Raw genomic sequence first — 144179 nt, forward strand, 5'->3', positions numbered from 1 at the left:
TTAATTTTTGTCAATGGTGCTTTAATTCTCTGTAATTAATTTTTAAATAGTGGAATACTCAAACTAGGGCTGCACAACATGGCATGTTCTTAACTCCATTACACAGCCCTAACTTAAATTAAATTATTACTCAGTTATGACTTGCAAATATGAATGCTTTCCTTTATCATGTCTTTGTAGCATGTAAAAGGAGAACAACGTAAACTCCCTGAACCACCCAGGACCTTACTGTTTTAGCATAGTACTGTTTAGATGCAGAAGGGAAATTCCATGGTAACGGCATTAAGCTGAGACTCTGATTTTTCACTTTAAATGTGCACAGTAAATTAATAAATGCATTTACTGGAAAAACTGCAGATGCAAAGATTTGGTAACAGAATTATGGTAAAATCTCTGTCAGTTTTATTCTGTTACCAAACATTGCATGTGCACAGTTATTCCTGTAAATGTGTTTTTGTAAAATGTTCAGTGGAAATTGTTAAAGGTTGTCCTTGTGCATAGAGTTCTATGGTTTGTAAAACTTTTAAATCAATTGTTTTTGTTTGTTATGCATTTTAAAGTAAATAATTGTCTCAACTAAATTACTCTATCACGGAATTATCCAGAACTACCATTAGCTGAGTCAGTCCTTCGATTGGTTTCTCTTTCTCTTCTCTCTGTATCATTGAGACTTGTAAATGCACTTAAAATGGGAATTGTCTTCCCGAGCAATTCTCTAATGCGTCATTTCTAAGAACCCTTAGCTGTGTGTTATTCACAATATACCCATGGGCTCTCATGCCTTATTGCTTACTTAACTAACCACACTGTCACGTCCTGACCATAGTAAGTTGTTATTTTCTATGGTAGAGTAGGTCAGGGCGTGACAGGGGGGGTGTTTGTCCATTTTTGTATTTCTATGTTTACTTTCTAGTTTTGTATTTCTAGGTTGGGTTTTGTTTGGCACGACCTCCAATTAGAGGCAGCCAGTTGTCATTGTCTCTAATTGGAGGCCATATTTAAGTTGATGTTTGTCCCACTTGTGTTTTGTGGGTGATTATATTTTGTGAGTATGTTTGGTCCTCCTGTGTCACGGTTTGTTGTTTTGTTCCTTCAGTTTATTTTGTATCGCATTAAGTTTCACTGTCCAATAAATATGTGGAACGAAACCGACGCTGCATTTTGGTCCGATCATTCGAACAGTCGTGACACACACATTTTCTGTGTTTTACTTCAGTGACAAACAATGTCATAGTGAAATTATCCAAATTGTTAAAAGACCAGGAGATACACAAGTTAATCCAAAATTGATGAGTGGCTGACTCTCAACTTTCCAATACTATTGTCTTCCAGACAGTCGTAGCGCAGATTACAATATTCAGTATGATTGATCCCAGACTGAGCCTTGCTAATAGTAATGTCTCTCCTCTGCAGAAGTGTCAACAGCTCAGTATACTGTCCACGTCCCAAATGGCACCCTATTCCCTATGAAGTGCACTACTTTTTACAAGTTAAAAATGTTCACTCTACATGGGTGTCTGGTTACTTAAGTATTCCGGTAAGGTGAATGACTTTGAAGCAGCACATCCATTTTGTAGAAAATCTAGCAATGTTTATTGCACACAAAACATAAATCTAACCTGCCACTGGAAATACCATAGTGGAATTTTTATTTTATTTATTTGTATTTAACTTTTATTTAACTAGGCAAGTCAGGTAAGAACAAATTCTTATTTACAATGACGGCCTAGGAAAAGGCAAAAAGGCCTCCTGCGGGGACGGGGGGCTGGGATAATAAAAATAAAAAAAGCAAAATACAAATGTAGGACAAAACACACATTATGACAAGAGAGACAACACAACGCTACATAAAGAGAGACCTATGACAACAACATAGCAAGGCAGCAGCAAATAACAAAATGGCATGGTAGCAGCACAACATGGTTGCAACACAACATGGTAGCATAACAACGTGGTAGCAGCACAAAACATGGTACAAACATTATTGTGCACAGACAACAGCACAAAGGTCAAGAAGGTAGAGACAACAATACATCACATGAAGCAGCCAGAACTGTCAGTAAGAGTGTCCATGATTGAGTCTTTGAATGAAGAGATTGAGATAAAACTGTCCAGTTTGAGTGTTTGTTGCAGCTCGTTCCAGTCGCTAGCTGCAGCGAACTGAAAAGACGAGCGACCCAGGGATGTGTGTGCTTTGGGGACCTTTAACAGAATGTGACTGGCAGAACTGGTGTTGTACGTGGAGGATGAGGGCTGCAGTAGATATCTCAGATAGGGGGCAGTGAGGCCTAAGAGGGTTTTATAAATAAGCATTAACCAGTGGGTCTTGCTACGGGTATACAGAGATGACCAGTTTACAGTGGGGTATAGAGTGCAGTGATGTGTTCTGTAAGGAGAATTAGTGGCAAAACGTATGGCCGAATGGGAAAGAAAATCTAGCCGCTCGAGAGCACCCCTACTTGCCGATCTATAAATTATGTCTCCCTAATCTAGCATGGGTAGGATGGTCATCTGAATCAGGGTTAGCTTGGCAGCTGGGGTGAAAGAGGAGCGATTACGATAGAGGAAACCAAGTCTAGATTGAACTTTGTGATGATAAACAATGCCCTTCATCCAGTGAGAGAAAAGAAAACAACATTGCATGTACTATATTTGTGATAAGGTCTAATTCTCCCTATCATGCTTTTGTATTTACATTATGTAATCAGTTAATCAATGTTGCTCCAGCCACCAAGACATAACAGGTTCCATGAAAAAAAGTTAATCTGCTTAAAAGAGACTCTAGGTTGTCACAGTGATAAAAAGCTGGGTAAATTCAATTGGATGAAATGAGTTGAGACAGTTAATACGAGAGCGGCTTGGCTGATGAAATGGATTCATTGTGACGGCTGCAGATAATAAGCTTTACTCAATCAGCATGAGAGTGCATCCAACTGCCATTTCAGTTGCTGCTACCTTGCAATTCTGATTGAATAGAGCCCTTTGTGTCTATTGGGGACACATACTGTCAGGGAGAACAGCACTGTATTGTAGTGTTATCAAAAGAGACCGCTATAGAGCTTGGTTTGAAAATCTGAATCTGTTACAATGAGAAAAATGAACAATTTAATGTGAGAGAAATCCTTCAACATAGGGGCTTCAAATACAAATGATTGTTATTATTGCGCAATTCAAATCCAATCCATTGAAAAGTACAATTGTAATTTTCAATGAAAATGAATGGCTTGATAAACATATGGTAAACATCCTTGACCATATATATAGTAAGCATGTCCTCATTTCCCCATGTGAGTCCTGGTCCATGGTCATCAATATCAACAATCCTTCAACAAATCACTTAACTGACCCAGGATCGTTATTTTGTCATGATGATCTTGATCGCCATTTAGCTGTGTTGACACTGAAATGTTTTTTGGGATCGTCATAGGTCATTTTAACAGGAGGATTTCAGATAACTGGCTTTTCTCACAAATTACAATTTGATGCTGCACTCTATGAAATCAGGATGTGCATATGGTAGCCTGCTTAATAGTAGTTATCTTTTATGTTGTACACAAGCCGCTACAGATAATTTTTTTATGACCACATATGGTAATTGATTGGTTGGCACTGTCACAATCTTATTACTTACCGTGATCACATTTTTTTAATCATGTTCATGTTACTAGAAAGGTTTTCTGCAATTCTCATTTCAATCCATATCCATTCACTTTATTGAAAAAAATCAGTCGAACTCTCTCCAATGACTGTCAATGCGAAATCTTTCTGCCCCAAGCTCTTGTCTAGTAGTCACTAAAAAGTAAATGAGGAATTCCTCAAACATAGCGTTGGAGGAAATGTTCATTTCAGAGACAGAGATTTCTTTTGGGGAAATATATAATGCGACTTCCACACAGCGAGGCATTTTGCTCACATGGCCAACCGAAAAAGTCTGTACATCAAAGAATACATATCTGAACATCATGCTTTTAAAATGTTCTATTTGCTTCAGGCAGAAGGAATTTTTCCACAATCATCTTCCAAATGCTTTGGGAGTCATGAAAACATCCTTTTACACAGACAACAAATCCTTGACTGTGATGTCCTTCTGTTGTCTCATCTCAGGAGCTTTTAGGTTATTTAAGGATGTTATATGACAGCCTGAGTATGAAGTCTTATGAAGACTGGGATCCCTGTCATGTCATTCTTGATCATACAGCAATGAAAAAGCACATGGACAACTGCTGCAATATCTGCTGTCCATCCAAGAGCAGCCGACTATTCCACTGACAAACCAGCAGCCAAACTGTTACCATACAGAATTATTGTGAAATGTTACACCCAATGATATTGTGCAGTAAATGATTTAACGCCAAACATACAGTATTGGTATAGCCTATAGCTTCCATAGCATCCACCATCAGTGCTGGTTGTTGTTAAAAAGCCTTGAATCAAGTCAAGTCGCAGCAGAGGGGCGAAATGTGAAACACAAACATTTACTCTGGGAGAGTTCTCTGAATAATTACCTGTGTATGTATGTGTATGTGTGTGTGTGTGTGTGTGTGTGTGTGGTTTCAAATGAAACAGTTGAATAGTGGACAGATTAAAGGAATCCGTCCTCCAGCAACCATTAATCAAAGACATTCGAATTAACTTTCAATTGACTTTCTTACCCTTGGGGCTAAAATAGATGTCACACTGAAAAATGGGGTAAGCAAGCAATCTGTAATTCAAACGTGGTTAGTTTCTGTGCTCGGTCTGCTGGTAGGCCATTCAAAAATAACTTTGAAAAAATGCATTATCTAAATGCCTGATGTTTATTAAATATGCCAAGTAGTTAGCATAATAGATCGTAAGCACAAGTTACTCAGTTTTTCTTGCCAATATTTGTATTTCTGCAGGCAATGGCAACACTTTACATCACATTGCTCCTATGTACCTGTATAGAAACACTATGCTTTACTTACTGTACTATAGTAATAGCATTATACATGTAAAGTGTTACTTATCATTGACCATTGCTATCTACATCATATAGGCCCTTATATTGTATAGTATATTTTGCTACCACACTTTTTTAATTCCATTACCACCTTTCTATTACCATCTTCCAGACACGACAGTGTCCTCCCAGGGGGTGAGGTGGTAAAATGGGGAGCAGAGAGAGATTTCCAGGGGGAGAGGAGTAGTATTGAGCCCCTGTAGTCCCCCCATGTGTCACCCATCCTCTCAGTCGTCCGCCCACCGGCGCCCTGCCTGTAGCCTTTTGCAACCACCACCCGCATCAACTTCTCTCTATCTCTCTCTCTTTCTCCATCGCCACACAATTATTTTCTCTGGAATGACTGCCCACGTCTCTATCTTTAATTACAATCACACAGACGAGGGCTTTAGCAAGGGGAGAAAGAGAGACACATGCAGCTTTGATGTCGGCTGGCTCCTGTGCTGTACCTCCATTTTTTAAAATGGCTTTTAAATGGCATTAATGCTGTCTGACTAATTCCCACAGTATATGTTTGTTCTCTGTTAAGTAAAGAACACATTCTCGCTGTTGTTGAAAGTATGTTACAAAGGCTTTTGATAGGAGAAACGCGGATGTGATTTGGCCTGACACAGTGGCTCCCCAATGCAATGTTCCAAATGTGGATTTTAGTCTGGCCATCTGGGCTGCTCTGATTTGTGGTGCCAATTCCCACTTTTGGTGGATTGATCTGGATGCATGCACTAGGTTATGCATATATACACTCAGTAGCCTTGTTATTAGGTACACCCATCTAGTACCGGGTCGGACCCCCCTTTGCCTCCAGAACAGCCTGAATTCTTCAGGGAATGGAAACGTTGCTCAGTTGGTATCAAGGGACCTAACCGCCACAAGGCTGTACCGTTGACACCAGGCAGGATGGGGCAATGGATTCATGCTGCTTACGCCAAATCCTGACTCTGCCATAAGCATGACACAACAGGAACTGGAATTTGTCGGACCAGGCAATGTTTCTCTACTCCTCAATTGTCGAGTGTTGGTGATTGCGTGCCCTCTGCAGCAGCTTCTTCTTGTTTTTAGCTGATAGGAGTGGAACCCGGTGTGGTCGTCTGCTGCAATAGTCCATCTGCGACAAGGACCGGCTAGTTGTGCGTTCCGAGATGCCGTTTTGCACATCACTGTTGTACTGCGCTGTTATTTGCCTGTTTGTGGCCCGCCTGTTAGCATGCACGATTCTTGCCGTTCTCCTTTGACCCCTTTTGTTTGTCACACCATTCTCTGGAAAACCCGAGACGCTGTCATGCGTGAAAAGCCCAGGATGCCAGCCGTTTCTGAGATACTGGAACTGGCGCACCTGGCACCGATGATCATGCCACGCTCAAAGTTACTTAGGCCACTCGTTGTGCCCATTCTAATGTTCAATCAAACAGCAACTGAATGCCTCGATGCCTGTCTGCCTGCTTTATTTAGCAAGCCACGGCCATAGAGTACGACCTTTCTTCACACAGGAAGCAGCAAAGGTCCTAATCCGGGCACTTGCCCTCTCACGTCTGGACTACTGCAACTCTCTGTTGGCTGGGCTCCCCGCTTGTGCCATCAAACCCCTGCAACTTATCCAGATGCTGCAACCACACCTGGTGTTCAACCTTCCCAAGTTCTCTCATGTCACTCCGCTCCTCTGCACAATCCACTGGCTTCCAGTCAAAAGATCTCATCCACAACAAAGCCATGGTGCTTGCCTATGGAGCAGCAAGAGGGAAATGCCCCTCCCTACTTTCAGGCTATGCTCAAACCCTACGCCCCAACCCGAGCACTCCGTTCTGCCACCGCTGATCTCTTGGCCGTCTCACCCCTACGGTGGGTAGGCTCCCGCTCAGCCCAGTCAAAGCTCTTCTCGGTCCCTGGACCCCAATGGTGGAACGAGCTTCTCCCTGACACTAGGACAGCAGAGTCTCTGCCCATATTCCGAACATGTTTGTCTTTTCCTACGGGCACTGACTTTGCTGGAAAAATGTACTTACTACGACTGTGATATGTGGTTGTGTCACCTATCCATCTTATCAAGCTAAATGACTCAAATGTAGAGACCTTAGCCACAAATACACACTCGCCCTCACACACACACACACATGCACACACACACACACACACACACACACACACACTGTACAGTAGACCCACATGTGGAATGCACACAGTACATGTGGATGTTCATTCCAGCAGCCTGGCCAGGATGACTACAGTAAATTGTTAACCATAAGAAATAATGATCTTTCTATTTTCGCATTCAGCTAGTAAATCATAAACCATAAGCTTTGGGAACGTTCACTGTCTCCAGCGACAAACCTACAGAGACCCAATCAATCTGCATACATACAGGAACAGAGCTGGATCGTCAGTATAGAATAATGATTAGTGTGCACACAGGGATTTAAAACAACAATCTGTCTGGCATAATGATGAGGTAATATGGATAGTCCATTTATCTTTGATTAGATTTTTGATGCAGTGATTCATTCCCTTGGCCAGCTGTTTCATTATTATTTCTAATTACCTGGACCGATCTCCTATCAACGCTCGCTACACTGGCGAAACGTAATTGCTTCTGCCATAAATCAAGAAACATTTCAGGGGAGTCTGAAGTGTTCCCACCCTAGTCAAATGGAAAAAGTCAGGTTTATGCTTGTATTGAATTGTATTGATAAACCCCATAATTTCAGTTTGACATCATGTCCATACCCTTGAGCAGCTGCCCGTACAACCATCTCAGCTCAAGGCCAATGTGTTGTGTTGTTGTCAAACAGACAACCTCCCTCAAGAGTGTCTGTTTGGTCGAACTTATAAAAAAACGATTTGCATCTGATACCAGAGTGGTTAAGAATGATGAATTATGGGTAGCAAGAGACTAGTGTATGAAGCTCAGGAAGCACATTGTCTCTTAATGAGGCTTGTTGCTAATAAACACTCCGTCCCGTCGGCCGGCTCAGCTGCCTCCTTTCAGTGAGACTGCATTAGTCTGGGAAAAACAAAAGCACCATCAACCCATTTCAAACTTAATAGTCCACTGGGTTATTAATATTGTAATTGACGTTAAAGCATTAGGCAAATCAACGGTCCCAGTTGTACTGCATGAGAAGTGGCTTGGGTGAATCAAAATGAGTCAAGTTAAGGCAGATAGATCTAGGTCTTAGTTGTTAGCCTGAGGTCAAAGTGATAATGTATGAACTTAGTACTGGCACACTCTCAGGACAGGCACCACTGTACAGGAATATATGTTTAAAGGAGACACAGTTTGTGCCTGTATACGAGTACATCTGAGAAAAGCACAGTAATTAACTCTGCATCCACTACCAGTTATTGTAATCCCAGACACACATTGGTTGATTTTTTCTGTATTGTGTTAGTTGCTTTCATATACTGTACTCTGAAATGTAAACCTGTTGTGTTGGCACTTTATTTTGCAGTTCAGAAATGATCATGTATTGACCTGATGAAATGGTAATTACACAGTAATAACCCTTGAATTCTTTGGTTGCAAAAAACATTAACCATAAGCTAAAAGCAAAGTTAGCCACAACTTTGTCTAATAGGTAAGGAAAAGTTACATCAAAACCGTCATTACAAGTGGACAAAAGGCTGAACAGTGAAACCTCCTTTAACACCTCCTACCTGTTAAAGTAGTGCAATAAACTCTACATTTGGCCGTTGTCATCTGTTTCCTGGGAGTGGGTGTCTATTTGCACTGTCTGCTGTTTCCTTTGGTCTGGACATTTCTACAGTAGACTCACACCGTGGATGTCCATGATCGGTCTGACCTCTGGGTATTCTTGCATAATAGCATCTCTTCTGACTGCAGTACATCTCTAAAGGATTCAGCAGACTATGTCTGTGTCCCAAATGACACCATTTCCTCTATATAGTGCGCTACTTTTGATCAGGCCCCATGGGGCTCTAGTCAAAGGTAGTGCACTATGTAGGTAATAGGGTGCCATTTGGGATGCAGACAATGGCTGACTCCTGTGAACCACATGCGGACGGAGAGAGGCTTCAGAGGATGAAAACATTCTGCGCACTCATCTTAAAGCATCCGTTCAAGGTTGGGGAAACAAGTTGTGTAGACTAAATGGCTCACAGGAGTTTTCCTGACTAGATGACTGACTAGTTGCATGAAAAACTGCAGGCCCGTATTGGACATTTCTACTTACAAGTTCTTAACATTGTAGGATATTGTATATATGGGGTACATTTCTTTAGCATACTGATACATGGGACACATGCTAAATTACAGCGTATTAAAACATTCCAAATTGAGGCATTTCTTGTCAAATGACAATTTGATTTGGGGCCCAACATGGACAATGAGGCTCAGTAGCCTCTCCTCTCCATCATGTCACTTTCATAGGTTTGATAGAGACGTGCAGAGACACTGTGAGGTGGATGAGTAAGGTGTGTCTGGCAGCCTCCAAGGCTAATACGGCTAAAAGGCCTCAGAGCTAGTTTATGTCTGGCTAAGCTGTCTTGGGCTGCGTGTTGAATACATAAAACAGGAACCGGTCACATAGAAAGTTTAGGAGAGGAGGGGAAAGAAGGGGGAAGAATGAAGGTAGCACAATAATATACTATATTTATGTAAATTAGGTATTTCTGGTTTTCTATTTTTAATACATTTGGTAAAATTTCTAAAAACCTGTTTTCGCTTTGTCATTATGTGTCACGGTTGTTGTCGGTGAATGAGGACCAAAACGCAGCAGGTACGTGAATGCTCATCTTGATTTTTAATTATCTTCAAAACGAACGTACAAAATAACAAAACACGAACGATCAACAAAAACAGTCTGGTAAGGCACAAGGCAAAACACAGAACAATCACCCACAAATAACACATACAAACACACCCTAATATATGGGACTCTCAATCAAAGGCAGATAGACAACACCTGCCTTCAACTGAGAGTCCCAACCCCAATCAACCAAACATAGAAACACACACACTAGACTAACCCTAGAATTAACTAAACATAAACCAAAACCCGGAAATACTAAATCAAACACCCTTTACACAAACACAACACCCCGAACCACATAAAACAAATACCCTCTGCCACGTCCTGACCAAACTACAAAAACAATTAACCTTATACTGGCCAGGACGTGACAGTACCCCCCTTAAAGGTGCTACCCCAGAAGCACCTTAAAAAATAACCCCAAGCAACACCAAAAAAAAAATTCCCCTTTTCTAAAGGGAGGGAAGGGAGGGTGGCTGCCGTCAACGACGGCACTGTGCTACACCCCCTCCCCAACCCACCTATTTCTGGAGGTGGCTCTGGTTCCGGCCGTTCCAGGCTGTCGGGCCACTCTGGCATCGCCGAGGGGCAGTCGGGCCAGTCTGGCATCGCCGGGGGGCAGTCGGGGCAGTCTGGCAATTCGGGAGAGTCTGGGCAGTCTGGCAATTCGGGACAGTCTGGGCAGTCTGGCAATTCGGGACAGTCTGGGCAGTCTGGCAATTCGGGACAGTCTGGGCAGTCTGGCAATTCGGGCCACTCCGGCAGTTCAGGGCAGTCTGGCCACTCCGGCAGTTCAGGGCAGTCTGGCCACTCCGGCAGTTCAGGGCAGTCTGGCCACTCCGGCAGTTCAGGGCAGTCTGGCCACTCCGGCAGTTCAGCGCAGTCTGGCCACTCCGGCAGTTCAGCGCAGTCTGGCCACTCCGGCAGTTCAGCGCAGTCTGGCCACTCCGGCAGTTCAGCGCAGTCTGGCCACTCCGGCAGTTCAGCGCAGTCTGGCCACTCCGGCAGTTCAGCGCAGTCTGGCCACTCCGGCAGTTCAGCGCAGTCTGGCCACTCCGGCAGTTCAGCGCAGTCTGGCCACTCCGGCAGTTCAGCGCAGTCTGACCTCTCTGGCGACTGTTGACTGGCGGGCAGCTCTGACGACTGTTGACTGGCGGGCAGCTCTGACGACTGTTGACTGGCGGGCAGCTCTGACGATGACTGTTGACTGGCGGGCAGCTCTGACGATGACTGTTGACTGGCGGGCAGCTCTGACGATGACTGTTGACTGGCGGGCAGCTCTGACGATGACTGTTGACTGGCGGGCAGCTCTGACGATGACTGTTGACTGGCGGGCAGCTCTGACGATGACTGTTGACTGGCGGGCAGCTCTGACGATGACTGTTGACTGGCGGGCAGCTCTGACGATGACTGTTGACTGGCGGGCAGCTCTGACGATGACTGTTGACTGGCGGGCAGCTCTGACGATGACTGTTGACTGGCGGGCAGCTCTGACGATGACTGTTGACTGGCGGGCAGATCTGATGATGACTGTTGACTGGCGGGCAGCTCTGATGATGACTGTTGACTGGCGGGCAGCTCTGATGATGACTGTTGACTGGCGAGGCTGGGTTGACGCACTTGTAGCCTGGTGCGTGGTGCTGGTACTGGGCTTACCAGATTATGTACACGCACCTCCAGGCTAGTGCGGGGAGCGGGAACAGGACGAGTCGGACTGGGTTGACGCACTTCCGGGTCCGCACGAGAGACAGGAGCTGGAAACCCAGGGCTATGGAGGCGCACAGTCGGTCTCGATCTTACCTCCTGCACAACCCGTCTTGGCTGGATGGAACTAGTAGCCCTGTACGAGCGGGGTGCCCGTACAGGGCAGACTGGGCTGTGCAGGGGCCTGATGGTAGCCGTGCGTAGAGCGGGAGTTGGGTAGCCTGGTCCTCGGAGGCGTACCGGCGACCAGATGCGCTGCGCAGGCATCCTCCTACCAGGCTGGATGCCCGCTCTAGCACGGCACCTGCGAGGGGCTGGAATAACGCGCACCGGACTGTGCGTGCGTATGGGTGAGATAGTGCGCTCCTCAGCGAAACATAGCGCTCTCCACCCCATACGCTCCTCCATATAACCACGGGTAGCTGGCTTCCGGCTCTTCTTACGCCTAGCCAAACTACCCGTGTGCCCCCCCAAAATTTTCTTGGGGGTGCCTCTCGTGCTTCTCCTTCAGCGCGTACTTGGCCTCGTACCACCGCCTCTCTGCCTTGGCTGCCTCAATTTCCCACTGCGGGCGTCGATAATCCCCAGCCTGGTGCCAAGGTCCGGCCCCGTCCAGAACTTCCTCCCAGGTCCATTTCTCCCGCCAGTCCAACTCGAATTCCCTCTGCTCCTTCTTCTGCTGCTGCTTGGTCCTTGAGTGGTGGGTGATTCTGTCACGGTTGTTGTCGGTGAATGAGGACCAAAACGCAGCAGGTACGTGAATGCTCATCTTGATTTTTAATTATCTTCAAAACGAACGTACAAAATAACAAAACACGAACGATCAACAAAAACAGTCTGGTAAGGCACAAGGCAAAACACAGAACAATCACCCACAAATAACACATACAAACACACCCTAATATATGGGACTCTCAATCAAAGGCAGATAGACAACACCTGCCTTCAACTGAGAGTCCCAACCCCAATCAACCAAACATAGAAACACACACACTAGACTAACCCTAGAATTAACTAAACATAAACCAAAACCCGGAAATACTAAATCAAACACCCTTTACACAAACACAACACCCCGAACCACATAAAACAAATACCCTCTGCCACGTCCTGACCAAACTACAAAAACAATTAACCTTATACTGGCCAGGACGTGACATTATGGGGTATTGTGTGTAGATTGCAGCAGCAGCAGTGATATTGGTATCATAATCGTAGTCATAATAGTAGTAGTAGTAATACTAATATTAATAGTATGAACAGCAGTGGACCAGTGGGATCTTGAATGATTCCCCAAGCCTGTCTGTTTCAGCAGCAGACTTCTCTCTCCACAAACTAAATCAGCATATTTTGTAATGTGATTCATATTCAGCAGGAAACCTCATTAAGTTCTGCAGATAAAGCCAATTATTTCAAATCTACTTGTCATGCAGAGCACGCTATCTAAAGGGATAGATACATGTGTATGAAGAACAACCGAGGACACAACATGTTACCTAATGTGGTACCTACTCGGAGCCTAGCAGGATAGACCATGGCCTATCATCATACAGTTGTGAAGTTCAGTAGAGCAATGTCTTTGATTCTTGTTCATTAACATTGAATGTAAAACAGTCCATATGTCTTGTTTTATCTCATAAATTGAAAATTCATTATTCAGAATGGTTTCAACTAGAAGGGCTTCAATTAAGTAAAACATCTGCTTGCTTTAGGGGGAAAGGCTGTATGTACAAAGGATGTTGTCATTCTTGATTTGGAGATTGAAGAAAGTAATGGTGGGACTAATGAGCACCCGTATCAGTTCGATGTGTTTTGGGGGTGTTACCAATGGGGGTAACAGCATTAAAATGCCATTACCAATGAGGGAAAGTTTGAAATGAGAAAGATCTCCCTGATAAGTCGAAAGCTGGCAACCAAGCTGTCCTGATAAAGCACTAGAACCACAGTGTTAAAATGAAGAATGGTAGTTCTTGAAGGCCTTGGTGTCAGACTAGTTTCCTGAAGAAAAACATGGATTGGTCAAAAGAAAAGGTCTGCTGGGACTATCAACCTCTATCTGTAAAACGTTTATCTTAAAATGTCTCAAGAAATGTACTCTAGTGCGAGAAAACATTTATAAGCCTTGAGCTCTCCGTACCCCCTACCATTCAATAAACGTTTTACAGTTATAGCCCAATTCTAATTGTATTGGAAAGTCAAACAAATCAAAGAGCATAAATCTGCACTTGGCTCGTCTGAGGAGAAAGGCCAGGGATGAAAATGTTTTGGAAGGCCTTTTTCTGGGTTACTCTAATCAAGAGAAAGTACACAGGGACTGGCTCTGTTGACTGTAATTTACTAGAATCGTGATTTATTTGGAACCACTGATCAGGCAGCAGTTGGTCCCTGGCAGGCAGGGTACACAGTGGTGAGCATAGATAACAGCTTCAACTGGCAATTGGGTAGATGGATCCTCCATTCTGAGGACTGGGGGACTGATTTCTTGGAGGATTGTGATCTTGAAATAAGAAACATTTTAGCCATTGAAGTCAGAGGCTTGAAATCAAGGAATTTGTCTGGAAATATTGTAATAAAAATTATAAGAAAGGAAAGAAAATAGAACACTCTTTTATAGGCTATTATCAAGGGTATTAAAACCTTACAGTATTTACAGTGCCTTATGAAAATATGCATACCTCGACTTATTCCACCTGTTGTTGTGTTACAGCCTGAATTCAGAATGGTTTTTCTAACCCATCTACACACAATAGATACCCCATAATGAGACAAAGTAAAACATTTTTTTAGAATTCATTGCAAATTTATTGAAAATCAAAAACAGAAATATCTAATTTACATAAGTATTCACACCCCTGAGTCATTAGATGTTAGAATCACCTTTGGCAGCGATTACAGCTGTGAGTCTTTCTGGGTAAGTCTCTGAGAGCTTTGCACACCGGGATTGTACAACTTTTACCCATTATATTTTTCAAAATTATTCAAGCTCGGTCAAATTGGTTGTTGATCATAGCTAGACAACCCTTTTCAAGTTTTGAGAAATATTTTCAAGCAGATTTAAGTCAAAACTGTAACTCAGCCACTCAGAAATGTACACTGTCTTCTTTGTAAGCAACTCCAGTGTAGATTTGGCCTTATGTTTTAGGTTATTGTCCTGCTGGAAGGTGAATTCATCTCCCATTGTCCTGTGGAAAGCAAACTGAACCAGGTTTTCCTTTAGGATTTTGCCTGTGCTTAGTGCCATTCCTTTTATTTTTATCCCCCAAAACTTCAGTCACCACCATGCACTCTTAGAAAAAATGGTTCCAAAGTGCTTCTTTGGCTGTCCCCATAGGATAAACTCTTTTAGGTTTCATATCTATATCCACAGTAAAATGAGTCCTATATCGACATAACCTGAAAGACCGCTCAGCAAGGAAGAAGCTACTGCTCCAAAACCGCCATAAAAAAAAACAGACTATGGTTTGCAACTGCACACGGGGACAAAGATTGTACTTTTTGTAGAAATGTCCTCTGGGGTGATGAAACAAAAATAGAACTGTTTGGCCATAATGACCATCGTTATGTTTGGAGGAAAAAGGGGGAGGCTTGCAAGCCGAAGAACACCATCCCAACTGTAAAGCACGGGAGGGCAGCATCATGTTGTGGGGCCAAAATTCCCCCAACTTATTGTGGGATGCTTGTGGAAGGCTACCCAAAACGTTTGACCCAAGTTAAACAATTTAATGGCAATGCTACCAAATACTAATTGAGTGTACGTGAACTTCTGACCCACTGGGAATGTGATGAAAGAAATAAAAGCTGAAATAAATCATTCTCTCTACTATCTACTACTATTCTCTACTAGGAATCATTCTCTCTACTCTCTACATTTCACATTGTTAAATTAAAGTGGTGATCCTAACTGTCCCAAGACAGGGAATTCTTACTTGGATTAAATGTCAGGAATTGTGAAAAACTTTGTTTAAATGTATTTGGCTAAGATGTATGTAAACTTCCGACTTCAACTGTACCTGGAACCAAAAAGGATTCTTTAAAGGGTTATCCTATGGAGACACCCAAAGAACCCTTTTTGGTTCTAGATGGCACCTTTTTTTCTAAGAGTGTGTTTGGAAATATGAAGAGGATTTGCCCCAAACATAACACTTTGTATTCAGGACTAATGTGACACAGGATAAGACCCAGATGTAGACACAGGAGGCAGACAGTTCAAATCTCAGAAAACAGGGGGCAGGTAAACGGCAGGTCCAGGGCAGGCAGAGGTCGGTTATCCAAGACAGCGTCAATAAGCGACAGAATGGCAGGCAGGTTCAGGGCAGGTAGAATGGTCAGAACCGGGAGGACTAGATAACAGAAACTAGAAACACTGGACAACAGGAGAACACACTGGTAAGACTTGACAAGACAAACTGGCAACAGACCAACAGAAAATGCAGGTGTAAGTACACAGGAGATAATGGGGGGAAATGGGAGACACCTGGTGGGGGTGGAGACAAGCACAAGACAGGTGAAACAGATCAGGGTGTGACAAGGACAAAAAGTTTATTTATTTTCCTGATTTTTTGCAGTATTACTTTAGTTCAATGGTTACCAACCTTTTCTGAGTCAAGATCACTTTCTGAGTCAAAATGCAAGCTGAGATCAACCACTCAGATTTTTTTTTAAACATGACTTAGAAAACGTAAGCCTATGTAATAACAACCAATTAAAACAGATCTATAGCAATGAGGTTTGTGCAGTAGGCTATAGGCCCAATACATTACCACTGCATACTTTTTTTAATGGACAGGTGGTCTGCATCTGATGGTCAGTCTGAGGGGAGGGAGGGAGAAACCGTGAGGCTGTCTTTAACCTGACTCACCGTCCCTCCGCTCTGCCTCCCTCCACTGAGTAAAGGGGACACAGTCTTCTAGCTGATGGTGAAACTCAAGTCACACTACATTATTTCTGCCTCAAGCAGCAATTCATGTTGTTACTCCTATGACCAGAGAAAGTTAACTATTCCTCGATATTATAAGACATAAGATGCTAAAAAATAACAACAGAAGATAACTGGAACACTTTGCTATACTCATTCATTGCAGCTGGTTGTAGTGTGATTGGAATTAGGGAGAATGCACATTTTTTGTCTTATAAAAGTACTGACAGTGCTGAATAACAACTTAAACATGAACTTACTAAAAAAAACAGCAGGTCTTTGCTGTATTCGTTGAGTCTCTCTAGTCATGGTTTAAAACGTTTTGTAATCTCACATTATCAATTTTGCTGCACGTTCAAGGCTTCTTCTGGGCCTGCCATGTAGGCAGAGTTCTACCTTCAAACACAAGAAATGGTTCAAAATGGGAACACTTTGCCTTCCCAGCGCCAGGGCTGCTTAATCATGTGCACCTACCGCCAAGAACGCGAAACAAATAAAAACATTTGGAACGCAAGGCTTTATCATTGGGTTTTTACAGAGATGCTTGGTGATTAACTAGGAATGACTTGGAGATCGACCAGTAGATCACTATCGACCGGTTGGTGACCACTGCTTTAGTGCCTTATTTCAAACAGCTTACATGTTTTGGAATATTTGTATTCTTTACAGGCTTCCTATCTTTTCACTCTGTCATTTAGGTTAGTGTTGTGGATTAACCTCAGTGTTGTTGATCCATCTTCAGTTTTCTTTTATCATATCCATTTAATAACTGTAACTGGTTTAAAATCACATTTGGCCTCATGTTGAAATCCTTGAGCGGTTTCCTTCCTCTACGTCAACTGAGTTAGGAAGAAGGTGTACCACCCAAAGTGTAATTAATAATTTCACCACGGTCAAAGGGATATTCAATGTCAGTTTTTTTTACCCATCTACAAATAGGTGCCCTTCTTTGTGAGGCATTGGAAAACTTCCTTGGTCTTTGTCGTTGAATATGTGCTTGAAATTCACTGCTCGACTAAGGGACCGTACAGATAATTGTTATGTGTGGGGTACAGAGATGAGGTAGTCATTTGAAAATCATGTTAAACACTTATTGCACACAGAGTTATTCCATGTAACTTATTATCTGACTTGTTACACAAATGTTTACTCCTGAAATTATGTAGGCTTGCAATAGCAAAGGGCTTGAATACTTATTGAGACATTTCAGCTTTTAATTTTATATTACTTTGTAAAGCTTTCTAAAACATAATTTCACTTTGACATTATGGGGTATTATGTGTAGATCAGCAACACATCATCTACATTTAATCCATTTTAAATTCAGGCTGTAACACAACAAAATGTGGAAAAGTCAAGGGGTGTGAATACTTTCTGAAGGCACTGTACATTATATTTTGCATTGGTAGGTGATGTCAAGCCCTGATCTGTTTCGCCTGTCCTTGTGCTTATCTCCACCCCCTCCGGGTGTCGCCCATCTTCTCCACTTATCCCGTGGGTATTTAAACCTGTGTTTTCTGTTTGTCTGTGCCGGTTCATCTTGTTTGTTCAAGTCAACCAGCGGTTTCTCAGCTCCTGTTTTTCCCCAGTTTCTCTCTTTTTCTCATCCTCCTGGTTTTGACCCTTGTCTGTCCTGACTCTTAGTCCGTCTGCATGACCACTCTGCCTCACCCTGAGCCTGCCTGCCGTCCTGTACCTTTGCCCCTACTCTGGATTATTGACCTCTGTCTGACCTGACCCTGGGCCTGCCTACTTCAACACAGTCTGCACTTGGGTCTTACCTGAAACCTGATAGGTGAAGTTGATACACGTTTTTACGTCGTAGGCTACTTACACCTGTAATACCTGTTTGCATTTTGTGTAGCCTAACTACATGAAGATATCTCTAAAGAGGTTGACTTGAAATCAATCAGCAATCAATTAAGTCATATACCAACAATAATTGATAAACCATTTTCTGGCTGTTGTTCTGAAGGGGAGATGGAAAATGTATAGGTTATGGTATCTCAATCAACCTGACTATTTTGTGTGTGATTTATTCTGTTGGTCTTAGGATAATACAATCAATCTCGAATCAATCTTGCCACGTCAAACGTGTTTAATTCATTTGATATTAATTTTACCCTCTAGCATTGTCCTTACAGGGTTATTTTTTATAGCTTCCTGAGACCTAGCAAAAATAAGTTTGGGAATTATATATTTTTTTACATCACAGAAGTCTTTGGGGTGAAAACAATATGTTTCAAAGACACTGTAGTGGCCATTAGGACTTGGTTAATAGTACATATGAAACATTTTACAATACAGTAAATGGGGACAGTAAGTAAAAAATATAGTTAAAATCTGTATGCAAAATGTGTATGCAAAATGTATATGTAAAATGTATGCATATGTAGCAAAAAAGTAGTAATAAAAACTGAAAGATACTTGTCCTCCATAGAGGGGGGGTTAATAATAGTGTATATATATATATATATATATATATATATATATATATATATATATATATATATACACTATATGTATATACATATATATATATACACTATATACTTGTCCTCCATAGAGGGGGGTTAATAATAGTGTATATATATATATATATATATATATATAGTTAACGCATCCTGTACATTACAGATAACATGTATTAACAAGCTCTTATTTAATGTGAACCCACATTATTACACTGCTCTGAAAACCCACCAAACTATTCCTGAGATATTTGCCTATTAGAAACAAGTGTGGGGATAGTTGTGATGCTAGCCATTTTGAAGAACCAGGATTTTTTTTGATAAAAGCCTCTCAAAGGTACAACACAGTGGCATGTAAAGGCCTTAGAGATATGGACCAAAAAGTAATGTCCACTAGAAAGGACAAAAATTAGGAGCACATGTCCTCTGGAATGTGTTGACTGACTGGACATAACTACAAATGCTGCAATGGGAAAAACAGTAGCTATGATACTTACAACCTCATCAACTCGAGGTACAATAGTCAATACACATATTGGACATAGCCTAGGGTTGCATAATATATTTTCTAATGACATATTATTGTTATTAAGTGGCCGGATACAGTGCACCGTAAGAATTCCAAGAAAATTGCTTTTTATATTCATGTTTATTTTATCCCTGAGACAGTTCGTGAATATTCATGAACTGTGCCGCTAAACGTCACAACGCAGTAGCGCTTTCCCTGCGCTCTTCCTCTGAGAGACGTCTGAACAGAGAGAGGGTGGGATGCAAGACAGCATGCGAGAGCTGGCAACAGAGAATGGTTGGCTCGCTCACCATGCAGAGAGGCAGTGCGAGCATCGGAACCGTTTGACAGCATTTGAGGACAAACCCGTTCTGAACTTTTGTCACCACCTCAACGTTCTATTGCGACCAATGATGGATTGATGGAAGAAACTCACTGCATAATTGAGGGAGGCATGTGCACATTTCGAGACACATCCGAATCTATTTCAGGATCAGGACGAATCCTGTGACCACAACGCCTTTGAGAGAGGAAATGTCAAAGCAGTGATATCGAATGCTGCTTCGCAAATACGGTATTATGCACTGTTATGGATGGACGAGCTGATGTTGTCCTTGTGACTGAGATTTGACGACTTTCCACATTACAGTGCACGTAGATATGTTTTGCTACAGTACATATGATCTCCTATTTAAGACTATGGTTTGTGTCTGACGTAATGTATTTATAGTGGACACCACAGAAGACATATTTCTCTCCACCAGCAGTGAGTCTGTAAAGGTATAGGGGTACTGCGTTGATCTAAAGAGAAAACATTGTTTTGTCCAGCATGCTTGTCAACCTTCAACTTCTTCAGTACAGCATCAGGATACACAGTCTGGGAGACCATAAGCTTGAACAGTAGTAGCCCCACACCAGCCCAAGAGAAGCGTGCCGCCGGTATCTCAGTGGTGCTGAAAAGACAGCTCCTCGTTTCAGGACTCCCAAAGTTGACTTCCACTGAAAGCGTCTGCTTTTCACTGCTACAGAGCCGAGAGTTAGCTAAATACCGCAAATGGATTATTATTTGGCTTGACGGCGTAAGCCCGACTGTTCTCTTAGGTTACATGGCTGTGGCACGCAAAATAAAAACTTTGCTCACGGTTAACATTTTTGTTTTTGTGGGGATCATATTGTTCTCAGTGTACTGCAGAATACAAGACCGTTCTGAGGAACTCATTCAGGTCGGCAGGATATCAGACCAGAGGCTGAGAACCAGGAATGGAAAAGTGTCCAACTTAGTGGACAGGCAGTCTATACTTCAGAGGCTGGAGCGGCTCGAGGACGTTGTCTACAACCAATTAAACGGTATGGAGTATACTTAACAACATTCAGTATAGTCTTTACTCAAGTATGAGATCTTTTTTTAATTGTCAGTATTAATTGTGGAATCATATCTCTATAGTTATGTACATCCTGAGTTACTGTCATTTTACTACAGAGCAACTATAAACAGCCTATGTATGTTACATTGGACTTGATCAGACAATGGTCAATAAGATAATATGCAAATGTTATATCAGCCATTCAGATGGTGTCAGTCAGTACGGTACAGTTATTTTGTGCAGCGTGAGTCATCCTGTAATGGATGGTGGCGCTTCATGGTGTTGCCAACTAGTGAATATATTTTACTCAAGTAGAATCAATGCTACAGTTCGTAATATGTTCACTTAACTTGGCATGATCCCTATCAATAACTGAAATCAACGACCTCAGCCAATAGTTTTATATTATTCCCATAGGGGAAAACAACCCTGCCTTTGGCTACTGAGTTCTGCTTTTCTCATTCCCTTGGCCCCAATACAATAATCTTGATAGGCTGTCTGAAATCTAAAATACGTTAAAAAAAAAATGGTTCCTTATCAAATGAAAAAAAACTGCTTTATTTCATTATGTTGGCATTAGTCATTGAAATTTATTGTAGGAGATTTGGTCTGCCTGGCGAAACAGCATCCTTTCAATCGTGTTCAAAACAACTCAGTGTGTTCCATGGTCCTACTCGCTCATGGAACATGAGAGCGCCATAGACTGAAAAGTCCGACATTTCATTTGAGATGTCCTTTTAACCCTTGTAGAGAATATTGAGTATGCATCACCATGGAGCATGTTATACAGTCAATTCCCCAAATGCAGTAAGAATCAGCCATATGTTATCAATAGTATATACAAATCCTATGATAAGCAGCCTGTGCCATTATTGATTTGTTTGAAGTAGCGAATCATTCCCTCAATCTCCCTATTCAGTCGACGTCAACAAAACTCAGCTTCAAGGTGAAAATGTTAACATAAAATAATTTCCATAGAGGCAGGCTCTTAAAAGATAAGTTGTGTACTCACTGTATCAAATCACCAGAGTGGTATTTGGCCTTGGTGCCCAGCAAAAGGCCTATTAATGCTGGAACTATAGTATTATGAACAGGATTTTGGTGAAAGTGTTTGTGAAGTCAGTTTATTCCCCTTCTCAAAAGTTGTCAAGGCCTTTGGAGCAAAGCCAGGAGGCACTGCCTCACCAAATATATGGTGCCTCCTCTCATTCAGGGGGCTTTATCTAGTGTAAGGGGCCGGGGAGCCACCATGTATTTAGGGCAGCAGGTAGCCTAGCAGATAAAGCACTGGGCCAGTAACCAAAAGGTTGCTGGTTCGAATACCTGAGCCGACAAAGTGAAAACTCTGCCGATGTGCCCTTGAGCAAGGCACTTAAGCTTAATTTGCTCCAGAGGCACTGAACTACTATGGCTAACTGTAAAAATAACATTTCACTGCACCTATCTGGTGTGTGACAATAAAAACATTGTTATTCCCCAAAAAATGTTTATGTATTTTTCCCTAAATATATTTTCCAGTAATGATATGTAGATAAGGAATCATCTACCAAACATTTTCAGTAACTGATGATAATCAATTCATCAGTTCCAGTCTTTAGGAATCTGAATCGCTGTAATGAATTCACCGCCTCTTCTGACAATCTGCATTCTATCTACAGGATAATGACACTGGGAAGAGCGAGAGATTTCATATGGTGGTAATTTTGAAACTTTAATTTGATGATTCCCTACAAAGTCCTGATATGAATATGTCCTTGCCCTCCTAAATGAGAGGTTAGATCCTGCACCTATCTGGACATTTCACTGAACCTATCTGGTGTGTGACAATAAAAACATTGTTATTTAATTTTTTTTCTTCATGTATTTTCCCTGAAGTGTACAGAGTCAGACACAGTCTGGTAGAATCCTTCCCTCCTGTCACCAACCCCTCCATGTTTAGCATCCAACTATTTATTGACACACTTAATCATACATTTATATCCCGATTTATTACCCGATATGTAAATGGAGCACAGACCACTAATTGTATTCTATTGCAATTGGGATTGGCTGTACAGAGTGAGAACCTTGCGTGCCAATAACTATTACCATGTCCAGCAGCGATTTGAAGTAATTGCCCATTTTTCAGTTGTTTATTGTCCAACAGTGACATGCCAATGGATTAAGACAAGGCCCAATTAGATTTAGAGGACATTTAAAATGCCCAATCTTCTTCTATTACATGGCTTTGCAAAGTGATGCAGCTCCTGTGCATTGTGCAAGCATTTGTTCCAGTACTGCTCAGTCAGTGATTTGGACAATGTGCCCTCATTTTGTATTTGACATTGGTTAATGTGTGGGTTTAAATATTCCATAGATTTGTGAACCAGTCAGTTTGGTTGCAAAGGCCGCTTCACTGGCATCACAATTGGCACTCTACTTCCTATAGTTGGCACCCTACTTCCTATAGTGCACTACTTTTGACAAGGACCCATAGGGCAAGTAGTAGTGCACTATACAGGATAGGGCATAGGGTGACATTTGGGATGCAACCACTGTATCTAATATTATCTAATATCATCTAACACTATCTAATATTTCAATGAGGTCATTCCTCACCAAAACAACAGTGAAGTGTGTTATCAGCAACTCTTTCAGTATGGAAATAACTGACAAGAGGGTTATCAGAATCTCTCCTCTGCTGAAGAGGCACTATCCTCTGCTGGATAAGCGTCTATCTGGGTTTAAGCTTCTGGTTAACAGGCTTATAGGACAGTGTTGTGACCTAAACAGTGCACACAAAATGCCAAATCTCTACTTACTATCAGTGCAACTTTAGATTAACAGATAGATCCTCTCTGATCGGTGTATTCATGTTTTGGGCCAGAAGTATATTTGTTTATCAATAATCATCAATAAATACAGTGCCTTTGGAAAGTATTCAGACCCTTTGACCTTTTCCACATTTTGTTATGTTACAGCCTTATTCTAAAATGGATTAAATAGTTTTTTTCCCTCATCAATCTACACCCAATACCCCATAATGACAAAGCAAATAACAGGTTTTTATAAATGTTTGCAAATGTATATATATAAAAATATATACCACATTTACATACTGCAAGGATTCAGACCCTTTATTCAGTACTTTGTTGAAGCACCTTTGGCAGCGATTATAGCCTCGAGTCTTCTTGGGTAGGACGCTACAAGCTTGGCACACCTGTATTTGGGGAGTTTCACCCATTGCTCTCTGCAGATCCTCTCAAGCTCTTTCAGGTTGGATGGTGAGTGTTGCTGCACAGCTATTTTAGTTTCAACATCAGTTGCATTCAGATGTCACAGCCTCCAACCCAATGCTGTCCTAAAACAGACAGGCTGAGCTGAGCAGGGCTGAATGTTTGTCATCAGTGATGCAGGTCACTCCTTGTTTCATCCTGTGTTAGTGAAGGTGATGAGATGGCATGGACGTTCTATCTGCAGCACTAGATATGACTCATATCTATAATGCCCAATTGAAGAGTTTCATTTCAAAACGCTATATATACATTTTCTGAAACATTGGTAACTTAGATTTAGGTTTTACACAGTCAAATGTATCAAATAACTATATTACTAATTAAGAAATGTACAAATGATACATTTATGACGTCAATATTAAAAAAACTTCAATACAGTAAAATGAGATCTTTATGTAAAACATTTACATTTGACATTTTAGTCATTTAGCAGATGCTCTTATCCAGAGCGACTTACAATAAGTGCATTCATTTTAAGATAGCTAGGTGAGACAGTCAAATATACAGGATACGGATATTCCATTTCAACTGAACAATGCATATATACTGTTTTGCAAAAAAATCGATTAATAAAAAAATCGGAGAACAGTATTATTTTACACCCCCATGAAAGTACCAATATGCAATCATTTCTAATGAAAAAACCCAAATGTGAAAAATTGGTGGATATAGCATTTGGGAAATAAACCCTTCGATTATGCTGCAGAGTGTCACGACTTCCGCCGAAGTCGGTTCCTCCGGACGGCGCTCGGCAGTCGACGTCGCCGGTCTGCTAGCCATCGCCGATCCACTTTTCCTTTTCCATTTGTTTTGTCTTTGTTTCCCACACACCTGGTTTTCATTTCCCAATTACTGGTCATGTATTTAACCCTCTGTTTCCCCCATGTCTTTGTGTGTGATTGTTTATTGTTCAGGTCGGTACGTTTCCGGCTGTTTTTTTCCGGGTGCTGTTTTCACCCGTGTTTTGTGGCAACCGTTATTGTTCGCACATTGGTATTGTTACTTGTGCTATTTCTTAAGTAAAGTGCATTGTTCACTCATCTCTGCTCTACTGCGCCTGACTTCATGCACCAACTACACCCACCGCCTGACAGAATCACACACCAAGAAACGTCATGGAGTCAGCAAGAGCAGGTACCCCTGTTATTGGGGTCGAGGAGCGCGTCCAGGAGCAAGCGGCGATGCTCCATCATCTCGGCGCCACCATGGACCGCATCCTACAGACTATGGATCGCTGAGAGAAAGGGAGGTCCTCCAGCGCCTCCGCCAGCTCAACCAAGGTCTCCACTACTCGCCCCTCTTTCACCCAGTCCCAGTGGGATTTATCTTGCCCTCCCTCGGGAGTATGATGGGACGGCTGCACAATGTCAGGGTTTCCTATTACAGCTGGAGCTCTACCTAGCAACCGTCCACCCGGCGCCTTCGGACCGAGAGAGGGTGTCCTCCCTTGTCTCAGGGAGAGCCCTGGAGTGTGCCAACGCCATGTGGGGAGAAGGAGATGCGGCGCTGGACCACTTTGGAGATTTCACCCGCCACTTCCGGGCAGTCTTCGACCACCCGCCTGAGCGACGGATGAACGTCTCGTAAATCTGAGGAAGGGGACGAGGAGCGCCCAGGAGGTGGCTCTGGACTTCAGGACCCCGTCCGCTGGCGTGGGATGGGATGGAACGACATGACACCGGTTGGACCACTATCGTTGCAGTTTGCACGAGGACGTCCGTCGGGAGTTGGCCTGCAGGGACACCACCCTCACTTTCGACCAGCTGGTGGACCTGTCCATTCGGTTGGATAACCTGCTGGCTACCCGCGGACATCCAGATCAGGGTCTGTCGGTTCCATCCCCCAGCACCACCTCTCCAACGCCCATGGAGCTGGGAGGTGCTACGCTTAGGGAGACCAGAGGAGGTTCCGTTTCATGCACCATCTGTGGCCGCAGAGGGCACACTGCCGGTCGGTGCTGGGGAGGTTCCTCTGGGAGTCGAGGCAGCAGGCAGGGCACTCTCGCGTCACCCGCGGCACCATGCTCACCCAGAGCTTTCTGTTGCCCACATGTTTTTGAACATTACTTTTCCTGAGTTGTCCCCGCATTTCCAGTATAAGGCGCTCGTCGATACAGGCGCAGCTGGGAATTTCAGTGACAGATCATTTGCCCATAAATTAGGGATCCCCATTGTTCCAGTGGATATGCCCTTCCCAGTTCATGCCCTAGACAGTCGACCATTAGGGTCCGGGTTGATTAGGGAGGTCACCGCGCCCCTGGGCATGGTGACGCAGGAGGGTCATAAGGAGAAAATCTGTCTCTTCCTTATTGATTCTCCTGCGTTTCCCGTGGTGCTAGGGGGGGTCCTGTACGTTTGCAGTGGTCGGCTAAGGCGGACAGGGCTTTTGGTCACCTAAGGGCTCTGTTTACCTCGGCTCCCGTGCTGGCCCATCCGGATCCTTCTTTGGCGTTCATAGTGGAGGTGGACGCGTCCGAGGCTGGGATAGGAGCCGTGCTCTCTCAGCGCTCGGGCACGCCACCGAAGCTCCACCCCTGTACTTTCTTCTCGAAGAAGCTCAGCCCGGCGGAGCGGAACTATGATGTGGGGGACCGGGAGTTGTTGGCTGTGGTGAAAGCCTTGAAGGCGTGGAGACATTGGCTTGAGGGGGCTAAACACCCTTTTCTCATCTGGACTGACCACCGCAACCTGGAGTACATCCGGGCAGCGAGGAGACTGAATCCTCGTCAGGCAAGGTGGGCCATGTTTTTTACCCATTTTGTGTTTACCCTGTCCTACAGACCAGGTTCCCAAAATGTGAAGGCAGACGCACTGTTCCGGCTGAATGACACAGAGGAGCAGCTCATGGATCATACTCCCATACTCCCGGCCTCCTGCCTGGTAGCGCTGGTCGTGTGGGAGCTGGACGCGGACATTGAGCAGGCGTTACGTACAGAGCCCGCTCCCCTCCAGTGTCCAGCTGGGCGTCTGTACGTTCCGTCTGCTGTCCGCGACCGGCTGATCTATTGGGCCCACACGTCACCCTCCTCTGGTCATCCTGGTATCGGTTGGACGGTGCTCTGTCTTAGTGGGAAGTACTGGTGGCCCACTTTGGCTAAGGACGTGAGGGTTTATGTTTCCTCCTGCTCGGTGTGCTCCCAGTGCAAAGCTCTTAGGCACCTGCCCAGAGGTAAGTTACAACCCTTACCCGTTCCACAACGGCTGTGGTCGCACCTGTTGGTGTATTTCCTGACCGATCTTCCTCCCTCACAGGGTAACACCACGATCCTGGTCGTTGTGGATTGTTTTTCTAAGTCCTGTCATCTCCTCCCTTTGCCCGGTCTCCCTATGGCCTTACAGACTGCGGAGGCCTTCTTTACACACGTCTTCCGGCACTACGGGGTGCCTGAGGATATATTGTCTGATTGGGGTCCCCAGTTCACGTCGAGGGTCTGCAGGGCGTTCATGGAATGTCTGGGGGTCTCGGTCAGCCTTACCTCAGGTTTTCACCCCGAGAGTAACGGGCAGGTGGAGAGAGTGAACCAGGATGTGAGTAGGTTTCTGAGGTCTTATTGCCAGGACCAGCTGGGGGAGTGGGCGGCGTTCATGCCCTGGGCAGAGATGGCCCAGAACTCGCTCTGCCACTCCTCTACTAACCTCTCCTCCTTCCAGTGCGTACTGGGGTACCAGCCGGTTCTGGCGCCTTGGCATCAGAGCCAGATCGAGGCTCCTGCAGTGGACGACTGGTTCAGGCGCGCTGAGGAGACATGGGACACCGCTCATGTTCACCTGTAGTGGGCCTTGCTGCGCCAGAAATCCAGCTCAGACCGTCACCGCAGTGGGGCCCCGGTGTTCGCACCTGGAACCTGCCCCTCCGCCTGCCCTGCCGGAAGCTGGGTCCACGGTTTGTGGGGCCATTTAAAGTCCTGAGGAGACTGAACGAGGTATGTTACAGGTTACAGCTTCCCCCCGATTACCGTATTAACCCCTCGTTCCATGTGTCTCTCCTCAGGCCGGTGGTGGCTGGCCCGCTCCAGGAGTCTGAGGTGCGGGAGGTTCCTCCACTCCCTCTGGACATCAAGGGGTATTCAGTTCGATCTATACTGGACTCGTTCCGGTGGAGGACGTGTTGGACCCTTCAATGCTGCGGGAGTTCCACCGTCTCTGTCCGGATCGCCCTGCGCCTCGCCCTCCGGGTCATCCCCGAGGCCGGCGTCAGCACGCTGCTGGAGCCACGCGTCAAGGGGGGGTACTGTCACGACTTCCGCCGAAGTCGGTTCCTCTCCTTGTTCGGGCGGCGCTCTTCTAGCCATCGCCAATTCACTTTTCATTTTCCATTTGTTTTGTCTTTGTTTCCCACACACCTGGTTTTCATTTCCCAATTACTGGTCATGTATTTAACCCTCTGTTTCCCCCATGTCTTTGTGTGTGATTGTTTATTGTTCAGGTCGGTACGTTTCCGGCTGGTTTTTTCCGGGTGCTGTTTTCACCCGTGTTTTGTGGCAACCGTTATTGTTCGCACATTGGTATTGTTACTTGTGCTATTTCTTAAGTAAAGTGCGTTGTTCACTCATCTCTGCTCGCCTGCACCTGACTTCATGCACCAGCTACACCCACCGCCTGACAGAGAGCAATGTTGTTAATAAAGCCTGGAGAGAGAGAAATCCTGACAAGGAATTAGAAATGTAATTTTGTCTCATCTCCCATACCCCATACCTTAATAGTATTCATCAGTAATTCTACAGTATATTGGAGAGCCAACAGACAACTCCCCAGCAGATTGGAGTGGGGGAATGGAGCCTGTGAAGGAATTAAATATATTTTCCAGTAATGATATGTAGATAAGGAATCATCTACCAAACATTTTCAGTAACAGATGATAATCATTTCATCAGTTCCAGTCTTTAGGAATCTGAATCTCTGTAATGAATTCACCGCCTCTTCTGACAATCTGCATTCTATCTACAGAATAATGACACTTTGGGAAGAGCGAGAGATTTCATATGGGGGTTATTTTGAAACTTTAATTGAATGATTCCCTACAAAGTCCTGATATGAATATGTCCTTGCCCTCCTAAATGAGAGGTTAGATCCGTGTGAAAATATTTCATTACATTACATTTACATTACATTTAAGTCATTTAGCAGACGCTCTTATCCAGAGCGACTTACAAAATGGTGCATTCACCTTATGATATCCAGTGGAACAACCACTTTACAATAGTGCATCTAAATCTTTTAAGGGGGGGGGGTTAGAAGGATTACTTTATCCTATCCCAGGTATTCCTTAAAGAGGTGGGGTTTCAGGTGTCTCCGGAAGGTGGTGATTGACTCCGCTGTCCTGGCGTCGTGAGGGAGCTTGTTCCACCATTGGGGTGCCAGAGCAGCGAACAGTTTTGACTGGGCTGAGCGGGAACTGTGCTTCCTCAGAGGTAGGGGGGCCAGCAGGCCAGTGGTGGATGAACGCAGTGCCCTTGTTTGGGTGTAGGGCCTGATCAGAGCCTGAAGGTATGGAGGTGCCGTTCCCTTCACAGCTCCGTAGGCAATCACCATGGTCTTGTAGCGGATGCGAGCTTCAACTGGAAGCCAGTGGAGAGAGCGGAGGAGCGGGGTATTTCCTTTTCATTAGGAAACTGGCGTATTACATGATTTATAGACAGATATACTGTACTAGATTATAAAGTATTTTTGCCTTATAATTGCTAAATGGTGCTATTGTGCACTTCTTCTTTTGAAACAGTTCTTTCCACTTTCAGACCTTTGCATGTGTTGCCATGCAAACTTAAATTGTTGTGATGGCACATTGGGTCTCGAGATATCCTTCTGATCATTTCCAAATACGAGTCACTATGACCCATTGGTTAGCATTTTTTGAAAAGAGCAGAAAATCAAGACTTTATGCGTAATGCCTTTCTCGTGTTTTATGGATCGCCCACATTGTAGCTTTTAAAACCAACCACAGGGAGTTATTTTCCTTTTCTTGAACAACAGATCACTCGACCACATCCAAGACATCAATATTTATAACATTTCAGCTTCACTTTTGACATGCATAACTCCACTTTTCCTTTAAATCATTCACAAAATGGGGATGTCTTTTAGTTTGACATCTATCGAAAAAGCCCAAGTTAGACACTTTTTTAAGGTTATTGCATAATTTATCACTGTAATGACTTTAATGTATCATGTTGCGGGCGCCTCTGTAGAAATGGATTCTGAGGTGAGCGACTGAACATCAAGATAGATATGCACTTGGACATAGGGCACCTAGATTGATGTTTGATCGTAGTCAGTCTTTCTCGTCCTCATATCTGCACAGACACATCTGTCCATCTGAGTGCATAGGAACAGTACATCATCCTCCTCTGAGTCCCAAATGGCACCCTATTCCCTATATAGTGCATTACTTTTGAACAGGGCCCATGAAGCTCTGGTCAAAATTAGTCCACTATGTAGTGAACTAGGCTGTCATTTTGAATGCAAACCTTTATCTCCCAATAGCGTGCTGCAAACCTCGTAATACAGGGAATAGCACCTGTGTGTTTACGGTGGAACAACCAGATGTTTCCCTGTAATTACCTCATTGTGGGATAATTAAGGTGTTTTGCTAATGTGTAGTTTGAAGAATGAAACTAGAGGAAGTAGAGGATATTGGGTTGAGGATGTGTCAGTGATACAACATGAATCATCACAATAGGACAGGATTACACACGTCTGTAGATATGCTTGTGTTTACGCTAAAAAGCTTGAAGCTCTTTTTGGTGGCTTTGCCATAGTGAATAAGCAATGTACAGTTTTACCCCAGACACGAAAAGTCCTTTAAAAGTGCCCTATAAGTCAATCTAATAAACCTGTCGTAAGTGTCCTGGAAAAATCTTGTATACTTGATTCCCCTACCCTTCCTTCTCAGATTTATTCTACTTTATAGTCACTGAACTACATCATGGTAGGCATATTGTCTGCCTTGACTGAACAAATGAATGTTTCTGCACATTGTATACAGGTCCAACCCAATGGTACAAGCACAGTGCTGAAACACTGTGGTCAACAGTACCGTAACACGATTAGTCAGAGAGGTGCACTGACATTCAGAGTTCTGGCCAAACACTGTGGTAGCTGGAGCATATGCCATTGTCGTTTTCCCCAGTAGTTTGCCCAACCTGAGTCACAATAATCTTTACTCTGAATGAGAGTCCAATATATTTCAGTGATGAATCGCACAAGCATATTACTGTTGTATTTTGTTGCCTTGTCTGGGACGTCTCTCATTGTTGTAGATAATGAGTCAACCTACTCATGGGTTTTAGTGAATGCAATCATTCGATGTTTGATTGTGTCTGGAATGTGAATTATATTGAATGGCTTGAGGCTAGTCTAATTTAATATCTCAAGTAGCTTTACACACTTAGCAATATCTACTGTACCAATTCAGAGTGGTTTGTAATAAAACCCTATTTAATTTATACATCCTTTTAGCGGACTTGTCGGTTTTCATCCAAAGCTTAACCCCTCTATTTGCACTAATACGTTGTGGCATTGTAAGGATTCCTTGCTTTGCTCCAATCAACAGAATATTCAGCCTCAAGAGAAAAAAACATGAAAAGATGAATCAGCAGCAGAGTGAGAAATTGTAGCTACAACAAATTGTTCTCTGAGGTATTATCAAAGCCCAATTGTTTTGGCAGCAGCACAACAAATGCAGCTCCAAACCAATCACCACCAAATCCCTGAGCTGGTTCTGTTTGCTGTTGCTGCTCAATAATGCGTAAAAACAACACAGGGTAAAACCAGTACTCTGGACCACACTCACATGATAAGCAGTGATGTAGTGGTAAAAAAATAGGAAGGTAAACTCTGATCCTCAGTCATGGTGAAAAAAGTAACGTTCCCTATACTTACAATGGATTTTTCTGCAAGGTGGGTAAACTGTCGCGCAAAATATAAAAAGGTGGGTAAACTGTATTTACCCTCCACTACATCACTGATGATGAGTAGCATTGCTTTGGACGTAGAGTTGCATTGGCTTCCTGGACCACTGACTAAGCTTTAGCTTAGCGGGCTAATGTGCTCTTCTGACGTGTAAGAGGCCAGGGTTCAAACCATGTCAGTCGCCCGTGGCCTATGTTAAAATACCTCTCTCCACTCTGTCAGGCAGCAGCAAATGGCAGACAGACTTCCTGGCTCAATGTGCATCCGCTCATCCTCTAATGGAATTTTCTTCAACCAGCCAGAAGAAGCGGAGAGTGATGGGAGCAAAATAACAAGGACTGCGGAAAACAAAACTGCGGAGATGTTAGGCTGTTTCCGAGTCTCACGCAGAGAGGCACTCCATATTTTACTTTCAGTTGCTTCTTAGATTGCCTCAGTGTTATGAGAGCGGCGATTGGGATTCAGACTGGGTTCATACCGCTACTGAACGCCACTCAGGGTGTCAGATGACACCACTGCGTTTCTCCTGATGTGATCCCTCTCGTGACAGGTGACAGCTTGCAACCGCCAACCGTTCAGCTCCAATGGCAAATCTCCCAGAACCTCAAAGCTCTCATCCCCAAAATGTTTTCTTTGCAATGGCTTGGGGAGAAGATCTTCATTAGTATGGCCTGTTTACTTGCTGTTTCTGTCCATCTGTTGAGAAGAGGCAACATGGTTTACCTGTGGAGATCACACTGGAAGTATGACACACAGATACAATTAAGCCCCTACAATGTCACTGTGTAGCAGGGTTTAGAATATCCAAACCAGAAACGCTATGAGACTTCATACCTACAGTCGTGGCCAAAAGTTTTGAGAATGACACAAATATGAATTTTCACAAAGTCTGCTGCCTCAGTGTCTTTATATATTTTTGTCAGATGTTACTATGGAATACTGAAGTATAATTACAAGCATTTCATAAGTGTCAAAGGCTTTTATTGACAATTACATGAAGTTGATGCAAAGAGTCAATATTTGCAGTGTTGACCCTTCTTTTTCAAGACCTCTGCAATCCGCCCTGGCATGCTGTCAATTAACTTCTGGGCCACATCCTGACTGATGGCAGTCCATTCTTGCATAATCAATGCATGGAGTTTGTCAGAATTTGTGGGTTTTTGTTTGTCCACCCGCCTCTTGAGGATTGACCACAAGTTCTCAATGGGATTAAGGTCTGGGGAGTTTCCTGGCCATGGACCCAAAATATCGATGTTTTGTTCCCCGAGCCACTTAGTTATCACTTTTGCCTTATGGCAAGGTGCTCCATCATACTGGAGAAGGCATTGTTCATCACCAAACTGTTCCTGGATGGTTGGGAGAAGTTGCTCTCGGAGGATGTGTTGGTACCATTCTTTATTCATGGCTATGTTCTTAGGCAAAATTGTGAGTGAGCCCACTCCCTTGGCTGAGAAGCAACCCCACACATGAATGGTCTCAGGATGCTTTACTGTTGGCATGACACAGGACTGATGGGAGCGCTCAACTTGTCTTCTCCGGACAAGCTGTTTTCCGGATGCCCCAAACAATCGGAAAGGGGATTCATCAGAGAAAATTACTTTACCCCAGTCCTCAGCAGTCCAATCCCTGTACCTTTTGCAGAATATCAGTCTATCCCTGATGTTTTTTCTGGAGAGAAGTGGCTTCTTTGCTGCCCTTCTTGACACCAGGCCACCCTCCAAAAGTCTTCGCCTCACTGTGCGTGCAGATGCACTCACACCTGCCTGCTGCCATTCCTGAGCAAGCTCTGTACTGGTGGTGCCCCGATCCCGCAGCTGAATGAACTTTAGGAGACGGTCCTGGCGCTTGCTGGACTTTCTTGGGCGCCCTGAAGCCTTCTTCACAGCAATTGAACCGCTCTCCTTGAAGTTCTTGATGATCCGATAAGTGGTTGATTTAGGTGCAATCTTACTGGCAGCAATATCCTTGCCTGTGAAGCCCTTTTTGTGCAAAGCAATAATGACGGCACGTGTTTCCTTGCAGGTAACCATGGCTGACAGAGGAAGAACAATGATTCCAAGCACCACCCTCCCTTTGAAGCTTCCAGTTTGTTATTCGAATTCAATCAGCATGACAGCGTGATTTCCAGCCTTGTCCTCGTCAACACTCACACCTGTGTTAACGAGAGAATCACTGACATGATGTCAGCTGGTCCTTTTGTGGCAGGGCTGAAATGCAGTGGAAATGTTTTTGGGGGATTCAGTTCATTTGCATGGCAAAGAGGGACTTTGCAATTAATTCCAATTCATCTGATCACTCTTCATAACATTATGGAGTATATGCAAATTGCCATCATACAAACTGAGGTAGCAGACTTTGTGAAAATTAATATTTGTGTCATTCTCAAAAGTTTTGGCCACGACTGTATAGTAGACAAGGTGCACCAGAGTCTCCGTACTTAAACAGATAAGGTGAAATGTAAAAAAAAGAAAGAGCCAGGAATATAAATACAACCCAAAACTATCATTAAGAGCCAGACTTTGAAGTCGGTCTGGAAAGTTTAACAGCAAAATATCACTGTCTGTGATTAAAGACTGAAAACTTCCAAGAGCATTCACTTGATGAGTTAAATAAAGGTTAAATAAAAATAAAATAAAAAATGAGACTGCTGAGATCTCGGAAAATCACATTTCTGATAACCCATTGTACCCTTCATTTCTGATAACCCTTTCCCCTTTAAAAATGTCACAGACAGGGGAAATGTGTTATAGTCTGCTAAATGCATTGTACTATGTCATTTTAATAAGAGCATCATTGTCTGATACGTTCAATCGGATGTCAGTTACAATCAGTGCTGTAAAGTACTTAAGTCAAAATATTTTAAAGTACTACTTAAGTCGTTTTTTTAGGTATCTGTACTTTACTATTTCTATTTTTGACGACTTTACTTTTACTCCATTACATTCCTAAAGAAAATAATGTACATTTTCCCTGACACTCAAAAATACTTACCAGGACACGAAAATGGTCCAATTCACTCACTTATCAAGAGAACATCCCTGGTCATCCATACTGCCTCTGATCTGGAGTACTCACTAAACACACATGCTTTGTTTGTAAATGATGTCTGTGTGTTGTAGTGTGCCCCTGGCCATCCGTAAAAAAATCTGTCTGATGTGCTTATTATAAGCAATTTGAAATGCTTTATACTATTAAGGTATCTTTACTTTTACTCAAGTATGATAATTGGGTACTTTTTCCACCACTGGTTACAATAGTGGGAGACTTAACTGACAGATTTATTTCTGATGTGTGATCCACCACAGACGTCACAGATGTCATTAAAATGACATGGAAACGATGTTGATTCAACCTGTGTGCCCAGTGGGAAGACTTAAAATCATTTAGTGAACGGCCATCAATGTGTAGTTGAAAAGCTATATTTGTTTGTTGATAGATTTTGTATTTACAGAGCTGACCCCTTCCTCTGCAGGGAATTATAACAGTCTAGAGAACTGCTATAGTGGCCAATAGTATCTGTAAACCTGTCAGTCCCAATCAGTTTCAGTCTAATTCTAATTAGGTTATAAGGAAAGTGTATCTAATGTGCTTCTCCAAATGAGGATAATTCCAACAGTGATTTTAGACCTGATATCCTGTAAAATGATCAGTACAAGGGAAATGTAGACTGAGTGTACAAAACATTAAGATCACCTGCTCTTTCCATGAGATAGACTGACCAGGTGAATGCTATTATCCCTTAGTGATGTCACTTGTTAAATCCACTTCAATCAGTGTAGATGAAAGGGAAGAGACATGTTAAAGATTTTGTTTAAGCCTTGAGACAATGCCCATTTACCCTCTGAATGGCACACATACACAATCCATGTGTATGTGTGCCATGGATTGTGTATGTGTGCCATTCAGAGGGTAAATGGGCAAGACAATATATTTAAGTGCTTTTGAACAGGGTATGGTAGTAGGTGCCACTGTTTGTGTCAAGAACTGCAACACTCCTGGGTTTTTCACATTCAATATTTTACTAGCCAAGTCAGTTAAGAACAAATTCTTATTTTCAATGACAGCCTAGGAACAGTGGGTTAACTGCCTTGTTCACGGGCAGAACGACATATTTTTACCTTGTCAGCTTGGGGATTCAATCTTGTAACCTTTCGGTTACTAGTCCAACGCTCTAACCACTAGGCTACCTGCCGCCTCAATAGTTTACTGTGTGTATCAAGAACGGTCCACCACCCAAAGGACATCCAGCAAACTTGAAACAATTGAGGGAAGCATTGGAGTCAACATGGGCCAACATCCCTGTGGAATGCTTTCGCCCCCTTTTTGATTCCTTGCCCTGACGAATTGAGGGCAAAGGGTGGGGTGCAACTAAATATTAGGAAGGTGTTCTTAATGTTTTGTACACTCAGTGTACATATCTCCAATGCAATGCTTGTGCCATAGAAGTAGAATGCAGACGTTATACTGTATATGTCTCTCTATGTCTTGTACCACTGCCTTTTCTCTGCTGCTCGCTCTACTCTGTCATCTTGAGAAATCCACATCCAGGCTGGTATTTTCAGCACCTTTAAAGACAGAGAGTGTAATGATGCACTCCCCATGATTCTCACAGCCCATGAATGTCAATCTCATGTCCCTCTGTATGGCCTCTCCTCTCACCTACCACTCTCTGTCTCTTTTTTTGTTGTCTGTCCGTCTCACTCTCTGTGTCTGTGTGTGTGTGTGTGTGTGTGTGTGTGTGTGTGTGTGTGTGTGTGTGTGTGTGTGTGTGTGTGTGTGTGTGTGTGTGTGTGTGTGTGTGTGTGTGTGTGTGTGTGTGTGTGTGTGTGTGTGTGCATGTCTGTGTGTTTGTCCTCTAGGGCTGGCGAAGCCCATGGGGCTGGTGGAGGGGCCTGGGGGTCTGGGCCAGGGAGGAGCAGCTGCCACTCTGGGGGACGACAGCCATGTTGACGGGGATGGGAAGTACGAGGAGTACGGCTACAACGCCCAGCTCAGTGACCGCATATCCCTGGACCGTAGCATCCCAGACTACAGACCCAAAAAGTAGGTTTGACTTTATTTATATATTCATTTAGTATCTTTTATTATATTTATTTGTGCAAAAGAAAGTAACATTGTCTGTAGGTAATAGAAGAGCCAACTGAATTGAGGTAAAACAGTGAGAACCCCAAAATGGGTTTTTAGATTTGTCTTGTCTCCGTACAGTAGCTAGGCCAGGGCAGCTGCATAAGACATGAGTATTTCTTACATGGAAAGACATTGTCCCAGACAGCCAGAGAAGATGTTGATAGTGGGGCGGCAGGCTAGTTAATAATGCAATAAAAGAGAGAGTCCAGCAGTATTTCTTATGAAAGAGACCGTGGAGACCCCAGTAGGAATATTAATGGCCTTTTAGAAAATGAATCTTATATTTAGAATGTGGGACTACATCTGTGATACAATGACTGTGAGGGAATAATAAGGCATGCCACTGGTGTTCAGATCAGCCCGTGTCAGAGAACAAAAACAGACAGACAGAGAGAGACGTCCAGAGACTTCTTTGGGCTTTGCTGTGGATAACAATTCATTTCATCCACATCCGCTTTGTAATCCCCTTTCTTTCATGCTGGAAAATCAACGAGAGGAGAGAGCGAGCAAGGGAAAGAGTGAAAAGACGGGTTACTAATTAATAACCAGCTGAAAACTGCTTGGTGGAAAAGAGGATTTGAGGAAATGATTCTTTATGAGGAGGATAATGTCTACAGGAAGTCAGTGATGGCGGTTTGATAATGTCTACAGGAAGTCAGTGTTAACGGTTTGATAATTTCTACAGGAAGACAGTGTTGACGGTTTGAAAATGTCTACAGGAAGTCAGTGTTAACAGTTATATCACGTCTACAGGAAGTCAGTGTTAACGGTTTGATCATGTTTACAGGAAGTCAGTGTTGAGGGTTTGATCATATGTACAGGGAGTCCGTGTTGACGGTTTGATCATGTGTACAGGAAGTCAGTGTTAACGGTTTGATCATGTTTACAGGAAGTCAGTGTTGATGGTTTGATCATGTCTCACTGGAAGTCAGTGTTAATGGTTTGATCATGTCTAAAGGAAGTCAGTGTTGATGGTTTGATCATATGTACAGGGAGTCCGTGTTGACGGTTTGATCACGTCTACAGGAAGTCAGTGTTAACGGTTTGATCATGTTTACAGGAAGTCAGTGTTGATGGTTTGATCATGTCTCACTGGAAGTCAGTATTAACGGTTTGATCATGTCTAAAGGAAGTCAGTGTTGACGGTTTGATCATATGTACAGGGAGTCCATGTTAACGGTTTGATCATATGTACAGGGAGTCAGTGTTAACAGTTATATCACGTCTACAGGAAGTCAGTGTTAACGGTTTGATCATGTTTACAGGAAGTCAGTGTTGAGGGTTTGATCATATGTACAGGGAGTCCGTGTTGACGGTTTGATCACGTCTACAGGAAGTCAGTGTTAACGGTTTGATCATGTTTACAGGAAGTCAGTGTTGACGGTTTGATCATGTCTACAGGAAGTCAGTGTTGACAGTTTGTCTAGACCGTTTACTTCTATGTATTGTTTACTCCCTCGTGATAGATAATCATACCGCCAGTCCTGTGTTTGACACTAATGTAAGGGGCAGCTGTATGTTATGTATACCCTGTGGAAATAATAATGATTCATGCAGTTCTATGCTGTGTGTGGGTGTGTGTGTGTGTGTGTGTGTGTGTGTGTGTGTGTGTGTGTGTGTGTGTGTGTGTGTGTGTGTGTGTGTGTGTGTGTGTGTGTGTGTGTGTGTGTGTGTGTGTGTGTGTGTGTGTGTGAGAGAGAGACGTGTGTGCCTCTATTTCAACACAATTGTTCACGCCATTAACAAAGATATGCCCTTTCTTTAGATGTAAACAGGTCATTCCAGAGGGTGAAAACCTTCCCCAAAGCAAAGCAGTTCATAACAACCATAGACACACTATTTGATGAAGATACAGTGGGCTCCCTATGCATAAAGGAAATCAATATGTTTAAGCTTAACATATCCGTGTCTTACTTACTGCGTGTCTTACTTACTGCGTGTCTTACTTACTGCGTATTATTGCACCATGGCTGGAAGGAAATTAACATTGTCCCTGCACATTGTCCCTGCACTTTGAACGACCTTGTTTGGGTAATTCATTTGACATAGGTAGCAAGATGTCTACTGATTGGAACAAGACAAGGACTTTGATTGTAATCAAAACATGGGTCCTTGGTGCAAGAAAGGGATAGGGCTATTTTCACACCATGTGGGTGCATTGCATTGCATGTTGGACTGAATTGGCTGTGCAGAAACACACAAGACACACCTTCAATATACTGATACCATTTCCACACTACTGAGCTGAGCCAAGCCAATCTGTACCGCATTGGCCTGCTTATGCGTCCGCCTTGGTTTCTGAAACATTGCCTGAAAGGACAATGTGAAAAGAAAATACCTTAGCCAGCAAAGTATAGGATTGGGGTCTGTAGGATAGTGTGGAAAGGGTAACACAAGACACCTTTGGTCAAATGCCATAATTGCACAGGAGTCATGGGGGGGGGGTGCAGGATTATTGAATGATCTCTACATCCACACTCCTCATCACCTCTGTCTCTGTATTACACTGTCTTTCTCCTTTTGTAGGGTTTTAAGATCTACCGCCAATCTATTCATTCTAATTACAGCCCACTATCAGCTCATGGTCAAATCAGGACTTGTCAAGACGGACCATTTCCCTAAACCCTTTTATCCCATTCCCCGTCCAGTGGTCTGAGCTTTATGTTGCCAATCCTTCCAGCGGTGACATTTTCCAACATTGATCCAGAGGAAGTTAACTTGAGGCTTTATTATCCCATCCAGGAACTGATGTCACACCACACCATGTTGCCCATCCTTGGGTTGCCTGTAGCACAATGCTGCAATACTATGTCTTAGATAAGGGATGGGCCAATAAGAATGATGCACTAGCTAGCACCAGAGGTTCACTGAGGGCAGAAGAGAATAGCATCTGAATGAGAAAGAAAATGAAAGACACTTCTAGCCTATACCTCACAGTCAATGTGAAAATGCAATTTCCATGCTGTTAGCTCTCTGTTGCTCTCTAGTTTCCCTAGTTTGGCTCTTTTAGCCCCTGATGAGAAGTTGTACAATATTTTCTATTTCAATTCATCTATATCATCTGTAATCACTTGTAGCAAGACATGGCACAATATTGCTCCTATATTCATTGAGATCAAGCAATGCAACAGATGTTGAGGTTGGTTCCCCATAGACTTCCCCATAGACGTATCTGGGACTTGGAGAACTAGACTATAAAGCAGGAAGGTCACGCGGCTGGGCGCTACCTAATTTCTTAAGCCTCTGATACCCTGGAATGGGATCGCAAGGTCACCGCAGCAGCCATTTGTAAGTAAAAGGCTTTCAGCTGGAATGTTTCTCCCACAAAAGCTGAGTTTATCTCCTCAACAGGGCAGCGAAATGACAAGGCAAACTAATGTCTTTTTGAGAACAATCTTTTCTATAGGGGTAGAGTTGCTTTCATTTCCTGTGCAGCACAGGTTATCTCAGGTTAATGTGAAATTTCAAAGCGAATAACATGGCTGTGAAAAGCAGACGGGCCGGCCAGCCAGCGTCGCAGGCCGAAAAGGGGGTGTGATGGGAATAAGTCTTAATCTGGCGCTCTGTTTCTGTCACAGATCGTTCTAGGTTGAATTATGAGAGCTTGCCAGTGAGCTTAGTTCCATTACAAACAGATGAGTCGATCGCTCATACTGATATGGACCTACAAACCTCCTCGTTCCAGCAGACAGGCACAAATTTAAGGTTGAGCATTGTCCTAAATTGAATTCAGTAACTAGGGCATTGGAACTACAATATCACTTAACAACCTCGATACTGAATTTGCCCATAGACATAACTCAGCTGAAGTGATCTGGTGCCTTTCCCTGGCCCCTTCTGGCTTTTATTCTTATGGTAACCATATTCATACACATACTAGCCATGACAAATTAAACTAAGCCCAAATAAAACATACATCATTAGATTTGGCATGGTTGTCAGCTTGTGGCTGTCCCCCACTAAAGGAAAACTATTGCACAAAGATTCACTTGTATTCACTGCCAGATATGGCTTCGTGTTTACGTATAATGCATGTATGGCTGATTGAAAGAGGCAGTGAAACAGCTGTGAAAGAGAACAAAATAAACTTGCTGAGAGAAAGGAATCCTTTTGGAAGGATTTCAGGAATACACTGAAAAGCTAATCAATCAAAACAGTCCTATTTGCTATTATTGAGGGGAAACATGGAACTTTCTGTATAGAAGCAAAAACAAACCTAGGAAACGTATATAAACTGATATGTAAACCAATTCCGATTTTCAATCAAATCTTTTCCTGACAGAATAAAATAGAAATTTACTGTAACTGAAATAATTGTATAGAACTTCACTTTGAACTTGAATAGGGTAATATACTGCAAATAATACATTAACAGTATGACCCATTTAGACAAAATAATGTACAGTACAGCTTCAGTTTTTTGTAGCTCGGTCTTGGAGCGTTGAAGGAGAGAAGGATTGTTTCCCCCTTTCAGTCCTGAGAACGGAGGCTGTAGGATTGTGATTTTGTTGTTAGTGAGGAGCAAAGATATGAGTGATCTTGCATAAGTTATGAACCTAAGTGCTCCATGATACATTATGGCCAGCACCCTAAAGGTACTGGCGGAAGCTTGCATGTAAATAGTGTCACCATAGTCCAACACACAAAAAAATGTCCCTTGCACAAGTTCCTTTCTAACTGACATAGAAAAACCTGATTTGTTCCTAAAATAAAAACCTAATTTCAGATTCTTTGCCAAGTTTTTAATGTGCTGTTTAAAATTGAGCTTTTCATTTAACCAGATAACATTTAACCATTTAACAAGAGGCACAGGAGTAAACAATTGTGTCATCAGCATACAGGTGGAGTTTTAAACATTTCTACCAACATCCTTTGTGTACAGTTTAAAAAGGACAGGCCCTAAAATGGACCATGTATAACACCCTTACAGTCTCTCCTCTCCATATCATTGTACATTTCGCTCCTGTCATTTCCTATTGCTGTGAGGTGAGAAACGGTTAGTGCAGGCCAAACACAAACGCACACACACATCATTGGTTTATGCAGAACTGACTGACTGCACTTTTCTCAAGTTTAGGTGGGTAGAGAGGACAGGACGCAGAGCAACGCTGGGTTCCATCTGATGCGCAGGCACACACACACACACACACACACACACACACACACACACACACACACACACACACACACACACACACACACACACACACACACACACACACACACACACACACACACACACACACACACACACACACACAGGGTCAACGATTCTACCCCCAAGACATGCTAACATCCCCTGTTGTTGGTATTGGTGAGAGGTTAGCATGTCTTAGGGGTATGATCTTTCACCCCCTGTAACTTTCTCACTCATCATTATCCACAGTTCATTCACAATTATCCTTAATCATTGTAGCATCCACATTAATGTAGAAGTGTTTAGAAACATATCCTATTCTTATTTACAATAAAAGTGACTCCAAATCACACAATACCTTATTTACCATTAATTCTATTGGGCACAAAATAATATGAAACGCAACCGAAACTAACTGCAAATGCATCCAACAAGTTTGTCACAAGCTTGATGTGGTCATTGTGTAGTAGGAATATGAGACGAAATACTAAACTTTTGTGGGGAAAATTATGGAAACAATAGGGAAAAACAGTGCCACTGTCTGCCCCACGGCCGTTGTTTTTGTTTTGTTCATGAAGCAGAGCTGGGGATCCTCGTGCATCGTGGTAAAAAACATTGCAGCACTTATGCTGCTGTTCTATTACGCATAATGTCTGAGGGAAAAAACTGTGGTCGTTAGTAGTAAAGTCTTTGTTGTTTGTAATATTGCAAATGGACTGTGGCAATTTCACCATTAAGGATTACAGCTTTAAATGACTCATCTTGTTTGTGCCCTCTGCTCTCACCTACTCAGAGCCAAGTCGATTTAAGTTTTGAATTAATTTGTTGTGTTGACGTTTTGCCACCACCGCCTCATAAACCATTCATTTCAACCATAAGTGAGAACATTGTTGAAAATATAAACACATCTTATTGTGACTAGTACTTCATTAACACCTAATTGTGGTGCAATATGATTACACCAAAAAAATGGAAGATTAAATAACACCCCACGTCAATTGAACGCCTATTCCACGTCGGCTCAACGTAATTTCATAGAAATTATGTGGAAACAACGTTGATTCAACCAGTGTGTGCCCAGTGGGACAGCAGTTGAAATATAATTAGGATGCTGGTGGGGGATGGTTTACAAGATGTTCGTGTGTGCTGGTTGTTGCCATAGGAATTCGTTTCAGTATGACCAGCTTTACCTTTAGATGCCTGCAAAGCCTTATGCTACTGTGAAAGCCCTTGGGAAACGCAATGGGAGGAGTCAAAAAGACTGTGATGAACTGCATATAAAAATATACAAAATCTAAATGCTACTGTATGGTGCCTGTTTACGTGCTTGTGTACTACTACTGTGGGCGTGTGCTATTCATTCCATTAACTGGGTCATTGAAAACGACAACATGAAATTGGATTGCAATCACAAGAATCCCTGCTCCACAGCTCCAGTTACCATGCGTTGGTGTGAGAGGCCTAATCGGTGGCAGCAAGAGCGTTTTCTCTAGTTGAGATCCTGGGCTGTAGAGAGAGAGTTGTGGGAGATGGAGGGAGGAGGGATAGGGAGAGACACAGAGAGAGAGAGAGTGTTGGCTCTGGAGACTGGAGAGCGAGAGAGGGAAGCCAGAGAGAGAGATAGAGAGAGAGGGAGGAAAGCCCTAGCCCATCAGTGTTGGTGTCATTCCCAGCCCTGTTCTCTACACCTCATCTGCCTCTCACCTCCAGCTTATAGATCTAGCTAGCCAGGAAGGGGCTGCATCTTTCATCTACAGCCAGGCTGCAGCTTTCCCTTGCCACAACCCTCACATTAAAGAGTGTTCCTATTTCCCCTACTTTGCTTTGTCAGAAAATCTTTTGGGACTGTGGTATGCTTTGAGGGGAATCGACTTAAAACACTATTAATTCACTGAGCATAGAAACATGTATGAAGACTTGTGTAGGTATGCTCAGTGAATGAATAGTGTTTTATGTTTGAATGTTCTGAACATTCATTGTAGAAGGCAGAAGATATTTAAATGCAAATATTTTTGCATTTCAATATCTTCTTCCTTTTACAATGAACGTTCAGAACTTTCAAACAAGACTTGGTTTATTCAAATGAAAGAGGGCAGCTCACTTTTACCGGTTCACTGGCCAAATCCTGAATTGTGTTCCATAATTATAAAACCGTATGATTTGTTTCAATACAGGTGCAAGCAGTTGACTTACCCAGAGGACCTCCCTCAGATCTCAGTGGTTTTCATCTTTGTGAACGAGGCCTTGTCAGTCATCTTGCGGTCCGTCCACAGCGTGGTCAACCACACCCCTGCACACCTTCTCAAGGAGATCATCCTGGTGGACGACAACAGCGACAGTGGTAAGACGTCTAGTTCAGATGCTTCTTTAGTAGAACCATCTAACTGTTCATTCCCTGTGACTGTACTCAATCTAATGATCAATCAAGTGAATTTATAAAGCCCTTGTTACATTTGTCACAGTGATGCTACTGTTACCTGACCTAGTGTTTTGTTTCCCATATCTCATTCGAATAACCACAATCTCTGTATTACTGCATTACTGACATTTTTTTGTGGCTAATTGCTCCACAAACATTACCACTCCAATTCATTTTTGTCTCTTTAAAAGTGGAGGGTGGAGTCACAAACAAAGGATTTCATCTGTTTGTGTGTGGGAAAAGTGCCAAAGGAGTCAATTCCCTTATAAATGAAATAAACAGCCGTGATTGAATAAGTCAAGTTACACAAAATACATTTCTAACTTAAGTGTGATTCTCTCTTTCTTGCTCTCTCTCTCCCTCTCTCTTTCTCTCTCTCTCCCTCTCTCTTTCGCTCTCTCTTTCTCTCTCTCTCCCTCTCTCTTTCTCTCTCTCTCCCTCTCTCTTTCTCTCTCTCTTTCTCTCTCTCTCCCTCTCTCTGTCTCCCTCTCTCCCTCTCTCTTTCTCTCTCTCTCCGTCTCTCTGTCTCTCTCTGTGTGTGTTGGTTGTGCGTGTGTTCAGAGAAGAGAATGAACGAGGGCAAAGTAGAGAGGAATGGAGAACCCTTGGGGGTGTGCTCTTAAACACTGTTAGTGAGTTTAAAAATATCCAGAAAAAAAGAGAGGCCTCTACCCTCTGTTGAACTGATGTGCAGTGCACAGCCTTCATTGTGATTTGGTCGACATGGGGCTTTGGTTGCTTCTACACACCTGCATGGCCCGTGGCAGCCGGCCCCGCTCAGCCACGACTCCCAAAATCCTGCCTGTTTCAGAGAGGGACAATGAACTAGATTCCAACTGACACTTGGCCCTCCATCACTTGGCATGGAGCTGGATTTAAGACCCAGTTTCCCCCCGGCAGGCGTAGAGAGGAGGCACAAATAACATACTGAAAGAGGACCAAGTAAGAGTCAACATTGGCACCTGCCCACTCTCCATGTAGAGGCTCTTAAATAGGCATCCATTTAAACCAAACAAAGTAGGCACAAATGGCAGCCGCGGCAAAATACCAAACCAAGTACTCCCCCTATCCATCTACCCAGATATTTACTGGTTGTGATTGGTGATGATAATTTGTGCAGATGTTTAAGCTGTTCTCTCCAGTGACAGACTATTAATATGCAGGCTAGGCTACTTGACCTTTTCTTGCTGGCTATGCCTGTCACCTCTCATTTGACCACGGCTCTGAGATATGACTAGAGGTAAGGCACAGAGGCTCACTTGGTGCATAATGAATCACACACAGGGAACATCCCACTGGGCACAAACTGGTTGAATCAACGTTGTTTCCACGTCATTTTAATGACATTGCGTTGAACCAACTTGGAATAGACGTTGAATTGTCTGTGCCCAGTGGGATGTTTGCCTTGTCTTTGTGACATATCCTTTAGCTGGGACAGAGAGTGACATGTATTGGGCTGCTCCTTTGCCTTAGTGAGCGCCGGGCATGCGGGGAACTAAATGCTTGTTCTACCTGATGAAGTTTAGCTTGCTGTGTATATCATACAGTAACAGTCCCAAACACTCATTCATTGTTGCAGCTTAAATATTATCAGAAGGACAATGTTTAATAGGCCTTCTGGAATTTAAACTCCAAATATAGCAAGTAAATTAATAACTTAATGGTTCATATAATGGAAATATCATCCCAGCTGGCACATTTGGTTCCATGGAAGTTGTGGGAACTTACGTTTTTGGTTTCCCATTGGTTCTGGGAACGAAGCGTTAAGTTTCCTGAATGGTAAAACTTAATGTTTTTTTTATGTACTGAGAACAGAAGGGCAAATTTCACCTGTTCTGGGAACGTTTATTTTTAGATTGCAGGGAGGTTATGAGAACGTTTTACTATGGTTCCCTGAAAGTTTTCCTGGGAGATTCTATTAATGTTCTTAGAACTGAAATTATTAATGTTCTGAGAACATGTTTCAATAAGACTTTTAATAACACTGTTAGCTTAGTTTGGGTTAATTGTTTTGAACTCCAAGCACAGATAGGACACATGGAAATTCATTTGCTTAGGCATTAATCATGCAACATTTCTTGGTGAGATTCTGTTCTCTATCCATGGAATTAGTCCACCCAGGATGGAGCTAGAATGCCATGTTTTTTTAAACTCCTATAAAGGTATTGATTTTAGTCTATTCAAACAGACCCCATTTTAAAGGAAACAAGCACTCATTATTAACATGAGTTGTGGCCAGTTAGTGCGCACGGCCAACACACCTGAACCCACTTAACAAGATAGAAGATGGAGAAAGTTTGGTTGACGCTGAGAACAGTATGTTTCTAAATAAAAAGGTTTTGCTAGCTGGGCATCCTGCACCATTCCCAGAATCTTATGTTTTGTTTGTATGCAAAATAACCGTAGGACAATCACACTCTCACCAAGCTCTAGGAAACATATGGTTCTCAGAACGCTATGTGCTAGCTGGGATCTGTTGAACTGAAGCGAAATTGAGTACAGCTCATAACGTGACATGAGAGCTGAATTCAAATACAAGTGGATTGCAGTTGATCATCAAGACAAGAAATATGACCAATCTCACCTCTCTCTCTCTCTCTCTCTCTCTCTCTCTCTCTCTCTGTCAGTGGTATAGGCTATATAAGTTATGTAATATATGACGTAACCCGCTGCCAATTGGCCTTAATCAACATGGCTACACACTGGCCTTTGATCTCTGGTGACCACACAGGAAGCATTTGGCAATAGGCATAGTCTAGAAGTCATACACGAAAATAAACCACTTGATATATGCAGATGAAAATGTGTAAGCCTTTAGACTGATCGAATAAAACCAATGCATGTGAGAAAAATCTATCAGACACAGCAGAAGGCCTCTCACAATCTGACCATTTCACCCTGAAATCCTTTGGCTCCCTGTATGGTGAAATATGTATTCATTCCATATTCACAGTATGATGGATAGTTATTTATTCTTTGCTGTTTTGCACCGTCGATCCCTTTAAAACATAGTCCATGGTCCATAATTCTCCAGTGCCACGGATGCAATCCACATTCTATTTGTTTGCTGGGCACCAGAGGGGATCCTATAACGTTTCTCCCCCCAGCAGAACAGCCATGCAATTATTGCACTTTTTGTTGGGTGTCATAATCTTTTAGCTGCATCAGTGGTGCCGCAGTTTTCACACAGCTCACAAGCCATTCTAGCAAACTTAAATATAGACAAACAGAAGAAAAAAAAGCCCAGTAAAAAACTTCAACTAGGGTGTAGAGGTCAGGTCACAGTCGGCTATCGCTACGGCCCAGAGTTTCCGTGGTCAGGTCACATGATCAGGGGAAAACATTTGGCTCTACTCATTGGTTGTCTGTTAGGGTCATATTGTAGTCAAAGGTTGCTTAAAGGCGCAATCAGCAGCTGCAACATACATGTTTGGACTTACAAATGAATGATATGTACCTATTCTTGAAGAATATAACTTATAATATAAATGCCACATGGGCTTTGTTCAACTGTCGTACCCCATCAGAACCCAAATATCAACTTGTTTTACCCCAATGTTTGTGAACAAACACTATGTAGCCACAACACATGGTTCAAACAATAATGTTTATAACTATAAACTATAATGTTTATATCATGGTTGGTCAATCCTTGCATAGCTCCATAGCTCTGCCTATGAATTTGAGAGTGATTACATTTCTCCAGCCGCATCCCTCAGCTTTTTTACCAAACCAGGGGTGCCGAGGCAGCTTTGTAAATGTTCTACTGATGATTGCCACTTTAATGATAGGCAGACCAGCTTTACCCATTCTGACAAAAAGCACTGAACACACCTCCAATGACAGCACCTCCTCTATCCAACTGAGACCTACAGATTAGACCAGGTGTTCTTTCAGAGGTTGATTTATGTACAGAGCAGGCGTGAGCTCCAGGCGTCAGCTCCAGGCATCAGATCCATTATGAAGCTTTGCTCGCCTTTATCATTCTCTCTCTCCCATAGAAGGTAGAGCACTCAGCAACCTTGGGGGGAGAACCTCAAACACTCACCAATCCTCCAAAAACATTACGTGGGCTCAGTCAGTCAGTTGGGCCATTTGTGGAACTGCTTGTTTACCTCACAGACTTTATTTACAGGTAAGACAGCGACACGGAAAGAAAGCCAGGCTCATCCCTTGGAGTAGAGTGAAGGGAGAAGGAGAGAATGTTTTTACAGTACAGAAATAATAAAGTAATCTGTGTTGTGCTGGGTCGTTCTAGTTCTACGTAACTCCTGATGCTGAGCTCTGTTGTGTTCTTCTTGGGGCAATTCATTACCCCATTTTTATTCAGACAAACAATGCTAATTGATTGTTGTATACCAGATTGAAACAACACTTTCTGCAAACTATGCATTTGCGGTGAAGCCAATACTTTCAGTGTTTCTGTTTTACAATAAAACTGATTCTCTTTTTCTTGTCTCTCCAGTGGAGCTGAAGTTCAACCTGGACCAGTATGTGAACAAGCGTTACCCAGGCCTGGTAAAGATCGTCCGCAACAGTAAGAGGGAGGGCCTGATCCGAGCCAGGATACACGGCTGGAACGCTGCGACAGCCCCGGTCGTAGGCTTCTTTGATGCCCATGTAGAGTTCAACACCGCATGGTAAGAACTGCGCTTCATCTTCGTTCACTCTTCATTCTCCTTTTCCCTCTTGGGGTTCATGTTAGAGTGCAACGGTTGTACTCCTACATAATCATCAATGAAATATGCGGGTCGCTCCTCCCGGTCGTAGGCTTCTTTGATGCCCATGTAGAGTTCAACACCGCATGGTAAGAACTGCGCTTCATCTTCGTTCACTCTTCATTCTCCTTTTCCCTCTTGGGGTTCATGTTAGAGTGCAACGGTTGTACTCCTACATAATCATCAATGAAATATGAGGGTCGCTCCTTTAAGCATTTTGATTAAGCGTCAGCTAAACAGTGCTTACGCTACGAGGAATTATTACTGAGGCAGCACATTCAGGGAATGTGACCTTAATTTTGAAAGAGTTAGAACAGTTAATGAGCTTTTCCTCATCACTCCTGAACTGTGACCAATGGCCAATAGAAAATACACTGTTTGGGTTTCAATGATGGCACGGTACTGTGCTGTGCTGTCCTGTAAGTCGCTGACGTTTTAACGGTGGTGGCAGAATAAAATAATAGAGAACAGCTCAAATGTTGTGTTTGCCACACTGTTCCCACCCTCCTCAGGCCTTAGACTTTAGTCTTATAAGCATGATGGGGGTCTCAACCCAATGTCTGGCTGACAGGCATGCTTACCACCAAACATGTCACTCAAGCGCATTGTAATTGGCACCTAATTTGAGCCTGTCATCCTGTCAGGCTTTTTAAGACTGAGTGTGTGTGGTGTGTTCCTGGGGAAGCTAGGGGAAGCTGTGGGGAAGCTGGGACCGAAGGTTTGGGTAATAAATTGTTTCTCTACCTCCCTGGTTGTAGCTCAGGTACTTCACCTAACAAGATACTGCCATTGCTTCATAACTCAAACATCAGACAGAACAGGAAGAGAAGACAGATGACAAATATTTGCCAAATATATTTACTTATCACTTCAATAAAAGTGTGGTTAAATATCTTGTTCAAGACTGTTGTACGCCATCATTTGTAATGAATAGGGCCTAGAGTTTCCCTGGACCAGGAAAATCTAGGGCCTGGAGTAAGGTCACAAGTGAGGTCACATGGTCATAAAAACTCCTTGTCCCCTCCTCCCTATTTATGGGTAAACGACTATGTGATTCCTACACACATTTGACTATAATAAATCAACATACAGCATTAAAGGTAAAAAGGCTCAAAGCCCTCTGTGAGTTTAGTCTAGTCCTCCTCCTCCGGAGGATCTCATGTACCTTGATCCTGGACCAGGAGGGCTTTTAGTTTACTGTGATCTGATCCGCTATACATTCATCACCGACCGCCGACCTTTCGACTTCTGGGCGGAGGGGAATCTCATGTACCTTGATCCTTCACCAGGAGGGCTTTTAGTCTACTGTGATCTGATCCGCTATACGTTCATCACCGCCGACCTTTCAACTTCTGGGCAGAGGAGAATCTCATGTACCTTGATCCTTGACCAGGAGGGCTTTTAGTCTACTGTGATCTGATCCGCTATACGTTCATCACCGCCGACCTTTCAACTTCTGGGCAGAGGAGAATCTCATGTACCTTGATCCTTGACCAGGAGGGCTTTTAGTCTACTGTGATCTGATCCGCTATACATTCATCACCGCCGACCTTTCAACTTCTGGGTGGAGGAGAATCTCATGTACCTTTATCCTGGACCAGGAGGGCTTTTAGTGGGAACTTAATGGCCACACCAAACCCAGCTGTCTCTGCCAGCCAGCCAGCTACATGGGGGAGTCGGTTGGTTGGTTTCATCAGGAGTTGAGTGAGTGATGATAATTGATTCCCTAGTGGTTCCCTCATCTGTTTCCCCATCTGCTCCTGAAAAAAATTGATGTGCTTTTCCGTCCCCTCACCACCCTTTCACCTCCACAGGAACCACCCTCATTGTTTCTGGTGTTCGCTCTCTTTTTTACATGCAGGGATCAGTCTGAATTTCTTTTGATTTAGTTCACCTGCTGCCTTCGTGACTCACACACACACTTCACGTTTCACTTTTTTTTATAGTGTGGCTTCTTTGTTTGGTACAGCAGCCGTTCATTTGTTTTACATGAGTCTACATTATATTTGTACATCAGCTTATGAAATGTACAACTGTGCCCTTGGATTCGACTTATTCTCTCAAAGAAGCCATAGTATGTAGAAAAAAAGAATGCTATAGATGAAATGAAAAACATCAGGCACTACATCACTCTAGGAAACATGTTTTGGTTACTCCTTGGCATCCGACCGCAAGGCGCTAAAGAGGGTACGGCGTAAGGGCCAGTACATCACTGGAGCCGAGCTCCTCGCCATCCAGGAACGCTATACCAGGCGGTGTCAGAGGAAGGCCCTAAACATTGTCAAAGACTCCAGGCATAAACTGTTCTCTCTGCTACCGCAATGCAAGCGGTACCGATGCACCGAGTCTGGAACCAACAGGACCCTGAACAGCTTCTACCCCCAAGCTAAATAGTTAGTTAAATAGTTAACCAAATAGCTACCCGGACTATCTGCATTGACCTTTTGCACTAACTACTGTTTATTATCTATCCTGTTGCCTAGTCACTTTATTCCTACCTATATGTACATATCTACCTCAATTACCTCATACCCCTGCATATCGACTCGGTACTGGTACCCCGTGTATATAGCCAAGTTATCGTTACTCATTGTGTATTCATTATCACTTTTATTATTACATGTCAATACTTTTCTATTATTTCTCTATTTTCTTTCTCTCTACATTGTTGGGAAGGGCCCGTAAGTAAGCATATCACGTTTAGTGTATACCTGTTGTTTACGAAGCATGTGCCAAATAGAATTTGATTGAAATTGATTTGTGTTGCATACAGCACATTTTTGGCTCTTCAACTGTGAGTGTGCTTCTGTGTTTGCACAGAGCTGAGTATATAGATTTCAGTGTGAATAGCAAAAAAATATGACACGTGTTGAATGTACAGTATGTGGTGTATTGTGCTGCTAGCCCTTATTCAAATACTAGAAGAAACCTTAGATGTGTCCATTCGTTGCAATCACAAGCCCCTCTATTCATCATCATATGAATATGCATTATGGCACATACATAAGTGATAAGTGAGATGGATTGTTCCCCTGCTTTTTGTCATGAGGCATAGTGAATAACCTTGTTAGAGCTAGTAATGCATGCAGGCATCCAGTTTTTTGAGCCAAGTGAACGTGCTGGCACTCTGAAGCCAAGAAACTGTCCAGTTGATATTGTTTACCCTTAGTATAGAATTGATTATACACATACGGAATTCTAGGATAGTTTGATATAATTGCAACATAAATGTACTTTGACACTTTCAATTTCCTTGAACCCATGTTGGTTTATTAAGTATGAATAGTTCACGTTTCAATAGTTTTCACTGTTGGAATGGATGGAACATATTTACATTCATCCATTCCGAGGCGAACGTTCTAATTCCGCTAACCTCCATTTTTCTGTAAATACAATTAATGTGGTGGAAATACGACAGGGTTGTAATGAGCATCCGTGCCTCTTGAACTCTGAGCTCACAGGGGGAGCAGCTTCAGATAAATGTATATTTATTTGGTTTTTGAATTCTGCACTGTTGCAATCAGGTTATTAATGATTCATTATTAGTCCATGCGAGCGGTGTATGTGTGTGGGGGAAGATTAAAGGCTGTGGGTGTTGGATGTAGGCTGCATGGCTGTAATGAAATGCACAGGTCACAACCCCACACTTTGATGGTGCTGTGATGCTACACCTTGTGATCCCACTGTTTCCCAGGATTCAGATTGAGGTCAGAGAATCGAAAATAGGAAAAATAAGAGTTTCACGTCCTGACCATAGAGAGCTCTTATTTCTATGGTAGAGTAGGTCAGGGTGTGACTGGGGGGGTTTATTTAGTTTATTTATTTGTATGTTGTTTGGTTCTAGTTTCTGTTTTTCTATGTTGGGGTTTTTGGATGATCCCCAATTAGAGGCAGCTGGTCATCGTTGTCTCTAATTGGGGATCATATTTAAGTAGTTGTTTTTCCCACCTGTGTTTGTGGGAGATTATTTTGAGTTAGTGCATGTTGCACCTCTGTCGTCACGGTTTGTTGTTTTGTTTATTGTATGTCTTGCATAGTTTCACATATTAATAAAGATGTGGAACGATACGCACGCTGCGCCTTGGTCTCCTTCCTACCATGAACGTGACAAAGAGTTGCTGTTCCAACCTCTTCCAAGGACCTCTCAATTGGTTTGGATTGTGTGCTTTGCATTCGTTGTTCAGAAAATTGAAATATATTGGATACATTTGTGAACTAAACACTTGATTTCCAAAAAAGGTTTTAACAAAAAGGGTAGATAAGATCTCATAGACCTTATACTGAGTAGTTAATTTTTTCATTGTGCAAAACAGTTTAAAAATCAGACATATTTTGACACTTGTGGTCTCTTCTCAAAGCTTGTATCTCTTTTAGTGGATATAATGAGCTCAATCTGCTTGCTGTGCAAGTGTGCTAAAAGTATTATTTTTCATTTAACAGTACTGAGCTTTAGAAACCCTGTGGCCTTTTTTTCACAGCTAAATTGAAACATGCCTTACCTTTCTTCTTGCTCTGACTGACTGGTCTTGGTTCAGTGTTTATCCGTCTTGAAAGGAGGAAGATGGTGTAACGCTTAAACAGTGAGTGCTTCACAAACCACACACTAGGCAGGCATCCAAAAATACAGAATAGACAGAGATTTATGCTGCTAATACTACAGTATTATCAGCTTTTATCCCCAAGCATATATACCTACCAGGACAACTGAAAATGATCAAAGTAATATCAAGACATAAAAGCTAAAGGTAGATAGTATTGCAAGCTCCTAAGCTCTATAATGATATTGCCAAAACCTTATTCAGTGGACCTGACACTGTAACTTTAAATTCAGTGTGAATAATGATCCCTACAGATGTAGAATCTTAATTTGAGACAGTTTGCTACAGCAGGAAAATACTGTAGTGCTGCAGCAACAGGAAATGTGAATTATTATTTGTATTATAATTAATGCACATTTTTATAGGGGTTGATACATTTTTCGTAACGGAAAATCAAGTCTGAAATTTCAAAGTGGAAATTACAAACTTCAAAAGCATTTTTAAACCTCAAATACATGAAAGGTTTTTAATTTCCTGCATTGCAGGAAAGTTCTCCTGCAACAGGGTGATCAATTTAAGGTCCTACATCTGTACATTTCATTCAGAACAGTCATTTTTACAGGAGTAGTATTGCCTAATATGAATATTTTTGCTACAGATTCATGCATTATCTATCCAAAACAGCCCTGAAGACAACTGTGTGACTGGATAGTCCAAGATCTGTGCACAGTGTGCAGTCTTAATGTGCAAGAACATGGCTGGAGGCGATGAAAGGCTTCTCACATGCAGACACTACACACACACTCTCTCTCTCTCTCTCTCTCTCTCTCTCTCTCTCTCTCTCTCTCTCTCTCTCTCTCTCTCTCTCTCTCTCTCTCTCTCTCTCTCTCTCTCTCTCTCTCTCTCTCTCTCTCTCTCTCTCTCTCTCACACACACACACACACACACACACGCTCGCACACACACACACACATTCTCTCTCTCTCACACACACACAAACAAATGTGCATGCACACACAAACAAATGTGCATGCTCACATCTACTGCGCTCATAAAAGCTACAGTAGGTCACAATGAAATCCCCTCGACTTTCTACATGGGCAACTCACATGTTCTGGTGCATTAACCTGTAAACGAATTATAACAGATCCTGTTTTAGGCGCTCAGCACCTGCAGTTCTGTGGCTGCATGGTTGTGAATGAAGCTAGATTCCATTATCTGATAAATCTGTGTTTGAGAAACTTTCCCAATTCAAGATGTGTCACACAGGAATTCCATTAATCTTGAAGAATGGAGCCGTAATCTCAGCGGCCTGCGTTCTGGGCTCTGTGCAGAGGACAAAGGTAGGACAGATAGGGAGAGGAGCCATCCTCAGAAGATGGCATGTAGACTTAAGTATACACAGATTGAAATCAGGGCATTTTTATCCTGCCATATGATGTTGCTCAACCCCAGGCAGGCGTGTTTGCTTAGGTCAGGAAAATAAGTGTTGATCGCTATATTAGACATCTTCCATTGGTTTTGAGTGGGTTAAAAACACGCAGGGCTGTTTATTGTTTTGCAAGTAGACATCAAGTAAACAACTCACAAAATGTTCCATTTATCCAAAACGTCTGTACATGTAAATGTTGAAAAAGGCTTGAGACCAGACCAGGTAGTAATAAAATGAGAGAAGCTCCAGAAAAACAATGAGACCTATTGCGACAATGTATTTGAACAAGATTACATGAGTCATCACTGAGGGAAAAAAACACTACTTGAATATGAAACCAAATTGAATCTGGACCGATGTGGGTGAATAACCGTCACGGAGATGGTGCATATGAAATGATAGGAGAAGAAGAGGTGGGAAATGAAAAACCTCATCAGTTAAACCTGATCCCTCATTGTTTCTGAGGTACCTGGTGAGGTAGCTAGTGTTGAGCACGCTGCTAGCTAGCGCTGGGCTGCTACTGTACTGTCGAGGGACAGGTGAAGATGAATGACTGATGGAGTGTACTGGAGAAGATGGGGGTTCTGAGTTCTCAAGGTTAGAGAATGCATTCAGGATCCACCAAAAGCAAGATCTCAGCATGTAGTAGATACAGTGGGGGAAAAAAGTATTTGATCCCCTGCTGATTTTGTACATTTGCCCACTGGCAAAGAAATGATCAGTCTATAATTTTAATGGTACGTTTATTTGAACAGTGAGAGACAGAATAACAACAAAAATATCGAGAAAAACGTGTAAAAACAACTACGTTAGGGTGTGCTCCTAACCACAGCCTGTTACCTGTATAAAAGACACCTGTCCACAGAAGCAATCAATCAATCAGATTCCAAAGTCTCCACCATGGCCAAGACCAAAGAGCTCTCCAAGGATGTCAGGGACAAGATTGTAGACCTACACAAGGCTGGAATGGGCTACAAGACCATCGCCAATCAGCTTGGTGAGAAGGTGACAACATTTGGTGCGATTATTCGCAAATGGAAGAAACACAAAAGAACTGTCAATATCCCTCGGCCTGGGGCTCCATGCAAGATCTCACCTCGTATAGTTGCAATGAGCATGAGAACGGTGAGGAATCAGCCCAGAACTACACGGGAGGATCTTGTCAATGATCTCAAGGCAGCTGGGACCATAGTCACCAAGAAAACAATTGGTAACACACTACGCCGTGAAGGACTGAAATCCTGCAGCGCCCGCAAGGTCCCCCTGCTCAAGAATACATATACATGCCCGTCTGAAGTTTGCCAATGAATATCTGAATGATTCAGAGGACAACTGGTGAAAGTGTTGTGGTCAGATGAGACCAAAATGGAGCTCTTTGGCATCAACTCAACTCGCTGTGTTTGGAGAGGGAGGAATGCTGCCTATGACCCCAAGAACACCATCTCCACCGTCAAACATGGAGGTGGAAACATTATGCTTTGGGGGTGTTTTTCTGCTAAGGGGACAGGACAACTTAACCGCATCATTTGACAGGGCCATGTACTGTCAAATCTTGGGTGAGAACCTCCTTCCCTCAGCCAGGGCATTGAAAATGGGTCGTGGATGGGTATTCCAGCATGACAATGACCCAAAACACACGGCCAAGGCAACAAAGGAGTGGCTCAAGAAGAAGCACATTAAGGTCCTGGAGTGGCCTAGCCAGTCTCCAGACCTTAATCCCATAGAAAATCTGTCAGCCTCAAAACCTTAATGACTTGGAGAAGATCTGCAAAGAGGAGTGGGACAAAATCCCTCCTGAGATGTGTGCAAACTTGGTGGCCAACTATAAGAAACGTCTGATCTCTGTGATTGCCAACAAGGGTTTTGCCACCAAGTACTAAGTCATGTTTTGCAGAGGGGTCAAATAATAATTTTCCTCATTAAAATGCAAATCAATTTATAACATTTTAGACATGCGTTTTTCTGGATTTTTTTGTTGTTATTCTGTCTCTCACTGTTCATATAAACCTACTATTAAAATTATAGACTGATCATTTCTTTGTAACTGGGCAAACGTACAAAATCAGCAGGGGATCAAATACTTTTTTCCCCCACTGTATACTCTATTCATCCTTGCCTATCCATGTTAGGCCCTTGGCAATATGACGCTTACAGAAGGTTGTTGAGGGAAGTAAAACTTTGCCTTCTCATTCTAAGTAGAATTAACTATATATAATATTTATTTGCTGGCTGAGAAATTAGGGCTATACAAACATCCTAGCGTTTAATGAATCTAAATACAGTCGTTTTCAATTCAAGTGTTCAGTGACAATAATTTAGCGGTGCAATATTTTTTAGCACCTTTCAATTATTACGTTTTATTACTTCATCATTCAAGTTTGACTGTTCAAAGCACATACGGTAAATCATGTTTGTCAGAAAATGTAGCTCATTAACACATTTCTTTACCTGGACAATGACCAACTTTCTAACAGCAGATGGGGAAGTCGACCCCTCTCCCACGCGTACTTTTATCCTTTCCATTACACCTTAAAGTAAGTAGAGGCCCAGGTCTCTCATATGCCAATCTTTCCGAATGAGATGGGAAGGTTTTTACAATCACGCCGCTCTTATTAAATGATTGCTTTTACTTAGTAGTGCATCTGTCAGTCATTTTTACCGGAAACCCACTTATAGCTCCATTTGGATCCATTCCCCTGCACTCTTTCCACTACCCTGATGTGATAAAGAATACTTCTGCTTTTGGAAGATAAATGGGTTTGGCTTTTAAAGAAATAGAGAGAAAGGGGAGGGAGAGAGAGAGAGAGAGAGAGAAGGGGATAGAGAGAGAGTTTAAGAAAATATGCTGAGAGCGATAGAGGATGAGAATGGAGGGAGATGAGGGAGAGGGTATTCTAAAGAGTTACGGTAATTATGGATCATAATTGCAGCCTGTCAGATTGAAAATTGTGCGAAATGCAGCTTCTAGGTATGAGTAGTTGCTCTAAAGCTGTACTGAAGCAAACCTAACATTAGACAGATGATCAAAGTACATGTATAGCCAGGGCTAACAGTATGGCAAATGAATTGACAGAGACCCTTATTCCCCTTCCATCTACCCAAAGGTATCAGCATGCATGCCATAGGCCAAGGGAGAAGGAAATGAAGGGAACAAACACATAACTCTGTAGCCAGCCACTTCAATGACACCAAGGGTGCTGCACACAGTCTGATGTACTCTGACACCGAACGTGCCAAGCAAAACACCCTCGAGTAAGCCACTGTTGAAGACTTTGGCAGGCTTTTAGAAAAAGGCTTTTATTGAGAATCCCTGGCAACCCTGTACATGAGAAATAAAGATCTCGAGGGAGCCAACACTGCTTTTTTTTATTGCTGGCCATATGTATTACATTTATTTATCTGCAGTGTTTTAAAGGGATGTTGATGGATGATTGTTTGATGGTTGTGACAGTGTCACAGTACAATAGCTCAACCCTGATGTCTCTCTTCTCTTATCAAAGGGCGGAGCCTATCCTGACCAGAGTGAAGGAGGACCATACCCGGATCATCCTCCCGGCCATCGACAACATCAAGTTCAACACGTTCGAGGTGCAGCAGTACGCCAACGCGGCCCACGGCTACAACTGGGGCCTGTGGTGCATGTACATTATCCCCCCTCAGGAGTGGCTGGACAAGGGCGACGAGACAGCCCCCATCAGGTAACACACCTCACCATAGTTGAGCACCCCCTCCATTTTGACGAGGAAACCTTGATATTGGGTCATTAGTGTACTTTCATACAGTGAGCACTGTACATGACTTTAGACTACAGTGTTCATTGGTGCTGTATAGTATGGAATAAATGTTGTCACTGTAATCATAGAGTTGATTATTATTACAGTAAATATTCACCTAGGAGCCTCAAGTAAATCATGTTTTATGTATTTTTTTATATGTTCAGCATTATTATTATGTCATATTTCCTAAATTACACAGAAATAGTCATATATTTCTCCGGACATGTGTTTGGCTGGGGCAAGGTCATGGCAACACACACAAATCAGGTCATAAAATAGTTGTAATTAATTATTCATGTAGACCCTAATGCTGTGTCTGAAGACTGGAGGTGACTGCTGAGCCATGTGCTATGGGCCATTTGTCTTCTGGTTGAGACATTAAAACATAATTTAGCTTATGATTATAATTTAACACAATGTCAGAAGCCAACCAACAGAGACAGAAGAGACAATATGAGACTTCTCCTCTGAGGAAAATTTCAACCAGACTGTTCTGACATCATGGCTATGCCACTTTGCTGATCACTATTTGAATGACAACCGAACCATGCTTTGCCAGTTAGAGACAGAAATGTTAAGCGCTGGAAATAATGTTTAAGCAGGACTCTGTTAAGTGGTGTTACTGTTGCCCCTGAGATAGATTAAATGGACATACAGGAGAACAAGCATGAAAAACTCAACTTTTCTTAATAAATATTGTAAGAGGATTCATTTTCATATGGACTACAGTAACCTAATTGTTTCTGTTGTAGAAATTTTTGTCAAAAACAGCAGTGGAATGACTGCAAACATTGCAGGTGCTATTTGCAGTCCTGTTATTGACACTCCACGCCTCAAGAGGTGTGTTGGCTGTGTTGATCCCTATTGGAAATCATTCCTGTACTTGTTTCCTAAATCTCTCTGCCCATCAACAATACATGGAGTGTAGGCCAATGGCTATTCAGAGCTGAGGTGTTTGGGCATCCAAGAATATATCCACAACAGTGCCTTCAGAAAGTATTCATACTCCTTGACTTATTCCACATGTTGTTGTGTTACAGCCTCAATTCAAAATGAATTCAATCGTTTTTTTTCTTCTCACCCATTTACTCACAATACTCCATAATGACAAAGTGAAAACATGTTTTTAGAAATGTTTGGAAATGCATCGAAAATGAAATACAGAAATATAATTTACATACAGTAAGTATTCACACCCCTGAGGCAATACATGTTAGAATCACCTCTGGCAACGATTACAGCTGTGAGTTTTTCTGGGTACGTCTCTAAGAGCTTTGTACAGCTTGATTGTGCAATATTTGCAAAATATTCTTTTTAAAGCTTTGTCAAGTTGGTTTTGATCATTGCTAGACAGCCCTTTTTTAAGTATTGCCAATTTAGGTCAAAACTGTAACAAGACCAATCAAAATATGAGCTAACGTAGGCTAACGAGGTTGTAAGTAACAAGAAAATGTCCCAAGTCTGTAACTGTTTTAAAGTCACCATTGGTGAAATTCCTGAGCGAATTCCTTCCTCTCCGTCAACACCTGTATCTTTGTAGTGACTGGGTGTATTGATACACCATCCAAAGTGTAATGAATAACTTTATCATGCTCAAAGGGATATTAAATGTTTTTTTTATTTTTTTATTTTTACCCATCTACCAATAGGTGCCGTTATTTGTGAGGCGTTGGAAAACCTCCCTGGACTTTGTGGTTGAATCTGTGTTTGACATTCACTGCTTGACTGAGGGACCTTACAGATAATTGTATGTGTGGGGTACAGAGATGAGGTAGTCATTCAAAAATCATGATAAACACTATTATTGGACACAAAGAGTCCGTGCAACGTATTATGTGACTATGGACATTTTTACTCCAGAAATTATTTATGCTTGCCATAACGAAGGGGTTGAATACTTATTAACTCAAGACATTTCAGCTTTTCATGTTTTATTAATTAGTTACACGTTCTTAAAACATAATCCCTCTTTGACATTATGGGGTATTGTGTGTAGGCCAGTAACAATACATCTCAATGTAATCCATTTTAAATTCAGGCTGTAACACAACAAAATGTGGAAAAAGTAAAGGGGTGTGACTACTTTCTGAAGGCACTGTAATAGCAAAAACGTTGCTTTTATAAACTTTGACTGACTGCAAAACATTTAGAGCAGTGATTGCGCAGATGTTGGTTTGTGTGTGTGTGTGTGTGTGTGTGTGTGTGTGTGTGTGTGTGTGTGTGTGTGTGTGTGTGTGTGTGTGTGTGTGTGTGTGTGTGTGTGTGTGTGTGTCTTTCTTCCTTACCCCACATAATCATTTCATAAAGCACACTCCATGCAGATTATTTTGGGAAGACAAAACTACTGCAATTATAGTCTAAACACGACTATATGCAAATAAATATAAACATGCACAGCATCCTTGATATCCTTAAACAACCTCCTTTTGAATATTAACACAGTGTCAATTAATCATTATAGAGTTCCCTCTTCATCCTTCCTCTCTAATAACCTCCTCCCGATAACATACAGTAGGGCCAGTCGTACAGAATTGCACTCTCCACTGTGCATGTTAATGTATGACGTACTAGGCTCCATGCTGCAGTAGACTACAGCTACCCACTGATCAGATTGAAAATAAGCTTTTTGACTCTGTCATCGCACATCATGGACTGCTATATTTTTATATTACATTTTTATGAGGTCTATGTCATAGAGGACTAAATGCAATGGCTAAAGCCAGTAAAAGCAAGCCTAGGGTGACAGTGGCCCGGAAATAAAAACAACTTTAGAGACCTAGAGACAGCAGGCTGGAGTGGAGAGGAAAGCAGCCCATCCTATCCTCCTCAGGTGGCTCTCTCATGGAGGTTTGTGTGTGTGTCTGACAGTCTATATTTACTAGAGGACCTTGTCCCCATCATAGCTTCCCTCTCATACATCCCTAAAGCAATGTTCCTTTTTTTTAACCTTTATTTAACTAGGCACGTCAGTTAAGAACAAAATCTTATTTTCAATGACAGCCTAGGAACAGAGGGTTAACTGCCTTGTCAGAACAACAGATTTTTACCTTGTCAGCTTGGGGATTCGATCTTGCATTCTTTCGGTTACTAGTCCAACACTCTGACCACTAGTCTACCTGCCACCCCTCTTCCTTGAAGAGCTTTATAGACCCAGTTCTATTGTATTATGGAGATGTCTCTGGAAGTTGGTCCTCTTGATGTTTTAGCACAGACACTTATGGAAAAATGCATATCTAAAGATATACCAAATGCTGAGCCTGTGGTATTTTCACAGAATGTCTGGGTGCACTTGTACCCCACATGTAGATGTACAATTAAGAGAGAAGAATGGTGTTCTCCGTTTTGTAAAATGCATTGTTACTCAGGGGTTTTCCCAGGTTAATCATGCATAGATTATTGTGTTAAATTAAATCAAATCAAGTAAATAGTGTATCGGCCTGCAGTGTAGCCCAGGGTGCAAACAGCCTGGTGTGCAGTGATTATTAACATTATTATGAATCCTGTTTTTTTTAGTAAAGGGTCTACTCAACAGAGTGCACTGTGGGTGTACTAAAGGTTAGTCACTGAGGCTGATCAAGACAGTGACAGGGGAATGAACACTGTTTTTAAAAGCCTCTCTCCATCTCTGTCTTTTCATCTAGGACACCAGCTATGATCGGCTGCTCCTTTGTGGTGGACAGAGAATACTTTGGCCAGATCGGCCTCCTCGATCCTGGCATGGAAGTCTATGGAGGCGAGAACATTGAGCTTGGCATGCGCGTGAGTACAACACTGATTCATTCTGCTTATTGAATACATCCACATTATTTTGATAGACTCAAATGGACACATTTATTTTTGAGAAGTTACAACATGAAGGTACAAAATCATAATCACACAAAAAAGTTGTTAAAAGTGCCATTGGAAGTTGAGGTTGTTAATAAGCCTATTCAGTTAAAGCGAGTGGGATTGGAAAGGAAAGACTAGTGCGCTGAAACATAATACCAGTAATTACAAATCCAATATTAGGTACAGCACCGGCTCACTTGGAAAGTCCTGTTGAAATGATTTATTATGCTTATATTCCCTTCTTTGGAATGGCTCACGATTAAGTTTCCTTATGTTTTGTAAAATAAGGGTAGTAGCTTAAGATACAATACCCAAAGGCGTCAACTGAGAGATGTCAGAAATATGTTTCTCAGACGGGAGGGAAAATCCTTAATGCAAATATTTCAGTCAACCCTATAGCTTTAAAGCTCTATACTGAAAATGTAAATCTCTTTTCAGCTGCTTTGAGTTGAATTTAACGCTTCATGTGAGCGGAGGCTTGGTTGAAGAATTGGTCGCGTTTAAATTCAGAAAATGTTTCTCCTCAGCCAAGTGGAACCACTCTGAATCTAAACTCACTCTGGGCTTATTGGAATGAGACGTGCTTGAAAAAGTATCCTTCATTAATGTCATCACATCCAGTTTAAAATCTTCAGATTGCTTGAACGGTGCTTCAGAAGGGTTTCTGCAGCCTTTGAAAATGCACTTCAGAGGCAAGAGGATAGATCTTGGTTGGTTTATTGATAACTCAACCCCTCTGAGGAACCTGGACGGAATATTATAGTAGCTGATGACCGTCTCAAAGTCCTCATCATTCTAAATGGACTAGCATGACATTCTCATCAATAGAAAGGTTTCCCCGCTGAATAGTAAGAGACATTCAGACAACAAGTAAATGTTTGTTTCAGGTTTGTTACCAGTGAACAGTCACATTCTTCATTGAGCCTAATAGTAATTTCAATGTTCAGTATGCCACCCCAGAATTTCAGTCTTCAAGGTTAAACTCTGTTTTGTTATTCACCGGACCTGCCTTTATGCAGCAAACCATGCCACTGAGTGGTCGGTTCGAAAGGTAGGAGATTGATTCAGATACGGCCACTAAATAGAGTGTTATAAGAAACCCACTGGAGTGTGTGTTTTATACTGATGTACTCCACTTTGTCATTCTGCTCCATTGAATGACTTGCATCAGGTCTGACATTTGCACAATGCTTACATAAAGTAATTGCACTCTCCTTGATTCATGCAATAATAACACCAATGTCACAAATGTCATAACATAACAGTCTCTCTTTGTCTTTCACCATAATGCCTATGCAAATACTAGCACCCTTTCTTCTCTAGTTCTGTCATTGTGAGGAAAATGAAATGAATATACCTGTATAAGAATGGCTGAATAACAAATCAACTTTGATTCACCGCAACACTGTATTGTACAGCCTCTAATGGAATGGAGATTGGCTTCTCTTTTGCATAGAGCAATTATGTCTCTGAGGCCATCCCATTGACAGACAGAGAGAGAGAGACAGAGAGACAGAGAGAGAGAGAGAGAGAGAGAAGATGCTGGGTTCACAGGCCACAGTGGTCTTCGGTGTGGTAGTGGAGATCTTGGGGTAAGCAGTAACTGAATAAAACAGTCATTGGAGGGAATCAAGATCAGAAGTGTATGAGCTTATTGAATTTTGTCAATATACGGTATCAGTGGCGGTCAGTGATGTTTAAGATGAGGGAGGACAATTTGGTTTTTGATGAGCTTGGCCTTACTTCTATTACAGCATATTGGATGACTGTCATTCATATTCCATTCACCCAGTTCAATGTAACATCGATAGGTTTAGGCTACTACATGATACTATAATTTTCCATATACCCTTCATGAGGGTGCTACGACCTAGCCTATGAATGAAAGTTGTATACAGAACTAAAATATATACAGTACCAGTCAAAAGTTTGGACACACCAGTGAAGAGGAGTGGGACAACATTTCCACAATCAACAGCCTGATCAACTTTATACGAAGGAGATGTGTCTTGCTGCATGAGGCAAAGGGTGGTCACACCAGATACTGACTGGGTTTTTTTTATCCACGCCCTTATCTTTTTTTTAGGTATCTGTGACCAACAGAGGCATATCGGTATTCTCAGTCATGTGAAATCCATAGATTATGGCCTAATGAATTTATTTTAATTGACTGATTTCCTTATATGAACTGTAACTCAGTAAAATCTTTTAAATTATTGCATGTTGCGTTAGATTTTTGTTCAGTATAGATGCACAGGTCAAGAGAAAAATGTGAGTAATCAAGGGGCAACTGATTCATTTAATAACACGCAACACCTGTTGAATATGATGGGTGTCAGTAAATTGTTGCCAGCCGCACAGTTACAGTCAATGCACTAGATAACATGAAAGCAGCCTAACCAGCTCTGCTAGGGTGAATAAAATGGGCAGAGTGAGGTGTTCTCTCATTAGTAAGCTAGCCAACTTCAGTCAGTTAGCTTGGGTGCTTGACTGCTGTTGTGAGGTCAGAACGCTAGCTCGGATCAAACCTACTCTTTGGCTAGAGCGTCCAGTGTGTGTTCTAAATGCTCCGGGAGCGAAACACTCTGAATTTTACAAACGGACAATCTGACAACGCTCTGGATTTACGAACGCCCAAGAGCGCACTCTGAGCAGACTCTGGCATTCCAGAGTGAATTTACAAACACAGCCAAGGCGACAGACAGTGACGGGACTGACTGATGGACTGGCGAGCACAGGTGTGGAGGACAGAGGCCCAAGTGGTGGAGTAGCACGTACAGGAGTGGAAGATAGGGGACTGACTGATGCAGCTGTGGACTGGATGCTGGTAGAGGGGGTGGGAATAGGACGAAAGGTGCCAAGAGGCAGGGCTGCTTCTAGCACTGGAACTGTCAGGTCCTGAAATTCCACAAGCTCCACAAAGCCCTCATCATCCTCCCCTTGGACATCAGGATCACCTGTCTCCAGTTCCTCAATGGCAGCCTCGTAATCCTGCAGCACCAAACCAGTCTGATTGAAGAGGTACCCCAAACATATTTCCTCCATAAAGGAAAACAATATGAGAATACATCAGACTGAGAATGGAATTATTCTATAATAACATTTCACAAAGAGAAATGTGTTGCTGTTTTTATTAAATATAAAAGCTGCATTATTACATAAAAATCATATTGCCATTACCAGTGTATTTGCGTGGAACAGTGTAAGGAACCATAATCTTTCCAAGCATCTCCTCCCCGAGGGTGTTGGCAGCATGACGAAGGATAACACAGTAGGAGTGTGGCTCCTTCCTGTCACTTGTAGCTGCAACAGCATGGTCCTGACTCCACCGTGCCAATCCATCAACCAGGTACATCTGATAAAAGGTATCACTGGCTAGGGTACCTGAAATATAAATTCATAAGGTTGGTACATTCGAATACAACCACCAGTTCAAACAGAGACAACAGTAATTCTACATTAGAAGTGAATTGTTTTGATTGTGTTTTTACCTGGGAGGAATCAGTTCAGGTGAAGCATTCTAGTGATGTGGAACTTCTGGCACATCTGTATGTGGGCAGGGGAAGTCCTCCCTTGATGCTGATGCCAGTCTGGATATACAACTGGGCACCCTCTGGGTCTTGCAGGCAGGCCACATGCTTGATCTGTGTCCTCCATCCTGCAGGAGTTAATCAGAGGCACACCCAAGGAGTCACGCCCCTTCTCACCATCAAAGCCATTGATGAGCTCAGTGATCAGAGCTTGGGTCTCCTCTGTGCCACGTGTGGTTCTTCGGCAGTGCAGGGCCAGCTCACTCCAAGTGATGTTACGCATGACATCAGCATCTAATGGACCCATGAGCTTTGCCTCCAGCTCTTTTCGTTTTGCATCCTTCAGTGCTTTTAGGTCATACTGGTCGTACTGGAAAATGCACTGGCTGAGACGATTCATGAATGTTGCATACAGCTGGTGGGAGTCGGTGTTGTAACCAACTGCCATGCGCCTCATGAAGTGCCACATGTCCAGCTTAATCTTCAGCTGTGGCCAGGCAGCGAACATCTTCTGAATGTGGCTTGCTCCGCAACAGTCCCTGTCCACATACAGGACGGAAGGTGTTGTGACTCCAGCATCCGCATACATTTTAATGAGGCCATCGACCATAGGGCCCAGTCCTTTTGCCCTCACTGGCTGTGAGCACGGACATGAGGGCTTGTCCATGCTCATTTCCCACATTAGTGACCCACACAGCAGTTTTGGCACTGTGGCTTGCCAGCTTCTTTACCACCTTCTTGGTTGAGTCGATCTTGAGGACCGTGCCAAACTGGGAGGTAATGCTGGCCTTGACCTCATCCAGTCGGTGCAGGACCTCCTGGGCGTATACCTGCATTAGCCAGCGGTACTTGGGCACAGATGTCATGTCGGGAGGGGGAGGAGGGGAGGGGGGGCTTGCAGTCAGTCAGGTAAGGGATAGTCCTCTGCAGCCAGGACTGCATTGTTCCTCCACCTTCTTTTGTATATGGCTGCTGCTGTTCCCCAGACCTCTGTCTCATCAGATGAACTACCTTGATGTCACAGATGAGTTTAGCTGTCAAAATGCAGGGAAACTGGATGCTGTGGCTTATTTCCAGCTGGGAAAGGATGTTGTGGTTCCAACTGATGACCTTCCTACTGCACTTGGGACATTAAAGTTATTCTGCTGCCAGATAGTAAGATCCGTCCACATCCACAACCTGCCTGATCTTCTGGTGGAGTCCTGATGAGGTCAACTCCCCCCTCTCACAGTCAGAATGTGGGCAATACAGCTTCACCTGCCAGACCTTCCTGGGCATCCAGAGCAGCAGAGGATGGGCAAAGTACCTCTCCATCACCGGTGCTGAGCTGCAGATGAAGGGTGGTGGAGGGGGGTCCCACCACATTTTGTCAACCCTGTCAAAGTCCATCTCTGGAATCCCATTGCCCGACCACCTGAACAATGCCTTGGACACCCACTTATGGTCCACATCAGGCAAAGTGCGTTGCCAATCCTTGGGAAGGCATACTACGTCGCTCCCTGAAATCAAAAGACAACAACATCCCAACACAATAAATAATGTTTTGATGATAAATTCCCCAAGGACAGGTCCTCATATCACATGAGACATACTGTGTAGGCCTGGTACATCATTTAAAATGTAAGTCATCACTATAAATACACCACACAAATACGTAGAATGAGCCTTAAAGAGGCTGAGCAGTCAGTACTATATGTAATAACTTGATACTTGTAACTCCATTGGTCGCGGCACGTCTGACTCCTGTGACTCAAGCTGCTCTGCTGCCATAAGGAGCTCACCATCATCAGGCTCAGAGGCTGGAAGGGCTGAAAAGTAGAACTATTCAATAAATTAGATCAATAGATTAAACAACATTGTTTTACTTATCTATTATCTCTATAAACTAAAATAAACATCATTATGATATCATTTATATTAACATAATATAGAGCTTACTAGGCTGAACCTTCCGAGGAGACATGAGCTTCCTTATTGTGCTGTGGAGATTCTGGGAGGGGCGTAATTTTCCAACCAGCAATGACCTGAGTGAGGATGTTGAGGACCTCTGGTAACCAGTGGTCATCTGGTCTTTGAATGGCTGGGTGGTGGCGGATGGCTGGGTGGTGGACTTAATCCTGATAGCCTCCCGGCCCTCAGGGAAGAGCTCCATGTATTCCTTGAAAGCCATCTTATTAGCAGCATGGTTTTTGAAATCACTCCTCGCTGGCTGAGAGGCAGATTCTTTCTGCATCGATGCCACCAAATACCCAGCCCAGCACATTTTCAACCACCCACTTGAAAGACTGCTCCTTATAAAGGCCAAACTGCATCTCATGCTGACCCAGCAAAGGTGCCCTGCTTGTTGGGTTGCCACCTCTGAGCAGTACAGCCCTCCTGGCTGATTCCACCACTTTGTCTGGAGACACAGCCTTGCTCCACACGCTTTTTGTAGTTTTTGTCCTGTAAATCCTGGAATCCTTACTGTCCGTTAAGACATGGCTTCCATTTGGCAGTTTTCTGAACCCGGCTCCATGTCTGCTGTGAAAATAAAGGGGAAAGTTTGTATTTAATAAGCATAAATGATATACATTTTAATCACAGTGAGCAGACCAGGTTAATAGATGGAACAATAAAATGAAGTATATAAACTCTAGCTACTTGCTGAAGGACATTTCTACCACAAACAGACACACCAGCATAAGCAAGAGCATAGGATATCGCTCGTGCCTTTTGATTCATAATTAACATGATGACCCTAGCCTATTTGATATGAAGACAGTGTCTGCCCTATAGTTATGTCTAGTCCAATTAGCTAAATTAATTAAAAGAGAAAAGGGAGAGGGTTTGATGATGCTTTGTTGTGTGACAAAAACACAACTATTAGCTATAAAATCACACTTTGTTTGGATAGCTAGTTACGGTAATAAGCAAATAATACCTCCAGTTTGGAAATAGTGGGGTTAACAGACTATTTTGAGGGTGGGTATAATTTGTGGAACGTTCCAACAGGAATCTGTTCCAAAAACGTCGTAAAGTACAATGTTGCCAACAAACAACGCATACAAGTAGCACGATCAATTAATCTAGCTAACTAGCTGCCGAATAGGCATCGAGTCACCACGTAGCTTATTCTTAATGCTTGTCCATAGGCTACCAGAGTGAGGACAGACATTTTACGGAATAAACGTGGTAAGTTAACTTAATGAAATACCCCACTCCCTACCCGGTATCTTATTCGGCCGCTATACAACTTCGTATGCGTTGTTTGTTGACAACCTTGTTATTTACATATTCCTGTTGGAACGTTCCACAAATTATACCCACCTCTATTTTGATGGTCAGAGTCATCGGACGTTAAGCTAGCTAACGTTACTTTACTTCGATAACCTGTGTCAGTGTCAAAACACCAGTTTACTAACGCGTTAGATAGCGTTACTGTAGCTACACTGTAAATCGTGCTAACATATTACTGAAGCCTAATACACTGATCTTACCTGCTAGATATTCCGATCGATTATGATGATGATTAATAAAAACAGCAAACAACAATAAATTGTAGCTAACGTTACTTCAAAAAAGAAAGATAACTCGCCAAAATTACCTGAGAGGAAATATATCTTTCCATGGTCCTCTTCTAGCGTTTAAAGTTCCCGCCATAGCTAACGTTACTTCAGAAAAGAAAGATAACTCCCGAACAAAATTACCTGATAGGAAATGTACTTTTCCATGGTCCTCTTCTAGAGTTTAAAGGTCCTGCCATAGCTATAACCTCATTGGTTAATTATTGGTTACTTCTTGGTTGCACTGGTGTCTCGGATTGGTTGGCGAGTGCAATTCTTGGTTACTTCTTGGTTGCAGACGGCGATATGAGTGGTTGTCGCAACCAGAAATTTCCTCGACTCACGGTTGTGCGCCAAGCGTATCTAGGGTGTACTCGTTAGTCCAACAGTTGCAAACGTGAGTTTCTTTTGGACAAATGCCGGCATGTTTATCCCCGTTTCGTTCCGTTAGCTACCATTTAAGAAACGTTTTTAAACATTATCGGCGGAATGAATACACCACTGATCACACTAAAACACAATGCACTTTCATAGCGGTCACATAACATACAAATGTGTTTGTTGTGTAATTCCTTCTCGCATCTATGCGCTCTCCTCCTTTCACCTTTTCCCTTCCCTTGGGGATTTCAGTGCACAACACATCAGCTGTCTGTGACTATGCGAAAAAAAAACTTTCCAAGCCAACAGCTACACACAGCCTACAACGTTGTCACCATATTAGCTGACATTAGTAACGTCATGGTCAACATAGCTACTAGAACTAATGCGTTAGTAACCCGTTACAGTATACAGTTAAGCAAGCAGTTTAGCAGTTACACCGTGGGCCTCGGTGGCAATATATATATAAAAAATAAAAAATTGACCTTGACTTGAAAGAGTTCCAGTGTTGGATAGCCATAGCCAGCAGGGTTGGGGAGTAATGGATTACATGTAATTCGTTACATGTTAGGGATGACATTTTTTTTTGTTTAACTGTAATCATGTTACAGCAAAAATATTGTAATCAGATTACAGATACTTTTGAAAAGGTAGATGATTACTTCGAGGAAAACTTTTTAATTCAGAAGTTTGTTATTGTTTCATCTATGGACTTAAAGAGCTGCATATTATCAAGACATCAAAGTGTCACTAACGAAAAGTTGAACAATAGGCCTATAGCAAATGCAGCATATGGCAATCATTTTTCACATGTAAATATCACTTTTCAGTAGCGCTCAGTGCATGCCATTCCATGAGCACAGCATTTATTTTTCAACTCGAATCAATGAGCCCAATCAGTCCTCCATGACCACAAATTCATCAACAACAGAGTAGGGCTGGCTAATAAATCCTTAGTTTTGGGCTTATGCTCAGGTAAAACAATTTGGCTAATCTATACTTCCATATTTCCAAGTCCTATTCTTGAAGATCAAAGGGTATAATATTTATTGGAATGACTGAAATTCTGATAGACTTTGGTTTTTAATGTAAAGATATAATTGAATCGTATTATTATATTTAGTAGAAAGCGATGGGTTACAAGAAGCCTACATAACCAACCCATAAAGTAAAACGTAACATCCCATATATGACCAGCTATGAACATTTTAACATTGATTTATCCTGCAATAGATGTCGCTGGTGACATTAATATATTCATTATAGTTTTATCTAAAGAGGAAAACTTTTTTTATGTTTCACTATTTTTATTTTTATGAAATTCACTGAGGATGGTCCTCCCCTTCCTCCCCTGAGGAGCCTCCACTGTACAGTTTAGAGATGTATTTACACTACAGGGAATAGGAGAGGCTTTCATGGAATTGTGGGAGAAATCATGAAGAGGAAGATATATAGACCATAGATGTTAAAGTAAATGTTTATGCTGTTTCTTGATATCATAGTTTTACCATTTATCCCAGTACTGTATGTGTACAAAATAGTTAATTTAGTCATGATATTTGATGATGTTGATTATCAATGCCATTGCAGCTCTTCCAAAATATTAGTATTAAAGTAGTTTATTTTTGCTGCAGTTCACTGTGACTTATAAATAAGTCTAATTTGAAACCCATACCCTGGTATCAGAGATGTAAACATTGCTTACCATGAGGCTGAGTTTGCAAAAATAAAAAAATATCAAGAAGGAATAGAAATGATGAATTCTGCCAGAGGTGTCAATACACATTTATTGCATCATGCATTTTCCATCTCTCACTTATTATTTGCTGATACAGCATCTCATGAGACCAAAACACTGCCCTTCATTTTCAAGTCCCCTCAGGAATATTTAGCTACAGTATACATACATACTGTATAATATATATATATATATATATATATATATATATATATATATATATATATATATATATATATATACATACACATACTGTGTATATACAATTGAAGTCGGAAGTTTACATACACTCAGGTTGGAGTCATTAAAACTCGTTTTTCAACCACTCCACACATTTCTTGTTAACAAACTATAGTTTTGGCAAGTCGGTTAGGACATCTACTTTGTGCATGACACAAGTAATTTTTCCAACAATTGTTTACAGACAGATTATTTCACTTATAATTCACTGTATCACAATTCCAGTGGGTCAGAAGTTTACATACACTAAGTTGACTGTGCCCTTAAACAGCTGGGAAAATTCCAGAAAATGATGTCATAGCTTTAGAAGCTTCTGATAGGCGAATTGACATCATTTGAGTCAATTGGAGGTGTACCTGTGGATGTATTTCAAAGCCTACCTTCAAACTCAGTGCCTCTTTGCTTGACATCATGGGAAAATCAAAAGAAATCAGCCAAGACCTCAGAAAAAAAAATTATAGACCTCCACAAGTCAGGTTCATACTTGGGAGCAATTTACAAATGCCTGAAGGTACCACGTTCATCTGTACAAATAATAATACATAACTATAAACACCATGGGACCACACAGCCATCATACCGCTCAGAAAGGAGACGTGTTCTGTCTCCTAGACAAAGAAATTATTCATGGTGCCAGCAGTGCTTTCACAAAACATAATGATTCTGTATGCCGGAAGAGCTAATGCTATTAAAGGAGGAACAGGAACACTGAGATATGAGCATTTCTTAATCTTTAGTATTGTTATGGCCATCCCTTCCTGATGCCCAAATGGTATGGAGGATACATATGATGACATATCCCACCGGGCACACTACATCATTTTAAAGTGGATAATTGGGTAATATTTGGTTGAGATGTTGATCAATGAGATTACAACCATATTCACAGACTGAAAAAAAAAATGCCAAAAGTTAGTTGAATTTACAATGTGTTATCACTATGCTTTCATCCATCTAAAAGCACAACCACATTCGAATGGAAAAACAAGAAAGAAGCCACTGCTCCAAAACCGCCATAAAAAAAGCCAGACTACGGTTTGCAACTGCACATGGGGACAAAGATCGTACTTTTTGGAGAAATGTCCTCTGGTCTGATGAAACAAAAATAGAACTGTTTGGACATAATGACCATCGTTATGTTTGGAGAAACAAGGGAGAGGCTTGCAAGCAGAAGAACACCATCCCAACTGTGAAGCACTGGGGTGGCAGCATCATGTTGTGGGGGTGCTTTGCTGCAGGAGGGACTGGTGCACTTCACAAAATAGATGGCATCATGAGGTAGGAACATTTTGTGGATATATTGAAGGACCATCTCAAGACATCAGTCAGGAAGTTAAAGCTTGGTCGCAAATGGGTCTTCCAAATGGACAATGACCCCAAGCATACTTCCAAAGTTGTGGCAAAATGGCTTAAGGACAACAAAGTCAAGGCATTGGAGTGGCCATCACAACGCCCTGACCTCAATCCCATAGAAAATTTGTGGGCAGAACTGAAAAAGTGTGTGCGAGCAAGGAGACCTAGAAACCTGACTCAGTTACACCAGCTCTGTCAGGAGGAATGGGCCAAAATTCACCCAACTTATTGTGGGAAGATTGTAGAAGGCTACCCGAAATGTTTGACCCAAGTTAAACAATTTAAAGGCAATGCTACCAAATACTAATTGAGTGTATGTAAACTTCTGACCCAGTGGGAATGTGATGAAAGAAATAAAAGCTGAAATAAATAATTCTCTCTACTATTATTCTGACATTTCACCTTCTTAAAATAAAGTGGTGATCCTAACTGACCTAAGACAGTGAATTTTTACTTGGATTAAATGTCAGTAATTTTGGAAAACTGAGTTTAAATGTATTTGGCTAAGGTGTATGTAAACTTCCGACTTCAACTGTATATATATCTAGGGGTCAGGGTGACATTACACTTGATGGTGTCTTCTTGAAAGTATTTGTAAAGTGTTTTTATCTCAACTCATCTGTGAGTGATCGCACCACAGCACTTCTCCTGGGATATTCAAATGAACTCAACCAACCCAAGCTTCTTTTATTTTTACATGTATTTAACAAAAGAAAGTTGTAATAATTAGTTTTCTGAAAGGCCATCTACTGTATCCACACAGGCTCTGGTTCATCCTTGGCATATGGTCATAATCTCGCTTCTGTTTGATGGGGAATTAACTTAATTAAAACTCCAGAAACATCAACACAAAGTAGAAGAACGGGAGAGGGTGATTGATTGCTCAACTCAGTTGGGTCCTCTCCTGCTCAAAAGATAAGATACACTCTTGCCTCTTCACTTTCCGGGTTTATTGTTCTGCCAGATAGTTTCAGGTACTTAAGTGTAGACAAAGGAACCCACACAGGACATGGACATCATTTCAGCTAAACCTAGAGTATGGCAAAGTTACATCATTTGTACACAATTTTTTAAACTCGAAAATGCAATTTGGAGAACAGCAAAAACAAGCAAATTTGACTCCAGCCATCATCAACTTGTTGCTGTAGCTTCATTCACCTGAGTCAATAGGGGACTTAACATTCTATAAACACACCCAGTCAGCACTCGGGAGGCCGGCGTCCCTCCAGAGTCCCTCCAGAGTAGGGCACCCGCAATAGGTTGCTTTGTCAAGTGGCAGCCGTGCTCCTGTCGTTTTCCTACACAGCCTACCCACCCCTCACCCGTCCTTCTCCCTGCCGGCGACACTACAGCTGCAAGTCAGGGTCAAGCCAGTGGTGTGCCTACTCCCTTTCGACACTTAATTTTATACATTGTTAGGGTGGAGCCAGCCAGCCATACAAACAGCCTTACCTTCCACTCCCCAGTGGTGGAAAAAGTACCCAATTGTCATACTTGAGTAAAAGTAAAGATACATAGAATGTAGTTAAGTGTAAAAGTAAATGTAATTGCTAAAATATTCTTAAATATCAAAAGTAAATAATTTCACATTCCTTGGATTTAAGCAAACCAGACAGCACGATTTTCTTGTTTTTTAATATACTTAAGTATCAAAAGTAAATCATTTCACATTCCTTAGATTAACAGACAGCACAATTTTATTGTTTTATTATTTTACAGATAGCCAGGGACACACTCCAACACTCAGACATAATTTACAAATGAAGCATCTGTGTTTAATGAGTCTGCCAGATCAGAGGCAGTAAGGATGACCAGGGATGTTTTCTTGATAAGCGTGTGAATTGGAAACATTTTCTGTCCTGCTAAGCATTCGAAATGTAACAAGTACTTTTGGAGTAAAAAGTACATTATTTACTTTAGGAATTTAGTGGAATAAAAGTAAAAGTTGTAAAAAAATATCACTAGTAAAGTAAAGTACAGATACCCCAGAAAACTACTTAAGATGTACTTTAAAGTATTTTACCTTAAGTACTTTACACCATTGCCTCTCCCAGGTGTCTGCATCATCCTAGCCCTTTAATCCCGCTAAACTGTATTGCCCTTTAATGGGGATTGGAATGATTTTAGCCTATTTAAAATGGTACTGCCATACCCTGGGATACGCAATTGACACAGCTGCCCTTAATTAAGACTGCCTTATTTTCTACAGGTGAACATATTGGAGTGAGGTTGTGTCTTGAAACTTCCGCCACTTCTGTAGTTAAAAAACAGACAAAGATCGGTACATTACTGAACCTGGGTAATGCTAAAGCTTTTAAGTAAAACACTCACTGCTTTGAAGTGGTGTGTTTAGATGCTGTGGCTAGTTTGTGGCCACTGTGCCTCAAACAACAATTGTTTGTTCTTCTTACAACTAAATGCTCCTTTTATGCCTGGGAGACAAACTCTCTGCTAAATAAAGAACCATGCTCACAAGGATCTAAATGGAACCTGTATGGTGCTATAGATGGGTTGGTTGTTTAGCAAGAAAACATATGTGTGCGCAACTATGGGGCAAAACAGATGGGGTGGGCTTAGATTGTTGACCACATCTAAACTATATTTCATCTCCAATGTTTATTGAAAACATAAATACATTTGCACAATGAGTACTTGTTGTCTCTCAAATACATAATTACAGATGTTGGTTACCTAGCTAGCAATTTCTTTTGCCATATTGGAATTGACATGAAATCAGTCAAAACACCTGAAAACAAGACATGGTATCAAGAACAAGATGAAACTAGCTGAAACGAGTCACTTACATTTTCCCACATGGCAGTTTATTGGCCATCCAGAATCACAACAACTCACAGACTTCTGCCCCATTGAAGCGTGCACATCGTTTTCGTGACTGTGTCAGCTAACCCATCTATAAAGAACCCTTTCCTAAGGTTCTATAAATAACCTTAAAAAAATATTCTATATAGCACCAAAACAGGGTTCTGCTATGGTTGCAACGTTTTGGGGGGCTATAGAGAACCCTTTTTATGGTTCTTTATAGAACCTTCACATCTGAAATGTTCTTTATATATACTTTCGAAGAACCATAGAGGGGTTTTCATTCCGGTCAGCCATTTGATATTGTTGATTATTGCATCAGTGAAAAATTACCGCAAGGCCAGTCTTTCACGAAACACAATCATTAGCCATAGCCATATATAATATGTAATGTCATAACACAAAACATTAGATAAACTGGAAAGACACTCTCACTCACAGTTGCACAAAATGAGCTGTGTGCAAACCACGCCCCCAAATGTTCAAACGAGCCACCTCCCCTAAATTTGAATCGTCACAAAAAAAAAGCAAAGAACTCTTTTGTGAACTGTAAAGAACCATTGAAGAGCTCAATGGTTCCACATAGAACCATCTCCCTTCCCAAAGAAACCTTGATGAGCCATCATTTTTTTTTGTGTGTAACTACAGTTCATGCTGACCACAGAATGAACTAGTGTTATATCTCTATGATGTTGACAGAGCCATCACCATGCAGTAGATACTGGGAGGTATGTACAAAATCATTATATCCGAAGAGGAGAGGGCATCTCTCTCTAGTGGTGTTTGCTTTACTTTCCTCCTTATCCTCACATCTATAGCAAAGAGAGAGTCACCTTGAAAAGGTCAGCCGTGTCTTTATGAGCCAACATTAAGCCTCAGCCATCTGTGGTCAGCAGCCATACCAGCTCCATCCGCGGCTAGCTAAAATCACCCTCATGCCCACGTCCACCAGGCAGCGAATGACAAAGCGGCTGACCATATGTGGGCCCACTGAAACAAATAGAGCATTTAAAAAAAAATTGGACTGATTTGAGCCACTACATGAGGGAATTTGACTATTAGGCTACTGCATCACAGTCTGAGGGCAGACATGAAGAGTCATGGGAGAAGATGGAGATAGATGATGAGAAATATATACATTTGTGTGAGAGATCAGTACAACAGGAGACCTGGCCTGTGTCGTATATCGACTACAAATATACTGTATCTCTCATGTGGATTTCTTCCTATCCTTTCTGCTCCTCCTCTGGCTCATCGCCCCATTGCATGAATGATTAATTCTCAGAGAACATAGTTCTTTAACTGGGAAGACGTAGGAGGAAAGATCTGTTTTTCATCAATAGGAACAGTGCAAAGGTAACAATGGGTTGACCATTTCATATTGATCAAGTATTTGTCTTTTTCAAGACATACATTATTTAGAGGGCCTGAATCAATCTGCTGGGGCTTAATGGACTGAGAGGTATTTACTCTAGGCTTCGTTACAGTAGGTTTTATCTCACTACCTCACCACTAGTCATAGGAGGGAGGACACAGAAGAGGGAGGACACAGAGGAGGGAGGACACAGAGGAGGGAGGACACAGAGGAGGGAGGACACAGAGGAGGGAAGACACAGAGGAGAATAGGAACAACAGGGATATATCATATAGGAACTATTTTAATGCTCCATTCATTCAATGGTTTGAGTTTACAAGGTGGCTATCCTAGTTGTATAAGTTAATATTGAAGTAAATAAGTATAAATAGATTGAGAGTTTATTTTTATAACGTTATATTTGTGTTTTCTCATCAGAAATGATTGCTTTAGGGTACCTTCATGTGTATGTTAAATATTACTGTTCTCAGATCTTTAATTCGTAGATTTTAGATGTGTATGAAAACATGTTTTTTTTTTGTTGCTAAACGCTATACAGGCCAATCCATTGTTTAGCTAGAAAGGAATGTTTGTATCCTGTATATTTGACTGTGATATGTGGTTGTCTTACCTAGCTATCTTAAGAGTAATACATTTACTGTAAGTTGCTCTAGATAAGAGCATCAGCTAAGTGATTAAACTACTAAAATGTGAAATGTAAATGTTTTACATATAGATCTCATACTACTGTATTGAATTATTAAAAAAAAAACATTTTGTGTCTGTGCGCACAGATAATTGGACTGGGTTTATATTGTTTTATAAGGTATAGTGCTGACCCAGAAATCTGCCACTAAATGCTTAAACAGGTCACGTTTTGAAAAGCAAAATTATTCCTAACAACAGCCCATCCAGCTTATTTTCAAGTATTTGAAATCCCTGAATGACTTTTGGAGATTGACAAGGTTATGTGGGTTTCAATACATATTGTAGCGCTCGACAGCCAGACAGAGAGTTTTCCTATTCAGGGCCACAGGGAGTAGCAATTAGGCAGAACTTGTCAGCGCACTTATTATCTACATGAGCCATAAACTTCATTATAGGCCTCTTTCAAGTGTGACTGCTCTTGCACCTATCTTTAAACACACATTGACGAGGCAATTAAGATCCTTTAAGACATATTGTTCATTTCATAACCCTCTGTTTTCAGAGCCTGTTATGCAAAAAGAAAAGTGAAGCTAATTAACCATCCAACTCTGTCTGAAGTCGCCATACTTACTTAAATAAACTTTGAAATGCACAGACTTGAAATTGGATCATCCTTCTCATTATAGAAAACATGTTTTTAATTTGTTAGTTTAATTGGAGGGTGTTTGATGGTGTTAGATGTGTTTGACAAGATGGAAATTATTTTGACAGCTAATCTACTGTAACAAAAAAACCCACTTAAGTAGTGAGGAATGCACTGGTATGTCAAACAAACTCACTACAATTAAGGGGACTGCCGATGAGAAAGCAGGGGATTCAATTGCTTTGCATGTTTTGACAGTAGAGTTGAAAGCGCTACATCACATCACTGAGACATCCTGATTTGAACTATACATTTTGGGTATGAGAGAGAGAGAGAGAGAGAGAGACCTTCAGTTCATTCTGCTTGAAACATCACTCATCTCATTGGACATCCCATTGGGAGGGGCGGGATAGACTTTGCATTGCAACACATTATGATGCTGCTGCCTGGTATTCTAGTCATTCTTAACAGCTTAGAGACAATGGTCCGACTAGTTCTGAATGTGTTAACTATGGTGTTGCACGCATGTAACATGGATGCTGACAAAAACACCAGTTGAGGGTGTAGGCCCAATGATATGTGCTCAAACCAAGGTTTACCACTCATTATTTATTAGTATGGCCTGTTATAGAGGAAATGTTAAGTATTCTACTATTCAAGCTAAAGCTTTGAGGGAAAGATGTTATGCTATCATGCCTTTTTTGTTCTTCATATCCACATACTGAATCAATTGATGTATTTGGGATTTGCATGGAGGCGTGATTACATCAGTGGTGTGAATGCTATAGATGTCCACACTACACGGTGGGGGTTCTCAAATCGAATTCATCTTTGATGTCACACTGTACATCACAACAACTTACAAAAAACAGATGTGAGGAATATTTCTTTCACTTTATAAAGCCAAACAGCTTCATGGGAGAATATATCACTTTGTGGTCAGGATTTCCTGCTATGTCTTTGAAATGGGCAAATCAGATATTACATTAAAAGGAAGAGAGCTCTCCTGGGTACAGAGACTAGAAGCCAGTGAGAAACATTTCAATTAAGAACAGAGACAGAGACAAATTCCTAAGACACAACTAAACACACACACACACACACACACACACACACACACACACACACACACACACACACACACACACACACACACACACACACACACACACACACACCCTCAAGTGGTAAAACAAGCCCACAAATGCAAGTACTGTATGTCTTTCTTATTTTTCATTGTGAATATTTTCATTCTGTGTTGTAGTGTTAATCTCTGTAAGGGCTCCGGTGGTAAAACTGTTAAAGGAATTCACCTGGCTTTGTTTAAAAGGGATAAGATATCCCAATCCCTTTAATCCTCCCTCATCCATTGGTTGCTTCACTCTAACTTGACACAAAATTGATCCCAGAATTGCAGCTCCGTGGCAGAAATGGAAATGAGGACCTTTAGGGCAGTCAGTGTGTCTTCCTCCCAACTATGGGTCACGAGACACTGGTGGCTGGTCCCCTTGTGTCATGTGATAGAGCAGGGTTATTGCATTCAATTCCCAGGACCACCCATACGTAAAAATGTATGCTTGCATAAGTCGCTTTGGATAAAAGCATCTGCTAAATGGCATATACTATTATACTATAAGTAGTATATAGAAGTAAAACTGAGTTAAAGCTAATTTATTTGACAGGTCACAAGAATATTCAAAAGATTGTAGGCATTGTAGACTGTATATCACAAGACAAAAACGGTTTAAGAGCCGCGGTCTTTGAGAAGCTTGACTATTACCAGAACTTTGATTATGCTAATTGGATACATTTACAGTATGTAAGAGTGGGGAGAGGTGAATATATTTTTGAATGTATCAAGTGCTATAACTCAGAAATGTAAATTATGTGTTTTGTGTGATTGTCAATGGGAGAAAACCATTAGCTAACCTAAGGTATAGATTTTCATAACCGTATGGCTGATGGCAAACCTCCCTGTATATACACATACAGTGCCTTTGGAAAGTATTCAGACCCCTTCTTTTTCCCCATTTTGTTATGTTACAGCCTTATTCTAAAATTGATCAAAGTGTTTTTTCCCCCTAATCAATCTACACACAATACCCCATAATGACAATTTATATAAAAGTTTTTTGAAATATCACTTTTACATAAGTATTTAGACCCTTTACTCAGTACTTTGTTGAAGCACCTTTGGCAGCGATTACAGCATAGAGTCTTCTTGGGTATGGCTTGTATTTGGGGAGTTTCTCCAATTCTTCTCTGCAGATCCTCTCATGCTCTGTCAGGTTGGATGGGGAGCGTTGCTGCACAGCTATTTTCAAGTCTCTCCGGGGGGTGTTCGATCGGGTTCAAGTCCGGGCTCTGGCTGGTCCACTCAAGGACATTCAAAGACTTGTCACGAAGCCACTCCTGAGTTGTCTTGGCTGTGTGTTTAGGGTCGTTGTCCTGTTGGAAGGTGAACCTTCGCCCCAGTCTGCGGTCCTGAGCGCTCTGTAGCAGGTTTTCATCAAGGATCTCTCTGTACTTTGCTCCGTTCATCTTTCCCTCGATCCTGACTAGTAACCCAGTCCCTGCAGCTGAAAAACATCCCATAAGCATGATGCTGCCACCACCATGCTTCACCGTAGGGATGGTGCCAGATTTCCTCCATGCGTGACGCTTGGCATTCAGGTCAAAGAGTTCAATCTTGGTTTCATCAGACCAGAGAATCTTGTTTCTAATGGTCTGAGTGTCTTTAGGTGCCTTTTGGCAAACTTCAAGGGGGCTGTCATGTGCCTTTTACTGAGGAGTGGCTTCCATCTTGCCACTCTACCATAAAGGCCTGATTGGTTGAGTGCGGCGTAGATGGTTGTACTTCTGGAAGATTCTCCCATCTCCACAGAGGAACACTAGAGCTCTGTCAGAATGACCATCGGGTTCTTGTTCACCTCCCTGACCAAGGCCCTTCTCCCCCGATTGCTCAGTTTGGCCCGGGAGGCCAGCTCTAGGAAGAGTCTTGGTGGTTCCGAACTTCTTCCATTTATGAATGATGGAGGCCACTGTTTTCTTGCGGGCCTTCAATGCTGTAGAAATATTTTGGTACCCTTCCCCAGATCTGTGCCTTGACACAAATCCTGTCTCAAAGCTCTACGGACAATTCCTTAGATCACATGGCTTGGTTTTTGCTCTGACATGAACTGTCAACTGTGGGACCTTATAAAGACAGGTGTGTGCCTTTCCAAATCATGTCCAATCAATTGAATTTACCACAGGTGGACTCTAATCCAGTTGTAAAAACATCTCAAGGATGATCAATGGAAACAGGAGGCATCTGAGCTCAATTTCAAGTCTCATGGCAAAGGGTCTGAATACTTATGTAAATAAGGTATTTTTTATTTGATTTTTATTACATAAAAAAAAAAAATTAAATACCTGTTTTCACTTTGTCATTATGGGGTATTGTGTGTAGATTGCTGAGGATTTAAAAAAATATTTAATCAATTTTAGTATAAGGCTGTAACGTAACAAAATGTGGAAAAAGTCAAGGGGTCTGAATACTTTTTGAAGGCACTGTACATCTATATATGATTACCAATCTCAAAAGGTGTACAATTTGCAGAACAAGGGCATTTGACAATACATTTAGAGTTGACTGTCTGTGAAATAGTTATGGAAAATGTATGTTTTTCGTTTGGCAAATGCCCTCCAATCCCCACAGTTTTCTGAATAACAGACATACATAACATGGAGTTTATAGTAACCAGAGGTCCGCTGGGGTCATGCCAGGGTCCATTGTCCTTAGCTTAGTCAACCATGCTTACAATATGACCAATAAATATTGGAGCTTAACTCTGTGACCCTCCAGGAAGCTCCTACTGTCACTGGAAGGAACCGACTCGGCACAGTAGTTACACCCCATTGCATTTTTTTACTCAAATACTTTACTCAACTCATAAGTTGAACTCAAAATCAATGAAAAGTCATTATTAGTTATGTTTGTGGTACTGACTCAAAACTAAATGTCACATCAACAAAAGAAATTCAACATAACCTTGCAAGCCAGCATAATGTGACTTGCAGGTAGGGTTTTCCAAGTTTTCCAGAAATCCCGGTTGGAAGATTCCTGGAAATCGGGGAATTTTGGATAAAGTTACCAGAATTTTGCAACCCAACTTGCAGGCCTGTTGTGGCCTTTAAACCATGAGTTTCAGGCCACTGAAGGTGGGTAATGTAATGAACATGAGGCGAGACAGAGAGCCGGTTTCAAGCGCAGGGCGCAGCAGGTGTTTATTGCAAAGGACCACAGGAGGAGGCAGGTAGCTGGGTCCAGGGGCAGGCAGAAGGTCATACACAGGGGGTCCAAAAGGGCAACAGTACAGGCAGGGAAAAGGCTAGTAACGTAGTCCGGGAGATCAGGCAATAGGTAGATAACAGGAAATCCAATAGGCTAAAGAACAGGCAGGGAATAGGCAAAAGGCATCATTAGTGAGGCAGGCAAAATACACAGGAGGAGTAAATCACGGGAAACCCAGCACTCTGAAAGACGTGTCACAAAATAAAAAAATACCTCACAGTGATGGGGTGCAAAGAACTGAACTAAATAATGTGTGATAATGACATACAGGTGTGTGAACAGGTGACTAGAATTCAGGTGATTGGGATCTGGAGAGTGAGCTGCGTTCAGGGGATCTAGGTGTTTGAGAGTGTGAGCTGGAAAGTGAGCTGCATTCAGGGGATCTACGTGTTTGAGGGTGTGAGTTGGAAGCAGATGTTACAGGTTAAGCTAGGCCTCAAATTAAGGCCTTATGTTTTGTCATAAAGAGTTTAATTAGAATTATATTATTTGTGTTAGTGGACAATTTTCCAAGCGGTCTGTCAAATCAGACAGCTACAAAGCAAGATGAGGCAGAAAATGAATTCAGCAGGACTTCAGGAAACCTTCTGATGATCTCCGACTAAGTCCCATTGCTGGGAGTTCCAACCTTGTCTCCTCTCCTTGTCTCCTTTTCTTTCCTTGTCTCCTTACTTCATGACTTCTGGTAGATTAGAGGGATTAGATGCAGACTCTGCGTAGCAGTGTTCAGCAGAAGCTAGGATATGCATATAATTAATACCTGTGGATAGAAAACACCCTAAAGTTTCTAAAACTGTTTGAATGGTGTCTGTGAGTATAACAGAACTCATATGGCAGTCAAAACCCCGAGACCGATTGAACCAGGAAGTGGAATTCTGAATTGTGGACTCAACTTCACGTCGTCGCCTATTATTAACACCGTGAGATATCGTTTATTGAGCACTTCCTATTGCTTCCACAAGATGTCGCCAGTCTTTACAAAGTGTTTTGAGCCTTCTACTGTCGAAACTCAGTGAATGAGATGCGTTGGAAATTGGTCACAGCGGGAGGGCCATCACCATTATGACGCCGGCGGCCCTGTCTACCCCCACCTTTGGAAACGTTTTGAAACACATTGAAATCGTCCCCCTCGAGTCTTATTGGCTCTCTTGTTGAAACAGGCCCTGAAGATTTATGTTATACAACGTTTGACATGTTTGAACGAACCTAAATAAGAAAAAAATGCATTTTGTTGACAGAGTAGCCCCGTGCACGTCGGAACTTTTGGTGCAGCCTTCAGAACGCGCTAACAACAACAAGCTAATGGAACATAAAGGATTAACTTTTTCGACCGAAAATACATCTGTTGTGGACCTGGGATTCCTGGAAGTGCTTTCTGATGAAGACAACTAAAGGTAAGGGATTATTGACAATATTATACAACATTAGATGTGATATGCGATTGTTCCAAGATGGCGCCGAGCTGTATTTACTAGCTCATTTTCTGAGTATCGCATCCCCTTTTATCGCTAAGTGTGATTACCTAGTAAAGTTATTTTTAAATCTGGTATGACAGGTGCCTTCAAGAGATATTCATCTATAAATCTTAGAATGACAATATTACATTTTAAACATGTTTTCGAATAGTAATTCAGTAAATTGTAGCACTGTTTCATCGGATGCTTTTGACGGGAAAATAGTTAGTCAATGTCAGACGCCGATGTAAAATGCTGTTTTCATATATAAATATGAACTTTATTGAACAAAAGAATGCATGCATTGTGTAACATGATGTCCTAGGTGTGTCATCTGATGAAGTTTGTAAAAGGTTAGTGCTGCATTTAACTGTTTTTTGGTTATTTGTGATGCATGTGTTGGTCGGAAAATGGCTATGTTGCTGCTTTTTACGATGGACTCCTCTAACATAATCTAATGATTTGCTTTTCCTGTAAAACCTTTTTGAAATCGGACGACGTGGGTCGATTCAGGAGAGGTGTATCTATAAAACAAAAAAAATTTATTATAATTTTTTTTTTCTTCAAATTATTACATTTTGTTATGCTAATGGCGATATGATTTTTCGCTGGATTTTGATCCCGCTGACGGGATGAGACGCTGAAGAGGAATTATATAGACCTTAGATTCTCCAATATGTTGGGTTAGTAGCGAAACTGTGTAATGGTGCTGTTTCCAATTCTGTTTACTGCTGTTAATAATTTCTATGGTTTTTACAGTTGATGTTTCCTACATCCCTCTAGGGCTTAGCTCACCCAAATGGTCCTGTGCCAATTAACTAACGCCACACAGCGGCAATTATATTAGCAATTAAATTACCTCTACATCAAAGTAAACAGTCTCCTATGTTCGGTGATGCCTCTTAATGATCTCTCTCCTGCGTTTAAAGAGGAATTTATGCAAATCAGACTTCACTATATATTCCTATGAAACCATAGTAAGATACTTAAAGATGTTTGTTTCCTAATCTATTTAGAGGTGAAAAGGTAATGTGTGTATGATACTTCTGTGTTGGTCACCAACTTGCCCTGATGCATGGCTGTTGACTCCTATGATGCCATATGAATCAACAACCATATATCAGGGCAAGACTCCAATTTCACTTAATATATTTGAGATAATTGTTGTTTTACTGTGGTAGTGAGAAGTTTGATTACTGCTTATAGAAAACACTTTTTAACGTGACTTGACAGGCCAGATGATTCACATACAGATCAATTATTGTCTATTTGAAGAGATCACCCGCAAGCTGTGCTGGCGATGCTCTCTCAACATGGCATAAATGTGTTTTCCACGCAGCCCTGGTGCAATCATCACATCATCATTATGCCTTTTGTGTCCAGGGAAAAAAAGGCATTTGGTCTGATTTGTTTAGCTAATGCCCTGGCTGAGACCTCCGAAGATACTAGAGAGTGGCAGCAGCGTCATAAGACATCCTGGAACAGACGTGACATACATGAGAAGCCTGCGGTCTGCTCCTTCCTCTGCCTGGTACTGGCCTGCTGCACACCACCTGTTCTCTCTCTGATTGACTAACACTCACTCTATCTCTTACGCTGCAAAGGTCACGTTATCACTGATGATTTTGTGTGTTTTAAAAAAGGAACTGACCTGACTCCTCAGACTCCATGTTCTGTGATGTCTGTTAGCTATTTATTTCCCAAACCTACCCTGTCATAGAGGATTTGTCTGGTCTGATCTGATTAGGCTTTTTCAATGTCATTTAGGCTGATTACAAGAATAGACAGAAAGGACAATCTTAGATAAACGCACTGTTAAAACCGTACGTCCCAAATGGACGCATATACCGACACAACACAAACACAAACGCACACTCACAGACACACTTTTTTACACTGATCCTTTGCTGCTGCTACTCTGTTCCTTATTTTACTCTTATTATTATCTATACTGATGCCTAATCACTTTACCCTGCCTTCATGTACAGTACATATCTACCTCAAATATCTCATACCTCTGCGCATTGATCTGGTACGTGTCCTCCCTGCATACATTCTTGTGTATTTAATTGTATTCCTCTTGTGTTACTCTTTTATTTTTAAACTCTGCATCATCGGGAAGGGCTTGTGAGCAAACATTTCACAGTAAAGTCCACACCATTTGTAATAGGTGCATGTGACAAATAGAACTGGATTTGATTTGATACACCCACTTTGACACACTTGATTCTCCCATAAGTAAACAAGCATTACCTGTGCAGATCCATCTCTGCAATCACCCAACGCTATCCTACACAGTTTAAAAAGAACACATTGAAAATGTCGTGACTGTAATAGAGGCCTAGCTAGGAGTTTCTTGCTGAAGCTGATAGGCACTACAGAGGGTTATGATTAATGTACAGACTAGTGTGCACATTGACTGAGAATGGAGGTGATTGAAGTGATTGTGTTAGCTGTGTTGTTGGCTAGCTCCTGACGAGTGAACACATTTTCTATTCCAGGCAAAATTGCAACTCATTAGCTCACTGTTATGGATGTATCCAAATAAATGTCACTTGAAAACAGCTTAAACAAATGCAAATGCAGCTACTATGCTGTTATTCTGGCTGCACTTTTTGACGTGACTGTAAGTTAGCCATAGTTGGCTAGCTAGCAAGCAAAAGATATGAACGTTGCCAGCCAGTTTGTCAATGGAACATTTATAACAAACGACTGGGTCGCGTCCATAGATACAGAGCAAAAAGAACGAACTACTGGCTCGCGTCTCTGGCAAGCGAAGCGATAGAACGAACAACCAGCCGGCTTGGGTAGCAAACCTAGATTTGTGTCGGGACTATATCTTGTGGAAGGATGAAATAATATGAATAAATTCATCAAAATAAAGTCTTTCATGAAAATATGTCAATTATTATTTGAATATGTTGGTAATAGTGTAATTCCACTGCATGTTCATCAGTTAAGTGCTTGTGCTTTAGTAGAGGCAGGATTGAAGATGATCCTGTGTTTGTTTGATTAGGTCTTTGTTATTTGAAACCTAACCGTTGATCAGTAAAACAATAAGTCATCTATTAGTGAATGCAATGTCATCCACAGACACACAATGAATGCAAGTAGTTTGTATGTTGTCGCCATGAAGGTGCTTACGTGTCAAGTAATGGTAATAGCGCAGATTGATTTATTAGTCCAGTCCATTTATTAGTCACTCCACACTTCACTGCTGTTTAATCTAAGAGAGGGTTTACAACCAATCTGGGTCATTATGGAGGTAGATTGAGTCAAAGGCAACCATTGAGGGTGTGAGATGGAGGAGGGCAAAGGCCTTCACAGCTAGGGTATGGATCAGAAAACAAATGTAGTAATGTTATGCCTTTATTAACATTCAATTAAACACTCACCCACATAAACACGCTTGAGTGGTACTGTACAGTACATGCAAATGATGGTAACAGTGACTTGATTAATATTTGATGTATTTCATTTCCATGAACATGGCACACCGTACCATATGGCTTGGGGGCTTAGCGGCTCCAACATCTTTCCTCAATGAATTTCACAGACCGGCAAGAAGTTATTTGGTTTATTTGAATACTTGATTTGACTTCTCCTTTTGTTAGCACTCAGCACAGCATGCTCTATTTGTATAGTGCTTGTAATACAATCGCTCAAATACCTCTGCGTTATGTGCGGTGAAGTACAAGAAGTTCCAACATAAGCTGTCACAAACTGCGAGGGAAAAGATGGAGGAGTATATGCTCTGCATAGCAGCAGTCTTTTTGGGGTCATACACTTAACAAAGGGATGTTTTCCAATGCAAGCATTGTTTTTAGTGTCAGTGGAAGGCCCAAGTCAATGCAATGGGTTTCATTTATGCAGCCCTGTCCAACAAAAAGGGTGGAGAACAAACTTTTTCCACAATGTATCTTGACTAGGGATCCATCAATCAATGGAATCTGAGCAATGACATTTCTCCTACTGACTCAATTCCCTCTGCTCTGCCTCATGCCCACACTCACTCAGTGCACCAACATGTGTCATTGCATGCAGTTTGGTATGAAACCCTCTTATGTTTCACATAAAGTAGGAGCACAGTGGAATCCATGCTAACACAAAATATGAAACATTAGTGGTACACCTACAGTAAGTCACTACAATGTAAAGTATTCCTTACTACCCCCTCCAAAACAATGGTGATGTCACTGCCAGTCCAAATTTTGTTTTTTTACCTTAGGGTGGTGACTCATTAGTATGTAATTAAAAAACGTATTAGTATTTCGGTACTATAAATTCGACTGGTGGAGGTCCTGGTTTCTTCAGGGTATTTCTCTGCGGCATGCAGGCAGTTATCTGTGTCCTCTTATGCTGAGCATGAGGTAAATGTTGGGTTCAGTGGAATGTTAATGGTTTGGAACATCTGTTCTGCATTGTGAAGATTGTCATTAAGAGACTCTCGGAGTGCTGGTGGCTCTGCAGTTTAAAAGACAGGAGGACTACATTACCATATGCTGTCCTCTCTATCTTTCTGCTCTGGTGTTGGAAATGTTCTCGTTTTAAGTTCTCTCTCCCTCTCTACTTTGACTTTCCTTTATATGCTGTCATTTTGTGTCTGGGCAAGTGTTATCCTTATATCAGGTATGAAGGTAAGACCCAGATGCAGACAACGTCGAATTAACAATGGTTTAATAATCCAACAGAGGTAGGCAATAGACAGACTGGGGTCAGTAAACCAGAGGTGGGGCAACGGTAATGGACAGCAGGCAGGCTCAGGGTCAAGGTAGGCAGTGGTCAATAATCCAGAGGTGGGGCAAAGGTACGGGTCGGCAGGCAGGCTCAGGGTCAGGCAGAGTGGTCAGGCAGGCAGGCGGGCTCATTTTCAGGACAGGCAAGGGTCAAAACCAGGAGGGTGAGAAAAAGAGAGACTGGGAAAAACAGGAGCTGGGGCAAAAACGCTGGTTGACTTGCCAGTTCGTCTTGTTTGTCAACAGAAGAACAGAGAACACAGGTATAAATACACAGGGGATAATGGGGAAGATGGGCGACACCTGGAGGGGGGTGGAGACAATCACAAAGACAGGTGAAACAGATCAGGGTGTGACACCTTAGGTTGGAATTGTTTTCCAATAACCTGGAAGAATTCATTCTGGTAGTCGTTGCTGATGATGCAGCCACTATTTTCCTTCCTTGAGTATTGAGTCGGTCACAGTTGAGTGTCACTGCATTTTTCAGGCCCGTAGTCAGTCAATACTTTTTGCAGTGATGAACGTTTTTCTCCAGGATTACATGCTTTTACCACCTATTTCTATGTATTACCACTTTTTAACAGACAGACACTATTCAACCACAATCCAGTGCCAGGGTTACTGTGTGTCACAGGAAACTCTCTAGGGACACTCATATTTATGGGCCATTCCCATACAGAGCCATTTATCAGGCCTGTTTTCACCCTCTTCAGCAGAAAAGAATGGCCTGTGGAACCTAATTGCTGCATCAAGCAAACGCCCTCCTCCGTAAAAAGATAAACAAGGAGGCAGCTATAACAGCTAGCAGGAAATCTTGCAGATACAGATGTTTTCTCTGTCTGAACTACTAAACAATCCTCTAAACTAGGCTTGACTCTGTCTTCTCTCTGCTGTCTCCTCTCTAGGTGTGGCAGTGCGGCGGGAGCATGGAGGTGCTGCCCTGCGCCAGAGTGGCGCACATCGAGCGGACAAAGAAGCCGTACAACAATGACATTGACTACTATGCCAAGAGGAACGCCCTGCGGGCCGCCGAGGTCTGGATGGACGAGTACAAGTCCCACGTCTACATGGCCTGGAACATCCCCATGAATGTGAGCGTAGCCATAGTCTGACAGTGCCGGACCTATGGAGAACATACGGCCAAGGTCAAGGCTAGTGTGATGATAGAAATAGAATGACATTCTGTGAAAAGAAAGGGCTTATTTCTATTGATGATATAAATAGAATGACATTCTATGACAAAACAGGGCTTATTTCTATTGAGTGTAATGGAGGTGGTTCGGTGAACCAAGCTCATGAGTAACCTTGCCTAAGACCTGAAGACTTGTGTTAGCTAATACCTAAGCTTTAGCTCAGCAGGGTAACACAGTATTATGGTGCACAGGAGACCGAGTTCGAACACAGATGGTCACATGAGTCTGTCTGCTCTTTTACTCATCCATCCATCCATCCATCCATCCATCCATCCATCCATCCATCCATCCATCCATCCATCCATCCATCCATCCATCCATCCATCCATCCTCACCACTTGTTCATTCAGACCAGCATCCTGATCTGTGCCGGCAGGGCCCCTCTAGAGAGACTATGCCTCAATGGAAATTCAGAATTCAGATTTCATCCAACTCAACCTTCAGAGCAGCTCAGTGAAATCTGAACGACGACGTCTGGCTCTGAGTGGTGGAGCTGAGAGCTGAAACCAAATGAATGAGGGGGCCTTTCATTTAATCAGAGTCCGCTTTCATATACATCAGTTTAGACATAATTGCTTTCAAGAGCCATTGAAATGGGCTTAGAAAATAATAATTTTCAATAATAAATTTAAAAAAGAGCTTAATGGAGAACACTAATTTAAGTACTGCAAATTATCTGTGTGTCACAATGCTTTATTAAAACACAGCCTGGTAGAAATTGTATGTTTTTCAAAACATTATTGTCAGTAGAAACAAGCTTTGGATTGTGTTTCACTCAAACAAGGCCTCCTACACAGGAGCACATTAAGGTAACAATCCTAGGGAGGCCAATGCCTCTGTAAACGTGGCAGAAAGCTAGGGAGAAGACGGGACAGGTACAATGGATGCGTGCAGGAGGAGCAGCCTACTGATTGAAGGCCTCCGACAGTAACTAAGACAGCACCCTATAGACAAACTAGCTCATCGCATAACATTCTTTATGTAATTACAATCCCAGTGGCATGGTGCTTTTACCTCTCTGTCCCATGGCACAGAAGTTATTTCATGTACTGTACAAAACGTTATCTTATAACTAATCCATCTCCCATTCCCTTCACCACACACACAGAATAATTGGTTATTGGTTACTCTGCTAGGAGGGCAGGGTCTATGATTCACTGTGGTTACCACCATCAGGTAGTCCAAATAACGTCTCCCAAATGGAATGCATCTGTTAGCCTAATGTTATAGCTAGTTAGAAAGACAGAGGACAATGCCATTATTCTCAGATATTAAAATATGGTTGGTACCCGTGGAAAAGGGAGATTTTTAAAGTCACTGTGCCTCTTAATGAGGCAGTGTATGTCTGCTGCAGAGGCCAGGGCACAGTGCAGAGCTCAGAGCAAAGCAGTGATTAAGCAGCCACCTCCCTGCACAACACCGGCCGGCACGGCAGGGCCGCGAGGACTCATAATTAAGCAGCTGATTAGAATTTGCACAGCATACATGTCTAATGAAAGAACAACGAGGGTCCCACATGACAGGCCACCATCCATCCACCTCTAAACCAAATCCACTATTCCTCTCTCAGGTTCTCTCTTTTCTTTTCCTTTTTTCTACCCTTCCTCCCTCCAGCAGTCTTTCCAGGCCTCCATTTTTCTATTCAAAACCACAACAAGTGTAGTCACATGTTGCTTAGCTAAGTAGATAATAAGTAATAGCCTCCTGGATAAATGTTAAATGTGATTTATTTTCCTGTTTGCTACCAGAACCCTGGGGTTGACTATGGGGACGTGTCTGAGCGGGTGGCCCTGAGGAAGAGGCTGCAGTGTCGGAGCTTCCGCTGGTACCTGGAGAATGTCTACCCAGAGATGCGCATCTACAACAACACAATCACATATGGGGAGGTGAGACATTCACTGTTCACTATCAACGATAGCGATACAAAAACAAAGCATGTTTTGAGTGGAATACCTATACTGTATGTAGTGGAATACCTGATTACATTTTCACTATCAATGACACAATAAAAGAAAACGACACAATATTTGAGTGGAATAGCTGCAGCCTACTGTGTGTTTGAAGACACGTTCTACAAATAATACACATTTCAAATTAGTTCATTTGCAAACCCACATATTCTTGAAATCTTCCCTTCAGTCTTTTGTTGAATTATTTGGCATGCACTTGTCTCTTGCAGTGATTGCAGGGTGTGCTTTGTTTTTTTGCTCTGTATTTGCATATAAGAGCTTCAATATAAGAAGCAGTGTTTTCTTTAATGTCACATACAGTACTACGCGAGTTATGTTTACATAATGTATACTCAATCAATCTACCATTGACATTGTATTTCACCGCTTCTGCACTTCTGCAAGATTACACGTTGAAGGGAAATACATTAATTTACAGGGAGTCATCGAAAGGTAAAGGTATCATGTTTCCACAGAAACGCTGCGCAGCTACAAAATTTGATGCAATTTCGACGTAATGAGTTTTAATTACACACTTATTAGCTTTCGATGCCGACTTGATTGTTTGGGCTCGGCTGCACAACCCTGCACAGCGGAAAAGATTATGACAGGATGAGAAATTGAGCGCAAGAAGTCAGACAGCCAATTCAGAATCATTGTAAAATAAAAAGACTTTTACTTATTGATTTCGACATCAGAGTCGGGGGAGAAAATCAATAAGCTTTTCAAGTATATGGTCGGCATATATCAGAATTAAAATAGGCCGTAACTTCATCAAGCATCACAATGTTGGTGACCCTGGCCCCATGAATGCTGCTAGCCCTGCTTCTTGCAAATGGATTCAAGTCTTGGAACAGTTACCTTGTGTTTGCCATACCGCAGCAGCTGAACCACAGCTGAACCACAGCTGCACTGACCAGACCAGTGGCCCAGTACATCACTGGGACCATGCTCCCATCCATCCAGGACATCTACTCGAAAACGGTGCCTGAGGAAGGCCCGCAGCATCACCAAGGACCCCACACACCCCAGCCACGAGCTGTTCACTCCCTTACCGTCGAGCAGACGTTATCGGACCGTTATCGGATACCAAAAGGCTTTGAGACATTTTATATCTACAAGCCATCAGACTGCTGAACACTTGAACTGGATTGACCACCAGCTCAGACATACACACATCCCCCCCCCCACACACACACACACACACACACACACACACACACACACACACACACACATAAACATTCATGCAGCACACACATCACAACTGCTGCTACCAGTTTCTTACTATGATTTGTAAATACTGCACAATTTAAACACTTACCCTCCCAATCCCCCCTTCCCCAAAACATGTGTCAATATTGGACTATAAATTCTGCCTTCCTGTATTATACTTATGCTAAAATGTTTATTCTGTTCTACTGAGCCATTTACTTTATGTTCATATTGTTATCTTTTATTATTTCTTATTGTTGTTGCATTGTCGAGAAGGAAACTGCAAGTAAGCGTTTGGTTGGACGGTGTATACCATGTGTATCGAATACATACGACTCTTAAAACGTACAACTTTTACCAGACAACACAACATGATAGATATCTTCATGTAACAGTATTGTTTCTGTCCCTCTCCTCACCACAACCTGGGCTTGAACCAAGGATCCTCTGAATACATCAGCAACTGCTGCCTACGAAGCATTGTTAGATATCGCTCCACAAAAGCTGCAGCCCTTGCAAAGCAAGGGAAACAACTAGTTCAAGGTCTCAGAGAGAGTGGTCACTGATTAAAACGCTATTAGCACGCACTGCAAACTATCTAGCCATTTCACACCGGTTACATTCACATGGTGGAAATAAAGTGATACACATTCAATCAAATAGTCTTAAAAGCACACTAATCCACACTACCATCTGGACCAGGAGTCCAGATCAGTCCCGAGACCCCAGCTAAAATTGGCTTTTCATATATCTGACATTAATTTATCTGCATGTTCAGCCCTTATATTTAGCCTCACTATGAAGTGAGGCTAAATATAATTAGAACACAAAACAACACAAAACATTTATTAATTAATTTATTTATTTTATATTTAACTTTTGTTTAACTAGGCAAGTCAGTTAAGAACAAATTCTTATTTGCAATGACGGCCTACCCCGGGCCAAACCTGGACAACGCTGGGTCAATTGTGCTCCACCCTATGGGACTCCCAATCACGGCCGGATGTGATACTGCGCAACTTGGGAGCATTCATGAATTTTATTGACAGATGTCAATAAAAAAAATAAGGTCTGCCAAAGCAAAAACCTAATCAAAATGAATTTGTTTGCTCACTGGGAAATGAATATACAACTACTCAGTGACAACTGTGTGGAGTTTGGAGTTTGTGACAGCAACTATGTGAGCTTATTAGAGTATTATAGACACTATGTCCTGGGATTTCCAATGATCTTCTATGTAGAAGAACCCATTACCTTCTAATGCTTGTCATAGACATGTCACATGTGCGTATTCATGAGAGTCTCAGCTTTTAATAGATAGCTTTTACTAGCTTAAACTATTAAGACTCTACATATGTTTTTGTAAAAAGACCCAACTCCGGGCCCCTTCTGGTTCCGCCCTTGTCTCACAAACACAGAATAATGGTTGGTACAGTATCTACGGATGCAGAAGAAATAGACAAATACAATGGCCCAGAACAAATCCCAGAAGTCTGTAACTGTTTTAAAGGGGTCCAAAACATCCCGGTGTTACGGTGAGACTCATTGGGTTAAAATGGAATCTCTCATCACTGTAGTGTTTACATTCTTACTTTATGAGATGTGAGATGATGATGAAGTGCCGTTTCTTATTACTAATATTTACAAAAATATATATTTTACAGTATATTCTGGACAAGAGGCTCTAAAAATTATCGAAAATAGGTTCGATAAGACTGTTATAACAACAGTTTTGTGTTTATACCATTAATTCCCTTCTGAAAATAATAAATGCAAACTTTGCACAGACTCATGCACTGAGTACATCTTTCCCTGAATCTAAGCGTAGCCTGATTTCCATCTTCATGTGTGTATATATCTGTGTTGTTTGGTGTGTTGCAGGTCAGGAACCGTAAAGTGTTTTTTGTATGGTGTGTTGCAGTTCAGGAACAGTAAAGTATCTGTCATGTTTGGTGTGTTGCAGGCCAGGAACAGTAAAGTGTCTATGTTGTTTTGTGTTTTGCAGGTCAGGAACAGTAAAGTGTGTATGTTGTTTTGTGTGTTGCAGGTCAGGAACAGTGAAGTGGCTGTGTTGTTTTGTGTGTTGAAGGTCAGAAACTGTAAAGTATCTGTGTTGTTTTTTACATTGCAGGTCAAGAACAGTACATTATATATATTTTTGGTGTGTTGCAGGTCAGGAACAGTAAAGTATATTTTGTTTGGTGTGTTGCAGGTTAGCACCAGTAAAGTGACTGTGTTGTTTGGTGTGTTGCAGGTCAGGAACAGTAAAGTGTATGTGTTGTTTTATGTGTTACAGGTCAGGAAAAGTACAGTATCTCTTGTTTGGTGTGTTGCAGGTTAGCACCAGTAAAGCAACTGTGCTGTTTGGTGTGTTGCAGGTCAGGAACAGTAAAGTATATGTTGTTTGTTATGTTGCAGGTCATGAACATTAAAGTGTATGTGTTCTTTGGACTGTTGCAAGTCAAGAACAGTAAATGATCTGTTGTTTGGTGTGTTGCCGGTCAGGAACAGTATGTTGTTTGGTTTGTTGCAGGTCAGGAACTGTATGTTGTTTGGTGTGTTGCAGGTCAGGAACAGTATGTTGTTTGGTGTGTTGCAGGTCAGGAACAGTATGTTGTTTGGTGTGTTGCAGGTCAGGAACTGTATGTTGTTTGGTGTATTGCAGGTCAGGAACAGTATGTTGTTTGGTGTGTTGCTGGTCAGGAACAGTATGTTGTTTGGTGTGTTGCAGGTCAGGAACAGTATGTTGTTTGGTGTGTTGCAGGTCAGGAACTGTATGTTGTTTGGTGTGTTGCAGGTCAGGAACTGTATGTGGTTTGGTGTGTTGCAGGTCAGGAACAGTATGTTTGGTGTGTTACATGTCAGGAACGGTACAGTTTATGTGTTGTTTGGTGTGTTGCAGGTCAGGAACAGTATTTTGTTTGGTGTGTTGCAGGTCAGGAGCAGTAAAGTATCTGTTTGGTGTGTTGCAGGTCAGGACCAGAAAAGTATCTGTGTTGTTTGTTATGTTGCAGGACATGAGCATTAAAGTGTCTGTTTGGTGTGTTGCAGGTCAGGAACAGTAAAGTGTCTGTTCTTTGGTGTGATGCAGGTCAGGACCAGAAAAGTATCTGTGTTGTTTGTTATGTTGCAGGACAGGAACATTAAAGTGTCTGTATTCTTTGGTCTGTTGCAGGTCAAGAACAGTAAATTATCTGTTGTTTGGTGTGTTGCAAGTCAGGAATAGTATGTTGTTTGGTGTGTTGCTGGTCAGGAACAGTAAAGTTAAGGTGTTCTTTAGTTTGTTGCAGATAAGGAACATTAAAGTATCTGTTGTTTGGTGTGTTACAGGTCAGGATCAGTAAGGTTTATGTGTTGTTTGGTGTGTTACAGGTCAGGATCAGTAAGGTTTATGTGTTGTTTGGTTTGTTGCAGGTAAGGAACATTAAAGTGTATCTGTTTTTTTTGGTGTGTTACAGGTAAGGATGAGTAAGGTTTATGTGTTGTTTGGTGTGTTGCAGGTCAGGAACAATAATGCTTATGTGTTGTTTGGTGTTTTGCAGGTCAGGAACAGTAAACTGTCTATTGTTTGGTGTGTTGCAGGTCAGGAACAGTAAAGTCTCTGTTGTTTCATCTTTTGCAGGTTAGGAGCAGGAAATAGTCTGTTGTTTGGTGTGTTGCAGGTCAGGATCAGCAAAGTATCTGTTGTTTGTTAAGTTGTTGGTCAGGAACAGTAATGTGTAGGTTGTTTGGTGTGTTGCAGGTGAGGAACAGTAAATGTACTGTGTTGTTTTGTGTGTTGTAAGTCAGGAACAGTAAAGTGTCTGTTGTTAGGTGTGTTGCAGGTCAGGAACAGTAAAATGTATGTTGTTTTGTGTGTTGCAGATCAGGAACAGTAAAGTTTCTGTGTTGTTTGGTCCGTTGTAAGTCCGGAACAGTAAAGTGTCTATTGTTAGGTGTGTTGCAGGTCATGCACAGTAACGTGTCTGTGTTGTTTGGTGTGTTGCAGGTCAGGAACAGTAACGTGTCTGTGTTGTTTGGTGTATTGCAGGCCAGGAACAGTAAAATGTCTGTTGTTTTGTGTGCTGCAGGTCAGGAAGAGAAAAGTATATGTGATGTTCGGTGTGTTGCAGGTCAGGAACAGTAAAGTGTCTGTTGTTTAGTGTGATGCAGGTCATGAACAGTATATTTTAGGTGCTGTTTTTGTGTTGCAGTTTAGGAACTGTAAAGTGTCTGTGTTGTTTGGTGTGTTACAGGTCAGGAACAGTAAAGTGTCTGTGTTGTTTGGTGTGTTGCAGGTCAGGAACACTAAAGTGTTTGTTGTTAGGTGTTTTGCAGGTCAGAAACAGTAAAGTGTCTATGTTTTTTGGTGTGTTGCAGGTCAGGAACAGTAAGGCCAGTGGCTACTGTCTGGACCAGGGATCAGAGGACGATGACAAAGCCATTCTCTACCCCTGCCACGGGATGTCCTCACAGGTTAGCAGATTTCACTCTCTTTTGTATATTTACAAATAATATAAAGACTCTGTTTACATTTTCGGGTTGTTTGAACATGAAGGTACCTTCTTTCTTCACTAAATAATTTAAGCATTATTGTTACAGTATGCAGTGTATGACACTTATCTCAATATTGACAGCCAAGCAAAATCTACAAATCACATTTCATTTTGGGGAAAAAAGCTCAGAATTGTGAATATATTTACAATATAATGAACAAAAATATAAACGCAACATGTAAAATGTTGATCCCATGTTTCATGAGCTGGAATAAAAGATCCCAGAAATGTTCCATATGCACAATAAGCTTATTTCTCTCAAATTTTGTGGACAAAATTGTTTACATCCCTGTTAGTGAGCATTTCTCCTTTGCTAAGATAATCCATCCACCTGACAGGTGTGGCATATCAAGAAGCTGATTAAAAAGCATGATCATTACACTGGGGACAATATAACGCCAGTTTTGTCACACAACACAATGCTACAGATGTCTCAAGTTTTGAGGGAGAGCGCAATTGGCATGCTGACTGCAGCAATGTCCACCAGAGCAGTTGCCAGAGAATGTAATGTTAATTGCTTTACCATAAGCTGCTTCCAATGTGGTTTTTGAGTATTTGGCAGTATGTCCAAATGGCCTCACAACTGCAAACCACATGTAACCATGCCAGCACAGGACCTCTACATCCGGGTTATTCACCTGCAGGATCATCTGAGACCAACCACCTGGACAGCTGATGATACTGAGAAGTATTTCTGTCTGTAATATGGCCCTTTTGTGGGGATAAAATCATTCTGATTGGCGGGGCCTGGATGGGCCTGCCTCCCAAGTGGGAGGGGCCTATGCCCTCCTGGGAACACCCATGGCTGCGCCCCTGCCCTGATTAAGGCCTAATAAAAAAAATACATATATTGACTTTGTTCCTTATATGAACTGTAACTCTGTAAAATCGTTGAAATTGTTGAATGTTGGGTTTATAATTTTGTTCAGTATAATTCATAATTCGATTGATTTTTGCTTTCCCATTTGTTTATTCTAATATTTTAATCAATGGCCTCCCTGGTAGTTCCATTATAGAATATTCACTAGGTGCTGACCTGTGAGTGTGAGGGCAAAAGGGTCTTTGCAACTATTTTTGTTTGCCTGCAATCATGCAAATATTATTCATGGCTGATTTTTTTTCCCCCTCTGGATGCGGAGTGACATGTTTATTATCAGTCGCAGGCTGAATATAAAATAGTTGCAGAGTGTTGGCTGGCTCTTTTCCCCTTCCATCCTCCGGAGAGAGCTCAGTGCGGTCCAGTAAAGCTACACTGAGTCTTTAATCCTACCCTCAGGGGAAATAAACAAATGGAAATGAATGTTATGTCATTGTATCATTAGATTACAAAGCTACTACACAGGATCCAATTCCATTTTTAGAGTCGTTTTGATTTTACTGAACTTTTCCTATTACGTATAAAAAATGTAATTGTGCGGAATAAATCTTTATTAGTCTCTCTGTTTCCCCCATGCCTCTTGTAAGGAGGTTCAAAACTAAGATGACAATGGCTCACCTTGTCCATTTGGGCTAATCCTGATATAGGGCATGGCAGAGGATGGGGATTCCAGGGCCAGGGTCGCCCCACTCAACCCACCTGGCTCATCCCAGCAGGAATACCTGAAATGTGTGGTGTACATGGAGCAGTGGACAGTGTATGTTGCTCCCTGTTCTCTGTTTGAATCATTTATGCTAAGAGGCCTTTTAAGACCCCAGCAAAGGGATCGGTAGTAGTCAGGGGCTGCGTCCAAATGGCATAGGATGTCATTCTCATACAGAATAGGGTGACATTGTGGACGCAAACAGGGTGTTTCACATCACACGCTGGTCTCCTGCTGTTGCTCAACCCCCATAGGGAGAGGAAATGAGCTGTGTTCTGTCCAGGGATTCTGTACTGTATGGTCGGCTTGCTTAGGAGAATATAACACAATAGATATCGTAGGAGAAAATCCAAAGAAAAACCGACCGGAATCTTTTTTTTTTGAGAACCCATGCTCTTACAATGGAAGGTATAGGGGCATACTGAATTCTAACTCCTAAGATGCAATTCCTATGGCTTCCACAGGGTGTCAGCAGTCTATGTTCAAGGTTTTCGGGATTGTAACTTCCAAAACAAATAACAAATATCAGTTTTAGAACAAGGACGCAGTCTTGGAAATTCGTGTATGCGCACGCAATGAAGACAGAACACGAGCTAAAATCGGTTTCCTATTGAACATACTTCTTTCTGTAAGAAATATTATAGTTTGATTACATTTTAGGGTATCTGAGGAGTAAATAGAAATGTATGTTGACTTGTTGAAACAGAGTTTAGGGGTAGATTTTCAGATTCCTTTCTCTGTATGTTGAACGAGTGGATTACTCAAATCGATGACGCCAACTAAACAGACTTTTTGGGATATAAAGAAAGATTTTATCTAACAAAACGATACTACATGTTATAGCTGGGACCTTTTGGATGACAAATCAGAGGAAGATTTTCAAAAAGTAAGTGAATATTTAATCGTTATTTGTGAATGTATGAAACCTGTGCTGTTGGAAAAAATATTTTGATGTGGGGCACCGTCCTCAAACAGTCTCATGGAATGCTTTCGCTGTAATGGCTACTATAAATCGGACAGTGCAGTTAGAGTAACAAGAATTTAAGCTTTCAACCGATATAAGACACTTGTATGTACCTAAATGTTTAATATCCATAGTTTTTATGATTATTTATTTGAATTGCGCCCTCCAGTTTCACAGGAAGTTGTCCCGCTAGCGGGACCCCTAGCCCTAAGGGGATTTATTTATTTCACCACTTTTTAACCTCATTTCATTATCTCCAGCACAATACCAGTGTCTACATATGTGAATACAGCACATTTCAAAGTTTTGTAGAAAAAATATTTAAAGTTGAAAGTTCTAATCAATGTAGTGCTGAGTGATTAACTAAAATGTCAGTTACAGTTGAAGTCGGAAGTTTACATACACCTTAGCCAAATGCATTTAAACTCAGTTTTTCACAATTCCTGACATTTAATCCTAGCAAAAATTCCATGTCTTAGGTCAGTTAGGATCACCACTTTATTTTAAGAATGTGAAATGTCAGAATAATAGTTGAGAGAATGATTTAATTCAGCTTTTATTTCTTTCATCACATTCCCAGTGGGTCAGAAGTTTACATACACTCAATTAGTATTTGGTAGCATTGCCTTTAAATTGTTTAACTTGGGTCAAATGTTTCAGGTAGCCTTCCACAAGCTTCCCACAATAAGTTGGGTGAATTTTGGCCCATTCCTCCTGACAGAGCTGGTGTAACTGAGTCAGGTTTGTAGGCCTCCTTGCTCACACATGCTTTTTCAGTTCTGCCCACAAACTTTTTATAGGATTGAGGTCAGGGCTATGTGATGGCCACTCCAATACCTTGACTTTGTTGTCCTTAAGCCATTTTGCCACAACTTTGGAAGTATGCTTGGGGTCATTGTCCATTTGGAAGACCCATTTGTGACCAAGCTTTAACCTGACGGATGTCTTGAGAGGTTGCTTCAATATATCCACATAATTTCCCTATCTCATGATGCCATCTATTTTGTTAAGTGCACCAGACCCTCCTGCAGCAAAGCACCCCTACAACATGATGCTGCCATCCCCGTGCTTCACAGTTGGGATGGTGTTCTTTGGCTTGCAAGCCTCCCCCTTTTTCCTCCAAACATAATGATGGTCATTATGGCCAAACAGTTCTAGTTTTGTTTCATCAGACCAGAGGACATTTATACTTGCGTACTATTGTTTGTACAGATGAACGTGGTACCTTCAGGCATTTGGAAATTACTCCCAAGGATGAGCCAGACTTGTGGGGGTCTACAATTTTTTTCTGAGGTCTTGGCTATTTCTTTTAATTTTCCCATGATGTCAAGCAAAGAGGCACTGAGTTTGAAGGTAGGCCTTGAAATACATCCACAGGTACACCTCCAATTGACTCAAATGATGTCAATTAGCCTATCAAAAGCTTCTAAAGCCATGGTATCATTTTCTGGAATTTTCCAAGCTGTTTAAAGGCACAGTCAACTTAGTGTATGTAAACTTCTGACCCACTGGAATTGTGATACTGTGAATTACAAGTGAAATAACTTGTCTGTAAACAATTGTTGGAAAAATGACTTGTGTCATGCACAAAGTAGATGTTCTAACCGACTTTCCAAAACTATAGTTTGTTAACAATACATTTTTGGAGTGGTTGAAAACGAGTTTTAATGACTCCAGCCTGAGTGTATGTAAACTTCCGACTTCAACTGTATTTTTGTTTATTAAACAACTAATTTACCAACGTCAGTTCAGTTATTTGAATTCCATTTCGTTAAGTTTTCTTCTGTGAGCGCAATGTGTAGTTTCTCTAGAGATAAATTTAGATCAAACCCAAACTGTGCGATGTAGTAGGGAATTGAGAGAAGAGACAGAAGAACGCACTATCGAGAGGGATATAGAGCAGTTGTTTCGTGAGGTATCTCTCTACCTGAAAGTACATGATCTAAGTGATTGATAGTTGGTATTCAGCAGTCATAAAAATATATACTATTTACTTTGAAAAGCTACTAGTATAGTGTATTTGTCAGAGAGCATAGTCAGCAGCTTTATAAATGGGATAATGTAATTGTACAGTGGAGTACAGTACAGCAATCTCAGAGTGGCACATTGCAGAGCTGTCACTCTGTGGTAGAGCGAGGTGTGGAGGGGGGATTACCATAGCACTCTGAAATACTTCCTGCTATACAATAACACACATACATCATATTTACTATACTGTACCCCAGCCTGGTGTTAATGAGCCAATTAGTGAACTCATGATTAGCCTGACCCAAAGAGGCTCCCACCCAAACTTTACTGCGCTAAGTAATTGAGCATCAGGCTCTAATGTTTTGAGAACAGGTTGATTGGCTTGGCATAAAAATTTCCGTATGGTGGCAAATTATTTGTTATAGTCAGATTTGAATTGCGTTAGGAAATAAAGGCATCCACTCCTTAACGCTGTAAACACATCGTAACAGGGATTATATTGCTGGACTGTCTACAGTTCTCATTTCCACTACTGATGAGTCAGTTTATCACGCCAGTGGTTCAAACAGTATGGAAAAACAGCTACCACTTTGTGATACAGATAGGGCTGTGTCGGTCATGAAATTTTGTCAGACGGTAACTGTCAAGCAAATAACTGCCGGTCTCATGGTAATTGACCATAAATTAATATAAATACATTTAGCATCTCCAGGCTTCCACGCATTGCATACAAGCCAGTGATGCGGACCTTTGAAACATCTACATTTGAAAAAGTCGGATAAATAAATGTTATATAGCCTACACCATCACAATAAATACATTATTATAGGCAGGTCTAAAGAAACATAATGATATGAAGAAAATGTGGCTTATTTCAGAAGAACAGAATAGCATATTCTGAGTTGTCCTTATGTTAGGCCCAGATCTGGCTATACCATATGGCTGTGGGCTACACTAGTTCATTTAGCAGATAAGATTTGCTTATAATTCCTGGGGCATTATTTTATATTATTATAGGGTAAGAACACAATTGAATGTAGCTGAATAAAATAGAAAGGATATTTTCCCCAAAAGATTTCTGAGGGAGTGTGCACATGCAGCTTTTCTGTGTTAAGTGGTTAACAAAGTGATCATTTGAAACAGGTCCTCCTACATTGCCTTCAGAAAGTATTCATACCCCTTGAATTATTCCACATTTTGTTGTGTTACAGCCTGAATTCAAAATGGATTAAATAGATTTTTTTTCTCACCCATCTAAACACAACACCCATTATGGCAAAGTGTGTTTAGAAATGTTTGCAAATTTATTGAAAGTGAAATACCGAAATATCAAATTGACATAAGTATTCACTTAACTATTCATAAGTATTCACACCCTGTTAGAATCACCTTTGGCGGTGATTACAGCTGTGAGTCTTTTCTGAATAAATCTCTAAGAACTTTGCACACCTGGGTTGTGTCGTGGAAATTTATACTGAGAGAGACTTTGTCAGGATGAAGATGAGACAATGAGGGATTGTTCTAAACTCTTCCAGGCTATCTCTATCTCGGGTCACACACACCACATCTTGTCTATGGAATGCCAGCTGTAGATATTTATCACCAAGTCATTGTCAGCTCGAGCTATCTCTAGCAAAACCCGTTCCCTTGACCATACGCCCAGACTAACTGCAGGAAGCTCGAGTGGAAAGCACCCCTTTACAGAAACACAGTATTAATAGAACAGAAATGTCTTACTGTTTGTTAAGTATTAATTGTTAGCTGTTAATATCAAACAAATCAGGTAAATACATAATTTTTCTCTCACAGTTGTACAATATTTGCACATTATACAACGAATGGGTCTAATCCTGGATGCTGATTGGTTGAAACCACATTCCAGCCGGTGTCTATTCCACAATTTACAACCGGCTAAAACTATGATGTTGAAATGCCTATTTACTCTGTTCCATCTCACTGACAAATCCACTGTCTCATTAGCCCATCCAGGCCATTTATAAACTTGATCTCCACTATAAAAAGCATCTAGACATTATCTCCCATTTCTTTTAGACTAGCATTTGGTTGTCAACAGCAGAGATTTGTATAAACCTTACTGTCTTTCTGACATTTGTACATTGTTTCAATATTGAAATTCGATCATCAGCTGTCCCATAGTAATGCACATGTCGGGAATTGGGATGAGACAGACAGGCAGACAGCTTTTCTCAGCCAGTCGAAATCAAGAATCAGAAGGCATCATTTTTATGGATATATACAAACAAATGTCAATAGAAAACATGTCAAACGAAATGAATTGTAGATAGTTTTCAGTCTTTCCAGCTTTAGTTTGAAGTGATTGTGTTAGCTGTGTTGTTGCCTAACTTAGCTTTTCTGAGCAGTGTCCTGACGAGCACATTTTCTATGTCAGGTGAAATCGCGCATTATTAGCTTATTGTTATGGATGTATCCAAATAATTGTCACTAGAAAACAGCTTAAACAAATGCAAATGCAGCTACTTTTCTGTTATTCTGGCTGCGCTGTTTGATGTGACTGTAAGTTAGCCGTAGTTAGCTAGCAAGCAAGGGATAAGAACATTTCCAACCAATATGGCAATAACACACTTAGAATGAACAACTGGGTCACGCCCATAGATACATAACAATAACACTTAGTCTCGGGCCTAACAACACCCGTGGCAATATATCCACCAAACACCAACTTCTCTGGTATTATCACTTAATTATAATTTTTTAATTCTTCAATCTCTAACAAGTTGGTTGTTGATCATTTCTAGACAGCAACTTTCAAGTCTTGCCATAGATTTTCAAGCCGATTTAAATCAAAACTGTAACTAGGCCACACAGGAACATTCAATGTCCTCTTGGTAAGCAATTCCAGTGTATATTTGGCCTTGTGTTTTAAGTTATTGTCCTACTGAAAGGTGAATTTGTCTCCCAGTGTCTGTTGGAAAGCAAACTGAACCAGGTTTTCCTCTAGGATTTTGCCTGTGCTTAGCTCTGTTCTGTTTCCTTTTATCCCCCAAAAAAGAATTTGTCCTTGCCGATGAAAAAGATACCCATAACATTATGCAGCCATCAACCATAATTGAAAAATATGAAGAGTGGTACTCAGTGATGTGTTGTGTTGGATTTGCCTCAAACATAACACTTTATATTCAGGACATACTGTAAAGTTATTTTCTTTGCCACATTCTTTGCAGTTTTACTTTAGTGCCTTATTCCAAACATGATGCATGTTTTAGAATATTTGTATTCTGTACAGGCTTCCTTCTTTTCACTGTCATTTAGGTTAGTATTGTGGAGTAACTAGAATGTTGTTGATCCATCCTTAGTTTTCTCCTATCACAGCCATTAAACTCTAACTGTTTTAAAGTCACCATTGGCCTCATGGTGGAATTCCTGAGCGGTTTCCTTCCTCTGTGGCAACTGAGTTAGGAATGACACCTATATCTTTGTAATGACTGGATGTATTGATACACCATCCAAAGTGTAATTAATAACTTCACCATGCTCAAAGGGATATTCATTGTCTGCTTTTAATTATTTTTTTTACCCATGTACTGTGCCGATAGGTGCCCTTCTTTGCTAGCCATTGGAAAACCTCCCTGGTCTTTGTATTTGAAATTCATTGCTCGACTGAGGGACCTTACAGATAATTGTTTGTGGGGTCTAGAGATGAGGTAGAGAGATGAGGTAGTCATTCAAAAATAATGTTCAACACTATTATTGCACACAGAGTGAATCCATGCAACTTATTATGTGAGTTGTTAAGTGTATTTCTACTCCTGATTTTATTTAGGCTGACAATAACAAATGGGTTAAATACTTATTGACTCAAGACATTTCAGCATTTCATGTTTTATTCATTTGTAAAAATGTCTAAAAACATAATTCCACTTTGACATTATGGGGTATTGTGTGTAGACCAGTGACACAAAATGTTAATTGAATCAATTTTAAATTCAGACTGTAACACAACATGTGAAAAAAGTCAAAAGGTGTTCATACTTTCTGAAGGCACTGTATGCTTAATTTATAACTGTATGAGTGATTTATGCAACTTTAGAATCTATTAGAAATCAAAACATATAGGCTAAGGTTTGTATCATAACTAAAGCTGCATGATGCGACTCTGATGATGATTTTAAAAAAGTTGCATGAAACGTATGTGCTCTAGCCTACTAATTAGCCTACTAATATAAGTGTGGAAATTTGTTTTATTTAGAATGGCCCACAAAAAAAACATAGCCTGCACTCGAATAGTGAATGGAGGAAAAGCTTCCTGTGGTTATATTTTTTAATATGCCGGGTAGGTTACACCGGTTGTAAAGCGGATTAATGTGCTTCATTTTAAGAATTGAACAATAAATATACTGTATCACAAGAAAACTGGGATCCTCTTTTAAATAGTGGCAAGTCAAAACTGTTTTCACACGCGATTGCACATTGACTGGGTTTATAAAAATACATATTTCTGCACGTGCTGGGCATCATTCACAAGTGATAATATTCTCACCCATCAGACTATTCTCAATGTAATGTTGTCTTTACATGTACTTAATAATAAATGTGTGAAATTAGTTTTGATTTACTGTAGAATGGGCCATTATTATGCAACTGTCAGAACAGGAGCAGGGAGAAAATAGACATGCACTTGAATAACTAATGGAGGACACTTTTCCCGCTGTTCATTTTCATGCCAGCCAGGTAGGCTACTCCGGTTGTAAAGTGAAGCAATATGCTTAATAGGCTATTAGTAGGCCTAGCTTATAGAAAGCTGATGGGATCCTCCTCTTTTTAATAGAGGCCATCAAAACTCTGTTTTCTCACGCAATTGCATAGCATAGGCAATATATGTTGGGCTCATAGGAACACATTTCATTCCATGCATCAACCAGCTATGAGGAGCAGGCTCTCGCTGCTCAACCGGTGATCCTATTCCGCTCAGACTCTTAATGCCAGGGCTCTGATTAAGTTTTTGATTTGATTTTCGACCCATTTGCATTGATGTCAGAGTGATTAGAGGGACAATAGAGTACCAATAGAGTACCAGGCCATTAGCGACTAGCCATTAGCAAGTTTGGTATGCTACTAATGACCATCAGCGGCATCAACGTGCACTTTTGGAGAAGCCTAGGGGCTCTCAACTGTCAGGTGGAGTTTGACTGGTCATGATTCGTGACTGCCGGTGTGTTGGCAATATGGTCACTTTAACATCCCAAGACACAGAAAAATATGGATAGAGTTTAACTTCAAGGATCAACTTTACTGCTCCAAGATCTACATTGTACACTTCTTTTCAGCATGCAAAAGATTTGAAAAGATGGTATTTGAAATACATTCCCTTGGTATTTCAATAGAAATAGTGAAAAGGCAATCAGCCACAGGACTTTCACCAGACCCAAGGTAGTAAAAGCTGAAAAGTCTGGACAAGTAAGTGATGAACCCATTCCACATTTTTCATGTGTTCCAAATTGGTGTCTCTTTATCTGCAGCACTCTGTGCAGCACTCTGCACAATGAGCACTCTGTCACCTTCAGCCAGAGCTCCAGTACAGCCACTGTCCCCACATGAGCTGGCTTGTATATTGTTTATCCAGCTCTGAGTATTTGGTTTAAGGGAGTGGTAACAGAAAATATCAGCCTGCAGCAGCAGCCATTCAGTCAGCTGCAAGGCTCACATAATGTCCATCTACGCCGGGTCGTCAACAGTATGGGTTCAAAAGCATTCCGTTATATTGATCGACCCCGACCTCCTCTTGTTTTGGTTCATATAGTTACCTCCGTTACAACACCCCCTTTTACCTGGATGACTGTGGAACAATGGGGAAGAGCAGAATATTGCGATTTTGGGCTGTATTGAAGACCCACCTATCTTTATCTTCTCATTTCTGTGAGAGGATCAGTGTAATGAATAATGGATGCTATTTCTACTGTATCCTTAAGTAACAGATACGACACGCAGACACACACACTTTCTAGTACTGGATTGAATGACCAGGGATTATGTCTGGTTGAAAAAATCTTTAGCATTAATAAACTATGCCTCTGTTTGTATTATAATGTCCTAGGACAGTAACATAGATAATAGACTTAGCAGGTCCATAAATATCTTAAGTTTGCATACAGCTAATGAATTTGCTCACTGAATTAGAGTTGGATGGTGAAAATACTTTCTGGTGCACTACTTACCAATTTTATTTGCAGCATTTACTCAAATGTACAGCATTTTGGATCCATGTTTCTTTTTGTTATAATCAAATTAACTGCCTGATGTTCATCTCTGTTTTTCAGCTTGCCCGTTACTCAACAGAGGGCCTGCTGCAGTTAGGACCCCTAGGGTCAACCACCTTCCTGCCCAATACAAAATGTCTCATTGATGACGGAAGAGGGCGCACGCCAAGCTTGAAAAAATGTGACTCTGTTTCGCGGGTTTCACAGAGGCTGTGGGATTTTACACAGGTAAAAACAAAACACAAATGGATTCAAATACAATAATTGATCAATGTTTCTGGAAGAGCCTCTGGCTTCATCAAATTAACTGAGTCATGTATTGCATACATATTGAGGAAAATAAATTGTTCTCTATAATAGTATGAGCTATGTGTTAAATGTGAGATTAAATGTTGTTGCTGCTGATAAAGGTCCCTCCATTGTAGAAGAGTATGTCAAATCCCATGTCCATTCAGTGCATTTGCATTCACAACTGTCACATGACCGAGTGTGCCTGTATGGAGCGGGTAATAGTAACAATATTTGAACATAATACCTACCATCAGGAATATAGAGAGTGATTTGAGGTTACACAAAGTTGTTTGGAACAATGTGTTCTATTTCAATATCAGTGTTTTTGATAGGATCCTTTCGCGTCTTGTTTTTCAGAATGGTCCAATCATCAGCAGGGACACTGGACGGTGCCTGGAGGTGGAGATGTCCAAAGATGCCAACTTTGGCCTTCGACTGGTGGTGCAGAGGTGTTCTGGTCAAAAGTGGATGATACGGAACTGGATAAAGCATCCGAGGCATTGAGACAAGACATTACCTCTGAGAAAATTATATAATTTCAGTCTTGGAAGACAAACCCATGGACAGACAGTCAGAGAGCATTTCATATGAGATAGCTATAGGCCCTGGGACTGATCAGATGAGTTCACAGTGTGTGGATTATTCTATGGACTGTGTGCACTGAGCTTTCCCCTTAGAGCAAAAAGCTTTCAACTGCTGAATCTTCAGAAGAATATTATCAATATACAGTATGTGTTCAGCTGAGCTGGGGGTCAAATGTTGAGACCATACCATAAGCTTACAGCGAGCTATACAGTACTGTTTGAAATACTCTACATTTCTTACAGAACATGTACAAAATAATAATAAGACACTTGAATGAAACTACCAATGTGGTTCAACACTGGCAATGACAAGAATTGTGTTTTTGATATAAAGCCAATCCCAGGAATCTTTGCAGATGAGGTTGGAGCGAGTCATTTTGTTGATTCGACTGAGCAGATCAAAAGATGAAATTGCTTATCAGTCGCCATATCAATCTGTAATTACTTCAGGCTGTCATTTGGATAATTGCTTTGGACATTTCACAATCCTGATAAGACATTTTTTTATACGATTCAAAAAGCTGTTCATCTTCCTGATGAACTTATAAGAATGCAAAGCAACTACTGTTCTCACAAATACAAAAGGATATTATTTTGTATTTTTCTTTTGACTGTATTGCTTGCCACTAATTATCAGAGCAATAGCGTGCCTTTTTACATCCTTATGCTTCATCTGACCAGGGAATGTCAATTCCACAAGCATGTACAAATTATGTTAAAGTAATTAATATATAAACCAATGTAAAGATGTCTAAATAATAGTAATATATTGTAAAATAGAAATTGGTATCAGTCCTCCAAAAAAAGTTAGGATAATAAAATGTTTTCATTAACTGCATTAATAAAAAAAATGCTATATTTTAAACCATTGTGTACAGAGCCAGGCAGTGTACATATTGGAACATTTCAAGATTTCTAAAGATTTTCCTTACCCACAATGCTGTTCACTGCATGTTACACGGAAGCCAGGGCCTATTTTTACAGATGTAAAGCCAGATGCGGGTGGTTGTTTGACTTTGACAGCGTAAGCCCACTTACCTGCCTTTGTTGTGTTTCCACTTACAGCCTCCTACTGGATTCTGGCCTCGCAACTCTCTAATCGTTAAAACCCACCCACAGAATAACAGGTCTTCACAAAGATCTGAAAGCGTTCCAATTTATTACGCTCAGCAAGAAACTCTTTTCCCACTGTATTTTCTGATGCCCGGCCAAAAAGTGAACAACTTTGAAGATAAATAACTCTCTAATACCTTTTTTGGTGCCTCTCATATTTTGTCTCTCATTTATTTATACTGAATGGTCAAAATGTAGGTGCAAAGGGGATTGTGATCGCTATGACACATGTGCCCATAACATTTTCTTTACAAAGGGATGATATTTTGAAAGCTGATGAATGTTACTTGCAAGAAATGTCATTGAATGTCATCTAGTGGATTAGCATTAAACGGTCGAATATGAGAAAATAGCTATTGTGCACCTCCTAGCGGAGACCAAAGCGGTTCGTCGGACAGGGTATGCATTACACGTTTCATTCTCGCTCACGTGCCGTGCAGACAGATAGTGTGACAGTGAGTGATGAGCTGGGTGGCAGAGGGGTGGTAGAAAGGGGAGCGGTGTGGGGGCGAGAGGTGCAGGTGGACAAGGACACATAGCTCTCATGGGAAGGGGACCTGGTAGTTTCTCATTGTCATGCTGACAATAGTATTTTTATGCCTGGATCCCAGCCAACAGGGAGAGGTGACTTCATTATTCAGACAGACGAAGGGAGCACTCTCTGACAAATGAAGGGGGAAGGGTGAGTCACACAGAATCTCATAGGACCCATTGCGAAATACAGTCAGTCACACTGCTGTGAGATTCTGTGAAACTTGGTTTGGGAACATTGCAAACTATTGGCCTATAAACTGTGTTGCGTTGTCTGATCACATATATATGTAGGCAGCTTGTTACTGCAATCAGATAATTATTCTACAGAAACATTGATGGCTATTACTGGGATGTACAAGAAAGAGGAGAGCACTGAAGCATATAGTTTAATGAGGGTTCAAATTAAACATAAGCCCACTGTAGGCTGTAGATATAGGATACTTTGAAGATATGTAAAATAAAATATCCCATTGGTCTACAATTGAAAGGACCAAAACATTCATTGTAATCCATCTATGATCTATTCTGTTGAATCTTAACTCGTAATTAATTCAGAATAATAGTTATTTGTCAGAGGTAACTTTATGGTGAATTTGAATAAGTCGCGTCTAGTGTATTATTAATGTTAATGTTTATGAGCTCCCTGAGATAAAATTATAATTTCCCCATCCAATATTTATTTTACCGTCTCATTCTGGCCTAACCAAAATGCATATAATTCTGGGCACCAAATCACTAAAAGTAAATAAATGAATAAATGGGCAGCACATTAAAACATTTTAGCTTTTTGAAATAAATTGAATTCTACCCTGAAATTTGTGTAATGACTTAAAATTTGCATAGCTACAGTATATACAGTTGAAGTCTAAAGTTTACATACACTTAGGTTGGAGTCATTAAAACTCGTTATTCAACCACTCCACAAATTTCTTGTAAACAAACTATAGTTTTGGCAAGTCGGTTAGAACATCTACTTTGTGCATGACGCAAGTAATTTTTGCAACAATTGTTTACAGGCAGATTATTTCACTTATAATTCACTGTATCACAATTCCAGTGGGTCAGAAGTTTACATACACTAAGTTGACTGTGCCTTTAAACAGCTTGTAAAATTCCAGAAAATGATGTCATGGCTTTAGAAGCTTCTGATAGGCTAATTGACATCATTTGAGAGTACCTGCGGATGTATTTCAAGGCCTACCTTCAAACTCAGTGCCTCTTTGCTTGACATCATGGGAAAATCCAAAGAAATCAGCCAAGACCTCAGAAAAAAATGGTAGACCTCCACAAGTCTGTTTCATCCTTGGGAGCAATTTCCAAACGCCTGAAGGTACCACGTTCATCTATACAAACAATAGTACGCAATAGTACATATAAACACCATGGGACCACGCCGCTGTCATACCGCTCAGGAAGGAGACGTGTTCTGTCTCCTAGAGATGAACGTACTTTGGTGCGAAAAGTGTAAATCAATCCCAGAACAACAGCAAAGGACCTTGTGAAGATCCTGCAGGAAACAGGTTTCAAAAGTATCTATATCCACAGTAAAACGAGTCCTATATCGACATAACCTGAAAGGCCGCTCAGCAAGGAAGAAGCCACTGCTCCAAAACCACCATAAAAAAACCCAGACTACGGTTTGCAACTGCACATGGGGACAAAGATCGTACTTTTTGGAGAAATGTCCTCTGGTCTGATGAAACAAAAATAGAACTGTTTGGCCATAATGACCATCGTTATGTTAGGAGGAAAAAGGGGGAGGCTTGCAAGCCAAAGAACATCATCCCAACCGTGAAGCACGGGGGTGGCAGCATCATGTTGTGGGGGTGCTTTGCTGCAGGAGGGACTGGTGCACTTAACAAAATAGATGGCATCATGAGGGAGGAAAATGATGTGGATATATTGAAGCAACCTCTCAAGACATCAGTCAGGAAGTTAAAGCTTGGTCACAAATGGGTCTTCCAAATGGACAATGACCCCAAGCATACTTCCAGAGTTGTGGCAAAATGGCTTAAGGACAACAAAGTCAAGGTATTGGAGTGGCCATCACAAAGCCCTGACCTCAATACTATGGAACATTTGTGGGCAGAACTGAAGAAGCGTGTGCGAGCAAGGAGGCCTAGAAACCTGACTCAGTTACACCAGCTCTGTCAGGAGGAATGGGTCAAAATTCACTTTTTGTGGGAAACTTGTGGAAGGCTACCCGAAACGTTTGACCCAAATTAAACAATTTAAAGGCAATGCTACCAAATATCAAATCAATTCAAAGTTTATTTGTCAAGTGCACCCAATTCAACAGTGAAATGCTTAATTGCAGGCTCTTAATTGCAAAAAAAGGTATTATGTGAACAATAGGTAAGTAAAGAAATAAAACAACAGTAAAAAGACAGTGAAAAATAACAGTAGCGAGGCTATATACAGTAGCGAGGCTATAACAGTAGCGAAGCTACATACAGGCACCGGTTGGTCGGGCTGATTGAGGTAGTATGTACATGTAGATATGGTTAAAGTGACTATGCATGTATGATAAACAGAGTGTAGCAGCAGCGTAAAAGAGGCTTGGGGGGGGGGGGGGCGGCACACAAATAGTCTGGGTAGACATTTGATTACCTGTTCAGGAATCTTATGGCTTGGGGGTAAAAACTGTTGAGAAGCCTTTTTGTCCTAGACTTGGCACTCCGGTACCGCTTGCCATGAGGAAGTAGAGAGAACAGTCTATGACTGGGGTGGCTGGGGTCTTTGACAATTTTTAGGGCCTTCCTCTGACACCGCCTGGTGTAGAGGTCCTGGATGGCAGGCAGCTTAGCCCCAGTGATGTACTAGGCCGTACGCACTACCCTCTGTAGTGCCTTGCGGTCGGAGGCTGAGCAATTGCCGTACCAGGCAGTGATGCAACCAGTCAGGATGCTCTCAATGTTGCAGCTGTAGAACCTTTTGAGGATCTGAGGACCCATAACAAATCTTTTTAGTTTCCTGAGGGGGAATAGGCTTTGTCGTGCCCTCTCCTCAACAGTCTTGGGGTGTCGGCACCATTCTAGTTTGTTGGTGATGTGGACACCAAGGAACTTGAAGCTTTCAACCTGCTCCACTACTGCCCCGTCGATGAGAATGGGGGTGTGCTCGGTCCTCCTTTTCCTGTAGTCCACAATCATCTCCTTAGTCTTGGTTACGTTGAGGGATAGGTCGTTATTCTGGCACCACCCAGCCAGGTCTCTGACCTCCTCCCTGTAGGCTGTCTCGTCATTGTCGGTGATCAGACCTACCACTGTTGTGTCATCAGCAAACTTAATGATGGTGTTGGAGTCGTGTCTGGCCATGCAGTCGTGGGTGAACAGGGAGTACAGGAGTGGACTGAGCACGCACCCCTGGGGGGGCTCCAGTGTTGAAGATCAACGTAGCAGATGTGTTGCTACCTACCCTCACCACCTGGGCTGGCGGCCCGTCAGGAAGTCCAGGATCCAGTTGCAGAGGGAGGTGTTTAGTCCCAGGATCCTTAGCTTAGTGATGAGCTTTGAGGGTACTATGGTGTTGAATGCTGAGCTGTAGTCAATGACTAGCTTTCTCACATAGGTGTTCCTTTTGTCCAGGTGGGAAAGGGCAGTGTGGAGTGCAATTGAGATTGCATCATCTGTGGATCTGTTGGTTCGGTATGCAAATTGGAGTGGGTCTAGGATTTCTGGGATAATGATGTTGATGTGAGCCCTTACCAGCCTTTCAAAACATTTCATGGCTATGGACGTGAGTGCTACGGGTCTGTAGTCATTTAGGCAGGTTGCCTTCATGTTCTTGGGCACAGGGACTATGGTGGTCTGCTTGAAACATGCTGGTATTACAGACTCAATCAGGGACATGTTGAAAATGTCAGTGAAGACACCTGCCAGTTGGTCAGCACATGCCCGGAGCACACGTCCTGGTAATCCGTCTGGCCCCGCAGCCTTGTGAATGTTGACCTGTTTAAAGGTCTTACTCACGTCGGCTACTGAGAGTGTGATCACACAGTCGTCCGGAACAGCTGATACTCTCATGCATGCCTCAGTGGTGCTTGCAACGAAGCGAGCATAGAAGTGATTTAGCTCGTCTGGTAGGCTCGTGTCACTGGGCAGCTCGCGGCAATGCTTCCCTTTGTAGTCTGTAATAGTTTGCAAGCCCTGCCACATAAGACAAGCGCTGGAGCCGGTGTAGTACGATTCAATCTTAACCCTGTATTGATGCTTTGCCTGTTTGATGGTTCGTCGGAGGGCATAGCTGGATTTCTTATAAGCTTCCGGGTTAGAGTCCCGCATCTTGAAAGCGGCAGCTCTACCCTTTAGCTCAGTGTGAAAGTTGCCTGTAATCCATGGCTTCTGGTTGGGGTATGTACTTACAGTCACTGTGGGGACGACGTCCTCAATGCACTTATTGATCAAGCCAGTGACTGATGTGATGTACTCCTCAATGCCATCGGAAGAATCCCGGAACATATTCCAGTCTGTGATAGCAAAACAGTCCTGATTGAGTGTAAATACTAATTGAGTGTATGTAAACTTCTGACCCACTGGGAATGCGATGAAAGAAATAAAAGCTGGAATAAATCACTCTCTACTATTATTCTGACATTTCACATTCTTAAAATAAAGTGGTGATCCTAACTGACCTAAAACAAGGAATTTTTACTAGGATTAAATGTCAGGAATTGTGAAAAACTGAGTTTAAATGTATTTGGCTAAGGTGTTCATAAACTTCCAACTTCAACTGTACATGTATTATAGAACACATTTTTGTTATCCTTTTACCAATCACTGGAAGAGAGAACGTACTTTCTTAAACTTCTCCAGCATGAGATAATGTACAATACTGTCAGCAGTCATCAACTACATAGATGTTTTTGTCAGTAAGCTACAATAGCTACATCCTTAACAATGCCCAAACGTTGCTAGCATTCAACTGACATCACAATTTTATCCCAAGAGAAGAAAATAGACATGTCAGATATGGATGGTAGAGCCTCAGACTTTACAGAAAACAACAAAGTCGCAAATGTTATGTTGAAAGAACACTTGGCTCCTAACTTCATAATTGAGTGGTGACTTGCTGATGTGTTTGATAGTGATCACTGGAGTCTGTGACTGTTTTGGGTAAATTGAGAATTGAGACGATGCGCACTTGCATCCTAACTGCTACTTGCCAATATAAAGAAATGTGAAACTAATTTGCGAGTATCTTGTGTCCCACCGCAACATGTTTTGGTACATGACTCACTATGAAACACTGCCAGACAGACTCAATCTCCGGTAATAGATAGTGAGAAAGTTGTTAAAACAAAACGGCACAGAAGCACTTTGCCACTCGGCAGTGACTGATTTAGCTAACATGGCCTGCTGATTTAGCTAATATGGCCTGACTGCTCAATGTGCCTGCTAGCTATTAGCTAGCTTCACTGACATACACAGAGATGGAACTACACTGGACAAAAATAAAAACTTTGATGGCCACTGGCTTGCTGGAGATGTGTGCTCTTCACAGATGAATTACGGTTTCAACTGTTCCTGGCAGACGTGTGGGTGAGCGGTTTGGTCACCCACACATCCCCCACGGTGGAGGTGAGATTATGGCATGGGCAGGCATAAACTACGGAGAACAAACACAATGGCATTTTATTGATGGCAATTTGTATGCACAGAGATACCGTGACAAGATCCTGAGGCCAATTGTTGTGCCATTCATCCACCGCCATCACCTCTTGTTTCAGCATGATAATGCATGGCCCCATGTCACAAGGATCTGTACACAACTCCTGGAAGCTTAAAATGTCCCAGTTCTTCAATGGCCTGCATACTCACCAGACATGTCACCCATTGAGCATGTTTGAGATGCTCTGGATTGATGTGTACGACAGCGTGTTCAAGTTTCTGTCAATATCCAGTCACTTTGTACAGCCATTGAAGAGGAGTGGGACAACATTCCACAGGCCACAATCAACAGCCTGATCAACTCTATGCGAAGGAGAGGAGTCGTGCTGCATGAGGCAAATGGTGGTCACACCAGATATTGACTGGTTTTCTGATCCTACATTTTTTTAAGGTATCTGTGACCAAGAGATTCATATCTGTATTCCCAGTCATTTGAAATCAATAGATTAGGGCCTAATGAATTTATATCAATTGACTGATTTCCTTGTATGAACTGTAACTCAGTAAAATCTTTGAAATTGTTGCATGTTGACTTTCGATTTTTGTTCAGAACAGATAGTGATTTTAGGCACTGATGAACAGCATGTACCTTGTGCTGTATTTATGAAAGTTTGACATCTTGTTGAAGTTGTAAACATGTTCTCAGAAATCAGTCTGGAATGCAGCAACAGATGACTCGATATTGCAGTGCACTACTTGTTTTAATGCATTTTATTTACTGGAGAAATATTGCACCAAACACCTTAGCTAGATGTAAAATTGTACGACTAAGACTTCCTTGACCCAAAAAAATCTAAATTAATTACAGATTTCTTGATTTATCTAATTCTGACTATTTAGAGGGGGAAATGTTGCTACCGTGACTCAAGAGGGACAAACAACTATAACTGCCAAGGTACGATATAGCGAACATGACACACCCACATCAAACCATACCCCCAAGACCAAAATCTGTTTTTTCTTAACGAACAGCAGAAAAACTGTAAGTGGTGCATTCAGCCCCCCTATTATGCTGAGTGCCAAGCAGAGACACATCAGGTCCCATTTTTGCAGTCTTTGGTATGACTCGACCGAGGATCAAACTCGCAACCTTTCAAACTCACAAAGCCACTGAGTTGGGCATACTGTATAAGAACGGTACAAAACACTGCCAAATTATGCCATCCATGTCAGGCAGATCTTTAGCATGAACAACTGTACTGTAGCAGGCAGGTCAACTGGCAATGGCATAAAGATGGAGCCATGTAATTGAATTGTCACAGACAACCCCTGTACTGCACTGCCTGTCCATTGGCACTCCTCCAATTCTCTAATAATACAGCTGAATGAAATCAATCTCCCCTAGCACTGATGTGGTAATGTGACGTGCATTATTTTATGTGTGCAGAGGGCTAAGCAGAATAAAGTACTGCAGTAGAGTGGACACAGTTGAACAGGTGATCTGTGCTGATCTGTTCAATATCTTTTAAACCTTAGTGACACACTGGACATTTGTGTTTGTGTGTGTGTGTGTGTGTGTGTGTGTGTGTGTGTGTGTGTGTGTGTGTGTGTGTGTGTGTGTGTGTGTGTGTGTGTGTGTGTGTGTGTGTGTGTGTGTGTGTGTGTGTGTGTGTGTGTGAGTGCGTGTGAGCGTGCATGCATGAATGATTGATTGTCTTTTTATTTACGTCAATGGGAGTTACATTTGCTATTTCAAGTCTCTCTAACAAAGTTCATTTCATTAGTTTGCAGCACTTTGGTTCAGAACGCTCGTCAACTAAAAGTACTCAACAGTCTTACTTTGAGCCAAACATCCCTTGATTTTTCCTGAAAGTCACTAAAGAGTCGTGCTGAAAATACAATATGCCTCTGCAGCCTGTCTGATAAAGTACCAGCACTTATCATTGATGGAGGCTGGACCCTTCAGTGTTCACTTAAAACCAAAGGAAGTGACTTTCGCAGCAAAACAAAAAAGAAGTGACTTTCCCTACACAAAGAAAAGTGGTGTTACTTTATTTGAAGGGTACCTACAGTATATGAGTACTTCATAACACATTCATAACAGTGGGTCAGTGTTTTATAAATGCTAATGTCAACTGCCAGTTGTTGTCCACTGATCCACAGAAAATAATATTGTTTATTGAACATAACTACAGAAAAGTCAGTTGTTTTCAATAAAGAAACAGAACTGCAAATCCCATTCTCACTCAGAACAGAACTGCAAATCCCATTCTCACTCTCACGCAGTATGTGCTGAAGTTTCCAGAATATGTTTTGTTGTGGGAGCACATTCCCTTATAAGCATTTTAATGTGTCAATCTTACCTCAATTAACACTTACATTAGCATTGTTACTTACTACAACTTGTAGGTTCTCCTCCAATATCCATACCAGCCAGAGCCACTTACAAAGTAAAGGACGTCATAATGGCACCGACAGTTCATATGTAACTGTTAATATGTTCTCTGCACAAAATGTCATAGCAGATGACTATGGTCATTTTTTTAATTTAACTAGGCAAGTCAGTTAAGAACAAATTCTTATTTACAATGACGGCCTAGACCAGCCAAACCCGGACGACGCTGCCCCAATTGCGCGCTGCCCGATGGGACTCCCAATCACAGCCAGTTGTGATACAGCCTGGATTCAAACCAGGGTGTCTGTAATGACGCCTCAAGCACTGAGAAGCAGTGCCTTAGACCGCTGCGCCACTCGGGAACGAGGTACACTGAAGGTACACTGAACAAAATATAAACACAATATGTAAAGTGCTGGTCCCATGTAAAGAGCTGAAATAAAAGAGAAGAGACATTTTCCAGACGCACAAAAAGCGTATTTTTCTCTACTTTTGAGTACAATTTGATTTACATCCCTGTTAGTGAGCATCCATATACTGATATACTCATATACTGATAATCCAGATACCGTGACAAGATCCTGAGGCCTATTGTCGTACCATTCATCCGCCGTCATCACCTCATGTTTCAGCATGATAATGCATGGCCCCATGTCGCAAGGATCTGTACACAATTCCTGGAAGCTGAAAATGTCCCAGTTCTTCCATGGCCTGCATACTCACCAGACATGTCACCCATTGAGCATGTTTGGGATGCTCTGGATCGATGTGTACAACAACGTGTTCCAGTTCCTGCCAATATCCAGAAACTCCGCACAGCCATTGAAGAGGAGTGCGACAACATTCCAGAGGTCACAATCAACAGCCTGATCAATTTTATGTGAAGGAGATGTGTCGTGCTGCATGAGGCAAATGGTGGTCACACCAGAAACTGACTGTTTTTTTGGATCCATGCCCCTACATTTTTTTAAGGTATCTGTGACCAATAGATGCATATAATCTCAGAAAAAAAAGAAACGTCCCTTTTTCAGGACCCTGTCTTTCAAAGATAATTCGTAAAAATCCAAATAACTTCACAGATCTTCATTGTAAAGGGTTTAAACACTGTTTCCCATTGTCACGTCCTGACCAGCAGGTGGAGTAGGTGTACAAGTGTTGGTCAGGGCGTAGCAGAAGAAGTTGGGTTTTCTTTGTTCTGTCTAGGTTGGGTGTTTCTATGTAGAGGTAATTGGGGTGGACTTCCAATTGAAGGCAGCTGTGTGGTGTTGCCTTTGATTGGAAGTCCTATATTAGTTGGGTGTGTTTGTGGGGAATTGTTTGTGTGCACTGCGTTGGTTTGAGCCTGCCACACTGTTACCGGTGTAAGTACTGTTTATTGTTTTTTTTGTTCAAGTGGATGCTTTACATGTTTCCTTTAATAAACATGAGTGTACACAATCCCGCTGCGCCTTGGTCCTCTTCTCTACATGACAAATTTTGTGACACCCATGCTTATTCAATGAACCATAAGCAATTAATGAACATGCACCTGTGGAACGGTCGTTAAGACACTAACAGTTTACAGATGGTAGGCAATTAAGGTCACAGTTATGAAAACTTAGGACACTAAAGAGGCCTTTCTACTGACTCTGAAAAACACCAAAAGAAAGATGCCCAGGGTCCCTGCTCATCTGCGTGAACGTGCCTTAGTCATGCTACAAAGAGGCATGAGGACTGCAGATGTGGCCAGGGCAATAAATTGCAATGTCTGTACTGTGAGACACCTAAGACAGCGCTACAGGGAGACGGGATGGACAACTGATGGCTAACCACGCAGTGGCAAACCACGTGTAACAACACCTGCACAGGATCGGTACATCCAAACATCACTACTGCGGGACAGGTACAGGATGGCAACAACAACTGCCCGAGTAACACCAGGAACGCACAATCCCTCCATCAGTGCTCAGATTGTCCACAATAGGCTGAGAGAGGCTGGACTGAGAGCTTGTAGGCCTGTTGTAAGGCAGGTCCTCACCAGACATCACCGGCAACAACGTCGCCTATGGGCACAAACCCACCGTCGCTGGACCAGACAGGACTGGCAAAAAGTGCTCTTCACTGACAAGTCACAGTTTTGTCTCACCAGGGGTGATGGTCGGATTTGTGTTTATCGTCGAAGGAATGAGTGTTACACCGAGGCCTGTACTCTGGAACGGGATCGATTTGGAGGTGGATGGTCCATCATGGTCTGGGGCGGTGTGTCACAGCATCATCGTACAGAGTTTGTTGTCATTGCAAGCAATCTCAACGCTGTGCGTTACAGGGAAAACATCCTCCTCCCTCATGTGGTACCCTTCCTGCGGTACCCTTCCTGCAGGCTCACCCTGACATGACCCTCCAGCATGACAATGTCACCAGCCATACTGCTTGTTCTGCGAGTGATCTCCTGTAAGACAGGAATGTCAGTGTTTTGCCATGGCCAGCGACGAGGCCGGATCTCAAGACAAAGGAATTGTCCGGTTGGAATATTATTGAAGATTTATGATAAAAACATCCTAAAGACTGATTCTATACATCATTTGACATGTTTCTACAAACTGTAATGGAACTTTTTTTACTTTTCATCTGGACTTAGTGCCTGCGCCTGTGCATTTGGATGAACTGAACTGAACGCGCAAACAAAAAGGAGGTATTTGGACATAGAGATGAACTTTATCGAACAAAAAAAACATTTATTGTGGAACTGGGATTCCTGAGAGTGCATTCCGAGGAAGATTATCAAAGGTAAGTGAATATTTATAACGCTATTTCTGACTTTTACTGACTCCGCAACATGGCGGGTATCTGTATGGCTTGTTTTGGTGGCTGAGTGCTGTACTCAGATTATTGCATGGTGTGCTTTTGCCGTAAAGCTTTTTTGAAATTTGACACAGTGGTTGCATTAAGGAGAAGTTTATCTTTAATACTATGCATAACACTTGTATCTCTCATCAAAGTTTATGATGAGTATTTCTGTAAATTGATGTGGCTCTCTGCAAATTCGCTGGATGTTTTCGAGGCACAACATTACTGACCATAACGCGCCAATGTAAACTGAGATTTTTGTATATAAATATGAACTTTATCGAACAAAACATACAGTACATGTAATGTGTAACATGAAGTCCTATGAGTGCCATCTGATGAAGATCATCAAAGGTTAGTGATTCATTTTATCTCTATTTCTGCTTTTTGTGACTCCTCCCTTTGGCTGGAAAATGGCTGTATGTTTTTTTGTGACTTGGCGGTGACCTTACATAATCGTATGGTGTGCTTTCGCTGTAAAGCCTTTTTGAAATCTGACACGATGGCTAAATTAACAAGAAGTTAAGCTTTAATTTGGTGTATTGCACTTGTGAATATATGAAAGTAAAATATTTCAAATACATTTTTTGGAATTTCGCACTCTGCCATTTCACTGGATATTGTCAAGGGATTCCGCTAGCCATAACAGGTTTTAATGCAGCTGGGGGCCACACCAGATACTGACTGTTACTTTTGATTTTGACCCCCCCCTTTGTTCAGGGACACATTATTCAATTTCTGTTCGTCACATGTCTGTGGAACTTGTTCAGTTTATGTCTCAGTTGTTATGTTCATACAAATACACATGTTATGTTTGCTGAAAATAAACGCAGTTGCTGAGTTTATGTATTCTAAGTCATGTGAAATCCACAGATTAGGGTCTAATGAATTTATTTTAATTGACTGATTTCCTTATATTAACTGTAACAGTAAAATATTTGAAATTGTTGAATGTTGCGTTTAGATATTTGTTCAGTGTAGTTTGTCAAATTATAAAAAGTATGTGGACACCCCTTCAAATGAGTGAATTTGGCTATTTCAGCCACACCTGTTGCTGACAGGTGTAAAAAAAAAATTGAGCACATAGACATGCAGTCTCCATAGACAAACATTGGCATTAGAATGGCCCTTTCTGAAGAGCTCAGTGAGTTTCAACTTGGCACCGTCATAGGATGCCACCATTCCAAAAAGTCAGTTGGTCAAATGTATGCCCTGCTAGAGCTGCCCCGGTCAACTGTAAGTGCTGTTATTGTGAAGTGGAAACGTCTCGGAGCAACAGCTCAGCCGCAAAGTGGTAGACTACAGAGAACTCGACCGCCGAGTGCTGCAGCGCGTAATGCGTAAAAATCGTCTGTCCTCGTTTGCAACACTCATTACCGAGTTCCAAACTGCTTCTGGAAGCAACATCAGCACAATAACTGTTCGTTGGGAGCTTCACAAAATGGGTTTCCATGGCCGAGCAGCCACACACAAGCCTAAGATCACCATGCGCAATGCCAAGCGTCAGCTGGAGTGGTATAAAATTCGCCGCCATTGGACTTTGGGTTTGGTAGATGCCAGGAGAACGCTGCCTGCCCGAATGCATAGTGCCAACTGTAAAGTTTGGTGGAGGAGGAATAATGGTCGTGGTAAGGGCTAGGCCTCTTCGTTCCAGTGAAGGGAAATCTTAACGCTACGTTATACAATTACATTCTAGACGACTCTGTGCTTCCAACTTTGTGGCAACAGTTTGGGAAAAGCCCTTTCCTGTTTCAGTATGACAGTGCTCCTCTGCACAAAACAAGGTCCGTATAGGAATGGTTTAGATCGGTGTGGAAAAACTTGACTGGCCTGTACAGAGCCCTGACCTCAACTCCATTGAACACCTTTGGGATGAATTGGAATGCCGACTGCGTGCCAGGCCTAATTGCCCAACATCAGTGCCCGACCTCACTAATGCTCTTGTGGCTGAATGGAAGCAAGTCTCCGCAGCAATGTTCCAACATCTCGTGGAAAGCCTTCCCAGAAGAGTGGAGGCTGTTATAGCCGCAACGGGGGAACCAACTCCATATTAATGGCAATGTTTTTGGAAGGAGATGTTAGACGAGCAGGTGTCCACATACTTTTGGTTATGTGGTGTATGATTTTACAGGAATAGATACAGAAAGCAGAGCAGACAAAGCTGTCACGGGTGTCGTAGGGTGTAGACCAAAACGCAGCGGGAAAATGTATACTCATCTTCTTTTATTTAGTGAAGACGGAAACCACGTATACAAAAACAAACGAACTGGACAATCTTGTCAGGCACACAGCTAAACAAGAAACAATCTCCCACAAAATCCCATGCCAAACACATACCTATTTATAGGACCTTCAATCAGAGGCAACGATAGACAGCTGCCTCCAACTGAAGGCCCCAACACCAATTAACTAAACATAGAAATACAAACGACTAGACTGAACATAGAACCAAACTAACATAGAACAATAACCCAAAAACCCCGGAACACATAAATCGAATACCCCTCTACATACACAACCACCCCGAACCATATAAACCAAATACCCCCTCTACATGAACACACACAAACACACCCTGAACCACATAAAACAAATACCCCCTGCCACGTCCTGACCAAACTATAAGAACAAATAACCCCTTCACTGGTCAGGACGTGACAAAAGCTCCTTGTCTTAAGAGCAAATGTCAATCCACTCCAGGACACTCTAAGCTTTGTTTAAATGCCAGTCAGAGATTAGGCTGGCATGGTTCCCTAACTAAATTAGGGAACCAGTTTCAACAGATGTGGCTCATATTAGGATGAGGAGAGAGCAGACTTTGATTTGTATAGTTTTTCTGAAAATGAATCATTTCTTGTTTTCTCAAAACATTTCTGAACAACTATTGTTTGAATGTCTTTGTAAAATAACTTGACTGCTTCTTGGCTCTACTAAAAATATATTCGCTACCTGGATTTGGGCATAATCTAAAAATATTTTCCCTAACACAAGCCTTTATTCTATTGTACTATGGCTTTCAAACTGGTATCATGCTGCCAATGAATGTTAGCTATAAAACCAAAGACATTAATTTTACGTCAGTGACTCATTTCTCTTCCTTTTTTATTGTTATTGTTGTAGTGTCAATTGGACCAAGGGTGCCACTTATAGTCTATTTTCATTTGCAAAAATGATACCCGCCTTGACTTGAGGACACAATGTACTCTCCACGGCCATGTGAATGCAAATTATTCTCGCTTTATCTCATTCAATAATCGACCATGTCTGTTCAAATCTATGCATAACCCCACGTCCTTGATTTAGTTTGTAGAAGGGAAATTTGCACAGCACACAAGTGACAAGGTCAGCAATTATACATACTCCTGTCTCTGTAATGACATGAGTCCACAGACATTTTCAAAGAGAACAAGGAGTTCCACTTTAATGTGGAAGGAATGCTAGCCTTCTACTACTACGAGGAGACAGAGAAGAGGGCTAGTATCCTCAAGGTCTTTCCTGGGGAGAGGGAGGGAGAGAGTTTTTCTTGCTCTTAGATAACCTCTGTAATCAGCCCTATGAGAAGTGTGATGTGATAAAATACATCACCGCAGCTTCTCTCGGATGGAAAATCAACATTTAATCACCATTTCTGTGCTGCACCAGGAAGATGATTACCATTAGGGGAAAGTAGCCCATTGTTTAAAAAGGGACTATGTGGACTAATGCATACCAATGTATTATACTCAGGAAACCAATGGATTATACTCAGGAAGCACACAGGTAATTGGGAGGATGTAATAACACAAAGCACAGTCTGTCCATATAATCAAAACAGATTTTTCAGGTGTAACATTACCCATGTAATTTATTTTTGTCTGAACAGGGTCTACAAAAAGGTAAGAAATTATTAGCCCAATCAAATCATCAGCAAGCCATATGTAATGATATAAATTGTCATGTATCATTAACATGTAGATGTGTTGTGCTGAATGTCTCACTGCATGGAACTCATCATTTCAGTTACAGTTATTTTCAAATGTGCCTTATATTGTAGCCTATGAACAGCATGCTACCTACCCCTTAGCTATAAGCTTTCCCATAATTGAAAAATAGCACTGTTTATCATTGTTCACCTTGTGCCCACTCTAGCAGCCATGTCATATCGCTGTAATCTGAAATGACACATGCCTTATTTTGCTTTTACATAACAACAATGCATTATTATTGGAAGGAGCCTGCTTCCTGCAGTACATTTCCTTGTCTCCTCATTTGAAAAGGGCAAATCTAAGTTTGGAGGAGAAATAATGAAATATGAATGATATTGTGGCATGCCACTGTCCTGGTTTACATTTAATGAAAGTTTCACCAACCTCAGACAATATTGCACAACCTTTCTTTGTTCTCTCATTCTTAGATTAAGAGGCAATGGGTGTGTACCAAATGGCAAGCTATTACCTATTTAGTCCATTACTTTTGACCAGAACCCTATGAACCTATGGGCCCTGGTCAAAAGTTGTGCACTATACAGTATAGGCAATAATAGGGTGCCATTTGGGACGCAATCAATGTATTCCAGTTCCACTCAGAGTGTAAAACGGCACATCGATTCAGATCAGAGTATATTTTACAGGTTGGTCTGTGATTACTCTGCCTTCCTCTCTTTTCCATCTTGCCAAAGACCTCTCAATAACATGCAAGGTGCTGTGTCTATATTGTGAGATGGGACGTCATTTATTTAGGCATTTCCCAAACTAAACTTTAAGTCTCCTTGACTTAAAGGTCCATTGCATTGAAAAATGTAATTTTTCTATGTTTTATATATATTTCCACACTATGCAGTTCGAATAATACTGTGAAATTGTGCTAATTGTGATAATGCCCTTTTAGTTGTAAGAACTGTTTAAAAAGACCACCTGAAATTTCAGCCTGTTTTAGTGGGATGTAATTTTGGCCTGCATGGTCACATCACCAAGAGGTACATTAGTTAATAGACCAATAAGAAAGAGAGTGTAAGAGGTGCGTAACTGGCTGCAGGGAAGTCAGGCGCAGGAGAGCAGAACTGGGTACCATCCGGAGCAGTTTAATGAAGCAACACAAACTGCACCCAGAACAACAAAATACGGGTTGAAATAACCCATAGCAAACCAGTCAGAAGTGCACAAAACACTTTACAACAAACAATTCCACACACAGACATGGGGGGAACAGAGGGTTATATGACGTCAAGTAATGAGGGAATGTAAACCAGGTGAGCGGGAAAACAAGACAAAACAAATGGAAAATGAAAGGTGGATCGGCGATGGCTAGAAGACCGATGACGTCGACCGCCGAACACCGCCCGAACAAGGAGAGGAACCGACATCGGCGGAAGTCATGACAGAGAGTTCCAAACCTCTCTGCCAATAACTGCTAATTTTCAGTTTTCCCCTTCCCCACTCAGACCACTCCCAGACAGTCCTAGCAAAATTCTTGCTTGAGAAATTGCTCTTTGCTATTTTTGTTTCTATTTGACCATTTTCATTGAAAACAATGACTATAAGGTACTTAATTGTTACCCAGAAATGATTTGATATTGCGATCAAACCGACTGCATTGGACCCAATTTTCTCATAATTGTTTTCTGTTTATAGTTTCTACTGTTAGGTGCTGGTACTGTTTCCCCCCTGCCTGAATGATTAAAATCACCATGCATTTCCCTTCATTAATAGAAGGATGTAGCAGGGCCTGTTGTGACTTCACATCAGGGCTAGGAGTCTAACTTGTCCCCAAGAACAATTAATCAAAACTATGCCATTTTGCCCATGTAGTAAATACAATATTTTTGAAACTAATTGTATGCACTGGGGCTGGTAATTAATTGTGTTTTGTCAGAGGAGTGTGTACAACAACAGTGTTCTAATTTGGGATACTCAGGAACGGTCATTAATCTTTCCAGCATATTGTATATCTAGAGTACCTTTGTTGTTTTTTATTCACTCCCCCCTGTATATGCCACATATTGTTTTTGTATTATCTTTATTTATTTATTATCTGGCAGAGTTACCTCAGGTTTCTAAGGGAAAATAAACAGGCCATCTTATCCCCAGTGCATCATTCAGAACATCAGAGCTTGTGAATTATGAAAGAGGTGGTATAGCTGCAGTCGATTTAACCCTACAGTATGTGTGGTGAGTAACTAGGACAGTGCAATGATTCTGAAACATAAGTACTGTTAAATCATATGGTAACCAACAACCAGATTCAACTTGAGTACAAGTAAATAAGGTCCGGTTATTCTCCATGTCATACTGATAAACATTACTCAGAGTCAGTCCTTTTAAGTTACAAAGAGACAATAGCAGTCTTACCAGCTTTGTTTCACAGTGTTTGATCCACAGTCGTTCTGAGACAGTTTGGGACCCCCAGGGTCTGACAAGAGTCAGTGTTGTCGTGATGCCCGGGAGATAGAACATCAGCCACGGTCTCTCAGATCAGAGCCGAGGGATCCCTCCTGCTTGCCTTGCCAGGCAGTCAAACATCCCCACTCACCAGCCAGAAGGCACAATGTGTGCAGGGTGTTAGAAAATACAGGGGAATTTCACTGCTACTTCTCACAAGGGAGTTCTTTACTCCAATGACCAATGATGACGAGACCAAGACACTTTGCTCTTTGGAGGGAATGTGTGACTTTGTTCTTTACACCCGACTGGGAGATTGAATAGCCATTATCAGACTTATTCCAGTGATTGAACTTCACCGACAGTACACCCACAATACAAATGCCCAAACAATACAAAAGGGAACAATACAAAAACAATATTACATTTGAATCCATTTCCGTATTCTAAAAATGTCAAATCTAAAACAGGTTAAGTATCCCTCCATTGTCAAGGTTGAGCAATAATTCTCACAAGACTGCTTCCACTGTCTGATAACATATTGGAAATGTCTTTCATTACATGGCTAGGAAAAAAGAAATCAGCCATAAAAAGCATGTAAGCCACTGTGTTATGAAATAGAAATGTATTTGCCTCAGTATTACTATCATAACAAGTAAATGTTTGTTTGGCATCAAAACGAAAACCAGATTCCCTGTCTCGTTGTACAGTATGTGTGTGTATCCTCTCTACCACACCTCATTTCTATGTCTCTTACAGGCACAGTTGGAATGAATAGGGACAGTATATGGATGTATATATAACATCATTACATTATCTTGACAGTAGAAACATTTGCATACCTTGGGCTACTCTTCACTCTCAATTTCCTGTCACATATCCAAAAACAAGGAACATGGAGGATGCATTTAGGCTGGTGCAGGAAATGAAGAGGAGGAGGAAGAGGAGAGGATAAATGGATGAAGATAAGCTGACACCGCTGCAGGGCTCCTATCCCTGGCTGTCAGGATAGATCCCACTCTATTCTCTCAGTCTCAATGCAAAAGAAAAGCACAAGAGGTCAAACTTAGCTCTGGCAATCAACTGGAAACCCTCTCTGTATTGGCACAATATGAGACAAATCCCCAGTTATCGTATATAATATTACATATTACTGACAACAGAACAAATTGATAATTCTTAAAGTTTTTGGTTACATTATGTTTCAATCTGGGAAATCTTGCTTAAAACATAGAAAGATTTGTTGATAAAGTTCAGAGGACACTGTTTAATTTTCCATTTCCTGCCTGATATTTTTAAAAAGTAACAACTTTTGATGTCTAAATTAATCTATAAATTATGTGAATAAATATATTAAGAATGTAATGCGTGTATAGATTTATTTATAATAGATTTATTTATAATTATTTATAATGAAGATATGGCTGGTTGCTCTCATCGGCTTGTTCATTATATCATACTGATAAGGTCCCTTACTCCTTCCTCTCTGTAGTCTTAAACCCTTCATTGGAAAACGAATCATGATTTCTTTCCCTGTGGTTTTACAGAAAGTATTTTTATTGGAATAATTACTGGTAATTGTATGTACTGTAAAATAAAGCACAACAATTTTATTTTCTGGCATTACCACAGTGCTACCTCAATCAATCAATCAATCAATCAATCAATCAATCAATCAATCAATCGATCGAGCAATCAATCAATCAATCAATCAGACCTTTTTACATCAGGTTACCTGCAGCATGGAGAGAGAGCACACCACCAACTCCATGAAACTTCCATGGGGATTTAGGGGTCTACTTTTGTCTTCCATGTGCTAGCGGAGTAAATAGATCCCTTTATTAAAAACCATACAGTTGATAGCCAAAGTGCACTCCACTCAAAAGGAATACGAGTAGCATTCACTGGCTGACGGCTAAGAGCTCCTTGTTGGAGAAGTGAGCAGTTGTGATGTGAAGGGAGTTTGGGTTTAGTTAGGCAGTATAGGGTTTTGAATAATTCCTACACCCTATACTGTAATCCTTCGAGACCTTTTATTCATACATACGCCTTCAACATGTTATACATCCAAGTAAGAGTGTGAGAAAACAACCCACTAGGCACACACTGGTTGAACCAACGTGGAATATACGTTGATTTGACGTCTGTGCCTAGAGGGAAATGCATTTATGAGCACACAGTGCTATTTCATCCTTCAACTTTTTCCATGAGTAATTTAATAGGGTGACCCTTTCAAACAATTACTGTACTGTACTGTTTGTAAATTGGATCAGGAAGCATAGGTGACAAGTTGATTTAAAGGCATACCGTCCTCATGTAGTGTTGGCATTGGAAGGCTGTGTGGATTGGACCGGGCTGAGGGAGGAGAAGTTGTGGTTGCTACATGCTGGCTGCTTTGGTTGTATAGCAACACTCTGCAATGTCCTTCACAAGCCTATAGGCTCCGCTATTATAGAGTTGCACAATGTTTTTATGGAGGATGATATAAAACTTAGCCTTCTTTTTATCATTCATCTCCTTCAGGATTTCTAACTAATCTGCATATCATAGGCTACTTTGATGAATACACAGACTAAAATTTATACAAACAGATAAAGTACACAGAAAACATCCCAAAGTCAAATGCCAGTTGGACCACCAATTTACTTGGCCACACTTGATCTAACTGAACCCATTCCTATACATACCCCAGAAAAATTATTTATGGTACAGGTGGACCACTGGGGAGAGTTTTCTTACCTCGAGGAGATCTGAGGCGTCAAACATTTCTCTGAAAAAACACTATAGGAGAGAGATCCATACCTGGTGGAAGGAGCAGGGCCTTGCTGGCACTGCCTGCATAAGCAGAGGGAGAAAAGGGAGCTAATTGAGCTGCCCGCTGTTGTGCCACAGGACACATGAAACACTGATGGACCTGATAGATTGGTGAGAGCACCAGAGGGGTTTGGGCGAGCGAAGGACAAGGGCTGACAGAGCTCTCACTCTGGGAGGGGGGAGGGATATAAATCCAGCCGGAACACAGTCTGTATAAGGTATGACATATCTCTCAGAAAGGGCTTATGAGAGGATACTCAGTGGAGAGGGGGAGATTGGTTTTAAGGATAAGCCCATGGTGTGTGGCCACAATAAGGTTTGTGTCAGCAGTAACCAGTAAGGTTACTACTGCTCAAACATAATGTGGTCTTGACTGACTTTGTTTGGTGTAATTGTTGTGTATTACTAAATTGTAATGTCATTTATACATTTTCCAATGCTTTCTTTGTAATCTTTCAATTTCAATGTAAATATATCCCCATTCATACTTCCCTCAGCACAGTATATTTAACATAAATTGAAACCATATCTCACACAAAAGCTATAAGATCAGGCATTGATTTTCCTTGGTGTCAGTAATAAAACCATTTCAATATTTCCCTGATGCGTCAGAACCAACCAGGAGAAGCTCAAAGAACACAAAGATTACTGCCATTAAAGTGCAACTTGAAGGCAATAAACAACTTCTCTGACAGAAAATGGCCTATTAGTCAGAAACATTTATTCTAGTGTCGAAATTGACTACAGAGTGTAAATAGGATAATTTTTGTCATAAATTCTCGAGTTTGTCATGACCTACTTGAGGGTTGGGTTTTGATTTCGACAATGCCCAATTGCCCACTAACATGGGATACAGCAGCAGTGATTGCCTCTATCCAATCCTACCGCAGAACACACAGCCAGTGAGACAGACTGCCCAGCAGCACATAAGACAACACGTCACGCATTTTTTAAATTGAGAAACACAGCACCAACCACCTTAGATAGATGTAAATTTGTATGATTAAAACCTCCTCAGCAGAGCTAATTACAGATTTCTATTTTGTGGAAGTGATACTGGCTTTGTTCCTATGGTGTCTCATGGGGGACAAACATCAGTAACTGCCTTATTGAACCACACCCCCAAGATCACATTTTTCTTAAGGAGCTAGGGGTCCCGCTAGCGGAACAACCTCTGGTGAAACTGGAGGGCGCGCAATTCAAATAAATAATCATAAATAATACGGATTTTAAATATTTATGTACATATAAGTGTCTTGTATTGGCTGAAAGCTAACATTTTTGTTAATCTAACTGCACCGTCCAATTTACAGTAGCTATTACAGCGAAAACATGCCATGCAATTGTTTGAGGACGGCGCCCCACATCAAAATATTTTTCCACGGCACAGGTTTCATACATTTACAAATAACGATTAAATATTCACTTACTTTTTGAAAATATTCCTCTGATTTGTCATCCAAATGGTCCCAGCTATAACGTGTAGTGTCATTTTGTTAGATAAAATCCTGCTTTATATCCCAAAAAGTCAATTTAGTTGGCGCCATTGATTTGAGTAATCCACTCGTTCAACATGCAGAGAAAGGAATCTGAAAATCTACCCATAAACTTTGTTTCAACAAGTCAACATATGTTTCTATTTACTCCTCAGAAACCCTAAAATGTAATCAAACTATAATATTTTTTACGGAAAGAAGTATGTTCAATAGGAAACCGATTGTAGCAGGGACGTAATTTCTTCAGGGCTCGCGCAAACACGAATTTCCAAGACTGTGTCTGCTAAAACTGATATTTCTAATTCATTTTGAAGTTACAATCCTGAAACATTGAACATAGACTGCAGATACCCTGTGGAAGCCATAGGAATTGCATCCAGGGAGCAAATTTTCAATATGACCTGGTTGGTCGGCCCATGAACAACAAAGAATTCTGGTTGGTTTTTCTTTGGATTTTCTCCTACCATATCTATTGTGTTATATTCTCCTACATTATTTCGACATTTCTACAAACTTCAAAGTGTTTTCTTTCCAATGGCACCAATTATAGGCATATCCTGGCTTCAGGGCCTGAGGTACAGGCAGTTTACTTTGGGCACGTCATTCAGACAGGAAGTGGAGAGAAAAGGGGCCTAGACCTAAGAAGTTCAATGAGCAACAGAGAAACACATGCAGAATCGGTGCATTCATTTGCTCTTTACAGGGGTTCTGGTCCAAAATAAAAAGGGAGTAATGTTATTTGGCAGCAGTTTTAATCAGCCAAAGTAAATGTTTTCTGTGGAATCCTCGGGGGAATTGAGGCAGTGACAGGGAGTTGTCGCCTTCTATGAGCCAGTGTTGTGCTGTGTGTGAGGGACACAAAGCCCTTTACATGATAGAATCTCTCCTAGAGAACAGATAGGCCTCTCCTTTAGGCGCTCCCATCATCTGTCTCTCCAAATGAAATATAATGGAGAAAATGGCCATTGGATGATGGAGATTGATTCAAAAGAAACATGAGTGGTAATCAATAAGGTTCACTGCAAGTCATCCCACCTGCTGGTTATAGGCTACTTTCCGCAAAGTTGGGCGACACCAAGCCGTCTGCTGCCGTGTAATTTATGATGAAGGTGTCACTCTTAGACTGATACTCAATGGATGAGAGGTTCTACACCATAATGAAAATAACAGCTTTTTGTCCTCAGAAAAAGTTGCTAGCTCTATGCAATAACGTCTCACTCCAAGATGATAGATTGATCCAACATATCGCATGAAAAGTTGGTTTCAAGTGAAGAATAGTAAGTGATTTTGAAGGGCAGATGAGACTGAAATATGGTGCATTAATTCGTATGTAGATCCTACAGATCTTTGCCTCATAAACAATGCAGTGAAATTAAACTATACCATATAACTGTAGTTAAAAAAAAAAACATTTAAATGAGTTCTACATTATTAGTCTGAATCTATTTTCATGGTACATTTTTAACCGGTCACGATAAGAGAAGTGAGATCATTTGTGAGTTCAACCTCCATGGGAAACTGAGGCTTTGTATCAAAGGCTTTTATTCACTTTTAAATACAGCACGGAACAGAAGGGGACATTTCGGTCAACATGGATTTCTTAAATAGGTAACCAAGGCAACTGAAACCTCCGCACTCAGCATCCCCAGAATATGATAATTAATAATAAATATGTGACAGGTCATAGCTCAAGTGGAGGGCAGTGATGGGTAAACACATATTTCTATATGACTCACATTGCATGCATACAAATACTGTACCTACGGTAATCAATAAACATTCAAAGTAAAATTCTCCATGCGTGTACACAACACAAACACACAAACCCCCTGGCCTTGACTACACTTGTGAAAAAAAAAAATACCACAAAAAGGTGAAAAAAACCATGGGGACACACAAAAACACTTCCTTCCCTTTCAAAAAGCATTGATATGCGATATGTGGGCCGCTGTGAAAGAGAGAGAGAATCATGCAGGGTAAAAACAGATGAATGCTCCTCCAACCATCGGGATGTTATTTGCTGACATGGGCTTGTGCTGCCAGCCACTGTCACTGACAGTCTTCACTTTAGCTGCTGCAGTAGTTCTGTCTGCGTTACACAGCCAGCTCCACTTAATCTGCACACTGAATGCATTCCCTTTATTTATTAATTCATTTCCACGTGGCTACAACTGTCACTTTGATGAATGGGAACTTGAACTGGCCAATTGTTTTCACTTCGCAGACAAGTCTTCCATGCTTTGAACTTAAACGTTCTTTCGTGTAGGAGAGGGGGATCTCTGTACTCCCCTTCACCCCCCCCCCCCTCCACTCCCACCGACTTCCCCAGAGCCACCTGAGGAATCAGCATTGTACGGTTCTATCCAGGCTCAGTGGCCTGAAATGCGCCATGCCAGGTGGTTATTATTGAGTCAGCTCTGGCTCATCTGGTGAGGGTTGACAATGTAACAATGGTGGATGTTTAGAGCGACTGCTGGTGTGGAGTCCTTGGGATGTTAAGACCACAACACGGCACTATACGACATTGTACAATATGGTACAACATACTGTACAATTGATACACATATAGAACATCTGTAGGCATGGGCATTGAACGCTTCACAGAAACACTTCATGAAACACTACATTAACCAGGACATTCTGGCATAGGCTCGTGCTTTCCTGTTGGGGCTTGTTTGGTTAGTGGGAGGTTACTGGCTTGGACATGAGGTCATGTGCAGTAGGGCATAAAAAACAAGGCAAGCAGAGGTCAAGTCAATTCATGCTAAAGACCTACAGTACAGCCATCAATGGCTGTAGTGTAGAAATAGAGTTCATGGGCCGACGATAGAAGTTGATTAATGTCACATTTAATCAGAGTGTAAATCTGTTTCACCTCTATATGCTGTAAACCTGTCCACAGTCACCTCTGGTCATGTCTTTGACAGTTATTGGTATGCAGACACATTGTGAGACATAGTAATAGATAGGATTATTAGCTGTCTATGATTAGTGACGACCTAGAATTAGCTTGATTTAATCAGAGGTTATTGTTACTGGTGATTTTAATACAGACATGCTCAAAAGGAAAATGCTAATTTTAAAGCTCTTAAGAATTTTTGTAATCTGTTTACTTTACACCAGCTGATTAATGGGCACACCAGGGTCTGTCCTTTTACCTAAACCATCATTGACCTCATGTTGGTGTCAGAGAGATCAAAAATATCAAAGAGTGGGGTTGTAAACTATGGGCTCAGTGATTGTTCCATCATTTTATGTAATATGAAGGTTCAGAAAACTGTTTTATTTGTCATAACTCAATAAAAATTTGGTCTATGAAGAACTATAGTGCAGATGTTTTTGTTAATTGTTTGAGCAAATTGGACTGGTCACTGTATTGAAATGCAATAAAGTGGAAAATGCCTGGGGCAATTTTAAATAATTGTTTTTAGATGCTGTTGACAAGCTGGCTTCAGAATTTTGGGGGGGAATTAAGCAAAGAACAGAACCATGGATAAACGATAACATTCTTACATCTAGACGTTCCGCTAGCGGAACACCTACTCCAATATCCAATGATAGGCGTGGCGCGAATGACAAATTCCTCAAAAATACAAAAACTTCAATTTTTCAAACATATGACTATTTCACAGCATTTTAAAGACAAGACTCTCCTTTATCTAACCACACTGTCCGATTTCAAAAAGGCTTTACAGCGAAAGCAAAACATTAGATTATGTCAGCAGAGTACCAAGCCAGAAATAATCAGACACCCATTTTTCAAGCTAAAAAAACCCAGAAGACAGCTAAATGCAGCACTAACCTTTGATGATCTTCATCAGATGACACACCTAGGACATTATGTTATACAATACATGCATGTTTTGTTCAATCAAGTTCATATTTATATCAAAAAACAGCTTTTTACATTAGCATGTGACGTTCAGAACTAGCATACCCCCCGCAAACTTCCGGGGAATTTGCTAACAATTTACTAAATTACTCACGATAAACGTTCACAAAAAGCATAACAATTATTTTAAGAATTATAGATACAGAACTCCTCTATGCACTCGATATGTCCGATTTTAAAATAGCTTTTTGGTGAAAGCACATTTTGCAATATTCTAAGTACATAGACCAGCCATCACCGGCTAGCTATTTAGACACCCGGCAAGTTTAGCACTCACCAATATCAGATTTACTATTATAAAAGTTTGATTACCTTTTGTTGTCTTCGTCAGAATGCACTCCCAGGACTGCTACTTCAATAACAAATGTTGGCTTGGTCCAAAATAATCCATCGTTATATCTGAATAGCGGCGTTTTGTTTGTGCGTCCCAGACACTATCCGAAATGGTAAATCAGGGTCGTGCGCATGGCGCAATTCGTGACCAAAAAAATCGAAATATTCCATTACCGTACTTCGAAGCATGTCAACAGCTGTTTAAAATCCATTTTTATGCCATTTTTCTCGTAAAAAAGCGATAATATTCCGACCGGGAATGTCCATTTAGCTAAACAGAGGAAAGAAAACAAAGCTTTCTGTCGACGCGGGCACGAGCCTGAGTCTCACAGTACTGTAACCAGCCAATACCCAAACGCGCTACTTTTTTTCAGCCAGAGCCTGCAAAGCCACGATTCAGCATTTTGCCGCCTTCTGAGAGCCTATGGCAGCCGTAGGAAGTGTCACGGGACAGCTAAGATCCTCACTCTTCAATAAACAGAGACAAGAAGAACGACACCTTGTCAGACTTCCTGCATGAAATCTTCTCAGGTTTTTGCCTGCCATATGAGTTCTGTTATACTCACAGACACCATTCAAACAGTTTTAGAAACTTTAGGGTGTTTTCTATCCAAAGCCAATAATTATATGCATATTCTAGTTACTGGGCAGGAGTAGTAACCAGATTAAATCAGGTACGTTTTTTATCCAGCCGTGAAAATACTGCCCCCTAGCCATAACAGGTTAAAGGCAATTAAGCTAAGAAATAAACACTTTCTGGAGTTCAGGATATCCAGGGCAAATTATGTTTTTATAGACTATAAGAAACTAAGACATGAGGCTAACTGGATGATAGAGAAGGCCAATGAAGAGTATTTTAATAACAAAATGTTTGAGAAGAGGAACAATCCAAATAAACTATGGAAGTGTCTGAAGCTGTTAGGTTACAGTAACAGATTAAAGACTAAAGATTGAAATCTTAGCATGGACATTGGAGGAAAGGTTACATCAGTCAAGACCATGGTTGCAGACACTCTGAATAGCTACTACATTAGTTACATGGTCAATCAGGTTGTTATGGGGAGAGTCAAGTCCAGCAGTTTGACTCGCAGCGAGGGATTCAAGGAGATGGTTTTTCGCTTGAAAAAGTGTCTGAGTCAACTGTAAAAAGAAGCTAAATAAAATGGACCATTCCAAGGCAACTGGCCTTCACAATATTCCTGGAAGATTTCTAAGGGCTGCTGTGGTAATCATCACACCCTGCGTAACTCACATTGTAAAGATTATGTTTGAGCAGATTTTCAGTTATTTTTCCTTACTTAACCTACTATATGAGCTCCACACTGGCTTTAACAAATCCCATTCTACCAACATTTGCCTACTATATCTAACTGACCACATCAGGAAGGAAGTAGATGGAGAGAAAATTTGTGGTATGGTTATGTTAGATCTCCAAAAGGCGTTTGATATAGTGCGTCATGAAATTCTGTTAATTAAACTAAGAGCCATGGGCTTTAACAACATAGCCATAAAGTGGGTTATCTCTTATCTGCAAGGAAGATAATAGATGGTAGATGTGGGTGGGACCCTGTCTAAACCCAAAACCTTGAACTGCAGGTACCCCAAGGGAGTGGGCTGTGTCCACTTTTCTTTCTGTTGTATATAAATGATCTGAAATCTGCCTGTACATGACCTTTTCCTCTATGCAGATCATTCTGCACTGTTGGTTTCCCACAAAGACAAAAATGTGGTTGAGAAAGCCGTCAGTGCTGAACTTCTGAATGTCAGTAAATGGCTGTATGACAATAAGCTGTCACTCCACCTTGGAAAAACAGAGTCCACCTTGTAAGGGTCCAAAGTGAAACTGAGGAAATCCCCTGACTTTAAGATGGTAGTAGGTGACATAGTCATCATAGCAAAAGACTCAGTAAATTATCTTGGATGTGTGCTAGATAACCATCTGACAGGGGAGAGCATGGCACAAAATGTTATCTCCAAAGTGAACCATAAAATTAGGTTTCTGGCAAGATCCCCTTCAAATTTCTAGATAAGAATGCAATGGTGGCATTGGCGGAGGCTTTTGTTCAGTGCCACTTCGACTGTGCGTGCTCTTCCTGGTACAGTAGTGCCCCTAAGATAATTAAAAACAAACTGCAGACATCTCAGAACAAATTAGTCAGGATTATTCTCAAACCTCCAGCACGAACTCATCTTGACCATTCCCACTTTGAAAGCCTCAGATGGCTCAGGAGAGGAGAGAGTCTCTCAGATGAAATTGTGTCTTGTACATAATATTATCCACAGTATTTTCCCCAATATAGCTACTTTAACTTGGTCCGAGATAACCATAACTTTTCCACTATTCCACTTTTGGATGTAATAGTGTTATAGGGAAAGAAACCATTTGGTACTCAGTCTTCCAAAGAATTTGAAAATGATAACCTCCATAGGCAGTTTCAAGTTCTAACTGAAAGCACTGCTAAAAAGTAGCATGCCTCGAAAGTGAGTGAAAAGAGAATGCCCAGGATAGCATATGTCTGCCTTTTGGTGCCTATTGTGTATCCTATTGGGATTGTCTTGTGTGTATATATAAGACATTGATTGTTGTATACTGTGCATTCGAAAAGTATTCAGACACCTTCACTGTTTCCACATTTTGTTACGTTACAGCCTTATTGTAAAATGTTTTTTTCCTCATCAATCTACACACAATACCCCATAATGACAAAGCAAAAACAGGTTTTTAGAAATGTTTGCAAATGTATTAAAAATGAAATTACTGAACCACACAGGAAGGTATGACCACTCTGACATGTTTGAAGTAGCCCCATTACCACCAGACAAAATGTCGATAGGCACAGGATCTGTATCGGCTGGGAATGACAATGAAAGGTCCACATTGTTATATTAGCAGAACACTGTTTATATGGTATTGTGTAAAGGGTTGTTTATTCTACATGGACCTGCTAATACATTTTAAAGTTATCAAAACACTTTGTTTAGAATATCTACATACATTCAGCAATTGCATATTTCTCATATTACTCTGTAGGCTACTGACCAATTCAAAGCTTCCTCCAACATCTCAACATACATCTGCCTGTAGTTATTGAACTCAACCTGCGGGAGGTTTGTTTTTGTGAATGAGTGGGGGGAAATAGCTGCGGGTAAGGTTCTGACAGATGGGTGTGTTTTGGTGGTGGCAAGAACACACCCAAAAAACACCCACATCAAACTACACCCCCAAGCCAACTCACGTTTGGCTTCTGTCTTGGTCACCATTATTTTTTGAGGAGCAAGCCAAATAATGAGGGCATATCAACGGGTGCAGTTCCCCTTTAATGAGGCATTGGAAAGACAATATCCAGTGTGACATATGAATCCAAAAATGCATATCCACAGCAGTGCCAGAAAGTATTCATATCCCTTGACTTATTCCACATTTTGTTGTCACAGCCTGAATTCAAAATGGATTATTAAATATATTTTTTCCTCACCCCATCTACACAGAATACACCATAATGACATAGTGACACATTTTTGCTAATTTATTGAAATACAGAAATATCTAATTTACATAAGTACTCACACCCCTGAGTCAATACTTTGCAGAGGCACTTTTGGCAGCGATTACAGTTGTGAGTTTTTCTGGGTAAGTCTCTAAGAGCTTTCTACACTTGGATTGTGAAACATTTGCCCATTATTCTTTTCAATATTCTTCAAGCTCTGGTTGTTGATCATTGCTAGACAACCATTTTCAGGTCAAAACTGTAACTCGGCCACTCAGGAACATTCACTGTCTTCTTGGTAAGCAACTCCAGTGTAGATTTGGCCTTGTGTTTTAGGTTACTGTCCTGCTGAAAGGCGGATTCATCTCCCAGTGTCTCCCAGAAAGCAGACTGAACCAGGTTGTCCTCTAGCATTTTGCCTGTGCTTAGCTCCATTCCATTTCTTTTTAATCCTAAAAACTCCCCAGTCCTTAACATTTACAAGCATACCATAACATGATGCAGCCACCACTATGCTTGAAAACATGGAGAGTGGTACTCAGTAATGTGTTGTATTGTATTCTGTACAGGCTTCCTTCTTTCACTTTGTCAATTAAGTTAGTATTGGGATGTAACTACAATGTTGTTGATCCATCCTCAGCTTCCTCCTATCACAACCATTAAACTCTGTAACTGTTTTAAAGTCACCATTGCCCTCATGGTGAAATCCCTGAGAGGTTTCCTTCCTCTCTGGCAACTGGGTTAAGAAGGACCTCTGTATCTTTGTAGTGACTGGGTGTATTGATACACCATCCAAAGTGTAATTAATAACTTCACCATGCTCAAAGGGATATTCAATGGCTGCCTTGTTTTTTTCCTTTTTTTACCAATAGGTGCCCTTCTTTGCGAGGCATTGGAAAACCTCCCTGATATTTGTGGTTGAATCTGTGTTCGAAATCACTACTTGACTGAGGAACCTTACAGATAATTGTATGGGTGTGGTACAGAGATGAGGTAGTCATTCAGAAAAAATGTTTAATACTATTATTGCACACATAGTGAGTCAAAGCAACTTATTACGGCTCCTGAGTGGTGCAGCGATCTAAGGCACTGCATCTCAGTGGAAGAGGCGTCACCACAATCCTTGATTCGATTCCATGTTGTATCACATCTGGCCATGATTGGGAGTCCCATAGGGTGGCGCACAACTGTCCCAGCGTCGTCCAGGTTTGGCCCAGGGTAGGCCGTCTAAGAATTTGTTCTTAACTGACTTGCCTAGTTAAATAAAGGTCAAATAAAAAAATGTAAAAATGATGGGTCTTGTTAAGCACATTTTTACTCCTGAACATGTTTAGGCTTGCAATAACAAAGGGTTTGAATACTTATTGACCCAAGACATTTCAGCTTTTCATTTTTTATTAATAATAAAAATAAAAAATCAACATAATTCCACTTCGACATTATGGAGTATTTTTTATTTTTTATTTTATTTCACCTTCATTTAACCAGGTAGGCCAGGTGAGAACAAGTTCTCATTTACAACTGCGACCTGGCCAAGATAAAGCAAAGCAGTGCGACACAAACAACAACACAGAGTTAAACATGGAAAAAACAAACATACAGTCAATAGCACAATAGAAAAGTCTCTATACAGTGTGTGCAAATGAGGTAAGATAAGGGAGGTAAGGCAATAAATAGGCCATAGTGGCGAAATAATTACAATTTAGCAATTAAACACTGGAGTGATAGATGTGCAGAAGATGAATGTGCAAGTAGAGACACTGGGGTGCAAAGGAGCAACAACAAAAAATAACAGTATGTGGATGAGGTAGTTGGATAGGCAATTTACAGATGGGCTATGTACAGGTGCAGTGATCTGTGAGCTGCTCTGACAGCTGGTGCTTAAAGTTAGAGAGGGAGATATGAGTCTCCAGCTTCAGTGATTTTTGCAATTGTTCCAGTCATTGGCAGCAGAGAACTGGAAGGAAAGGTGGCCAAAGGAGGAATTGGCTTTGGGGGTGACCAGTGAAATATACCTGCTGGAGTGCGTGCTACGGGTGGGTGACCAGTGAGCTGAGATAAGGCGGGGCTTTACCTAGCAAAGACTTATAGATGACTTGGAGCCAGTGAGTTTGGCGATGAATATGAAGTAAGGGCCAGCCAACGAGAGCATACAGGTCGGAGTGGTGGGTAGTATATGGGGCTTTGGTGACAAAACGGATGGCACTGTGATAGACTGCATCCAATTTGCTGAGTAGAGTGTTGGAGGCTATTTTGTAAATGACATCGCAGAAGTCATGGATCGGTAGGATAGTCAGTTTAACGAGGGTATGTTTTGCAGCATGAGTGAAGGAGGCTTTTTTGCAAAATAGGAAGCCAATTCGAGATTTAATTTTGGATTGGAGATGCTTAATGTGAGTCTGGAAGGAGAGTTTACAGTCTAACCAGACACCTAGGTATTTGTAGTTGTCCACATATTCTAAGTCAGAACCGTCCTGAGTAGTGATGCTGGATGGGCGGGCAGGTGTGGGCAGCGATCAGTTGAAGAGCATGCATTTAGTTTCAATTGCATTTAAGAGCAGTTGGAGGCCACAGAAGGAGAGTTGTATGGCATTGAAGCTCGTCTGGAGGTTACTTAACACAGTGTCCAAAGAAGGGCCAGAAGTATATAGAATGGTGTCGTCTGCGTAGAGGTGGATCAGAGAATCACCAGCAGCAAGAGCGACATCATTGATGTATACAGAGAAAAGAGTCAGCCCGAGAATTAAACCCTGTGGCACCCCAATAGAGACTGCCAGAGGTCCGGACAACAGGCCTTCCGATTTGACACACTGAACTCTGTCTGAGAAGCAGTTGGTGAACCAGGTGAGGCAGTCATTTGAGAAACCAAGACTGTTGAGTCTGCCGATAAGAATGTGGTGATTGACAGAGTCGAAAGCCTTGGCCAGGTCAATGAATACGGCTGCACAGTATTGTCTTTTATCGATGGCGGTTATGATATCGTATGATACCGTACCTTGACCGTGGCTGAGGTGCACCCATGACCTGCTCGGAAACCAGATTGCATAGCGGAGAAGGTACGGTGGGATTCGAAATGGTTGGTGATCTGTTTGTTAACTTGGCTTTCGAAGACCTTAGAAAGGCAGGGTAGGATAGATATAGGTCTGTAACTGTTTGGATCTAGTGTCTCCCCC

At 41.6% G+C, this 144179-nt stretch overlaps 1 protein-coding gene and 1 long non-coding RNA gene across 7 annotated transcripts; one reads left to right on the top strand and one right to left on the bottom strand.

Moving 5' to 3' along the window:
- Positions 1-19588: 19588 nt before the first annotated feature.
- LOC106585080 (polypeptide N-acetylgalactosaminyltransferase 9) lies at positions 19589-111404 on the top strand. 2 transcript variants are annotated; one of them, XM_014170867.2, is made up of 11 exons: positions 19589-20689; positions 36748-36931; positions 44327-44493; positions 49037-49211; positions 58760-58957; positions 62677-62794; positions 90541-90726; positions 92577-92714; positions 98352-98447; positions 109336-109503; positions 109924-111404. In XM_014170867.2, exons 1-11 carry the CDS (start codon positions 20449-20451, stop codon positions 110068-110070), a joined length of 1818 nt encoding a protein of 605 aa, XP_014026342.1. In that variant the 5' UTR covers positions 19589-20448; the 3' UTR covers positions 110071-111404. The 2 variants fall into 2 exon arrangements, with proteins under 2 accessions (XP_014026342.1, XP_014026343.1); XM_014170868.2 differs by lacking the exons at positions 19589-20689; positions 36748-36931; positions 44327-44493; positions 49037-49211 and adding an exon at positions 49337-49378.
- Positions 63565-70564, bottom strand: LOC106585082 (uncharacterized). 5 transcript variants are annotated; one of them, XR_006761800.1, is made up of 6 exons: positions 69977-70564; positions 68332-68913; positions 68104-68201; positions 66355-67892; positions 66044-66247; positions 63565-65902 (listed from the first exon to the last, which is right to left on the bottom strand). It is a non-coding gene; the product is annotated as an uncharacterized lncRNA (long non-coding RNA). The 5 variants fall into 5 exon arrangements; XR_006761799.1 differs by having other exon boundaries at positions 63565-65854; positions 66355-68201; XR_001323905.2 differs by having other exon boundaries at positions 63565-65872; positions 66355-68201.
- Positions 111405-144179: the final 32775 nt, after the last annotated feature.

Source organism: Salmo salar, chromosome ssa24 (genome assembly GCF_905237065.1).
Source record: "Salmo salar chromosome ssa24, Ssal_v3.1, whole genome shotgun sequence".
NCBI classification, from domain to species: Eukaryota; Metazoa; Chordata; class Actinopteri; order Salmoniformes; family Salmonidae; genus Salmo; species Salmo salar.

Bases quoted from the DNA above. Each gene is read 5' to 3' on its own strand.
- LOC106585080 (XM_014170867.2), top strand. From the start codon at position 20,449: ATGGCTGTGGCACGCAAAATAAAAACTTTGCTCACGGTTAACATTTTT. The intron at 62,795-90,540 runs GTGAGTACAACA...TCTCCTCTCTAG, and splicing joins ACATTGAGCTTGGCATGCGC to GTGTGGCAGTGCGGCGGGAG. The intron at 98,448-109,335 runs GTTAGCAGATTT...TCTGTTTTTCAG, and splicing joins GCCACGGGATGTCCTCACAG to CTTGCCCGTTACTCAACAGA.